Here is a 116,451-nt window from a genome sequence, read left to right as displayed (position 1 = left end):
TTTCGGAGGAGTTCAACATAAACAACATAAAGTACACATATAGAATCTAAGATCACCATATATATATTTTTCAAAAATATTGTACACACATAGTAAACAGTCAGTCTTCAAGATGCAGTATTAAATTGCACGTTGTCGTCATGCCACAGAGGGGGCTATAATCAAGGCTTTGGTACACAACATCCTGATTGGAAGAAAGTCCAGCCCCATTTCCACCACGTTACATTCTGTCTCCGGAGGTCCCAGTAGCAGAACCGGGTCTGGGACAGGCAGGGGTGGGGGGGGGAACACAACACGCTATAGTGGGGCTGGCGGTGGGGGGTTTCCACCAGGAGCTCGTCTCCTGGAATCTAAATGCGCTCAGCCCAGTGGAACCCGAGGGAGAGCCGGAGGAATACAGTACACTCTGCAGGAGGCTGGGGAAGACACTTGGCACTTGAGTCACAGGTGCTGGTCCCATGCTGGATGACCACTTATTATAATATGCAGCTATTGGAGGAGAGGAGGAGGGTGAAGGGGTTAGGGGCTTCCACCAGGTTGGTAAAACCCCTACAGGGCACAGATACAGAAATGCCATGAACGCCATTTGTGCGGTCAGTTCAAAGCCAAAGTGGCAATCCCAAGAGCATGATATACTTTGATACATTGAATAGCCAGCCAAACGATGAATTACCGTGGAATTAAGCAGCTTTTTCTTAAAGCAATTTGTCTTTTGAACCCCTGCCAGCGCTGTTGGCATTTGAACTTTAGTATACTTGTCAGAGACACAAGCCTTTTTAAAGGTATCTACTTACTTGTTACTTCGATCTCTATTGTCCCGTCTTAGCAATACTGAATAGTGTGGTAGCCACGGCTCAACCCCATGTTTGACCCCTACTCTAAGAGGTGTTCATCCATCTCTCCATCACGTTTGGTATGAGACCCAAACCTCTGACATATAATGTAAAAATTGGCCCCATCGTAAATTGTAAAAGCATAATGCTTAAATTGTGCTATTGTAATAAACTGCTATGGTATGCATGCGTGTGTAACACATGTTCACTGTACTGACTGGACATCTGTGAAGTGCAGGTGTGTAAAAAGGATTAAACAGGCTGTAGCATCCTGTGTGCTTTCATAATTGTGCGATATAAGGCCATTTATCTTTCTTTACTGTCCATACTGTTGCCCTAATCAGGAGTTAAATGTGTTGCTACTTGTTGAGTACTATTTAAATTACCCTAAAAGAAACAACTAAAAATATATAGAAAAACTAGTGAAAGACCAAAACTGCTTGGAATGGGTGTCAAACATGCTGGACTATTTAGTAGTGAAATAACCGGAAATAGAACAATAAATAGGACAAATCCCTCATGAATACAATTAAAACCGATGGTCGTCTTTCAATGGTTTGGCCTCTTGGGTCCTCCACCATGGGTGCCAATGTGGCAAAGGGCATCACAGGTACTGCCACGTGACCTCCAACTAAAAGTGCAACAAAGTACACTGGGCTGTAAAGGCAACATCTGTTTGATAATGGATTAAAAAAAACGGTCAGGACAGCAAAGGGGGAAGAAATCGCATGCGTGTAATACAAAACCACTTATGAAAAGGTAATTGGCACAGTCCATTTGGTCACAAATGAAAGCTTCTTCGTGGCTAAGTCTTCTGCTTCTCTCACAATGTTATATTCGAGTAGCACACTCTAGTGGCCTCCAGGGACATAGCATGGAGGCCCACGTTTGGAACAAAGTTATTAAATATACGTTTTTTTTCCACTGAGAGGCATGTAATTATAATATTAATCCATTTTATTTGCAACACACTTTAGCTAAAATTCTCAAAGTGCTACAGAGAAAAATGGAATTGAAAGTTTTAAGTTGTCCGTGTGGCGAGAGTCAGGATCTAGGGAAACTTTGCTATACGGCCTCCTTTCCTAAAGCCTAAGTGTTGGTGTTTGTATGTGTCTATGTACAAAGGTGTGTTCATGCACACACACAAATTCTGTTTGTGTGTGTGTGTGTGTGTGTGTGTGTGTGTGTGTGTGCGTGCGTGCGTGCGTGCGTGCGTGTGTGTGTGTGTGCGTGCGTGTGTGTGTATTTGTGTGTGAGTGTGCGTGTGTGTGTGTGTTGGGAGGCAGGTAGGGTGGTGGTGGTTGGGCCATGGGGTAAGAATGCGGTCACAGTGTGTTCGAGCTCACAAGCATGCAGACGACTCCACACGCCTCGACTGACACCATGGGCATTCCGTTGGCGGGGACAGGAAATGTAAACATATCGAAGCGTCGCCTCGATGGACCTTAGCTTCTGCACTCAGGCAGCAGGGACTCCCATAACTTCGACCACATCGTATTGAAGGGGCAGGAGAGGATACCCTAAAACAGCCGGTTACTCTCTCTCTCTGCATCTCTGTCTCCCTCTCGTTATTCCAGTCCCTTCCCCGCTTCTCACGGGGAGGTCTTGGGAGGCAAGGTGGTGCGGGTGGATGGTGTGTGTGTGTGTGTGTGTGTGTGTGTGTGTGTGTGTGTGTGTGTGTGTGTGTGTGTGTGTGTGTGTGTGTGTGTGTGTGGGCTCATGCAGACCAAATGTACCCCCCGGAGCCCTCCCCGCCCCACCCTACCCCCCACACACACACACACACACTCACGCACCACCAGACTTTAATCCCCACCCCCTCCTCCTCCCCCCCAGCACCCTCCGTCTGTTCCCCCTCCCCTCCCTGGGGTCGCGTCGCTGTGCTCTTCCCCGAAGCGTCACTTGTCCATCAGCGACTGGACGCGCAGCACCAGCCCCCGGGCCATCCGCAGGATGTGCTGCACGTCGTGCCGCTCCGCCATCTCTATGGGTACACACAGGCAGATACACACACGCAGACACACACACACACACATGTGCATCCAAAGACACGCACGCACAAACACAGACAGACAGTTTTTCAGCACAGTATATCAGACTAAACTTTGGTAAAACGGTCGCCGACTGTCTTCTCTCTGTGCCAAAAATACAGCTGCTTCGGGTTTTCCTTTTGATAGGCGCGTTGAGAGGAGGAGCGGGTGAATCAGCCGTTTACAAGTGAACCCGCGCACCACTGGCATGAATGAGCGCTTTTCCTCTGTGTGTTTGTGTGCGTATGCGTGTGCGAGCGAGAATGTCAGGGAGAAAGAGTGCTATGAGGAGATGAATGAACGGAACGATATTTATATTTAAAAAAATCGCAAAAGAAAGAAAAAATGAAGCGGAATCAATCTGTGGCGCTCTGTGTTGATTCTGCGGCGCTGCGCTACACATTGGTCTATGGATGGGAAGCACTGTAGAATCTGTGAGAGTGGCTCAAGTGAAAGGCTAGAGGTTTTAGGACCAACACACACACACACACACACACACACACACACACACACACACACACACACACACACACACACACACACACACACACACACACACACACACACACACACGTCGGCCCAGCTCACCGTTGAAGAACTTGATGATGTCGGTGAAGTCCATGTTGTTGTCTCTGATGATCTCCCGGTAGACGGTGACAAGGGCCAGCGCCAGGAACAGGACGAAGTGGCGCGAAGAGATCCTGGGGGCCACCCAGATCACCTCCCACACGGCAAACACGTCCTCGTACAGCAGCTCTGCAGACACACACAGACACACACACAAGCACACACACAAGCACACACACACACACACACACACACACACACACACACACACACACACACACACACACACACACACACACACACACGGGCACACACACACGGGCGCACACACACACACACACACACACACACACACACACACTCAGAAGCGCGCGCAGACAGACAGACAGACACATACACACACACACACACACACACACACACACACACACCAGCCCACACACAAGCACGCAAACACTCCCACACAAGCGTGTATGCCCACAGACGCACACAAACACACACACATACGCAGACACACACAAACACACACACACACACACACACACACACACACACACACACACACACACACAAACACACACACAGGTCAAGCAGCATATTGGAGAGAGACCACACAGAGCAGGACGGGAGGATGAAGGAGCAGGTGGAAGCCTGACTCAGGTCCGGTTGATTTTGTTATTGAACTGATTTCAATACAACATGGCGACATTAATCATGCAGCGAGGATGGCTGACGAAACGCCTGAAATGTGCCGGCTGCTTGTGAATGAGCTGCAGCTGTTTTGTGAGACCTACACCTACACATCTACTCACGATGTTCTTGCATGAGTGTATGCTGATTTGTGCCATTGACTTTAATGTTGCGGTTACATAATTTTTTGTTCAACCCAATGTTTTTCTGTGTGAATTATTTTTATTTACTTTATATTTATTTTTATAGATTGCTGTGAAATCTGGCACTTAATGAACGCACTTATTGTATGTTGTCCTGACACTTAAAAATAGAACTTATCATTGTTTAGCCCCATATCCTAGTTATCTTTGTTGTATATGGGAATGGGTTAACCTAGCAATTGTAAGTGCTTGGCACTTATTTCTATGAACATCCTTGCTGTACCGTCAGCGATATATTGTTCGACCTTCTTCTGACAAATGTACTTATTGTAAGTCGCTTTGGATAAAAGCGTCTGCTTAACGCCCTAAATATGTTAATGTGAATGTAAGTGTAAATAATATTATTGTTTAGAGTCCTCTGTGATAATGCCTGTATGTCGATTGCCCAGTTTTTTATGATCCAGGGGGTTTGGCTCAAGCTAAAGTGTAAGCCCCTTGTTTATTCCTTAACAAATCACTTTTAAAGAATGAATGAACGATGGTTGTGGTTCTGTTGCACAGAGTGAACAGCAGATGGTGGGCCCACCTCTCTTGAAGTCCAGCAGGAACCAGCGGTAGCAGAAGTAGAAGTGGGTGTAGTCCCCGTTCTGGTGCATCAGCTCAAACAGCTCTGAGTCCAGGATCTGACAGCACAGGGGGAAACCATGGGTGGGGTCACACGCAGGTCACCTGGTACCGTACGAGGTGCTTTACACACACACACACACACACACACACACACACACACACACACACACACACACACACACACACACACACACACACACACACACACACACACACACACACACGGCTATTTCCTCACCTGGATGAGGGACCTCATGTTTGCAAAGTGTGTGTCCATGGCGCCGCCGTTTGGAAAGTTCTGACTCATCCTCTTCATTAGCTGAGTGAAGCAGCTGTACGCCAGGCACTCTACACACACGCACACACGCACGCACGCACACACACACACACACACACACACACACACACACACACACACACACACACACACACACACACACACACACACACACACACACACACACACACACACACACACACACACACACACACACACACACACAAATGACATGTCAAAGAACTAAAATAAGCAGCCAGTGTCACACTTTTCCCTTAGTTATTTCATGAACACTTTGTCTCGTTCCTGGCACATAGATTGAAGTACATCTGGACTGCAGTAATCTCTCCAGGCCTCGTATTACACCACAACCATGAGCAGCATTCTTCAAACGAAAAACCATTGCTGAAATCTTTAAAGAACATTTTCGGCTCCATAACAGTTTACGAGCATATTTAAAGTCTTTGAATAAATGTGGAAAGAAGGCATACATGAGAAGCGTTCAGCCGTTCTTACCATCGTCCAAGATGACCAGGAGCGGCGCCAGCAGGTCACACATACCCTGGACATAGCCCACCTCCAGGTGCTCCCAGACGTAGCTGTGAGAGAGCGCAGGGAGCCACGCTTAAAGCACCAGGACAGGCAAACGGTAACACTGACCAACACATGAACACATATAATGGCTTCAGTCCAAGTAGTACTGAGCTATACAGCATGAAGGCTCACTCCTAGTGCAGCCGTAACGTACAGAGTGTGGACTCCAGCGCCGCAAAAGAATCAAACCGAACACGCAGACCTCTGAGGACATCAGTGCAAAGCTCCTTTTTGAGACAACGGATCTCTGAGGTTCACGTAACGATGTCACACTAAGCCTTGAATGGCATGAGTCCTTCATTTAAACTCTTTGCTGTGAATGTTTCATGCACCAAACAAATAATACAACTTTCACATCAAGGGGCATTTTGTGTCTTGCAGGAATAGCAAACAAAGGGAAGCGACGTGCTAACAATTCTGGTAAATGTTCGGCTGGACTATGAAAGGTCTACAGACGGGAGGCCCACACTGTATGTGGGATTGCCTTCACTTGGCTTTTCGACTAGTTATATTGACCTCAGAAGCACCAATGTTCTAGCCTGATTAACCCAATCAGAAGGATGTCATAGACATACTTAAAAATAGTTGTCAAACGGTTGTTGGCCATGGATATGCGTCTTTTTGAAATGTGACATTATAATGACGCATATACAAGTAAGACAATGATATATCTGAGATAATACAAAAGTGTAAAGACAAGTTTAAAATTAAGGGTTAGAAGAGGAAGAAGTATTTTTTCGTTTGGGTCTGATGTTTACGCTTTCGCTAGGCTCCCCTCCGGCAAGCCTGTCAGCATCGCTCTGGAACACTACCCCCGTCCCCGTCCCCCCCCGTCCCCCCCGTCCCCCCTGTCCCCCCCCGAAACCCGTTTCCAGAGGCAGATCACAGAATGACACAACATGTGCCACATTGGCAGAAAGGGCCAGTGAACTCCCCTCTAATGGGGCGTCCCCGAATGAACCCAAACATCACCAGTCTGAACCGGGGCTGCAACCAATAATTACATTCTCTGAGGAATCGTTTAGTATACACAATGTCATAAATAAAAGCCCAGGCCAAGTCACCAGAGTCCACGCAGGGCTAAAGCTAAATTTTATAATGATCCATGGGCAAACTAAAGCATTGAGCTGCAAAGGTTTGGTATTTGTACTTGAAAAATTACTTTAAATGATTCATCGATTATCAAAAATATAGTCGGTTCCTTTTTCGATTCAACTGATGGATGGAGGTTTGCAGCCCCATTGCGGAGACATACAGGAGGTCAATGAGCAGTATGGGAGATCTGTTTGTTCACCTGCACATGATGTTGCGCAGTTTCTCCAGGTTGGCGGTGGTGAAGTAGTAGTAGTTGCGGTCGCAGCGCTGGACGTCCTTGTCTATTCTGTGCAGATTGAGGGCAACCGTGTCCAGCAGCTCGATCTGCACATGGAAGACACAAAGAGCTGATGGGTGATGAGGTTTGTTAACACTGAACCAATAGAAGACATTACAGGTACAAAAAACAATGTTTGTGTTGTGGCGGTTGGTAATGTAGTCGAGTATCGAAGGCCCCATCGAATGTAAACGAATAAAGGCAATCACACCGATTTCTTCAAATTCTTTCAATGTACTCAAGATATTCTCAGGAAGTAGAAACTTTCTTATGAATGCTTAGAGATTCTGTAGGGAGTTGTATTGAGCCCGATTTATACAACACAACCAAAGAAAACCTTCTCTCTCTCTCTGCTTCCTCTTTATCTACGTTTCTCCAACCTTTTACATGAGTAGCCTTTCACCCCCCCCTTTGCTTGACAGCCTCAATGGATTCCCATAACCAATCAGGGAAGAAATCCCTGATCATACAGAGACAGACAGACTCAACTTGAACTCATTTCAATCACTAATAGCTGATCACAAACCAATCATACATCTCTTATATCCTACCTACAGAGCACCTTCAAGAGAATATATCTCCAATCATAACTGATTATTATAATATATTCAGTGGAAAATTCAACCTATAAGGACACCAATTTTCTTTGGGAATGAATAATGTATCGATGGCATGGTTCGAGATTGGCATGGTTCTTTTCAGTTAGCCTAATAGCTGTTAGTTAGCCTAATGATTTCTCAATGAAAATCAAACCAGCAAATAGGCTAACTGAAATAAAACCATGCCAATCTCTAGGTATGGTTTTCATTTAAGATAGGGTTGTCTATATTTATGCACCCTGTATTTTTTTACGATACATTATTCATTCACAAAGAAAATCGGTGTCCTTATAGGTTGGATTTTTACCAATCCTTGTTGTTATTGTCCAGTACGTGGGTTGAAAGAAAAAATGGTTTGGTTTTTCATAATGATAATAATACCCTCTCCCTTCTCTGCTCCATGCCAGCCAGCTGGTAAGCTGGCTGAGGTGTCTCACTATCATTCCCCAGAGAGGAAGAGCGCGGGCGCGGGAACATGAAGTCACGAGACGGAAATTATTAATATAAGATAATTAGAATTAAATTAAAGGGATACTTCACCCATTCAGAACCGGCGTTCTATCATCATAAAATCGCTATTGTAATATTAAAAAAAAGGTTTTTTTTTCCCAAAGTCTAACCCAGTCATCCCGTGGCCCAGCTTTCCTTATCGAATTTGAGATGACGTCAAATGACGCGTTTGACGTCATCTCGGGAGAACTTTGCTTGCCTGCTAGAAGGGCGAGGACTACATACCACTGGTTCCGCAAATGTGTGAGCCACCCAATAAGGAATGACGGGGGGGGGGGGCGGGAGCTTGCGTACGAGATGTAAACACAATGTCCTCCATGTTTCTTCACCGCGAGAACAAATTTGCAGTGTGAAACAGCCAAAGTGGATTTGGAAAATCTATTGTTAGATTTGGACATTCAGGGCTATTAGTACGAGCCAGAATACAGCCAGGAAGAATTGACACAAATAAAGGGAGAGGCAGCTGCGGCTGCAGCTGACCAAGCCTTGCCTGTTGCCGAGGACGAGGAGCAGGAGCGCGCCGGTTTGCTCTGTTCGCCTATAGACACTAACACAGAGTCCCTGTGCTGCAGCGAATTTCAGCGATGCCAGTTTCTTCGAGAATAAATGGCTGAATCTGGCGAGGACGGGGCCATGTGTGCAACCTCTCACCCAGGCTTTACGACTCATCTGAACAGTTGGGTATTGGATACATATTTCCAGACACAGAAAGTGAACTCGAAACGCAAGCCAAAGCCCTCCGGGAGAAACAGACGTCTGAGCATAGAGTAAGTGTTTATTTTTTTACTAACACATTGGCTAAAAAAGTTTTGAGTCCCGGGGAACGTTACAATGTAGTTACCCGAAAGTAGCCGATCTTATTGGCAGAGCATAGGCTACGTTACGTTAGCTTGAAGTCTGTGCAATGCTGTATAGGCTACTCAAGGCATCATTTTTATGTTGCTTTGCTAATGTTGTTCTCTTTCTTTCTCAGACAGTATCGGCTTCCTGTGCTGTCCAGGCCATCAGAGCTAATTACCCAGCACAAGATAAGCAGTACCGTGGCTACCAGGAGACAGTAGATGCTCAAGATGAGCTGTGACTATTTTGCCTCTAGCAAACGCACCCTACATGTTTTATGTTTGTAAATAGTTCAAACAACTCATGTTGGTTGATGTGATTTGTTAACTAACCCAAGTGCTGTTATACTAAAGTAGGCCTACTGTATATGATAAACACTTATTTCAACTGGGGAGAAAATGTTGAGTACAAATACTTGACATGCTGAGCTACTGTAATTAGCAAATGTTTTTATGCTGTACAGTAATATAGAAATGAGGGCAGAAGTCTAAACTAGTCAACGTATCACAGGGATATGTTTACACAAAGTTTTCTCGCGCTACCACTCGCCCTAGGACCATGGGTCCTTCCCCCTCCAAACGGAAACAGGCGGGTGGTGCAGCGGGTGCAATGCACTGTGGTAGTTTTAGGATTTCTTACTTTTGAGCGAGAGAGACACTTTCTTTTTTAGCCTTTTCTCAGGCTAGGATGAACCGACTTAATTTTTTTTTTTGCACATTTATAATACATATGATTATTTACTTCATATAACCTTCATATCTCCACCGATGAAGTATCCCTTTAAGGTATAGCCTCTCAGAGATAACTACTAATGTAACATCTACATTGTCACATGATACTAGTATCTTGTGCGTGTGTGTGTGTATGCGTGGATGTGTGTGTGCCTGTGCGTGTGTGTATGTGTGCATGTATGTGTATGTGTATGCGCGTGTGTGTATGCGCGTGTGTGTGTGTGTGTGTGTGTGTGTGTGTGTGTGCGTGTGTGTGTGTGCGTGTGTACACATACGGTGTAGGAGGAGAGGAAGTGCGGGGTGCACTCGGAGCTGGTCCCCAGTTTGTCCAGCTGGCTGCACAGCCTCTCCTCACTCAGAGACTCCCGACTGGAGCTGCCCTGGCCCTCCTCAGGGGCCCCCCGTCCTCCTCCTCCTCCTCGCCTGGGGCCCTCCTCCCCCCCGGGGCCCTCGTCCTCCATGCTCTGCCCGTCATCGATGCTGGAGAGGATCTGGGAGTGTCCCGAGGCCACAGAGTAGTTCCTGGACGACGGCAGGCCCGAGTCGGGCGAGTCAAACTCCACCAGGGGCCTCTCCTCGGGGCCCAGCGCGGCCGGCGGGACCAGGGTGGTCATACCGGGGGGGCCGTCGCCCCGGCCGGGGGCGTCCGGCCCGCCCAGGTCGGGCTCGTCCACAGACATGAACACCTGTAGGTGTTGGTGTGTTGGCGTGTTGGTAGGGAGACGAGGGGGTTGCTTAGTAACAGGGGGCAAAAGGTCAACTAAGTAGTTAATTTCATTCATTCACCCGTTTTATTTCATGCTTAGATGTAAGGTATACTAGTGGCGGATAACGAGACAGTATGTTTCATGGACTTTGATAGAAATGTTCTATTATATATTATATACATTTTTATGTGATGAGCATCACAATGATATTGGAGATCGATGTCCCTCTGCTAAGCACCCCACATTGTTAAAGAATTGCAGTCTGCAACATCCATTCCGCTTGGAGAACACCCTTTAAGCCAAACTGTAATCAAACTGAAACGTTGTCGCTTAAGTTGTTTGAAGCAGTACTCCCTTTATTTAGAAAATAGCCGAGCATTATGGTTCCCCTTTATATATAGCTGAGGAGTATATTCTTATATATTGATAAAAAATATATCATTCATAATATTATGCTGCAATTTGCGTCGCACTGCTGGAGTTGACTGGTGGTCAGGTACTCTTAAACTCTGTGTGAGCGATGCGTGTGTTCCCGACCTCGTTGCTGAGGGTGGAGTCTCTGTGGATGAGGCGCAGCACGTGGCTGTCGATGCTGCTGCCCGACGACAGCTTGGCGAAGATGGCCGACTGCACCTCCTTCTCCCGGTGCTTGACGATGACCTCGCAGGCCTTCCACTCCTTCATCACCTGCTGGTAGCGCTCGCTGATCTTCTCGTCCGTCTTCACAGGAGACACACATAGAGAGGAGTGAGCACACATAGAGGAGAGAGAGAGCACACAGACACATAGAGAGGAGAGAGAGAGAGAGCACACAGACACATAGAGAGGAGAGAGAGAGAGAGCACACAGACACATAGAGAGGAGAGAGAGAGAGAGAGCACACAGACATATAGAGAAGCGAGAGAGAGAGCACACAGACACATAGAGAGGAGAGAGAGCACAGAGACACATAGAGAGGAGAGAGAGAGAGCACACAGACACATAGAGAGGAGAGAGAGAGAGCACACAGACACATAGAGAGGAGAGAGAGAGCACACAGACACATAGAGAGGAGAGAGAGCAGCACACAAACACATAGAGAGGAGATAGAGAGCACACAGACACATAGAGAGGAGAGAGAGCAGCACACAAACACATAGAGAGGAGATAGAGAGCACACAGACACATAGAGAGGAGAGAGAGCACACAGACACATAGAGGAGAGAGAGAGAGCACGCAGACACATAGAGAGGAGAGAGAGAGCACAGACACATAGAGAGGAGAGAGAGAGAGCACACAGACACATAGAGAGGAGAGAGAGCACACAGACACATAGAGAGGAGAGAGAGAGAGAGAGAGAGCACAGAGACACATAGAGAGGAGCGAGAGAGAGCACAAAGACACATAGAGGAGAGAGAGAGAGCACACAGACACATAGAGGACGCACAGAGGAGAAACACACACAGAGGAGAGACACAAAGAGGAGAGACACAAAGAGGAGAGAGCACGCACAGAGGAGAGACACACACAGAGGAGAGGGCAGAGGGGGTCAGGCGGGAAACTATCGGCAACGGTCACGTTATCCAGGTAAAAAAGGGATTCACACACGCATGCATCCACTCACGCACAATTTCCTTATCTCCTACCCTACACATAATACATTATCAAATTTATTACAGAAATGTCTGACACATAAGATATGACTATAAGATAGAACTTTGTTGCTCCCAGGCATACAATTTTGACCTCACAGCAGAAATTACAGGAAAAAAGTAGTTGATGAAAATAGATACGAATTGAAAAGAATATCCACATACTGTTCATTCACATATAGCGATGTGAGATGTTAAGAGACACAATTTTACTATGACCACTAAACTGTCCATACAGTTGCAGTTGTGAAACAGTATTGCTTGTGAACCCATGGTACTGGTGCTTCGTGTGGGTCTCACCTGTCCCATGGGTTCACAGTATGGCCTCTGAACCGATGGTACTGCTGCGTCATGTTGGTCTCACCTGGCTCATGTCCTTCTTGGGCATGCCGAACTTGTAGTGCCCCAGGAGGAAGGGCCACACCTCCTTCCTGATCTCCGGCTGAACCCCGCCGTAGTACACCAGCCGCAGCAGCTCCAGCTCCTTGTAGTTCTACTGGCAGAGAGGGGGAGAGAAAGGGTGAGAGGGAGAGAGAGAGAGATCAGCAAAATATCATACATTATTGTAGTTCAAAAAAATATTAAAAAATAATAAAAAAATAAAGAGAGAGAGAGAGAGAGAGAGAGAGAGAGAGAGAGAGAGAGAGAGAGAGAGAGAGAGAGAGAGAGAGAGAGAGAGAGAGAGGAGAGAGAGAGAGAGAGAGAGAGGGGTTGAAAGAGAGATGGAGAGAAAGAGAGTGAGAGAGAGACTTGGCTAACGCCCTGTGCTACCACATAATTTTGGATAATCACTGAAGGGCCGCTGCTATGTCCTTCTATAATACAATAATAATAATAATAATAATAATGATACATCAAATAACGGATACAATGTGTCAGAAGGTTCTCGTCCGACTCCAGAGGGCTATGACGCGTAGTAAATAAGTAAATAAATAAACACATCCATTTAAATTGACATATTCATCCTATTTAATCCTTTTAACGTTATGGTTGTGCCAACGGTAAAACCCAGACATAAACAAAGCCACAGGAATATGCAGAGCCGTGAGGCTAGACGGCGGATGAGGAAGCGTGTGGGGCTAAAAGAGGAGTGAGTTATGTGAGGAGCAGCGGGGAGAGAGAACATATTAAGATCAATGCGAAGGAGAGATGGAGATAGATGAGCACAGTCGCCCAAGATAGCACATCCAGGAAGAGAGTGTAAATTAGTAATGATTTTGCCAGTGAGATTGAAAGTGGATACAAATATAACTCAGGAAGCACCAGAGACCAGCCTAATAACCCGACTGTATTAATAAAAGACCCACATTTAATATATACCTAAAGAGCAGAGTAGTCTGACTACAAGCTGGTATGTTCTGGGTACGATCCCTACTGGAGCCCAGCTCCATGGGCCCTATAGTGACATGACCTCCCTTTACTTCTGGATGCATATGATGGCACAAGCTTTTTTTAGGAACCTTGCTGCATGTATGAATTTTTGTATGTTTCAATGTATGTGAGAGTGTGTGTGTGTGTGTGTGTGTGTGTGTGTGTGTGTGTGTGTGTGTGTGTGTGTGTGTGTGTGTGTGTGTGTGTGTGTGTGTGTGTGTGTGTGCGTGTGTGTGTGTGCGTGTGCGTGTGTGCATGCATGTATTAACTAGAATCTTGGTGAATTTCTTTGTCTTTAGGGTGAAAGCCCACACCAGATGTTCCACTCTGTTGGACGATAAAGTTAATCTTGAGCTGAGGCATCTTCTCACTGAACGATGCACTTGAAAAAGATGACGCGGTGACCGTTTATCTCTCCTCTTGACAACCTCTTATGGAGCCACTTCATGATAATAACCTTGCAATAACTCACTTGCTATTGCACCCATTCTACAATGTAAACCCTCTTCTGGTTCTGTGTGCCTCTTCAATGCTAGTGGCTGACGCTACATCTGAAAAACGATGGTTTCAGGGTGACACACGGGATACCGCTAGGGCCATTGACGAGAGTGCAGCTGGTCTCCAGCCGCTCCACCCACCTTGCAGTCCTTCTGGTACTTGCTCCACACCTCCTTGCTCAGGCCTCCGGCCGCCTCGCAGGGCTTGTCCGGGGGCACGATGTTGTGATGGACCAGGGCCGACAGGTGAGTGCGCACCGTGGACAGGTGTCGGCAGTAGGCCAGCCCTGGGGAGACGGGAGGTGGTGTTCAGACACAGATACAACGGCACAGAGCGGAAAGGAGAACGCCCTCACCCTGCTGCACGCAGAAACAAAACTGTGCTGACAAACGGATTCAATGGGTTCATCTATAAATCTATCCCCTGCATCGACTCCGAACAAATGAATCTACATTGCATCTACGATTCATAATACTCCCATTGTGCATGTTTACATATTTAATGTAAATGTAATGTATCATTGGTTTGTAATTTATATCTTTTTTTATTCTACTGCTAGCCTGTACTGTGTACTGTGGGACCCAGATTTCCCGTTTGGGATCAATTATATTATCTAATCCAATTCAAAGCCCTTCTCAAGCTGCCATGTTTTCACGAAGTAATGACCAGACATGCCTCTGCCTGAGAGAGTGGAACCCTTTACCAAAGCAGTGAGGGTGCACGGTATTGACAAAAGATGATTATGTGAAGTACATAAAGAATTATTCATAACATATCAAAACAACAAGTGTTCTGACAACACAAGGGTTTAAAATATTCATATTGGATCGGTGTCCAATAAATAAAGCCCATGTCGACAGGAAAAATACAGTTAAAAAACAAATGAGAAGAAGAAATTTGTATCCGACACAGGGCCCATCACCACACAAGACATTGGGCACTTTCCCCTTCTCCTCACTGGTAGAGGCTACCCAGTACAGGCTAACAACAATAAGTATGTCAACCACACACTAGTGTGGTTGACATACTTGTCAACCACACTAGTCCAATGCAGCTTTTGCGATCAGAAAGGCCAGATCGGAAACACACGTCCGACGTCCACCCTCAACGCTTGAATACGCACTCTGTGGCCGGATCTGTTCCTTGTAAGATAAAAAGCTTTACAATAACGAATGCCAGCCAGGAACGATCCGATATACAGACTGAAAGAAAATTATATCCCAGCGTAGCGCTGCTGTGGTGATGTATTCAAATATTCACACCTCGGTAGCACCTTATGCAGCTTGAACGTCATTGTTTTTGAGTAAGAAATATATTGGCCATTAAATATCATGCTCTGAATAAGTGATGAGGCACGCGGATCAGAGATATGATCACCGGTGTGAGTCTCTGTGTGTCTGGCGGTGTTTACCTGCCCACAATATGGGCCCACATTGTTGTTAACATTTCCATTTTGTAACATTTAGGGCATTTTTGCCGACGCTAATATCCAAAGAAACAATTCATACACACACAGATGGTGTAGTCACCCATGCAAGGTGCAGCCAGCTCGTCGGGAGCAGTGGAGGTCAGGTGTCTTGCTCAGGGACACCTCGACACTCAACAACGACCTAAGCCTGACCACTTCAGGATGTGCCCTATGTGCTCTAGCCCAATCAGATCACAATGTGAGCAGGATCCGATCTGGGACCGTCCAGACCTGACCTTTATTGCGTCCTGCCGTGATTGGATGATAAAGGCTGCATTCAAACGGCAAGTGTGACCGAGGCCTCTTTCTCTTCTCCCAATCAAAGGTTCACCCCCTTCGGTTGGGGTACCCTCCATAGGGTATGTTTGTTAGTGGACCTGTGCACTCATACTTGCTATTGACAGAGAAACCGGCCAATGAACGTCATTTGATAGCGGTTTAAGTCTCGTAGCCAATTGCGCAGTGTGATATTGCAATATGGGTATTGAGTCAATATATCTTGTCCCGGTAGTCACCACCACGAGGAGAAATCCACCGACTCGTCCTCTAGAGACGGTGCATCAATAAAGTGTTATACTCACATCCATAAAAGGCCCGGGAGACAATTTGCCTCTTCATGTTCTGGCAAAGCATCTTCAATGGGATCCTGACAACAAACATACACAAATAAATCAGTCAGTCACGAGGTGCAGCTGCTGCTCCACTGCCTGCAATCCAAAATGCCCTCCAGTGATTCCCTGCAGTCGTGTTTAAAGAAGCATGATACACTAAAACTAAACTGCAGCACCATCGCTGGGGAAACACGTCTTATTGCAATTGCTGTTCATGGCTGGCTCAAATCAGTTTCATCTCACGTAAAAATAGGAACTGATTACAGACAGGAAATAACATTTATGAGGTTTAATAACTGGTTCAGTGATTGGATAGTCTTTAAGCCAAAGCTAAACCCTTTCCATCAAGGGCAGCGGATGAAGAACATACGTGTGTATATCGGAGGTTTCGTGGATACAGGTGCAAGCGGAGTCGAAGGACGCGTTGCTGCCCCCGGTGGAACAGGACAGGCATGACGACAAGTGGCTCGTAAGCTCAGCCTGTTGCCACGACGATGGGCTGCTGCCAAAGGCCTGCATCTCCGATGTATCGCCGTGATCTGAGCCAGAAGGAGGGAAGGTGAGAAGGAAGGGCGAGAGAGATCATGGAAGAGACAAGCGAGAAAGAGAGAGAGAGAGAGAGAGAGAGAGAGAGAGAGAGAGAGAGAGAGAGAGAGAGAGAGAGAGAGAGAGAGAGAGAGAGAGAGAGGGAGAGAGGTCTCTCAATGCTTAGAAACAAAGCTAACAAAATGACGAAAATGACCTACACCTCAGTTAGCCAATCTGAAAAACCATACCATTCTGTTGAATTAAGGTCTGGTTTGGATCCTCAACTTTTTTTTTCAGGAGCAAAACATCATGAGACAGGTTCCTCATTCAATGAACAACCGTATTAAATACATGATATGTTTCCAAACTATCAAACTGTCATATTAAGACATCCTCATTTATATGGAGAGAAAAAAAAGGTTATTCACCCATCTTGCAACAAGAGCTGGTATAACAAAGTATATCTTGGAAAAAAAACCCTGTAGGAGTAATGAGGATGAGGAAGACGACATTTGGAAGGCAGGTACAGCAGTGCATTCTGGGGGATGGACTGTTACAGGGGATGGAGGGGAGCCATGCTTGTTCCGGGTGCATTCAAAAATGAAGAAGAAAGAAGTTGGTCCGACCAGGAAATGGGCGTATATCCACTCCCTGGTCATTACTATAGTAAATAGTAATAACCAAGGGCCCGTTAAGAGAGGCAGATATAATAAGACAGGGTGAACAGAGAGAGGGAGTGAGACAAAGAGTAGGAGAGAGAGAGAGAGAAAGAGAGAGAGAGAGAGAGAGAGAGAGAGAGAGAGAGAGAGAGAGAGAGAGAGAGAGAGAGAGAGAGAGAGAGAGAGAGAGAGAGAGAGAGAGAGAGAGAGAGGGTTATAGTATTATAGATAGGATGTTGCTGATGTCCAGGCCATGCACAATGGATGCAGCCAGAACCGTACAAGAAAAAGCCCACACCAAACGACAAAAAAAAACTGACAATGAACAGGCACAGAAAATAAAATAAACAAAAAAACTAACAAAATCATTAATCATTGAGAAAAATAAAACCATTATAGAAATGCTCTTCACCTTAATTCTTCAGGTTGGATCGGATGACCTGTCCTAAATAATATGTAGCTGTGCTTTGGAATCAGACTCACCCACCCCATAGAAAATCATATGAAAAATATTTATAATAATATTAATATTAATAATAATAATAATAATAATGTACATTATAATGAACATTATAATTACAAATCATAAGAAAACGAGTTCAGCCCAAAAGAGGGACAGGGAGAAGAGCCAGGTGGCGACCCCTTCCCTCTGCACGCTGTACTGCGCTTTACGCCCCTTTTAAAAGCCGCCACGCCTTCAACTGGTGGTGTGTGTGGTCTTATTTAATTTAGTGCGTTGTGGTCGAGTCATACAAGCACTCAAGAGGAGGACTCCCACGCTCACCCACTGCGGAACCCCACAGCAACAAATCAAATCTTGAGGATGGAGAGGGGGAGGGGAGGGGGGGAAGGAGAGGTGGGGGTAATGGTGAGGTTAGTGAAGAATTACAGTGAACAGCATTGCAGCGATTAAAAACAAATAAAAAAAACAAATAAAAAAAATTGCACAGAAGAGAGTTACGCACAAACCAAAATGAACAAAAACGAAAAAATAAAACAAATGTGACGACAAAAGAGGTTATGAGGTACTGGAAAATAATATTCTGTGGAACCAATAAGCCAAACTACAAACCCGTTGTTTGATTAAAAACAACCACAACAATGAAGGAGGTGTTCTTCCCATGCAAAAGTGTCAAGCAGGTTGCATGTGAAGGGGACGGGGACAGAGAGGAGACGTTTGCAGAGAACGCAGCAGAGTAAAGATAATGCCAAGTGAGAAATTAAAAGTAGTGCGTACGTCCGAGCGAAACACCAAAGCAGAACCTAGCCAGCGCATTCACCCAACCCAACAGTGGCGAGGGTGCTTCCAGAGCTGCTATTTTACCTTCCTACAGGGGAGGAACCATCCATAGAAGTACAGTTTATAGACAAGAGGCCCAAACTCGAAATGTCTAGCTTAACTCCTGAAGGGGATTTTGGGAAGTTTGTGAATCAATGTTGACAGTCCATGGGAAGAGAAAGCAGTATATTTTCACTAAAAGCTGTGCTGATGTCTGAGCCAGGATGTAGGCCTGCTTGTCGACCTCACAGGCCTGTGTCTCCATACTAACAAGTGGATAGAAACCCTTGGTGTTGCAGTGTCAATATTTCTATTCTTCTCACTAGCTGGTATAGGTAGATGAAAGGGAATTCTACAAATCGGACACGCGATATCCCAAGGCTACCGCTCAATACTTGAAATCCAATGGAATCAGATGGAAGCACAGGGCCAACTAGGCGATCAAAACATGGGAATCAACCCCAGAACATCCTGACGCACACTCAGGTGTGTAAGACGGTCTGAAAATAACTAGAAAACATGAATGGCCTGGAGCTCAATCTGGCCTCGCTACGTGGCCCCAGGGGTTTCCACGACAACACACACACAGCGACGCACTCTGGGCTATTTTTAGACAGTTGTACGGCGCTGGTACATCAGGTATAACATTCTGTATAACACTCCCCACACACACACACACACACACCCACACCCACACACCCACACCCACACCCACACACACACACACACACACACACACACACCCTGCTCCCCCACCTTCCTCTCTGATCGCGCTCCTCTACCTGCTGCTCTGCGTCTCGGACCAGCGGGGGTCCGCGAGCGACGTGGCAACGCAAACTCTGCCACAAGGCGTCCCCTTGCGCCGTTGTCTTATCACAGCGCAGCCGTGTCATGCCGCCGTATTAAGCCGTTATCATGTATACTGCTCGGAACACGCACTATTGTCACAGGGTTCATGTACAGTCCACAACACAGTTTGTCTATGATCTTCCGCATATGATTTGTTTGATGCCAGATTCAAGCTCCTTCAAACGTATTCGTCTGGAGATGAATACGCGCACGCCGTCGGGCTCCAGGGGTCTAAGGAAGCCGGCCTGCCAACCCGTGAGCGTGAAACACAACAAGCTCAACCTAAAGACACAAACATCCACCGTTTCGCCGTGCAACAGGGGACATACACACACTGCTCCCCCCCGGGGGGGGGGGGGGGGGGGGCGATCTCATAGCACGATCTCATAGCACGTGTGCAACACAAACAGTTTCCCACAGAATTCCTCTCAGACGTCCACAGGGTTCGGGCTCCTCTGCGGCAGGGCGTCAACGTCTGCGAGCTGCAGATATCTACAGAAAGGATGGCAAGGGGGTTCGGCCACGCACGTGGGAGCGACTCAAATTCAGGAAGGAATCGAGTTCCGCGTGAGATATGGCCGTCGTTACCGCCGCGGCTCAGACTGTGGTCTCAGGATCGATACGCCGTTGCGTTCTCTCCCTCACGCCACGCACACGCAGACACACACGGCCCCGTGTGATTTCGACCCCCGGATCCACATCCCAACCCCCAGCCATGGTTGTCATGACAACACCTCCTCATTTACACACACACGCACACATATACACACACACATGCACACACCCTACAACTCACTGTTGGGTTACACCGGAGAGAGACGGGGGGCGGGGGTGGGTGTAGAGATTGCAGCCAGGGGGAGGAGGCGGCAGGCGGGCAGTCAGGCTGAGGGTTAGCGGAGGAGCAAGAGGCGGGGGAGGGGTTAGAGACAGGACAGGATGAGGGGAGGGGTGATGGTGGGAGGGGTTATTCAGGATGGCGTGACGCAGGGCATGGGGTTCAGGAGGGTGGGGGTGGGGGGGGGGGGGGGGTGGTGTGTTTTTTAAAGGTGATAAAAACCTTTCATGACATTGGGGTCTGTGAGGTTCCGCGAGCAGATCATTGAGAGCATGGCGTGCAGCCTGTCCTCCTCCTCCTCGTCGTCGTCCAGCGACGGCGCGCGGCTGCCCGTGGTGTGGTGGTAGTTTATTGTGACCGCTGCCGCCGCCGCCGCCGCCGCCGCCGCGCCCCGGGACAACAGAGAACACGGTTAGAACAGCAGTTACAGCACCCCCCTGCCCCCCCGCCGGGGGGGACCAGAGGGGTCTATGAGGTCTGACCGGTGTCTCCTTCTCCTGCGCCTTTGTGTTCTTTAAAGGGGGCTGCAGGTCAGATTTAAGGGCTGCCCTTTGAGGGGGGATTGGTTAAGGAAAGACAAAGCCCTCCGTCGGCTGTTAGTGACGGGAGTCTGTGAGGACGTCTGTCTCAGGTCGGCTGTGCCCGCCTCTCTCTATCAGCCCCTTTATTTATGAGACCACTCCCGGGTCGTTTCTGACCAATCGTGGAATCACTTCCCTGATTGGTTTGGGGAATCCTTCTCGCTTGTCAATCACACACACGGTAGAGACAGCGCTGCTTAATGGCTGAGGAATGTAGGGAAGGAGCAGAGAGGGAGTCGATGCACTGCTGGCTCTTTAGTTTCATAATCCTTCCCTCCTCCGCTCTCTCTCTCTCTATAAAACTTTCTAATCTTACCAACAGCACCTTTGGACAACAAGCGGCTTCTCCCATTGGCCCAGCTGCCATTCAAATGCCTTGTTAATGCCTGGCCTGGCTAAATGAAGGTTTGATAAGACGAATACTAATTTGTTCTCATTAGGATTACTTCTTCGCTGCTACTCGTGGGTGTAGGGTTGGACAGCTTGTGGGTTGCGGGGGGTTGCTCTGTGTGATATAACCGTACAGCTAACCAGAGGGCAGCAAAACACTAGTTTAGTGCAAAGACCAGTCGACGCAAATAATGATTCTGGTCTATTTGTGCACGGCAGAGCATCATTTTAATGCAAACATCCCTGGTTATTGCAAATGCTTGTCTGCTTTCCTCCCAGGAGAATCCCGCCCAGGGGATTATTGTACCTTTGCTGTGGTTCTGGTACAAAATCATTGAAACATTTTACACATTTGTAGCACGATGATGAGACAGTGTACAACCTTTACCCCTGTCCTTGCACGCGTAATAATTTCATAATTTGTTTACGTTGATAGAATAGTCCCGTCCCCAAACGTTCTCCTTTCAGGGGGGGCTCAGGCCCCTCCCCTGACTCCGCCCCCCTGGTGGGGGACCCTGCTGCTACTCACTGGAGTCCAGCCGGTGTCCCGGGTACACGATGCGGAAGACGTAGTCGGCGGCGGTCTGCTCCTCGCCACTGAGGTCCTGCTCCAGGAGGCGCGCTGTGCTGCTTCTCTTCTTCAGCTTGGGGAACACCTTGCCCTGCTCCCCGCACACACACACACACACACACACACACACACACACACACACACACACCGAATACCGGCACACACACACACACGCGGTAAACAGACACACACATACACACGCGCGGTACACAGACACACACACACACGAGGTACACACACACACACCCACACACACACACACACACACACAAACACACACACACACAAGGGACTGTTATTGCCTGCCAACAAATGCATCGCTTTTGTTTGATGATAAGCAATTATAATGGCGACATGGCCCTAAACTGAACAAAATAGTCTGCGTGTGCGTGTTCATGTGCGTGGGCATGTGAATGTGTGAGTGTGTGCATGCATGTGTGTGCGTGCGTGCGTGTGTGAGTGCGTGTGCATGTGTGTGATTGTGTGTGTCTGTGTGTCTGTGTCTGTGTGCATGCGGGTGTGGGTGATTTTCCAGACCTTGCCTCTCTGGGACCAGAGAGGGGGCTCCAGCTGGCCCTGGGGCAGCAGGCCTGACTCCAGGCAGGACAGGAAGGCCAGCAGGTGGCCCCCGGGGGGGAAGTGGAGGGGCGGCCGCTGGATCCCATCCTGACTGACAAGCACAAGGGTGCCCCCGCAGTCGGCTGCCATGCACACACACACACACACACACACACACACACACACACACACACACACACACACACACACACACACACACACACACACACACACACACACACACACACACAAACGCATACACACACACACAGACGCAAGGGGCCATGAGAGACGGGCTGGGACATATTTTGGATTGAACTAATATGTGCTAAAGACCCGAGAATAAAGAACTCATATGTATAGATATCAATATATATAGATATCTATATCAATGTATATATATATCTTTATCTATATCTATATCTCTATATATCTATATCTATATATTGAACATATTCATTGATTGTATAACTTTTTAATGGCATTGTTCAGTCCACCGGGATTCATGGATTTCAATCTCTACTGGCAGCACACTCACTGATGTGCTACTCTCTAAACGAGGTCAGTCAGCCAGCGCAGAAAATGAAAGTGATTTAACCAAGGGGGCGGTTGAGTAAACACATGTTTGATATATGAGAAGAAAGGCGATCGAGAGAGCGGATCACCCGGACAAAAGGCCCGGAACAGAAACACTAAATTGCAATTAACGAGCCCCACTTTCATCTTAGAGAACCCTGTTGAGCCTGAGCCATAAATTTACATTTCATCAAAGGCTACCCATCGGCGTCGTAACGTGATAACAGCTTATTAGCCGCAGTATCACGGCTGACAGCGCTGAACATCCAGTGGAACGCACTCCTTCACTGGCTCCTGCTAGCTCCACGCAGCCAGCCGTCCAGGCCGACCCTGACACCGGCTAATTATGAGATAACGTGTGTGACAGGGCCGGCCGGACTTCAGTGGACCGCCGCTGACGGGTGAAGTCTGCGCTGACGGCATACTCACATCTCTGGTGGCAGTGGATGCAGACGATCTGCCGCAAAGGCACGGTCAATGCATAGTCCCAGTAGATACTGAGAGGGGGAGGGAGAGGGAGAGGAAACAGGGTGAGAGGGTGATGGGGTGGGGGGTGAGACTAGGAGACGTAGGATCATTTGGTGGTGCATGAGATGTGCTTGCATGAAGACGGTTTGTGCCTCTGACTCTGAAGTGCATTCACCTTTGGTGGTTCTATAATTTGGATTCATACAGATTGGTCTAGACCTTTTGAATTGGTCCAGTAACCTTTAGAGGAACACATCGACTCTTGGGGAAATTGTCTCTTTGTCCTTTTTACCCACACCCAGACAAGAACATGGATACCAATTTCACCTGTGTGTGTTTACTAAAAGAACAAGATGCATTTGATTTCCCCCAAAGTCAGCTTGTTCCTCACACAACAACAGAAGAGGAATGACTCTGTGTCCTCCATCTATCTTTCAGCTTGACATAAACATGTGCTATGTATACAATGTGAATGTGATTGTCTGTCAAAACAGATTCTGCATTATGCATTGCCTGTTTTACGTTATTTGACTGTTTGAAAGGTTCAGGATTTGCCCTGTGCAATGCAGCAATCAATCTCTTTCCCTACCAATGCATAGGCCTTACAGATGACAATATGGCACAATTAGATTTGGTCGCAAACCTAACTCTGAAACTACAATAATACCTTTCCGTCAATACTTTAGCTTGAACCACATCCAGCTGAAGACCACTTTGGGTTCCTGAGAATCTCTGCTCAACCAAACATCCTCTGATAACAGCAACGCCGACGGCAGTAGCTCACAATGAATACCTCTTCTCCAGGTCGTCACAGTCCCCCAGGGTCCCGTTGATGAGCTGGTTGGGCGTCCACTTGAGGGTGAGGTGTTCCCCGGCCTGGTGGAGCGACAAGTACCCCCGCAGCACCTCCATCTCCTTCTTCTACAGGGGGTGGTGTGGGGGGGGGGAGAGGACGGATGAGACGAGAGCACGAACACAGGGGAGGAGACGGGGAGAGAAAGTGTGCACGACTCAGACGCTGTCACGCATCCAGATAGAGTCTGAGATGGATGGTCGCTAGCCTCACAACGCCAGCCTAAATCGTGCATCCTCCCAGGGGTTTTAACTCGAGATAAAAGTCTAGAACAGTCGTACGTGAGGAAACTGCAAGGGGTACTTTGACTTTTAAAATGTTCTTAGTTACATTTTAATTGGAATCTAACATTTACAATGATAGAAAATTATGAAAATAATTACATTAGAAATACAGTTTGCATGTAAACTGATGTTGCTTGATGCATTCAAGCATATGTTTTCCACTGAGGTTTTGCGTTAATTGGCCGTCTTGCAGTAATATTTGTACATAAAGGGGGCGCTGGCACTCTTTGTCAGCAACTGCATTTGTATTTATCTATTTTTTAATGTTTGCAAATGAGGTGATCCGTGAAAGGGCTTCATGACAATTTAGTGGTAAACCTAAGGTCAAAGGTTGGGAGCAACTGGTCTAGAACCAGCTGCACATGGGCAGCTTGGTTCCCGAACAACAAATAGCTTGATATGATAACATGTATGCTGCTGAGGAATTAGTTTAACGTTTAAAAGTGAGAAAATGCCACTGTCGATACGGACAAATGTTCCCCCCTGACACCTCTGATTCTGTGGTCTCTGAAGGAGTCTCAGCAGAGCCTCACGCCTGTATTTATAGCCCTTCTGGTTTAACTCTGATCACAGACAACTGGTTTTATCGGCACGTGTGAACAACTTCGACATTGTTAAAAGGCTGAAGCTGAAAGATTAACGATAAAATAGAGAGATACACAGAGGAGCAGGAAGAACGCAGTATTGGCTGCAGTAGCTCAGGATGTAGAGTGGGTTGACTGGTAACCGGAAGGTTGCTAGTTCGATCCCCGGCTCTTCGAGGTGTCCCTGAGCAAGGCACCTCACGTGTGAGGCGTGAATGAATGCTGGTAAGTCGCTTTGGATCAAAGAGTCGACAGAGAGGCTGTGTGCGTTTGGTTCCAGTCTGGACCAATAGGATGGGCCGTACAACCCTACCATGGGCAGCTTGGTTCCCGAACAACAAATAGCTTGATATGATAACATGTATGCTGCTGAGGAATTAGTTTAACGTTTAAAAGTGAGAAAATGCCACTGTCGATACGGACAAATGTTCCCCCCTGACACCTCTGATTCTGTGGTCTCTGAAGGAGTCTCAGCAGAGCCTCACGCCTGTATTTATAGCCCTTCTGGTTTAACTCTGATCACAGACAACTGGTTTTATCGGCACGTGTGAACAACTTCGACATTGTTAAAAGGCTGAAGCTGAAAGATTAACGATAAAATAGAGAGATACACAGAGGAGCAGGAAGAACGCAGTATTGGCTGCAGTAGCTCCGGATGTAAAGTGGGTTGACTGGTAACCGGAAGGTTGCTAGTTCGATCCCCGGCTCTTCGAAGTGTCCCTGAGCAAGGCACCTCACGTGTGAGGCGTGAATGAATGCTGGTAAGTCGCTTTGGATCAAAGAGTCGACAGAGAGGCTGTGTGCGTTTGGTTCCAGTCTGGACCAATAGGATGGGCCGTACAACCCTACCATCGCCGCCAGTTCCCCCCGAGGATCAAGGAGAAAGGAACGTAAATTGGGACGACAAACGTGTCTCGTACCGGTTGCACCAGCACGTTGTTCTTGCCGTAGAGCAGGTGTGTGCGTGAGTTCTGGTGCAGGGACTCCACGTACTCCCGCGCCGACGCTGCAAACTTGTCCTCCGACACGCTGCCACTGGACTGCCTCTTGCGGATCTAGAGAGACACAGCGTCACTGAGGCTCATGCACAACAAATGAGGATTGGTCATTAAATATCAGACCGGACATTTGGTTTAGTTTTCAAATACAAACATAACAGAAATATTTCGATATCTGTCAGAAATGGCCAGAACTAATTAATAGTAACAATTGTATACATATGTATATGCCCCTTCTACACAACATGTGTACGTGATAGTGAAGTGCTTATGTTAGCTCTGTATACTGTGTATTCGCTAATATTTGTCGGGATTTGAGGGCATTTGAGCCCTGCTCTTTGATAACCATGCACTTTAGAAAAAATTGATTTGACATAGCAACCCTAACAACTCACGCCCAGAGTGGGCCTGCGTCCAGGGGAGGTGTCCTGTCCTCGGTGGGCGCCATGGATACGGTGGCGCTGAACCAGCTCATTGGCCGACGGATCCGTCCAGAAGTGGTCCGACGTCTTCAGCTTGGTGTACTCCAGGGCACAGGGTCCCACTTGGAGCGCACACATACACACACACGCACAGGGGACAGAAGCGCACACACACACACACACACACAATCACACGGAAACACACACGGACAAACACACACATACACGCACACACACACACAGACACACATACATACATGCACAAACACACACACACAGACGGACACACACACACACACACACACGCACACAAACACACAAACAGAAGGACACACACGGAAACACACTCACACACCAACACCAGAGGAAAGGGCAAACACACACACACCAGGGGAAAAACACACACAGACATACCATCAGTAAGGCGTTCATGTGTCCCCGCGTCACTGTTCTGGTGATTGGGGGGGCTATCCGCAGTGCCGGCACCGCTTCACTGCGAGTGCTTCCTCACTCTAAGGCGCTTGCCTCAGCGGTCGGTCGGCGCCTCTTGAAATGTAAATGGAAAACAGCTTATGATCCCCTCACTACTCACCCAGCAGAGCGGCGAGGATGGGGCCGTAGACCTGGTCGTGCATCAGAGCCTCCCTCTCATAGTACTTACTGCACACAGAGACACACATATACGTCACGAGTGGAGAAACGGCTCGAGGAAACAACAAAACGACAATGTGGTCGATATGTAATTCGGCGCACAGCGCTCTGAGCCTCTTTTTGCAGCGTGTGCTCAAGTCCCTTCGGGCCTTTCATCTTTCGACAGGGAACTCGAGTGAGGCATTGGGTCCTCACCCTGGAAGCAAAAAAGCACAGAGGCCTGACACGACGGGCTGGGCTTACGTGAGTCAAGATAATTAAAGGGAACTGCTCGGCTTCCACCGGCATCAAAGCACTAATTGCTTCTGTGCGCAGTGACTCATCTGCACTCATCTGTTTTTTTCTCTCTCCCTCTCTCTCCCCCGGGCGAGCGGCGAGGGGCCGGCGGAGCGGACCCCGGGCTCACCTGGAGTTGTCCACGATGTACTGCACGATCTTGTCCAGCACCTTCTCGAAGAGGGCGGTGCGCACCCAGATGTGCTTGACGGCCTGGGCGGAGAGGGCCTGGGGAGCGCGGGGGGTCGCGGAGGTGGTGGAGGAGCCCTGCCTCCTGAGGGACTCATGGCCCAGGCTCTGGGTCCTCCTGGAGGGGGGGGGGGGGGAGGTGGTCCGTTAATCTGTGTCCTGGATGTGTGCAGTGCAGGAGTGCAGGATTTATCAATCAAGTGATCTAAGCTAGTTAGTCGTCTGTTGCCCAGTAGGAGTATAGCACATATCTATACCATGCAAAATCTATTCATTGTTACCCTCTTACGCACTTATTGTTGATTGTACGAGTTGTGAAGTATCTTTCCTAGCTATCTTTGTTGTGTACGGGGAAGGGGTTAACCTAACAATTATTAGTGCTTGGCACTTGGTTATATGAATATACTTACAGGACCGACAACAATATATCGTTTGTCATTTTCATTGCAAGTCGCTTTTGATAAAAGCGTCTGCTAAATGCCCTAAATCTCGATCACTTTGGTTTGTGGATGTACACATAATGCAGTTGAATACAAATTCAAACACCTCCAAAGAACAATAACCAGCAACTCATTTTGTACGGCTTTGAAGTCCTACGCCTCTCTAATCTCTCTGGGAGTTTCTCCCTAACGTTTCGATCACGAGGACACGAGAACAAAGCTTCTGGAAGGTCTAGAGTGCCAGCTCCTCACGCAACATGCCCCACACCGTGTGGCAGATGCCTCCACACTCACGTGATCTGCAGTAACGTGAACACGTCCACCTTAAACAAATGGGAAACCTTCCACCTGTGTCACACTCGTCTACTGTGACCGTCTCTCCCCGTCTGGCGTGGAAGGACGATCATCCACTGGCCAGACACAAAGGTCTACTCACACCTCAGCTCAGCAGCTAAGTCTTATCGTGACAGCCTTAGACTCTGTCACAGGCGGTACTATGGGTGGAAGCTCTCTGCCAGCAGGGACATCACGAAGCCCCGTCGTCAGACCATCCCAGCTCACACAACGCCTGCCGCACACACGCAACTCAGTCCCCCGCCCCCTCACAGAAGCCAAATGCCAAACGCAGTGTGTGTGTGTGTGTGTGTGTGTGTGTGTGTGTGTGTGTGTGTGTGTGTGTGTGTGTGTGTTTGTGTTTGTTTGTGTGTGTGTGTGGGAGGGGGAAGCCGAGACACGCACACACATTGCCAGTCACGATGTCTCTAAGGAGTCCACTCCACTGTGTGTGTGATTGTGTGTGTGTGTGTATGCTTGTCTGTGAATGGGGATGCCAGGTTTCAGATGGGGAGGGACTAATGTCGGTGTGACATCACAGAGAGAGAGAGAGAGAGAGAGAGAGAGAGAGAGAGAGAGAGAGAGAGAGAGAGAGAGAGAGAGAGAGAGAGACCATTAGAAATCAGTCAGCATAAATGGACAGAGATCCCTCCCACTGATAACAGATATTCCAGAAACTTCTGAGAGCAGTGCCAACATTCACTCTATGAGGCTGCTTTCAGTAATATCACCAAAACTCGATGAACCGTGAATAGGGTGCTGTGCGTTCGTATCATATCCCCTTTGTTATGATGCACATGTGTTCAAAGACACGCACAATACAATATGTATTGATTTAGTTGCTGAGGTGTCTCCCCACACAAACACACATGTCAATGTCTATGTCTATGTCAAAGTACTTTGGTTTTCCTGAAAAATGTGATGTAATGATAATGATTTGACGTTATCACTGGCCCGTGAACGGAGGGACCCCCATCGACAATGCGTGTCGGTGTATTTGGCTCCTGTGCGTGTGTCTGTTGCCCGTTATGCACAGAGATAACAACATGCTACGCCACACAATATTGTTGGTGGATAGCGCGTGGGTGATGGCACCAGCCTGGGTGAAGCGTGTGTTATCACATGCATCTGTGAGCAAACACAGAGTGATGGGCTAATAGCCGCTGTCATCGGTCAATCAATCCATGGAGGGTAAATCCGATCAGGGCAGCCGGTCATAAAGATATATTTTTACTGGAATGAGAACAACATAAAAGTGAAAATCCTCTGGCACTAGTCCCAGATGTACTGCTGCAGAAACTTGACTTTTCTCTCAAGAATGAAATATTCCCACCAAGGACTTACGATGATTTCATAACACGAAGCTGGTCCTCTGTGAGTTACAGCTCAGAGAGACTGTCGCTTTTAGTAGCACTTAGTGTGTGTGTGTGTGTGTGTGTGTGTGTGTGTGTGTGTGTGTGTGTGTGTGTGTGTGTGTGTGTGTGTGTGTGTGTGTGTGTGTGTGTGTGGTGTTGTGTGTGTGTTTGTGTATATGTGTATGTTTATGTGTGTATGTGTTTCTGTGTCTATGTGTTTCAGTGTATGAGAGAGAAAGGGGCAGGTGTGTGTGAATGACACACAGAGGCACACGCACAGACACACACCCAAACCCACACCCACGAACACATAGAGACACACAAACATGGACATTTGTTCATTGCCTAAACTAGCCGGGCGGATATCCGTGTATAATATCTGAATGATGTATATTTTCTTCTCTCTATTTTATGCGTTTGCATCCCTGCAACACACTCTGGCTGGGTCTCTCTCCACCACCAGTGGCACGATGCCGTTGCCGTGGAAACCAGAGTGAATGAGCGATGGCGCCCTGAGGTTGGGTGGCAGGAAGGGGGGAGGGTGAGGAGGGAAGTGAAAGGAGCGTGTGCACGCCTGTGTATTTAGTTACATATTTATTTGAATATCGATCTAGTTGTGTGCTTGTTTGTGTGTGTGTGTGTGTGTGTGTGTGTGTGTGTGTGTGTGTGTGTGTGTGTGTGTGTGTGTGTGTGTGTGTGTGTGTGTGTGTGTGTGTGTGTGTGTGTGTGTGTGTGGCTTGTGTGTGAGTGAATGGGGGTTTATGTATGTGTGTGTGTGGATGAGTTACACGAGTGCAAGGCGGTCGGGTAGGGCGGGCGGAGGGGCTCGGTCTCGATCCATAAACAATAATGGCTTCTAATGCGTAGCCCAGCCCCTCGCTGGGGAAATAAGGGCAAATAGGATGTGACAACCAGATTTCACCGCTGCAGTTGTGTACAGACACACAACCAGAGGCACCACTGTGCCTGAACCAGGGTTTAATTGTGCTGCCCGCTGTCCCACGACGCCCTCTGATGAGGGACGTGTTTGTGCCAACATTGTGTTTAAATGTGCTTGCGGGTAACCCTTTATAATAAGGTGCCATAATAAGTAGCGAACTAGTCATTACCTAACCCTTTGTTAATATTTGTTAATTGTTACTAAAACATCCATTTGGCACAAGTTTATCGTTTTTTCGTCATTAATTAAATATTAGTTGTTTGCATAACCCTAACTCAACCCTAACACACGACCCTAACCCTAACCCTAACACATGGCCCTAACCCTAACACACAGCCCTAACCCTAACCCTAACCATAACACAGAGCCCTAACCCTAACACACAGCCCTAACCCTAACCAGCGACACTGTGTGCAAAACTTATGCCAAATAGATATTTTAGTAACAATTAAAAAATATCAACAAAGGGTTAGGTAATGACTAGTTTGCACCCCCCCCACCCCCACCGGCTACAGGAGCCTCTCCCTCAAGCCTTGGTGCTGGCAGCCATGTGGCTTTCACTAATGGACAATTAATGGGCTCTGAAACATCATGGCTTGCACTTAGGAGGCTACGCACACAAAGTACTTCATACAACTACACACGTGTACAAATGTACATGTGGTGTACACAAGCGCAAAGACATACAGACAGGCTGACGTGATGCGATGGGCGATGCATGCATTAAAACGTGCACGAATACACATCGACGACACACACTGGTGCACACACACACACACACACACACACGCACAGGCAGAGACGAAGGCTTTTACCTGAACGCACAAGAAAGAAAGATCGAGCCAAACGTTGAATAAAAGTGATGAAAATGATTTATAACACAGGCCTTAGGCTCTGATAAGGTGTTATTATGATTACTTTGCACAAACCAAGTTTTGTTGTTATTGTTTGCTATTATTTACTAACGGCAACCCACTGTTAAGTATATTGTCTGTTTGTATAACGTTGCCATTCCTTCCCCCTCCTATATTCTTCTGAGAACTTGCATTATAATCGTATTGAGCAAATGATATTCAATTCTTGGTTGTTCAATTTCATTTGGCTTAATATTGTATTCATTCCTAACCATGTTAAAGCTGAAGTCCTATGACTAATGACTCATTTTCCTCTGGAGACATAGACTCATGCTAATCTGATATACCAGCTACCACTGTAATTAAAATGTTTTCTTTAATTCCATCTAAAAGCAAGTCTGAAATGTATTTGTGTCTGTGGATTTTGTATGAGAAAGGGTAAGATGGGTTTGTCGACCATTAAATTACCCATAATGATCATGGTAATGCAGGGATGCTAGGCGGAATACTGTAAACTACCAGAACCAGGAGGGGATGTTAGGCTGCTAGGTCAGAGTAATGTAAACTAATACTGTAAACTACCAGAACCAGCAGGGGATGTTAGGCTGCTAGGTCAGAGTAACGTAAACTAATACTATAAACTACCAGAACCAGCAGGGGATGTTAGGCTGCTAGGTCAGAGTACTTTAAACTAATACTATAAACTACCAGAACCAGCAGGGGATGTTAGGCTGCTAGGTCAGAGTACTTTAAACTAATACTGTAAACTAACAGAAGCAGTAAGGGATGTTAGGCAGCTAGGTCAGAGTACTGTTAACTAATACTGTAAACTACCAGAACCAGGAGGTTAGCCTGCTAGGTCAGAATACTTTAAACTACCAAGCCAGGAGAGGATGTTAGGCTGCTAGGTCAGAGTACTGTAAACTACCAGAGCCAGGAGGTGACGTTAGGCTGCTAGATCAGAATACTGTAAACTACCAGAGCCAGGAGGTGACGTTAGGCTGCTAGGTCAGGGTACTGTAAACTACCAGAGCCAGGAGGTGACGCTAGGCTGCTAGGTCAGAATACTGTAAACTACCAGAGCCAGGAGGTGATGTTAGGCTGCTAGGTCAGGGTACTGTAAACTACCAGAGACATGAGGTGATGTTAGGCTGCTAGGTCAGGGTACTGTAAACTACCAGAGACATGAGGTGATGTTAGGCTGCTAGGTCAGAATACTGTAAACTACCAGAACCAGGAGGTGACATTAGGCTGCTAGTTTAGAGTACTGTCAACTATCAGAGCCAGGAGGGGATGTTAGGCTACTCATTTTGGTGGCTAACCGGCCATTATGTCTGTGGGAACTCAACTGTGACCATTACCGCATCACTGCAATGATGCAGCCCATTACAGTCAATTAAACATACAGGGGATTGATTATGATTAATTATTTCCAGGCTTGTACTCGTGATGATTTTCATTTGAATGTACACACACACACACACACACACACACACACACACACACACACACACACACACACACACACACACACACACACACACACACACACACACACACACACACACACACACACAGTAAGCCGACAAAGAAGACAAGCATCAGTTGGGAGTTGGGAGTTAAATTTGAATGACAGGTGCTTATGGCGAACAAACCTCTCGTGTGTGGTAAAGCCCATGCAGTTGACGGCTGAGAGATGTATCCTTCCCATGAGGAAATCAAAAAGAAATGTAAAATCTTAGAATGAGCCATCCAGCTGTGTTTGCCGGTCTTGGCAGCAGCACTCCTGTTGCAGGAGGGGGGTCTTTTAGAGCTTCCCTGTCAACCTTTCCACCTGCACCTCATCTCCCCATTGCTCTCTCCCATTATATACCAGTTCACTTTACTTGTTCTTTGTTGTTGTCATGTCCCTTGTAGTTCCCAAATTCCATGTATTTTATGTCTGTTTCATGGAGATTATTGAAGGCCTATATTAAAGGCCTTTTTCTTGTTACTTTTCCTGAGTGGTCTGCCATTTGATCTTATCCCTCCTGGTTTAGCACTGTGACAAACGGTGCCAACGGGACCTTTTCTTTATTTGCGCGGCTTATTCTTTAAATTTGGAGATACCATGTCTTTTTAGAGTGTCAGATTTAGTTTAATCTCAAAATGTGTCCTTCATTTGAATATTTATCCATGAATCCATCAAGTCAAACTAAGGGCCCTATTTTAACGGTCTGAAACGCAAGTGAGAAGCGTAAACGGAAGTAGCTTTGTGGGCGAGTCTCTGCCACTGCTGCGATTATACCGGCGGATAAATGACTCTTTCGCCCGACATTTTAAATCTAAAATGAAGAATGTCTATGAATCTAGAATCTAGAATGCCCATATTTCTGGTATTTTGATTGTGAAAAAGCTGCGCGGTAGAATATTTTCCCTTTGCGAGAGGCAGCTACAGGTACGTGATTCTATCATGGCATTCGTGCATCCATTCAACCAGTTTGTGTTTCACAACCACTATTACAAGTAAATTACATTGTCTAGAGATAAATCGGTGCATGGCATGAGACATGTCCCATCCTCCTCATTACTGTGCTGGCAACGCATAATACATTGGGTTTTGTAAATCAGGTGTAAGGTACTTTGGCCTTCATTTAGAATTTTTAGTTTATAATTGAATTATTTCCAGTTAGGGACCATTCACAATAAGACATTAATATTGTACAGCAAGAGGAGATATACCATGCCAGGTTGTAGCTGTTTGCTATTTTCCACCCACATTAAGGGAAAACGGATTAAACCAACTTAAAACCATGTATTTTTTAAAACCATATCCTCAAGTTTACATTGAACATGAAATGTGGCATTTTCCATTTAAAAGTCTTCCCCAAATCTTGTGAAAATCATATGGTGTAAAGAGGAGGCCTTAGTTTGGGTGAAGTGTCTGGCTGATCCCTGTTTATTACAGCTGATTTTATGGATGTTCTTGATCTCAGCTACTTTGATCAGAGAAGAAAAACAAATTGTTCATCAATTCCTTTGCAATTTAGGAGAAATAGGGTGAGAGAAACTGCTTTTTGAATGGTAAGGGCAGAGTCCCCATTTTAGTTTTTCAAAGACAAAAACACTACGGGGCCCTATCTTGCATCCGGCGCAAGTGACTTAGTCACTGGCGCATGTGTCGTTGCTAGTTTACAACTGGCGCAGAGCGTTCTTTTCCCACCACCGCCACTCGCCGGTAAATTAGGGATTGATCATTCGCCCCAAGGGGCGGTTCGGCGGAAGGAAGAGGCGTGTTCTGGCGCAAACGGTATTTTGCCGTTTCTGAATACCATTGCGCTACTGACCAGGAATTACCTGGTTTAAAGTCAGTGGCGCGTTATTCAGATGCTATTTTAAGGGCGCATGCATACATGCGCATGCGATGCATACGGATTGCCTGTGCACCTCGCGCATACACTTTGCTTCTCCCATCTACCTAGCCGCACATTCTTGGTAAATTATTTGGGAAAGAACAGCTGATGCAGCGGTAATAAGTTGTACTTTTAAATCAATGCATCTGCAAACACCGTACAGCAAACACATATTTTCTTGACAGAGACATCGTGTAGGCCTACATGCCCATAACTTTTAGGATTGATGAGTATTTGATCGTGAAAAACATTGTTTTACCGCGAGTGAGTGTTAAAAAGAATGAATGAATGCGGGCGCGCGTGTGTGCTCTGTTTAAACACACGCAAACTAAACACGTAACGCATAATACAATCAATGGCAATGTCTATTACCGCGGGGACACATGCATATTAGGATAGCATACAATACTGATAAGAAACAATGTTTATAATGTATTGCGTATATCATTAAATAGAACCACAGTTACCGCATATCATAATTATGTTAGGCTATATCATATACGTTTTCTTTGCCGAAATTTATTTGAGGACTCAGTATTTCTGAAGTTGTGGAAGAAAACCCCTTATTCCATGTGTGAATTAGGCCATATTATTTGGCAATAAACTGAGCCATTTGCAGTTTGAAATTCATGTGCATCTGTCTCATCGGAGACTGCAGACGCGCTGTCAAAATATCAACTTATCCGATTCAAATGCGCTCATGGCTCTTAAAGGGGATGGGAGCTGGCACTCTCATTGGTTTGTTGGACGTTATGCCCAAACCACACCTACGGGTAACTAGGCTGCTTCAGACCAACCCTTTTGACACTTGCGCCGCGACGCAAGTGTCATTTATCCGCCTGTAAAATAGCGATAGCGCCGTAGAACCGCCCACAAAGCTACTTGCGCTTTGCGCTTCCCACTTGCGTTTCAGACCGTTAAAATAGGGCCCTTCATGTATCAGAGATTTTTAAGCCTCTGAACCAAAAGTGTCCCCGGATTTTGTCTCAGAAAATCTGGTCACCTTACCTATAAATCACACACTGTACCCTATTATGCCTCGTTCACACTACACGCGTCCATCGGCGGATGACAAAGGGCGTGTCTGACGTAAAGGGGACTAGTCTATGTAGACGCATACTACAGCCAATCAAATCGCTTCCTGCTACAAAGCCGATATAAATACAAAAGATGACACCAACAGGGGACTCAAAACAATCCTATCATTCCACATATCTTTAAAAGACATATAACGGCTGGATTTTTCCTGCTTCTTCCTGCTTGTTATTGCAAAATGGATCCAGGAAACAGGAGTGTATTTGCATAACTGCGACCTGATTGGCCGACGGATCCGCCGCTGCCTGAAAAGTTGTTCACATTCCTCAAATTTCTGACGAGCCAAATAGACGGACGGACCCACAATGCATTTCACGAGCGCCCTATTCAAAGTCAACGCGATCCGTCGACGGACGGAGGTAGTGTGAACAAGCCCTCTTAGGCCAACCAAGTTTAGTTGATATTGTGCCCCAGACAGGACGGCTGTAGTGTTTTTATTATTTGAGGGATTACACAAGGAAGCCGTCTTGTTTTGTATGAGATAAGGTATGATATAATTACAAATGTAGTTGCAAGCAACGATGAGGTGGTCCACCATGTGGTGAGCATGGCCAAATGCAGACATCATAATATACATCGTTTTGTGCAGATCCTCAAAATCTGTTTGGTCGAGGTTGAATTGATGCCACACGCTCTACCACAGAGCCACATGCGGCGTCGCCCAGCAGGGCAAGAACACACTATATTTTTAGAATGAGGAGTCTTCCATACTTTGCGAAAAGGGTAAGCTTTGTAAGTAATGGTCAAATAGATTTGGTACACCATGAGAGCAGATTTACCGGAGGAAAACTGTAGAGTCTGTGGTTGATGGCAGCCTCACCTGCGCGAGCCAGACTGATGAGACTCTGGGGCTGGGTGAGGCTACACACCTGCTGTGTGTTAAACAATCAATGCACACAGAGTATAGCAGCAATCGCCACGCACACCCGAGGGTTAACCTACACGGCAGCGTGTAACACCTGCTCTGTGACTCATTTATTTATTCAGACTCTGCAATAAACCAGTTCATCATCTACAACCTGTGTTCTGTATTTGATGAAATTTCTAAAAACATGTGTGGTTGTAGTCAGATTTGTACAAGGGACCTTCTATTCATCTGCTGTGGGCTCTACCACTGGACATTTTGATGACCAGTAAAGATCATGCTTTATTTTGAGAACGAGACTTCAATACTTGGAAGAAATAAAGAGCTTTGTAAATATTGTAAAAGGACCAAAGTATGGGAATATTATGGCGTCTCCTCTTCTTAGCCAGCTGAGACAGCCGAGCCTACGTGGTTTTGACACTATGGGCCCTATCTTGCACCCAGCGCAATTTAATTTCTCCACCAACGAATGTATCGTTGCTAGTTTGCAAAGGGCGCAAAGCCGATTTTCCCCCGCAGCAAACCTGCGCCACTAAACTTGCGCCCTGAGAGGCGTGTCAGCGAAAAGCAGAGGCGTGTTCCGGCGCAAATGATACATGGTGCTATCTTACAGATCGATAAAGCAGTTGCGCAACTGACCGACAATTACCTGGTCTAAGTGAACTAGCGCATAGCGCAGTTGGTTTTGCTATTTTGAGGTACCATGGCAGGTCGGAACTGCAACATTTTCTCCATAGGGGCTGCATGAATGAACACCGTAGCAGGCTATGCCATGCGTTAAAATAATAATAAAAACAAGGATAAACTAGAGCTAAGTAGGCTCTATCCCAGCCTTCCAAAATAAATCTGGTTTTAGGGTAAATGATAACGTTAGTTAAATTATTTGGGAAAGAACAGCTGATGCAGCGGTAATAAGTTGTATTTAAATCAATGCATCTGCAAACACTGTCCAGCAAACACATATTTTCTTGACAAGGATTGATAGGGCCTATTTGATCATGAGAAAACATAGGTTTACCGCGAGTGAGTGTTTAAAATAATTAATGAATGTAGGCGCATCCATCTATACCTATCTACCTAATACCTAGTCCTATTCTGCCGCCCACACTGGCTTCCGAGAGACTTTTCTGCTGTCATTTGCATTGCAGTTTATATTCCACCAAAAGCTGACACAAATGTCGTGCTCAAGGAACTGTACGGAACCATCAGCAAAACAGAAAACAGACACCCAGAGGCCGCTCTAATAGTGGTGGGAGACTTTAACTGAGTGTCACAAAAGAAAGTTTTGCCAAAATTCTATCAACACATAACGGTAAACACGAGAGGTGGAAGATGCTTGGATCACGCCTACACTCAATTCCGCGATGCATACAAACCCCTCCTCCGCCCACCGTTCGGCAAATCAGACTACTCTTCCATCCTCCTTGTGCCCGCCTACAAGCACAGGGTGAAAACGTCTCCACCAGTCTATGCTGGTCTGACGAGTCAGACGCTATCCTCTAGGACTGCTTTGATTCCATGACTTATGGTGTGTTCCTGAATCCTCGGTGCCAGCCTTCCAAGTTGCACGTCTGACATCACTTCCGGTCTCGGAGGATTCATAGCGTTCCTGTTCGGCTTTGTGATTGTTTCATGAAATTCGTTGTTTATTGTTAGCTACATAAGTCTCTTTAGAAAACCAGCCCGAAAACAAACAACACAACTTTACATTGAATTGCACGCAGAGCAAGACCATGCAATGCATAAATTGGTGACCGGAATAAAGTAGCAATGTAATCAAGTGTGTAAGAGCATTTCAAATCAACATTAAAATGACCTACGTGGTACAAATACAAAAAAAAAAATTCTCTTCATGGGCGCAGCCATTTTGTTGAGAGCGTCATCACTTCTCTCGGTCTACTCTCAGATTTTCGAAAGATGATGACAAAAAGGGGGCATGTCTTCGAGAAATGGCGCATGAAAGCTGGTAGATCTTCGACTTTTGACTCGGAAGTCTGGCGTTCGAGGAATCAGGAACAAACCATGTGTTCGTGGAGAACAGTGACGTCAATGAGATCACGGAAGGAGCGCTGGGTTTCATAGGAAAGGTGATAGAAGAAGTAGTGCCCACAAAAACAGTTAGTGTGAATCCAAACAGGAAACCATGGATTAATTTTGATGTCAAAACGGCACTTACTACTAGGTAAACAGCATTCAAAACCGGAGATACAACTGAAATGAAAGCTGCCCGTTTAACCTCGTGATCAAAGCACCTAAGAGGGATTATGGCAAGAAAATAGAGTCACAGCTGAGCAGCAATGACCAACGCAGAATGTGGAAGGGACTACATACAGTCACTAATTTCAGAGAGACCCCTAGCTGCACAGCTGATTATTCTGACTCTTTACCTGACAAGCTGAATAGTTTCTACGCCCGCTTTGAAGTGAGCCACACCAGTCTCCTAGAGAGAACCTACTCTGCAGATGATACAGCCAGCGCTCTTGTCATCACAGTAGAGGATGTACTTGTGGTGTTCAAACGCATCAACATCCGAAAAGCTGCCGGGTCAGACGGGTTACCTGGCCGGGTGTTCAAAGCATGTGCGGACCAGGCTGGTGTATTCAAAAAATGTTCAACCTCTCCCTCTCCACGGGCGTAGTGCCAGCCAGCTTCAAGTCATCAGTAATCATTCATGTAAAAAGAGCAAGGTAACATGCCCAAACGACTGGTGCCCTGTTGCTCTCACCCCCATAGTCAGCAAATGCTTTGAAAAGCTCATCAAGGTGATGATCTGCAGAATGCTGCCACCAGCCCTGGACCCCCGTCAATCGAAACAACAGATCGATAGATGACGCCATTATCACAGCACTCCACTCAGCCCCTATGTGAGGATGCCTTTTGTGGATTATAGTTCGGCATTTAATACAATAGTCCCCCCCAGACTCACCGGGAAGCTCAGGGACCTATGCATTGATCCAAGCCTATGCAACTGGATCTTTGGCTTACTGACGGATCGAAAACAGGTGGTGAAGATAGGTTCTAAGATCTCCGCCCCTCTGACTATCAGCACAGGAGCCCCCCAGGGCTGTGTCCTAAGCCCCCTCTTCTACTCCCTATACACCCACGACTGCGTGGCTATACACGGCTCCAATGCAGTGACCAAGTTCGCCGATGACACGACAGTGATCGGCCTGATCACTGATGGTGATGAGACGGCCTATAATAATAATAATAATAATACATTTAATTTAGAGGCGCTGTCACACTAAATTTGTACCGACTGCCAAATTTGTACCGGGCGCGTCATCCATACGTAATCCATTCCAAACCTGCCTGCAGCAGATGATCGCGTCGTCCGTTGCCGGGCAGGTTTCAAAAAACATTCGCGCTCATGTTGCCAAAGACGAAATAACATAGTACAGTTAACGGATCGCTAGATAACACTTGTTTTTACTTTATATTTGTATTGAATTTCATTGTTTAATCAAATTTAGCTAGTAAACTGAGTGTTTAAAGCGGGTTTCAAAAAACATTTGCGCTCATGTTGCCAAAGGCGAATTAACATAATACAGAAAACGGATCTCTAGATAACACTTGTTTTTACTTTATATTTGTATTGTATTTCATTGTTTAATCAAATTTAGCAAGTAAACTGAGTGTTTAAAGCAGGTCAAGGACGAAATAGCACAATACAGATAACGGATCGCTAGATAGAAGGTTTGCGAATGTTCGTGAACCTTTCACGTCATTCGACGCGATCGTCCGTTGCCAGGCAACGGACGACGCGATCATCTGTTGCCGGGCAGGTTTGGAATGGATTACGTATTGATGACGCGCCCGGTACAAATTTGGCAGCTGGTACAAATTTAGTGAGACAGCGCCTTTCAAGGCACAGTACAGCCAGGACAACAACCTCATTCTCAACCTCGACAAAACCAAAGAGCTCGCAGTGGACTTCAGAGGGAAGGGACAGATTCAAGACCCCATCACCATCAATTGGTCTGCTGTGGATAGGGTAGATAGCATTAAGTTCCTGGGGATCCACATCAACAAAGAACTCACCTGGGAGGAGCACACCAACCAGGTGGTGAAAAAAGCACAGCGGCGCCTATTTCACCTTAGGCGGCTGAAAAAGTCTGTTGTGCCTTCTTCAGAGGCACAACGGACAGCTGAGAGGATCAGCGGATCTGAGCTTCCCTCCATCTAGGAAACCTATAAGGCCCGGTGTGTCAAGAAGGCCCTCTGAATCATTGGGGACCCCAGCCACCCCAAGCAGAAACTGTTTGAGCTACTGCCATCAGGGAGGCGGTACCGAAGCCTAAGGGCCAAAACCCAGAGGATGCCAAACAGTTTTTTCCCCCAAGCAGTCAGGCTCCTGGAGAAACACACTACCCCCAAACCATCCACACGCACACCACAACAACAGACTAGTATTTAACAGTATACATGTCTATTGTATTAGCACAGCATTTATTTATTACACAATAACACTAGCTGTGGCTGCTAACACTCCCACTACCACTTGGACACATTACACTTCCCACTTTATTACACCTCATTACTTATTATTATTATTGATGCGGGTACTTGCTTTATAATTTTTTCTTATGGATCTTATCTTTATTTATTTTATCTTGTACTGTTGCTGCTATGTGAATGTTGAGGAACCAAGCCTAAGAATTCTACTCTTGTGTACTGTACAATAAGATGCAATAAAATTGATTCTGATTCTGTGTAAACGCACACAAACTAAACACGTAACATATAATAGAGTCCATGGCAACGTAGGCCTACATTAAAGGGGGGACACATGCATATTAGAAACACATGTCGATAACGATAATGTAGGCCTACCCTACTGGTAAGAAATGATGTGTGTTAATGTAGTGTCGCATCATTAAATACACCCACAGTTGGGCCACAAGACCGCATATCATATGTGTGTTACGTTTTCTTTGACGACTCAATTACTTCTGAAGTTGTAGAAGAAAACGCTATTGCATGTTTGAAATAGGCCATATTATTCGGCCATAAACTGAGCCATTTGAAGTTTGAAATTCATGTGGTCATGTATCCGTCTCATCGGAGACTGCAAACGTCAAAATATCAACTCGTCAGGTGCAAATGCGCTAATGGCTCTTGAAGGGGATGGGAGATGGCACTCTCATTGGTTCATTGCACATTGCGCCCAAACCACACCTACGGATAATTGGGTTACTTCAGGGCAACCCTTTTTAGAATTGCATCGGGCGCAGGGGCTGAAATCTGATTGGCCCCTGACGTTCCCCTGTTTCGTCAATCAATTGACGAGAAAAAGTACCGGAGAATTCAATGATCACAGATGCAATTCCACACCCAAACTATTGGCTGTAGTAATGTGTCAATGCAACGTAGTAGAAGAAGCGGACCTGCAGAGGTTTTTGCTTTATATTATTTTTGCTTGAAACTTTTACTGTTAATGGCTGAATGTTACCAGAGCCTGACATTCTCAGACGTTATGCTTGGCGGGAGAAAGAATCCATCCATCCATCCAAATTGAAGACAATTCTTGGTTAGTCACAAATCCTTGTGTTGGTTGTCATTAATATATGAAAGAGTTTTTTAAATGCTGCTCTCACTAATTTTAGGTTTGTTAACTAAATTGTGAGCGCTAAAGTAAACTATCAAACTTGTAAGTCACCTTTTTCTTTGTTCTGAATATGCTGTGCTGTGTGTGTGTGTGTGTGTGTGTGTGTGTGTGTGTGTGTGTGTGTGTGTGTGTGTGTGTGTGTGTGTGTGTGTGTGTGTGTGTGTGTGTGTGTGTGTGTGTGTGTTTGGGTGTGGGTGATTGGCTGGGTGGTAGTGTGTCCTAAAGTGAATCCTGATGGGCCAGGTCATTCGATTTGGATATATTTGTCAGGCGTTTCAGCTCCAAGCATAACTATCTGAGAATTCTTATTTGTTGAGGTGTAGGCTATGTGTGTGTGCCTGAGTGAGAGAGAAAAAAAATGTGAGAGAGAGAGATAGAGAAAATGAGAGAGGGAAAAAATGAGAGAAAATGAGAGAAAATGAAAGAGAGAGAGAGAGAGAGAGAGAGAGAGAGAGAGAGAGAGAGAGAGAGAGAGAGAGAGAGAGAGAGAGAGAGAGAGAGAGAGATGTTTAAGCTAGGAGGTATTAATATGTCAACAAAGTAAATTGTATCGTATTTGGAAACGGTGTTGTACATGATTGTTAAAATACCTATTTTTTGTTCTGAATTCGCTGTGTGTGTGTGTGTGCGTGTGCGTGTTTGTGTGTGTGTGTGATGTATTCAATGAGTTGTTTGCATTGTGTCCTTTATGCACAATATAAATAAACTGTCACGGCCTCTCCCACCAGAACTTAGCTGCCACTAGTTCCGTTCTCTGTCAGTCTTGTCTGTCCCTGTTTGTTGCTGTCTCAGTGTTTCATGTGCGGGGGCGTGGCCTCCTCATTCCAGCACAGTTCCCTGACCCAGCCACGTTGATCACCCGCACCTGACAGTCATATGCAATCAGGATCACCAGGATATCTACCCCAGTCTTCCAACCATTCGTCGCCAGATCGTCAATTGTACTTACCCTGTTGAGTAGCTTCCTGATTCTATTCCTACCTGTATTCCTAGTTCTAGTTTAGTCATGTTCATGTCTGCGCATTCCTAATACTTCTTTCTCTCTACCAGTCATCACCATCACAACTATACCACAACCCTGCTCTACTGCCGGATTACCATCTTCGTCGAATCGTCGTGCGTGACTGTCGGTTCGCCTGCCAGCCGACCCATCCAACCCCGATTCGGACCCCCCGGCCCGTGGTTTCAGGATTACCCCTAACGGACGCAACCTTCTGCATTAACCTTGATCAACCGTGGATTAATAAACTGTTCTACTGTTTCCGCTCTCGTCTGTGGTCATTTATGCCGTGCGTTTGGGTCCACCCCGTCTTGAGCCGTAACATAAACGAGAAAATCATGAAGAACCTAACTGGCTCATCACTTTATATTATCGTGTTGGAAAAAGGTATGACTGTCAAATGTATTTGCACCTGCTGAATAAATTATTTGTGTGCTTGGATGCACCCTGTACTTGGCCCTTGAATGTAACATGTGGCCGCTTAATGGCCCCTGTTTCAGAAAAATACTAGAACCGCCACTGATCGGGCGCAAGATCATCTATCAGCCGGTATAATAGCAACAGCGCCAGAGACACGCCCACAAAGCTACTTCCGATTCTAACTTGCGTTTCCGACCGTTAAAATAGGGCCCTATGTTATGGTGATTTAAAAGTCGGGAATATGCATATTTTACTTGAAATTGTATATCTACGCCTTCTTTGGTCTAATTGCTATGCGTCTTTCACCATATTGTCCCACAGTCACCTGGTAGACCTAGATGTGGGCCAAGTTGGTAGCTTTTACCTCCTTGGGCACATAGTTTGTGTGGGCGTTTGGTCAAGTTATGGTGATTGCATCATATCCAAATGGTTGGACAGTGTTACATATTTTAAGCACATAAGCTGCCCCCACATAGCCACTAGGAAGCAGAATCGAGCACACAAGCTTCGTTACCCTCACATAGCCACAAGAAAGCAGGATTGAACACACAAGCTGCAATAACTACTCCAGCCACAGATGGCAGCACCTTTAGACAGGTGAGGAGGGTGGAGCCAATACGTCACATAGGCCACGACTACTTCACACAGGCCACGCCTACTTGATACTAACTAGAGCGGGAGTCAGATTTGAGGTCAGAAACATAGGCAGCCCGTCGAGAGCCCCGGGGGAAGCCCCGGGGCTTGAAGTAGCTCTGCGGAATATTTTTCTCCACGGGTGTTAAATACAATTCACCCCTTTTGCTTCATAGATACCATACCGAAATACTTAAACAAATAAAGTGAGTTAAAAGCGATCCAGATTGGACTAATTTCTTCAAGAACGCGACAACAGTATGGGTTGCACCATGAAAGTTGTTAATCAAGTGCTTATTTTAGCACTACCTTTGGCTGAATCTGGCCCAACCTTTGAGTCTTTTACTAAAATGATGGTTTTTAGGCTTGTTCTACAAGCCTACAGATTTAAACTACTTTTCTCATTTTTGAGATATCGCTAAATTTATCAGGAAAATTAAAATACAAATAATACCGAATACAAAAGGGTTACTACGGATTTCGTAGGAGCCACGGTAAGACCAAATTCCTCTCAGCCCTGGTGTCAACAACCCAATGTATTTTCACTTCCAAGAGTTGGGTGTGTGTTTTGGCAAGAGACATACTGACCTTGAGACATCCGACTGCTGCTGGAGCTGCTCCTGCACCTTGCAGCACACGTCGCTGGTGGTGTCGTTCACCTTGCCGATCTTGGTGAACAGGGCGGCGATCTTGTCACTGCGCAGGAAGCCGGCCGCCCGCCGCTTCAGCATGTGACCTAGGCAAGCCTCGATGGCAGCTGGCGAGAGGAACGAAACACACAGAACAGTCAGGGGCCAACTAGCCTAGGCTTCCAGTCTCTCTTAGGTGGGACACTCCGTTTTTTGTACAAGAGGGCCTGGAAGACAACCCTTTCAATCAAGGCAGGCCAATCGGATGGCATTAGAGCTGTGATTGAGTGGACAGGTCTTGCACCAGGGTTTTCCGCTGGTGGAAGTTTTTAGCTGGCCAAGGTGGCCGAACAGATTCAAATTGATGGCCCAAATGTAAAATATAACAGCCATATGTAATACACATGTCCCGCGTTTGTAATGATTTGTGCATGTTCAAAACAACATGTTGAAAATATGTGTTGTAATGAAAGGCGTTTTCCGCATGTTTCTCTTTACAAGTCTACTCTTCATTGATAATGTTAATGCATCATGTCTGACTGCAACCCATCCAGAAACACGATAAATTGAAGTAGTGTGTACATTCAATCCACAATGCATTATTTTTTGGTTCGCTTCCTAAAGCTAGTCGGATCAAGTTCTCACCAAAAGGGAATCAAACCAGAGTTCACTTGGAAGCGGGCCGAGACCCCTGTTTTCAAGCAGAGTGAGTTTGATAGAGAATTCACACCAACGCAAACCAACCGTATTATCGGGGGAGACACTCTGGGGTACAGAAAAAAAGGCTCAGGTGTGAATGCACCGGTGGTGTGTGTGGCAGGAGGGCAGTGGAAGTCTACACATTCAGTAAGCCACAAGCTAAAGTATAATAACTGACAGATCAGCAGTCAACGTATGGTCAAAAATATATATAATTGTATTATTAACTAAAATTATAATCTTTAGAAAAAAATTAGATATTGCAATGAGGTGTTTCAAATACAAATTAAGAAAAACAAAGATATTTACCAGCCAATTAAATTGTAAGTGCATAATTGCCGGTAAATACGAGCTAATGGAAACACAGCTTGACAAGTCGAAAGTCAGAACGGGCCAATGTATGGACCAGTGGCTGGCTTCAACCGTGGATATGAATTCAAATGGAGGTGAGCAATCTAAACCTAGAAAAGCAATGGATTTATTCAGACCAGCTACTGACTGATCTCGGATCCAGCAGTAATATGAAAGTAGGACTTCTGGGGGGAACCCTGGCTAGACGGCATGAAGATGGGTAGAGTTACGCCAAGATATTCACAAGAGCTTTCAGAAAAGGATTTGATTATTTCTGTGATGGCCAGAAACCTAGAGAGACACTTTGACTCTGCACGATGTATCCCGGACCGGATGTTTCATCTTGTCTTCCCACCGGAAAAGTTGAATTGTCCAGCGCTGGCCTGTAAGCCAATAACAAGCTTCTAGAATTCCGCCACCTAGAAACACGATTACAAATACAGAGCAAAGAAAGTAAAACTCCCCATTCAGCAAAATTGGCTGTTATCTGACTTTGATTATTATTCAAAAGTCAGACTAGTGAGAATGCCAGCAATTGCCCAGCACGATACCACATGTAACACGGAATCACAGTGTTACAGGCGAAAGTGCTTGGAAGGTTTATTTAAGCATTACTATTGAGATGCTCCATCAAGAGGGACTGATATATTGTACCAATAATGTGAGAGAGAAACACACGCCTCCTTAGTGATCGCTCCTCCTACGTATATCCTGCAATTATATTTCAGGTGGATGGAACAAAAAAGAGAAGTATGAGAAATACGTTTATGCAGATGCTGTTCTGCACCTTAATATCAAGCCAATACTTTCTCCTGGAGAACATGGGTTAGGGGAACCCCATAAGCTGAACTCTTTTGTATCTGAAGAGTCTACACCTGACCTACCATGTACGGGCAATGTGAACCATTAAAAATGGTTCTACCCAAAAAAGGAGATATTACTATTAAGAATATTAAGAATGAGTAATGTACTTCCTAATAATAACTCCCTTTCCAAAATGGTACTATCTAATACTAATCTACTAATACTTATGATACTAAGACGGAGGGTTTTTGTCCAAGATCTCTGAGATGCTTTAGTCCCAACAACTGCAGAAGGATTGTCTGATCAGAGATGTTCCTGAAAGGGCCGCTGGTATGAATGATGAGTAGCTCGTTCAGAGCATCGGTTGTGTGGTCTGAGCTTGGAGTTGTTGGGTGTGGGTTGGTTTTTTACGTAGTCATGTTTGAATGACTTTGAAATGTATTGAGAATCAGGCGTCAGCATCGTTGTCTCTCTGGGTCCACCACCCACCCTTCCGCCCCCTCACACTCTGCACTTCCCTTCCAAGTCACGACCACAGAGGATTCTCCTTCTTTTGGAGTGTGCGGTCGCCCATGAATCACGAGGCACTTTCCATTAGCCAAACACAGCCACATAATTGTCTGCAGCAATAATGCCTCTCTTTTGGTTAAATTACACATTGATTTGGCTAATGCGATACAACAAAACATGTTGCGAGTGAAAGGTATCTGGGCACTGATTATTGATTCTCAACAGTGCAGATTTGATGTAAGAAAAATATATATTTATGTATATATATATGAATACAATCCTGTGTCAGATCCACGCTCAACAAATTGCCAACAACGCTATTACATTTTGTGCCTTTCACACAATCAAGGTTCACTGATTAATTACATTGACCAGTGATCACAATTACTTGATTATCATTACTGGATACAAATGTTTCTTTGGTTTTTTTACATTCATGCATCTTTAAAAGTAATCTTAATGGTTATGTGATGCAAGATATAGTCCTTTAAAACCCATCTTGGCTTCTCAGTAGCTTGTAAAAGCTTATTCTTTTTCGTTTAACAAATTATTTGTGCAGATTATTCTCTTTTGTTTGAGCGCAAGTGCACTAAAAGGACAGACAGCATGGGAAGTATCATGCTGTCATGATAGGAGAAAAATAAAATGGGATTGCAATCTGCAATTTTTTGTTTTGGCCTCATCTGTCCAGTGCCCACATACACACCATCCTCTCTGGCATCCACAAACTCCATTACTGCCCCTCCCCCTCTCCCCTTCACAGATGCCCATTGCTGCCATGCAATAAAACGGGTAATGTAACGCAACGAGGCGCAAGACGACACCAGTCAGAACGCGTGTTAAAAACTAATTGTCCTCGCACAGTCTTCCTATCCTGTTGCCACTGAGCTAATTAAAGGATAGCTCATTTGACTACGTCTTTACTTCTTTTTGTTTCGCGTAAAGTTTACCTTCTGCCTACCGATTGGCTTGCGTTGTCTCTTGTAACTGCTTGCTATCCATCTCATGTCAGGAATAATCAGGGAATCGTCTGGGTCTGCTCACAACCCTGAGGCACACATGTCCTGCTCAACGCACACTCCCGGGTGGAGACAGTAGACCGAGAATGTTGAACGCTGATCGGCGCACCGGCTGGTCGCACCCACCCAAGGTGTAAACTCTAGCAGACTCACTGGAAACAAGAGTTTGCTCCACCTGTTTGTAATCATTTGTTCTGGTTCTGTGTTCTGATGGGCTCTATCTCAGCTCGACTCACATCCTGACTGGGTACGTAGCGGCCGGTTGTACAGCTGCTCCAGCCCACTGCCACCATTAGCATTTTCATTTGATGGAAGATTGGTGTGCGCTCGTAACACATAACAATGCATGAGATCATTGGGATACTTTGGATGTGAGAGGAGTTGCAGATTATTCCCTTATACAGAATTAACTGGCATTATGATCGTAAAAGATATATGCCTTGTGGTGTAACAAAAGGTAAGTCCATTCATGCATGATGAAATATAGTCTCTTTTGTCCCAAGCACATCAGGGACAGAATACAAGGAAGAATATTCAATTAACAAACTGATTTTGTCACCATAGCCTACCGAAAAAGCATTTAGCCATACACCTCATTGTGCTGGTTTCATATGTAACTTTAAATTGCACTTGACTTCTACTCCTAAACGGATATAGGGCCCTATTTTAACGGTCTGAAACGCAAGTGGGAAGCGCAAAGCGCAAGTAGCTTTGTGGGCGGTTCTACGGCGCTATCGCTATTTTACAGGCGGATAAATGACACTTCCGCCGCGGCGCAAGTGTCAAAAGGGTTGGTCTGAAGCAGCCTAATTACCTGTAGGTGTGGTTTAACGTGCAATGAACCAATCAGAGCGTTTTCTCGCATCCCCTTTAATGGCCGGTTCAGACTACACGATTCTCAGACATTCCTCCGCGATTTACCATGTCACACTATACGATCACAGAGTCAGGAAATTGGGCCTTGTCTCGTGGTAAGACTGGCCACACTACAAGATTCTCAGACATTCCTCCACGATTTAACATTTCACACTATACGATCTCAGAGCCAGGAAATCGGGCCTTGTCTCGTCGTAAGACTGGCCACAGTACAAGATTCGAGGGTGCGATGCTCTCTACTTTGTATCATTCACGTTTGCAAGATATATTGAAAATCTAAGATTTGGAACTAACATAAATGCTTTTTACATTTTTGTCATAAAGGTTCCAGTAGTTTTTATATCTGCTCAATGCGGCAATTCCTCACAGTAGTTGCGTTGCGCATGAAATGAAATATACAAAGTAGACGCAGCAACAACGTAGCCTAGCAACAAAACGTCAACAATGGATCCCGAGTACCTAGCACTAGGCATTATGCTGGCGGTCCTCTGCACAGAGAAGGAAAGGAACAAAAAGAAGAAAAGATTGTGGACTCGTTCTTTGGTTGAAAATGCAGGGACGTTGCTGCCGCCACATTTCCACCAAAGTTGTCTCCATTATATTGCTCCATTTTCTATTGTTTTCTTTATTAGCATTCTTCTTGTTATTGATCGCATTAATTTTTGCAGTAGTTACTCCTACTCAGCAGCATAGTGCAGTGAAGTCAGTTGGTAAACACTGCGCGTGAGCTCCAGCTGTTCGTGGGCTTCCCTCACGCAACTGGGGGCGCGGTTCCCTCATGTCAACAATGGATACGTCATGCGATTCCCCAAAAAATTCTGACATGCCAAACTTTTCGTCGTGGGGTTTTCGAACGTCGCAGACGAAAGCATCGCAGATCGCAAGCATGTCACATTACAAGACCTCATCTCGTCGCCGACCCGTCAAAATCGTGTACGATTTGCAAATTTGTCTGCGACGAAAGAATCGGGGCAAAATCGGGCTGAAATCGTGTAGTCTGAACGGGCCATAAGAGCGACCGGCGCTTGTTCCATGGCGAATTGCTATTATGATGGCGGATTAGCCAGGCGCACGCCAAGAAAGGTTCACAACAGATGTCTAGAGGAGGTGAGAAAGGAGAGGAGAAAATAATTATTTTTTCGGCTAAATCTCCTTCAAATCTTTGCAACTTTTCATTTTTCGTTTTGTATTATTTTTCTTCATTTATGCCTATTTGGACTAGCCTGGCTCCGCCCGCCTAAGTACTTCCGCTCAATTTGAATTTCCCTTCAGTACTAGGTCTGGATCTGCTGTATGTAATTTGGTTTTCTGGTGCCGCCACAGCGGCCACCAGTCTGAGAACAATGACGATAAAGTCGTACGCCAGTTTGAGTTGTTGTTGTAGGTCGGTAGTTGATTTACAATGTGCAATTTTTCCCTGATAAATTAAATTCGACGAACAAAACCTGCAGCTGTCGTTGACGGACATTTTCGTGCAGACGCGCAAGGTGTTTCGTTTGTGCACAACCTGCGCGTGATTCCCGGCGCATGACATACGTCACAACCAAACGTTAGCGATTGGTTATGGCAGATCCAGAGTGGCACTGGGCAGATCCAATCATTTTAAACTTCAACAGACACCCGCCTTCAAGTGAGTTAACGTTTGTCAATTGATTAGGTCCAGACTCTTTGTACAAATGAAATGAAATGAAGTGAAGTACGAGAGTCTGGTAGAACCAGGCTATATTTGGACAAGTCTAATAAAAAAATTCTCAAGGACATACTATACTTTCCGATGTTTTGGGCTCACTTTCTCTGAATCACAAGGTTATGAATGCATGGTAATAATTGTACAATATAGCTAAACAATAGAGCGGAGATGTCATTAGTTTGCTTATACCTCACTATATACGATGCAGCTCCTCTGACAGATGAGCTCTCCTCTCCCGTGCTGCTGCGGCATTTGGACGTAATGGCATCGGCACATGCAGTTCAGCATCACGTCTCCTTAAGTCCTCTAATCTATCCTCATTAATGTCATCGACATTCATGGCAAAGTTGTGTAAAACACAACATGACACAAAGAATGCTGCGACTTTTTGAGGACCATCCTGTAAAGTACCACCTGACCTATCCAAACACCTGAAGCGCATTTTCAGTATTCCGAATGTACGTTCAATTACACTGCGTGCTTGTGTGTGTTTCCTGTTGAATACAATTTTGCGCACTGTTGCTGGCATAATAAATGGGGTCAAGAGCCATGACTTCAACGGATAGCCGTTGTCCCCTAACAGCCACCCATCCAAGGGAGGATTCCCCTCGAATATGGCAGGAATGGTCGAGTTTGCCAATATGAAAGAGTCATGGCTTGAGCCAGGGTGATTAGCAAACACATGATTTATTATACAATTAGCATCGGAAATGACTTGGATATTAATCGAATGAGTTCCGTTCCGGTTTATGTATACGAGTGCGTTTACTGATGGGGCACGTACCTGCACATGGGTGCAGTCCAGGGCCGTAGCACCAAATCCTGGGCCCCTATACTATAGGTACTAATGGGCCCCCCTGCGCTAAGTTGTTGACGGGGGGGGGGGAGACGTGGCCGATAAGTAATTTTTTTTTTTTTTTTTTTCATGGGCCCCCCCTCTGCCTTGGGCCCCCCCACAACTGTCCCCTTTGTCCCCGCAGTCCGTCGGCCCTGGTGCAGTCTATAGCACCAAGGACGCCAGGGAACCCATACTTGGTCCAAAACTCCTGCTTTGTTCTTTCCTGGCTGTCAGGTGTAACGGGGAATTTGATGTATTCCCCAGCATGTCGGACTCGACCTGACTTAACTGCATGCCGAACTTATTGCCGATTGTGAAATGCGCCCAATAGAACTAAGGGGATGCTGGAACGACCCAGATGCATAGAAATGAAGTGCCGCTGTAACTTTCACTTCAACGGGGAGGGCATAGGGACAGCGTGCATCAGTCCCCAGCTCATCTGCCAGGAGATGGCAGATATCTGTGACAGCCTGACGGGTCAGGCGTAGCTTACGCCTGCATTCCACCTCACTCAGGGAGAGATAGGTGTCTGGGCCTGTAGACCCTCTCCACCCGGCGTCTGATCCTCTGTCCCAAGACGTATTCCATTCCACTGTGCAATAGAAAAATTATGAGCAACCTCAACTTAACTGGTAAGTTGCAGAGTAAGGTTTTAAATGGACTTACAGAAGGTGATTTTCGCAGTCTTCAGAATTGTGGTTCCTGATTCTTGATGGACAACCCACTTTGACAGGTGTCCTTATATACATGTGTCTCTTGCCACTATTGGTCAACCAGGTTAATTTAATCCGTCATTACGCCTTATACAATTCGCGTGAATAATTTGGGTAAATGTGTATGCTAGATTTATGCCTATTTATTTTATATTTATGGACACCACAATGATTTTCCTTGTGTGGTAATATTTTATTTTCCTTGTAATTATGTATGGTTTGCAAAAATTGGAACTGCTGTCCGTGTAGATGAGAGAAGCAAAGTGTATGCGCGAGGTGCACAAGCAATCCGTATGCATCGCATGCGCATGTATGCATGCGCCCTTAAAATAGCATCTGAACAACGCGCCACTGACTTTAAACCAGGTATTTCCTGGTCACTAGCGCAATGGTATTCAGAAACGGCAAAATACCGTTTGCGCCAGAACACGCCTCCTCCTTCCGCCGAACCGCCCCTTGGGGCGCATGATCAATCCCTAATTTACCGGCGAGTGGCGGTGGTGGGAAAAGAACGCTCTGCGCCAGTTTCAAACTAGCAACGACACATGTATGGAGGTAGATTTGTGTCTTTATTATGCAATCAAAAATAATAGGTTTCAGAGCAAAACTTTCCACACTGCAATCAAAAAATAGATTTGAGAGCAAAACTATCGACACTGCAATCAAAAAATGTTTTATTGCAAGATAAATTAATGTGATAAAAAAAATATTAATGGGAATCCAAAAGTTTTGTTTGCAAACCCAAAAGTTTTGTTTGCAAATCCAAAAGTTTTGTTTGCGAATCCAAAAGTTTTGTTTGCGAATCAAAAAGCATTGTTTGCGAATCCTAAAGTTTTGCTTGCGAATCCAAAAGCTTTGCTTGCTGTTGAGCTGAATCTCGTGGGCGGGACCTACGCCAAAAGATGTAAGACACGTCTCTATTGGCCAGTCTCGATCGGAGTGACAGCTTGGCAACATCCGAAAAGCCGCTGCCCCCCGACCGCCTCCAGAAGCAGATTGTCGGCCTGTTAGTTTGTGCCTCTCAATCCGCGGCGGCGGTCAACAACATCGTCCTGCTCTCCCCTGCCATGGTCTCCTTGTCGGCTGACAGGGAGGCCTACGGGATTTTCAGGGCACGCAAGCGCGCGCACGGGACAAGCCCATAAGGCGAAGCCTAGACGGCGTAGCCTGCATGAAATAGAACTCCCTCTCTCGTTACTAACTGTGGATGTTGCCAAGCTGTCACTCCGATCGAGACTGGCCAATAGAGACGTGTCTTACATCTTTTGGCGTAGGTCCCGCCCACGAGATTCAGCTCAACAGCAAGCAAAGCTTTTGGATTCGCAAGCAAAACTTTAGGATTCGCAAGCAAAGCTTTTTGATTCGCAAACAAAACTTTTGGATTCGCAAACAAAACTTTTGGATTTGCAAACAAAACTTTTGGGTTTGCAAACAAAACTTTTGGATTCCCATTAATTTTTTTTTTATCACATTAATTTATCTTGCAATAAAACATTTTTTGGTTGCAGTGTCGATAGTTTTGCTCTCAAATCTATTTTTTGATTGCAGTGTGGAAAGTTTTGCTCTCAAACCTATTTTTTGATTGCAGTGTGGAAAGTTTTGCTCTCAAACCTATTATTTTTGATTGCATAATAAAGACACAAATCTACCTCCATACACATGCGCCAGTGACTAAATCACTTGCGCCGGATGCAAGATAGGGCCCATAGAGTCTTTGTGCACAGATCCATTTCCAATTGTGCAGATATACAATTGGAAATGGATATATATGGCTGTGAATGTGTGTGTGAGTGTGTGTGTGAGTGTGTGTGTGTGTGTGTGTGTGTGTGTGTGTGTGTGTGTGTGTGTGTGTGTGTGTGTGCATGAACCCACCTGTGAAACTAATTGGATGAGATTACACTAATTGATTTGTTGAGACAAGTGTGAGGAATGAGTAGTAAAACACTGACATGTTAGCTCAACATCGCCTTGGCACCTTCTTGCGGGTGTGTCTCCTTGCGAAGCCTGCCCTAAACCATGGCCTCCTCGCTATGTTCCCTCGCACATGCCACCCACACACATGCATGAGGAACTATCTTGGATACAAACAAGGTATTTATTCTAGCCACACTGTAAAACTCTTCTTAAACTGAGGAGATGGTGTATATAAATGTACATCCATAAATACAAGTGAGTCTCTCTCTACTGTCAGTAGGAAAACCTCCACTGGAGCAGCTTCCTCAGATTTAGATCAGTTGAAGAACAATAGAACAGATAATAATAGAAAACTTGAGTAGTTCTGTGTCTTTGTCATGTGATCAGACTCTACTGACTATGACTCATGCTGCCCCACTGGGTTTCTGCGTACATGGCAAGACAGGAAAGAGAAAAAAGATTGCAAGAGTGCAAAGGTTAAAATAAATATTCAGAGAAACACAAGATGAGAAAGAACGAAATAAGCTGCCAGAAAAAAAAAAGCATGGGACATATATGAACATCCAAAGTGTTTTTCAGTTAAATGTACGATATGAGGACACCATAGTCAAGTCAGAAAGAATTATGTCCAAGCTTATTACATTTAGTTGCGTCGTACTTCCTATAGTAACGTTGCACTGTGTACTGTCACTGAACAAAATAAAAAGGCTGGTTGTGTTTTTTAGGCAAAACAACATGAAATATATTATTCTCGCTATAACGCGAACTCTGGAATAACTTTGTCAGTCAGTAAGGGTCAACGACCGCTTTACAAGCGCAAGCAAAACATACACTCTGGTCCGAAGTAAAACGTTCACAATACAATATATCAGCTGTATGGTTAAATGTAACATATGGGATTGTTGCTACTGTCAAATAATAAACACATTGCTAAACCTTACACACTGTCACTTTGAGGTTCTATTTTAATGATTGGCTATGCTTTTGACACTGTCACTGGGCAATATGCACTGCTCATGATAACAGGATAAAAAATACAACGAAAGACGCGACTGTGGCTGTGGTTTGCGTTGTGCGGAAGTCGGAAGACGCAGAAGTGAAAGATGATCAAGCTGGCGCAGACCAGCCCCCGCCGCAGCACACATGGGCCTTGGGGATTCCAACGCGAGCTGAAGACCGCGGTCCTCGCACGCTCCGTTAACCCCCCCCCCCCCCCACCTCCCCCCCCCCCCCCCTGCTCCCTGGCACGAGGAGGGAGCACGGCAGCAAGGGGAGGAAAGGACAGCAAGAGTTTGTGTGTAAAAGAGGCTGAGGAGGTCAGGCGTGTTGGCATGGCAACCAATCTGCATCTGCTTTTTTTTTTGCTCTCCTCCACTCTGGTTGCCATTGGATATGAGCCGTTGCCATGACGTAGCTAGCATAGTTTGTCCTACAATGAGAGCGGCTGGCTGATGTGCAAGCATCTCTCTTCCTTTGCTGCAACCTTGGCTATATTTTGAACGGGAGGTAGGGGAGGGGTGGGACGGACTCCCTTGTGTTTGAGTGGTCAAAGGTGCCGGTCAGAATCATGAGCGCCGCGGCGTCTGCCTCATCAGAACACAGCCGACCTAAAGGGATCCAGCGAGGGATCAGGGATAACGCTTCAGTCTTAAAGCAACTGCCTGAAACAGGGATGTGGGGGAGCTGCTGGAACTGGAACGGAGTCCCCTCGTTTTTTTGAGCGATAAAAAACAAAAGCATTACAGGCAGACAACCAACCAAGAGTGGAGCTGGTTCCCAACGTTATGAGGTGGTGAGGGTGATTCTTGTGTGGGTGATTTCGTTTTTTATGGGCACGATTATGTCATAATCATAACAGAAAACTTTAACACAAAAAATTTGATATAATTATCTATAACGTTTATATCAGCATTTATCATAAAAAAAATGACAACAAAGAGAGAGACCGGTAGACACAGGACACAAAACGACCATGGCCAACAGCACACACACACACACACACACACACACACACACACACACACACACACACACTAACACACTCTTCAAATCCCTCAGCTCCTTTCATCTTGTCTCAGTCACACTCACCTCACCTTTCCTTCTTTTCACACAAGAGGCCCTACGACAAACATGCGCGCAAACACACACACACACACACACACACACACACACACACACACACACACCTACACACACACACAAAATGGTACATAGCAGCTGAAAACACATTTCAGCAGAGACAGACACAGTAACACATGCTCGTGGGTGTGTTTTGATATTATCGCCTCGTTATTCTCCCCTTTATTTTCTCGCTCGCTCAATCGCTCTTCCACAGAGCTTTTCTAGACCATCTTGTAAAAGCAGACATCTCTTATATTTCCCCCCCCCCTTCCAGTCATTGTCATGTCATGTCATACATGTCTCTCTCTCTCTCTCTCTCTCTCTCTCTCTCTCTCTCTCTCTCTCTCTTTCTCTCTCTCTCTCTCTCTCTCTCTCTCTCTCTCTCTCTCTCTCTCTCTCTCTCTCTCTCTCTCTCTCTCTCTCTCTCTCTCTATATATATCTATCTCTGACACAACAGCCATGGCTAAGAGCGGCCTTCAAGTTCATCAGAAGTCAGCAAAACGTGGACAGAAAAGGTGAAATGCTTCTGCGGTGCAGAAATTGAACATTTCCGAGATATATCGCTCTAAGGGCAGAGATAAATCATGAAGGCCGCAATGAAAAGGTGCCTGAATTGTTATGATTTGTGTTGCTCATTAATAATTCCTACGTACACAGCCTTCCCAGTCAACATAGGTGAAGCAATTATGTAGTTTTGTGATCGTTGAACCACGTTGAGAGTTGGGATGTCAAGACGAATTAAATGACCAGTGTCATTTACACATATGGCTGTGTATGATGATATAAAAGCACATCGCCTAGCAGGTCTGGCTAATCTTTAGCCTCACTCAGGAGAGCAAGTGACTATAAGAGAAGCAGTTTCTTGTTTCTAATGCAATTCGATTGAGACGTTGGTGATTCTGTCAAACTGTCCAGCACATTTGGTCACTTAGTGCTGGTGCTTGGTTGGGGCAATTAGGAGAATCTGCTCGTAAGAGGTCAAATCCTAACAAGAAGGCTTCCACGTAATTGGGGAGGGCACTGTGGCAGTCAATCAGTCAATAATCAAACACCTGATTCTCTATCAATGATATCAGTGGATCCGTGGTAGAGAAACTATAATTATACTAGAAAAATATAATAAAACATACAAAGTACATTAGTCTGTTAGTCTTGGATAGATGAAGAGAGAAATTAAGTGGCAATGAAAAGCAGTATAAGTGTATAAGTATAAGTTCGCATTCTTTGATTCAATGTAACAGTTTTTCCCATTTCACAAATTTTCACATTTAGAAAATAAGATACTGGAGATTACCCTCTCCCCTCTACATGATTATGGAAAAATATTGGTCTAATTTCCCATGCATCATACATCTTTTGCTCTGAAACAGCTGGGAGTAGGATCCCATTACGATAATCGATGCTTTATCTTGGAGGTAGCGAATTTGCTCGTTACTTTAAGAGTGGAGTGCGATAATCACAGCGATTGTCTGAGTTGTGGCTGATTAGGCAGTAAGGCAGTAAGCTGTGGGGCGCATTGGCTGGCTGCGCCGTACAGGAGCTGAGGCCCGGCATGTCCATGGCTGTGTGGGAGGGAGAGAGGTTATTAACGAGGAGAGGGGGAGAGATGGATTAAAAGAAGCGTGAGAGAGGTGAGAGTGGGTATTGGTTCTCACAGTTTATGCCTACCTCTGGTCACAAGGGTTGCCTGAATGGTAACTGGACTTATTTCCGTTGTTGGGTGGTCAGAACTACCGACGCTTGGTGATCGTCTCGTGCCAAGGCAGATCGTCGTAGGTTACCATGACAAAACTGATTGTTGAAATGGCTGAATACGCACCGTGATGGTGTCACTCACCATACAAACGCGCACCAATCAGAGCTGAGACGAGAAATAACCATTTGTGTCCATGTCAAAATCAAGGGTAAGTGGAGTTTAACATTTTACTCCCAGCACATGTTGTTCTGTACAAGCTTTTCAAGCAGGCTTGATTCCGGGAGATATAGTCATGGCTCAATGGGGGCTTTGCTGGATAAACAATATGAAACAATGGTGGGAGACAGCACACAGGAGTGTGCCTGCGAGGGGGGGCCCGGAGAGGGTACTATACACTCTGATGCTCGGCACAAGACAATGTCAGAGTCAACGAGGACCTGGGCTTCTGGATATACCGACACGGTTATCCTAGACACTACGTCCGTCTCTCCATCATAGATTCATTAGGAATCAACGCATAATTAACTTGCACAACGAATAAGTGATGCAACATAATATAACACCTAAGAATAAAACCTGAAGGCCAACATGCTATGGTATAATACTGAAGTCAGGCTTTTGAATAGTTACATAGATAGCAATATACAGAGCTGAAACTATAACCATTGCAGACTCTTACTTCTAGATAAGCAGCCTTAGAAAAGTCCCATGTATTTTGCGTGCTGAGACCAGCCAGAAAGGATGATTTTGAAAGATTGATTGTTCTGCTAAGAAGATCTTATGTGACCAGAAGGGTATAATAAACTTGCAGTGCCATTTACAAAGTGTTTATTATTTATGGTATAATTAGGCTAGATTGCTTTGGATCTTCAGAGAGCTTCTTTCCTCTATGGCTCAACACCGCTTTGTAAAATCTAAATAATCTGATATATAACTGGTAATATAGATGATGATTTCATATTTGGATTTAAATGAATGCAGTCTAAACGTTAATCCCAACATACTGCTATAGAAAAACAAGCATAAATACATGCATATCATTAGTGGCTGAATTATGGCTAATGGCTAATTATCTCACTGACTTAATAATGGTTAATTAAGTCAGTGAGATAGCAATGTGCATTGCTGTTTGTTTATATGCCAAGGAACTATTTTTATAGATTTACTGTATATATATATATATATATATATATATATATATATATATATATATATATATATGTATCTGACAGAAGTGTGAAATGAGTCTGGAAGCTTGTGGATGAACCCCTTTGTGCTTGTGCTTGTATGCGTTGATCCGTAACCGTCTGACAGCGAGAGATAAAGTTTTCCTTTAGCTAGTCAGGTTGCTGGGGCCGCCATTGATCTCCACAGCCTGGTCTACAGAGCGGTGGTGTCAGAGGCCCTGTCAGCAGAGAGGGAGATGAAACACAGCCGTGGCCTCCCCGACTCCAGTCTAGTCGGTTTTCAAGAGCAGATCAGCGGGTGATGGGTGGTCCGGCAGGGATCGATATTGAACGGCTGTGTGTGGCCACTTGGCATGAGAGGTGGTGAGACCAGTGAAGCCCATGCATGAGGAGAGCAAGAGCAGGGAGACGTGTGTGATGGATAGGGTGCGTCAGTGATATGTATCGTTAAGACCGCAGCCCAATTACAACACATGAGTGCCAAAGTAAAGCCTAATTTCGGCCAATAAAGCCTTATTTTTGCACCCATATGCCTCTCCGATGGGAGGTACAGGACTAAGAGCTGTTCTGACGTGGCTGGTGTGTCAGTGTCTGTGTGATTTGTGTGTGCGTGTGTGTCTGCATGTGTGTGTGCGTGCGTGCAGTATCAGTACTCAGGGGTCTGCAGCCAGACCCCTGAGTACTGATATAAAGTACTTTACGTAATTAGAACTTGTATAATTTGGAACGAATACTATGAATATGGATGGCATGCTATGATGAGCCATTCCATTTATCACATAAAGAGCAGAGATCTGTGTTCGTTAAACATTGGTCGCAAAGCACATCATCCTTATTACAGACTCATTTGCAAATTCAATACGGTTAAGACTCACTGTGACTCAATTACTGACTTTAAAAGCAGACTTAAAACTAATTTCTTCAAGATAGCTTATGGACTGACTGACTGACTTTTATTTTTCTTATTTTTATTTATTTCTATGAGATTAATGTAATTGTAATGAGATGATTGTTTGTGAAGCGACCTTGGGTGTCATGAAAGGCGCGTTAAATAAAATGTATTATTATTATTATTATTATTATTTAAGAGAAAACAGTTTAACAATTTGCAACTACTGAGAGAAAACAACAAATAAATCTTATTCTACAACGGCAAGACATAACAGAACTATGGATGAGATAAGCTAATTCAGAGGGCACTGCGCAATAACATGTTTCAAAAAGTCAAACTGAGGCTTTAGGGCTGAAGAGTCTAGAGAGTTGAGAGCCCATGTCACTCTGAACTACCTTTCCTGAGAAATTGCCCCTTTCCCAGCCACCACCACACATTTCCACCGCATTGGAAATATCTCAGTTTGGTTACACAACACTTAATTAGACACACATGAGACATTTCAGCAACATAACCGACCGTGGTAAACTAATAAATGATATTGGATATTCTTTGTGCTTCGTTCGGAGGTGCGCTATTGAAATGCTGAAAGCAGATTAACGGCTCCGAGTGACACAGGGGAGACTGGAGAATGACTGAACTGGATGTGTTTCCCGCTAGCTGTGTTTTCACCATTATTTTCTACTTATGACGATCGGACTGGTTCATACATATTTAATTTGAGTTTGCCGGATTCATCAAAAAGTCAAGTCCAAGTCCAAACTTTTGTCTGCATCTTCCAGCAGCGACATTATTGACCATCACGTCTTCTCTTTGTGCAGTGTTTGTTTTTCTATGCCAAATACTTAAAAGGTGCTGAATGTAAGACTAAATGTTTATTTTCTGCCCATCTTACAGTTAGCTATCTGGGGAATTTCAGAGGCATAGGAATGGATCTGATTGACCGTACTAGAGCTTGAAAGCCACACCCATTAGGGATGGCCCCCACGCATTTAAGAAGCACCTATAAGGGCTGTTAGTGGCTGTGCCTGTTCTCATTCCTAATGGCCTCTTTCACACCGTGTAAGAACAATGCAAAACTGTCCCACCAGACCTTAACCTGATGCCGATCTGTAAATGTTCTCCGGAGGTTGAAATCTGAGGCCATTAAGGCACACCATTTAACTTTGGTTGGTAGCAGACAGTGCAGTCAAGAAGGCAAGACAATGCAGACGATATTGTTCAAAGGTTGAGAAGCTCTGATCGGAATAGCTTTTGCTGGCACCCAGAGTTAGTTGCATAGCTTTGGGTGCCTGCCACTGGCAGAGCCAACTCCACGAAGCAATGGCACAAAGAATTATACGCAACTCTGAATTCCCCTAGAGAAAATGTCAACCCCTCCAAGTAGTCAGCTGCTGGGGTGAGAACAGATTGATGCCCCATAAATACAATCTGTGCCTTTCTTTACCAACTGCTTCCCCTGTAATATTTCTTTATTTTATTTGCATATCTCAACGTAGACTCGTCCCCCAGCAATGTTGAGCCCCAGATGTCCATTCAAGGATAGGTTATAACATGATTGGTATTCCTAATGAGACCATTAGCAGCTCCAGGCCACACGCTAACATCAGCAGGCCAAGGTAATAACTGTCATCCCTTCTCCCATTCAGGCTAACTCTTACTAACCTTGCAGTGTCGCCTTTCTAATCTCCCACAGTGTTGCCATTAAATACATCAAGGTGGCTTTCTACACCCTCACTCCAGCTTAATTGGCCTTATCGCATGGTTTATTCATTTATTTCTGTTATATCAACCTACAACTGGATAATTTATCTATGCAAAGCACAAATCACTAACTATGCTGGAACAGCGATATTGTTTGTTTTGACCACACTATGGATTTCCTCCACAAGGTCTCTCGTGTATTCTGGATCCTGTGTCTCGTGGAGCCATTAACTCTAGACCTTTAGTGTTTGGATCAGCTCTGGACCTGACTCAATAATTATAGAGTAATGGCAATGAATTGATGAATGAGCAAAACATGTTTGATAATTAATAATGATCCCCAATTTATTAACAGAAATCAATATTTTTTAATTAAAGGGCCAATTGTGTTTAGGCCCAAGCCTATAGACAAGACAGAAAATCTGATACATCACTTTCACAAACCCTCAGCTAACACATTCATTTGGCACCCTCATCACTCCCCCCCATCACAAATGCACACACAAACAGACACTCTTTCACACAAACGCACTTACACACACACACATACACACACACACACACACACACACACACACACACACACACACACACACACACACACACACACACACACACACACACACACACACACACAAATATAAACACATACAAGAATACTTGCCAATGTCTTAAAATAAAACATAGCTTCTCAGAAGATTTGACACCCCCATGGAGACTGATAAAAGGTTGTTATGTGAGTGGTCGGAATCCTGTGGAAGAAAGTTGTGGAACTCCTACATAGTGAGGTACAGTTATACAACAGTCGGGTACTAACACACGTTGTGATTGGCTGAATATGGAGGGCAAGCATTAAGTTGTGTGCAAGCATTAAGTTCTACTTCATTTATTTCTGGTTATATCTGACGGACCATCATAGTTAAATTATAGAATGTCCAGGGGGAAACATTTGTGAGCCATATTTTAATCCATGGCACTATTAGTATAATCCATAAAACGTCATTGAGATAAAGGATTTCCAAAAGAGAATCAGTTGAGTTTATCATCCCACTGCAGCACTCTATTTAACGGTCAAGTTCATTTCTGAAAGAGCATTGAATATAATAGCCTTTCTATCTACTGCTATTCCAGATTATAATCTACCAATTTTGTTCCATGTTGCCATCATTTAATCATCGTTTGATTTGATGCCAACCTTCAATGTATTCCTTATAATTTGGGAAGTATCTATCACAACAGAACGTGCATCCAAATCGAAAAGGACCCGAAACCGTTAATGATGTCGCAACACCCCTTTCATCAAACCGTCTTCATCATCTCCGTGTGTGGCTTGATGAGGTAGGCCTGAATATGAATGTCCTGATTAACTCATTCCATACGCTGGCCAAGACCAGACACGCCCTTCTCAGTGCTACCGGTTGCTTCCTGACAAGACATCGGCGGTGTTCTTCATCGGCTCAATTAACCAACATTAGGGGAGAGACACAAATTGGGCAGGTGAGTCATGCCCGACTGTGACATCATCCCTGCTCATTAGCCTTTGTCCTTTCACCTTTTTCTGGGGGACGTCATCAGCTGGCTAGGTCTGCAAGTTCCAGCATGTTTGGGTATTGATAATGTGGTTCTATAACCGACATGTTTCCCTGCTTAAATACAGCCACTAGCCCCTCTAGGCCCACCACTCAAACAGGGACGGGCTGCACGTCCCACAATTAGTGGCTCATATGTATCTCCTAGTTCTAGGTGTCACGCGGGGAAAGCTATACTGCATGGCCAAGCACACAACAAAGACTGACATCCTCTGGTTGAGTGTGCGGTAATAAAGACTGATGTTCACGTCGAGCTGTGCACTGTGGCTGAGGCGTTTGTGTGTGCAAAGAATTGATTGCTGAATTGTGACAGCCTCAATGTCATGCAAACACTTCCAAGTGTTCATACGCAAACACCCACACATGCTCAAACACATAGACACAAACGCACAAACGCACACACGCACACACACACACACACACACACACACACACACACACACACACACACACACACACACACACACACACACACACACACACACACACACACACAATGTGCAGTGCAATTTGCAAGATATGACAGAGCATAAGCTCCAGAGGGTCAGATTGTAATTAGCTTGAGAAGGCCATATGGGAAAAAGCCAAGACCTGCATCAGACTCACTTCCTCTTACCTCAACACAATAAGCTAATTCAAACATAGAATCTGGAGAAGACCAGCTCCCGTTTGCATTTTTTGTCAGTTAAGCCCCATCTTTTTGGTCTGTCTCTTTCTTTCACTCTTTTGAGACATAATAATATTTTGTTTTTATATTATTCTGTGAGATTCTGCGACACAGATAAGAGCTGCTGAACCTCATATAGCCGGTGACTACAAGGGTATGCTTCGCACTATCAACCAAACATCCTATGTATTTAGAGGATTCAATTATTGTGGAGTTAGATTTTTAATCCAAGCGTAAAATAGGCAGGCAAATGTCAACTGTTTCGTTCCATAACAAAACAGTTGAGATACAACTGCACACCATCGTGTTATCATAAGCAATGCGCCTCGTTTCATCAACAACGTGTTGCTATTGACAGGGAGAGAACCTCCTCTTTTGCTAGGCACACTGAGGAGTAGTAGCAAAGAAAAGTAAAGAGGGAACGGCCCAACCACCAGACACAAGCTGCCTCGATTCAGCCAATAGGTTCAAGAGAATGTTCTTGACATCCATTTAGGGAACCAGAGGCCTCGGTTTACCTCTTAATACTTTAAGATCCAATAACACATTAACTATCTGGTCTGGATCCCATGAGCGATCCTCAGGTCTCTAGTCTCTTTGTTTGCATCATTTACATTTAACTACAGGGACAATGTATCCAAAATAAAATGACACCAGGTTTGTCTCCGCACTCCGCTTCCCATCACATGAACTGTACTGCGATGACAAGTGTAATAGAGGCCAATTGGAGCTCAGACTGCTCTAACTAGCAGAACAATGTTTCAACTTGAAGCTTGTCGCTATCTCCCTTACAGGCTTTTCACACACGCACTGTAAATCGGACATTATCCAGATAATATCCAGCGGGGCTCTTCTATTGATATTGCGGATACAGCTCAATAAATGCAGTATTGATATCACTGCATAAAGAGGAAGCATTACGGACATGGTAGCCTCACCTGCATTTCGATGTGTTGCAAACGAACCACTGCGACTTCCACTGCATACTCTATGCTTCACGTCCTGCCTGCTACATGCTCGGCCCAGGCGCCACCCCTCGCCTAGAGTATACGGAGTATCTCTGGTACGTGTGAACAAGTCTGAAGCGGCCTGTCTATGGGTGTGAAAGGACAACTCCGGACCAGCTCCGGATCTGCTTCTCTGGCACTGATCCATGGTTCATGGGTGAAAGGCCTTTCAAACTGTCCTGTTTGTACAGGAGATAGGAAAGCTATGGGACGGGATACACTAACCTTGGGCTTATAATAACCCATTGGTGCCTAGTCGAATTACCTTTATAGCACTATAATCGCAGCATAATCGCTCCTCTATTTGAGTTGGAACAACTGGAGATTTCAAAATACATGGTTCTTGAAGAAGCCTTGAAGAACTGAAATGATATACAGTACAAGTCACATGTTGTTGAGTCAATAGCTCTTGTGATTGATAAAACAGCAGGCGAGACAGAGCTGACATTTAATTAAATTTTTAAGAAACAAACCTGTAGGTCAATACATCTGTATATCCTGCCAGGCAAAAGGTTTTCAAAGACTGTTATTGTTCTACTATCCTTGCTACTCTTTATCTTCCATAGCAGATATTACCCCCCTCCATCTACAAATGGCTCCAGGACAACTCGTATGCTAACCTGTCATCTGGCTGATCTGAGGCTACAACTAGACATGCAGTGAAAGAACTAATAGGAAATCATGCGTTGTCAAAATGTGAGTCACACACAAGAGCACATTAAACTTTGGATCAAGAAATCCACCGATAAGCACAGAACAAATGACACATGCATGTACCACGAGACCGAATGCCGTGTTGGGAACACTAAATATCGTTTCCAGGAGATCCACAGTGATTATTTAGCACATTTACGGGAACTGTGACGTCAGGTCAGGCCAGCTGTAGGGCTACATTAGACATTGTGTGCGTAAGAGGAGGAGAGATAGCTTGGGAGAGACAGAGACTGATAGAGACCAGACTGGGCGAGGACAGGAGATAGAGGGGTTTGTACTTACTACAAAGAGCTATGATGTGACTGCTGTCTTCATGGACAAACTTCTTAGTCACAGCTTCCTCCATTATCTGCTTCACCTGTAAATGAAAAAAAAACTGTGTTTAAAATAGAAATGCATACAAATGAATCGAAACGGCTGAAGTTAATACGTATCGGTTTATCAGTATTAAAAATTTACTCATAACTATCATGTGTACTACTGAGCAATGATATTAGCACAAATTCCTCTTGGATAAGGCACTTAAATCATAATCAGCTTCTGTGTTTAATACCCTTACATACAGGTTGAATTGGTAATACTTCTAACATTATTCAAGAATAAGTTTACTGTAAACAAGCAAACTGTAAACAACATAATATATATTCAAAAAAAAAAGTAATTTAGGTTTCAAAATACCATAATTATGTTCACTGGGAGATAGTGGTTGTAATGGACATTAATCATATTTTTCACGGTAGGCTTTCATCGTCAAGTTCATTATTTTAAGCTCCTTCTAAATCTGTGCTTGTCAAATAGTGGCATGATTCTCTAACCCTGCCAGTCCTAATGTTCCACAACCTTTATTTATGAATTGCAGTGGCAGTGCTTAAGTCCCAAATTTCCCTCCAGTTCCCATCCCAAAAGATTATACTATTGCTAAATATACTAATCCCAAACAAGTAGGCAGTCCATTGAATTCAATCTAGCAGGCGGTCTTATTACTTGCTGTTAGTGTTCATTAGCAGCTCCTCCTATTGGAGATAAAGTTTTGCCGATGGTCTTGCTATCTCAATCATATAAAATTCCATCTAGTTCCATAATGTTGATTTTTTTAGTTCAACTTCGTTCAACGACTTTGACATTTTCTAAAACAACGCATCTAAGCAGGGTTAGATACTAGAACAACAGCTTACATTTTTGGCCTGGCTCACTGTTTTTGACATTCATTAATTAGAGCCATGTCTATAACTTCCGACTGAATTCCATCTAATTATCAAACAGAAGGCTTTAAATTACTCTGTTATGTGATGTAACTGCTTAAACCACAGTGCAGGACTGACTGTAGAGGCTGAAGCACATTGATTCAAGGAAGTAGAGAGGCTAGAAAGGTGGGGAGAATCACTTCCTTGAGAAACTCAACTTCCAACTCATTCAAATATTTAATTGATCTGCCTTTCCTACAGAAACAACCGCCCATGGAACCCAAACCAGATTGAAGAAGACCTGTTGTGTGATCAGATCATATCTTAAAAACAAATGATGACCATTACTAACATTACCGTATATTATGTATTAAGCATCACCATAGAATTTCCCTGTATTTGTGCAGGCAAAGTTTGGGTACTTTTGGTGGGATAAAGTAAGGGATCGAGGCAGCTACCATTGGTAATCACAGTTTGAGCAGCCAACTACTGTTACTTATTCTGAATTGACGCTAATTAGCGCATGCACACCACTTAAATGCCCTAGATGATTTTCTACTTTGGAGATGCAAACAATGAACCCACACACAATTATTTACAGGTCATTCAGAACACTGAGTTGGCATCATACATCGTGGCAAGAGCTGAGCACATGGAATCAAATTTCGCAGGGAAGCTTTATACTCACAATGAATCAGTAAACTGATATGTGTCAGGAAGTTGCTCAAAGCTACCTAATCGATAACCACATCTCAGGTTGATCGAGGGCATGGATACATCAGTTGTGTGAGATCGAATTGGTCAATTATTGCAGAGCTGTAACAAGACTAGCTGTGGCTGGGTTGTTTTAAACCATATTAGTATGCATCAATAGTATATATTATCTGTCGACTCTGGCGATCTTTACGAATGTTGAACACAAAGGTGATCAAAAAGTGACATCTTACATCATATGCGTAGACATCAACATCCAAATCTGGATGATTCATTTATGTTATTATGTCTGTGGCCTAAATAATTGATGGCAAAGAAATGTCGCTGTGAGGGTTCTCAAGAGTTTTTTTATTGAATGTTTTGATCCAATATATATTAATTCCAGTGTAACAAGCATTCAGTCTATAACGTCAATGTCCTTTGGTTATTTATGATAGAGGCAGCTCATCTCATCCAGCTCTGAGCACTTAATATCATGAGGGTGTTTTATGGGACTTCGATTCATGTGTGTGTGTGTGTGTGTGTGTGTGTGTTTGAGGAGGGGGTGTTCATAATGGTCAGAAAACTGAATATCAAATGTTCCACTCATCCCCACACCGCAGACAAGGAAGAACAAAAGTAAGCAAACGGTTTGTTGGTTCATGAACAGCCACGCGTGCACACGCTAGTACACACACACAGCCACACACTTACGTTTCATTGGAGGAAGGCTTTCCTATTTGCTATGTGCATGGAAGCCTGTTTGCAGAGTAAACTGGGCTCTAAGCACTACTGAGAATCCAGAAACTAATGGCTTCTGGCCGTGTCAGAGGGGAGAGCTCATTAGGCGACAGGCTGGCTGTTACATAAGGACACATTTGCTCTTGGCTCTTTATTTCACACTTGTGGCTCGGGCTGGGTCTGAGGCACAGCGCATCAACAGGATGCTGCTGGCCCAAACTGAACAACCTGGAAGCAATGAGATGAATCCCTGGAATACTCCCAAAGCCATGGTCGTGGAAGTGCGCAGTCAATTGCCTTTTAGGCGGTGTCCATTTATGTAAGGAAACTGGGCTTGGTATTTGCAAGTCGCACTGCAATGGCTATTGTGCTATATCTTCATCTGTCTATTCCCTCAGTCATTTCTGGCCATTTTTTGTGCTTTTGCTTTAGTTTTTTGCAACATAATGTGGTTATATCTCATTGTGCTGTTGTCAGCCGGATGCAGGGAAGCCAGCCTTAATTAGGTTTGTTATTCATGTTTTATTAAGGATGGGCGATAACGACGGGTTGGGTGCTGTGCTGGGATACAACTGACCGCTGGCCTGACAAACAAGTGGAAACTGATCAAGGCCTTTACCAAACCAACCCACCTTTGTTTGACGTGACTTAAAACCATGAGAGATATCTGCTCAGAAACATGCAGTGAAAATATCCATGTTGCAGAATGTAAAAGGTACTCCCAAGGTTTTGAGTCAACCATCTGTATTTTCGCATTAGCAGCAAAATACAATCAATGACTTCAAATACTCAAATACTATTGAATGGGCATTGAGTTGGCATTCTTTCACCAATAATACCATTTCCAATCTCATTCTTAAACCTTTGTTTAAGACGGAATCTGTCTTTGTTAGTTAGATAGTATTCGAGATGCCCGCAATATTGTACACACAATTGTGAATATGCATGCAGTTGATATTAAGATATAGGCTTGCTTTGTATTATCTTGTGAAAATCGCAAACATAGAAGGAAATATTCCCTCTATTATTTTCAGAGGGTGGAATAGCCCTTCTCCTCTGCACCGAAATACTTATTTTGGGGAGGAGGAAGGATAATGTTGTTTAGCCGTGGGTTGCAATATGGAAACCAAAGCACCGCAATAGAAATAAATAAAACGGCATTAGATACAACTGTCTCAGAAAGCTTGCCTTATATTCTTGAGGCCAAAGTTGTACTTACATTGGATTATATACAACAATGTGTATGTATATCTGTAAAATTCCTGAGTAAATTGTGATGGCAGTCTGCCATCATTTGAGATGGGAATTAGGGATATGGCCTAAAATCCATATTGCGATATACATTGCAACCTATTGCGATAACGATACATATCACGATATATAAATCATAATAGAACCATTTCAGAACAGGTTACATAGACTCTAAGGAAAGCCAAACTGCTAAATGTATAAAACAAAAGAAAGAAACTTAGTAGGCCTATGTCGTTTTGAGAACGTATATTGTGCAAAACTGTAATCATACAACATAATGTTGTAGCTGCAGATACTTTAACAAAGAAAAAAATCTTCTGTGTAATGACGTATGCTTCTCTTAATTAAATTAAAACTGGTGGTGTCTTGTTAATAAAGAAACGGATACTGTGAATTAGGGAAATACGTATTAGGCATGGCTATTTTAAATAAAGAAAAATCTTCCAAGATACTTGATATTAAAACATAAAAGGTGCAAAGTGAACTCAATTTTAAACTTAACATGAAATTAGGGCAATCACCAGCTCCTCCGTTTCGCTTTCAGCCATATTTGCTTAGATGACGATGATGCGTTGAAGCCGGTTGCAGCTCATGGCTCTTTAAATTTCGAGGGTCGCGGATGATGCGTTGCAGCCGGTTGCAGCTCGTGGTTCTTTAAATTTCGCGGACGATGCGTTGCAGCCGGTTGCAGCTCGTGGCCCTGTTTAAATTTCGAGGGTCGCGGATGATGCGATTGCAGCCGGTTGCAGCTCGTGGCTCTTTAAATTTCGCGGACGATGCGTTGCAGCCGGTTGCAGCTCGTGGCTCTGTTTAAATTCCGCGGGTCGCGGACGATGCGTTGCAGACGGTTGCAGCTCGTAGCTCTACCCATGACCCGCTCTTTATATTTCGCGGGTCATGGATAGATCGCGTCAAACATGCATTATCGCGATAGGGCAATATAACTAAAATCTCTATCGTAGGCCATTTTTTATCGTTTATATCGTATATCGTTTATATCGCGCATTCCTAATGGGAATGCTTTTTTTACATCTAATGATCTACATTTCCAGAGGCTTGAGCAATTATTTGGTATTTTAAGTCATTAATTCATGTTTGATAATACCTTTGACATACAACTGTCTCAACATTTTTAATTAGGCTACATGAGACTATACCTTCCTGCAGAAAAAGCAATTAGAATGACTCCAAGCGAAAGAACAAACTATATAAACTATATAAAATATACTAACTATTTAAAGGGTAAAGGGTTATTTTAAAATTATATTGAAACAACCAAACTTTGAATGGTTTATAACTTTTTAAACAATTATGGCTAAATGGTGGTGAATACATTTTTTCCCCAGAAAATGGCAACATCTTTGAAACGCCGAAATGTATTACAGGGCTAAATGATAATACACTTCACTGCACCAATATCTGATCTGAAGTCTGCTTTATCATTGTCAACGAATCGCTATAGTGACAAAGAAATAAGGACAAGATTGGGGTAACACCCTATAGTACTTGTGGACAAAATGAGGTAACAAACTTTTCTCCTGCAGACAATTTTCAAAGCCAAAGGCTAGTATTTAATTTTATTCTTTCATACACTCTATCAAGGATTTTGGATTAAAGTCATTATTCTCCCATAGTCATAAAGTGTCAGGTCATCGTGTCCATGTCATCAGATGCCTTTACACTCAGACACCTGGAAAAGCCTGTGAGGAGTGGGAGTAATGCAACACCTACTATCTAATGGTAGCCCTCAGCCACACAAATGATCCTTTCACTGTCACAGCCTTCAAATCACTAAGTATGATAACGTCGGCACCTACCAAAAGGCCTGTCCCCAAAAAAGACACATCATAACTCTCAATACAGCTGTATTGAACCTCCTGCTATTGCTATAAGTCAGAAAGTCTTTACTAGCTTGCAGACAGTGCTTCAGCATTAGCTTTTTAACAAAGCCCACCCTGATAGTTTGGGCTTCACAGCTGTAACAAAATCAACACTTGATGCGTTCGTAAGGTCTGCAGGAGAGACCCGCGGATGCTTGCTGTTGCCAAGCGATACCAATGTAGCCGCCTGTAGATTGGAAAACATCCTTAAAAAAAGAAGGAATAGCCAGGCATGTATATAGGTAGCGTTTGATTCAATGCTATGTTGAACGTCCAACATTTACAAAGTAAATACAGCTTTCTATAACGCAATGAAAAGTGCAAATATATATATCTGTCAGGATATTGCAAAACAAACAAATTGGCAATGTTATAGTTATACCTATAAAACCTGAAGCAATGCAGCTCTTGTTGGAAAATGTAATCCTAATAAAACATGTAAAGGTATAAAACAAAAGCTACAAGGGGAGGATTTTCACCACCTTTATTCCTTAGGCCAGTGGTTTTCAAACTGTGGGGCGCGCCCCCCCTGGGGGGCGCCAGAGTACTTCAGGGGGGACGCGACGTGAGAAAAAAATAAACCCGAAAAAAACCCTGAAAGTCGATGATTCAAATCATCAGTCGTACTTCAACTGTAGAAGTAACATAACTAAATCAATTTTCAACCGTTTATCTTCGTGCAAACCATTTAACAAATCTACACACTTGTATCTTCAATAATATCTAAACAGAATTTCGATATCATTTAAAATTTCTTGAGAATCACAGTTTTAGTTTCATACCGCTTCGTTTTCAGCTGTTTTCATTGAAGACGTCAGCCCATTCTGATACACCTACTTCTAGACATCGTAACTCATTCATTTTTCAACCGTTTACCATCGTTCAAACCATTAAGCAAATCTACACACTTGTATCTTGAATTCTATCGAAACGAAATTTTGATAGCATTTATACTTTTTTAAGAATCACAGTTTTAGTTTCAAACAGGCATCGTTTTCAGTTGCTTATAATAATTTAGGTCACCATAGCAACGCCGGTAAACAAACCCTGCTGAATAGTAGAATCTCTGGACTGAAAAGGGAGATCTGATTCGACTGGCAGTTTACACAGATTAAGATGTTCAAATGTATTTAAAAAAGGTTAAGCTAAAACATGCTTAGATAAAGTTGTTAAATTGTGTTAAGAAATGTGTTTAAAAACGCACAAAGATGTAATGTTTCAGAATAACGTTTAAAATGTTTAAAAAATATGTTTAAAAAATATGTTTCAAATGTTTCAAAAATATGTTTCAAATGTTCCGGGGGGGGGGGGGGGGGCTCAGCTGAATTTTTTTCTCTGAGGGGGGGCTCACTCTCTCACACTTTGAAAACCCCTGCCTTAGGCGGTTTACCAAAACTATAATTTCTAAGATGTTTCTAAGATTATGTATCATATAAAAAAGACCGGCCGGGACATCTTTCAAAATGCATACGATACACAACTGTATTCATTCAAACACACCTAGCCTATCACATTTAACGTTATGAAGAAGTCAGTATTTTTTTGTGAGCCAGTACCCAAATCTCACGTCCTCCATGTTCGTTGTTTGGATGAAAAGACACATATTTATGAGCAAACCGTCCCCAGTTGTACGTTGCACACATTGTTGGTAGCGGATTTATTCACGTATTCATAGATGCATGAGGGGTGAAGGACTTAAGAAAACGTTGATATTTCTGAAGTTCATTGAGTCAATGGATTAAATCAATTCCAATATAGAACATTTACAGAGTAAAACTAGGCTGATGCAGGATAGTGTTTGCGTGTTCAGTGCCCTCATAATTGATTTAAAAAAAGCTTTTCTGATTAGCCTACTGAAAGACAAAGTGAATTTTGGTCTCAAGCTGTGCCATTATTGTGCCACTAGAGGGGACTAGGGAGACGGGTCCCTATTATAATTGTCAGCAATAAAGAACAAAAGATTACAGGCCTGGTTTTTCAAACATATTATAATAACTTTGCCTTATTACTACGGGTGGGATGCATTATTGATGCAGAGAAGCATTGATCGTTTATAAAGTAGCACATCAGTCAGCTTTAAACCAATACTGGTTTATTAAGTAGGCTATTAAATATTAATTTTGTCGCGATGATTCCAAAAGAAAAGTGAAACTTAAATGAATAAACATCCATATCCATTTCACAATGAGAACGCATGGACGGAGATTTGCAGCAGCTAAAGTAAATGTGGCCATATGCCATTACGTGAATATCAACTGTTGGTAAACTTATCCAACAGCATATAAGTAAACAAATGACACAATCAATGATTTTAACCCACACACACACACACACACACACACACACACACACACACACACACACACACACACACACACACACACACACACACACACACACACACCACAACTGTCTCTGCACAATTGAATATAACGAGAAAAAAAATAAAGTAACCACGCACAATTAAAACCAAGAGCTGACGGGTCTTGCACACGCAACACATCTGTCATAACACTGAGACAAAACAGAACCCGTCGTTTTAAAACCTGCAAAACACATCACGCACTCGATGATCCAGCCCCTTGCTCTGTGGAGCCAACCCCCCGCTGGCTCCACGGAGCAGGGGTCTGGATCATCGAGCTCAACAGGGGCGTTTATCCAGACCTCCTACCTCTCGTTTCACGGTCCATAATAATTTCTCTTTAAAGCCTTCCTCGGCGGAGGACCCCATGGCTGTGAGTCTGCCGGAGTCGGCCCACGAGCGTCCGCGATGAACGAGCGTCCGAGATCTGAGCTCAGTCAGCACCGTTCCCCCCCTTTTTTTTTATATATCTATTTACTTATTTCCTCCTTCCTCATCCTCACACCCGAAGAGCTTCCACTGACAGCCGGACACTGACGCATCCTCATCGGTGTGCCGCCGCGGAGCGCTGCACGGAGGAGCGTGTCTTCACGTGCCTCTCGGAGTGACGCGGAGAGGAGCAGGATCCGCCTCTCGCGCGTTATTGATCAATGGACTAAATCACTTCACGCTCCCAGAATCCTCCCAGCATCATTGAAGCTCACAGACGGTTATTTTTAGCGTTTCTCTAACTTGACCGAGGAACCACAACGTCGCTGGTACGGTTTGATTGCCGTGTTTTGATTATTTGAACGGAGTCCAATGCAAATACATGTGTAAACACAATAGTAAAGCAAATTCTGGTCTTCTCAAACACCACGTTGCAATTATGTGATTAAACACACAAAGCATCCATTTGAATAAACGGACATCCTGCAATCCTCCGTCAAAATAAACTGTTGCCATGATAGCACATTGTTGCGTTCAGAGCTTGTTATTCGAATGCATTCAGCGTGCATTAAATAAGCTTCATGAAACCAAGGCATTAAAAGCTATAAATAACTTCATAAAAAAAGACTGTGCCCACCATCCCCTTATCAGATGTGATGCCAAATTTGGCTTCAGCAAAAAAAAAAAAAAGTTTGTGACGTCATGTCGGCATGATATGGAGCAACTTCCATTTGGTGCAAATTCACCGTTTAGAGCTGCTGCCTCACGGGCTGTCCACTCCACGCACTTATTAAAAACCATTGTCGCTAGCTGCTCTGACTCCGGACCGTATGTACGGTGTTTGTGTCACCGAGGGCTGTTAACTGTTTGGAAGGTTATTACAAGCGGTGTGGCTAGGAGTCCTACTGTGTTTTCAAAGTGCTATTGGACTCAATTGTCGAAAAGAAAAATATAACTGATGAGTGCAGTATGAGGTTAACTTCTACAAATAACTATTGCTTTGAAACCATTGCATGAATTGTGTCAAAACCAGGATAAAAAAAGAGCACAATTCGTCACAATTCCTCTTCACTTAACATATTTTACTTGTCTTTCTTTTCTGCTTGCGTTCCATTTTCTTTGATAATAAATTATTAAATATATTATTAAGCAAAATGTTGTCAGGTAAAACATTTTTTAGGCATTAGACAAAACTGCTTTAAAAAAATGTTTTCAAATATTTTTTAATATTTTTAAAACCAACTCAGACTTCAATGAATCTTATGTGCAAAAGGTATTAAGTGTCCTGTTACTTTGTTCATCTTTGAGAGACACACACACACACACACACACACACACACACACACACACACACACACACACACACACACACACACACACACACACACATATACATAATTAACCTATTATAAATGTTAGGAAAATGTGGTTGAATTTGGAAAACACTACTAAAGAAACATTTCCATTAGCAAAATACTTCATTCATATGAAACTCTTTATTCATTCACAAATCTTGCCACGCACTAGAATCGGTTGCACTAGAACATGATTGCAATCCTCCTCCGCATTTTTTGACACCAAAGTGCATATTAGCATCAGATCATAACCCTAGACTCACAAGGTTTAAGCAATTGGAAGCAGCAATTTTGAAACCTCCAAATTAAATAAATACATTGGGGTTATAATTATGTCGACAATGCCATGCGGCCTCAATATATTTTGTAAAAAGGTTTGATTTTAGCTTTGTTAAATTGTTATTATTTTGTACTATTGCACACAGTGGTGCAGGACCTGATTTTTGCAACTGGAAGAAAGGCAAGTGTGTGTGTGTCTGTGTGTGTGTCTGTGTCTGTGTGTGTGTGTGTGTGTGTGTGTGTGCGCGCGCCACAGTGACGGCTTCAGTGTCCTAGCGGCCGGTCGTCATAGGTGCTGTACCGCTTGACGTGGGTCCGCCGGACTCGCTCGCGAAGCTCCACCCCCGGCACGTCGTCTTCCTCGCTCTGGGAGCCACAGGGGGCGTGGCACCGGCGGGTGGCCTCCAGGAGGGTGTGGTCGGGAGCGGGGGCGCTCTCGTACAGGAGGGTGTTCAGGGTCTCCTCGTAGATCCGCGCGTCCGGGAACTCCACCTGGTGCCGGGGACAGCGGAGCCGGTGAGTGTGGGAGGGACACGCCCCCGGTGTCCCTCAGGGGGACAGGCTCTCCTCCTCCACGGAGCTCCGGTCCATGCGTTACACTTTTTCAATGTGTCACCTTAGCAACTATCATATAACACTATCCACTTATTAAGATGAGCTTTATTAAACCCTCTTAATGACTAATTAGATCAAGTACGAAATAAATGATTTTCCAGTGATATTCAGCGGCCTTCCTGATAAACAACACATACGGAATACATAGATGATGGTGATTAATGAATGGTTGCAGTTCAGCATTGTTCTAGTTCAGGCAGCAAACCTCCATGTAGCTTGTAACGCTCAGTCAGAAAGCTTTCTTTCTAGGAACAGTGCCACCAACTTCATCTTGTAATAATTACAGCTATGAATCAAAGCACTAAACACATTCGTTATTGCTTCAGTTTTACCAGCGAGTCCAATAATAAAGGACTGAGCTTTACAACACACTGTGTTAGAACATCCTGGGCAATCTTGTTTATGTTGGGGGCTTTCCTCCCCCACGCCAATGTGACGCACTGAAACAGATGTTCCACTGGGCTCTTTTCAGACACAGTGAGTTGGGCGGTACCTTGGTCTGCTTCTTCTCCGTGGCGTAGAGGATGGAGGTGCAGCACACCTCGGCCAGCTTGCGGCTCTGGCCGTAAAAGGACCAGCAGCAGATCTCGTCTCCGATAACGTCCTTGATGAAGAGGATGCGACCGTTGTAGCGCATGGACAGTCTGTCGAACAGCTCGATGTTCTTCAGCATGTTGTCGTCCGAGGTGCTGATTATCGCAGGCGCAAAAAAAACAATGAGGGACATAATTGGTCAATAATTTACTCCACCACGGTGCCCACGGCTAATAAAGACTTGATTAACTCATACAATTTGAGCTTCGGAAGACCGGTCCTAAAGGACCGAAGACTGAAGTTAATTAACTTCAGTCTGCGCCAGAAGGACATTGGAAGTGCCGGTGGCTTACCTGGTATACGAGTACTTGTTATTGCTTCTGTTGTACACCAACTTAACCACAGGCTGACGGAGAGAGAAGGCCGGAGGACCAATGTGCAGAGAATGGCAAAGAATAACGTCAAGTTAAGATTCAAAGTGAGGAAAAACTCAGCTCCATCAAATCGGTTGTAGTCTGACAGTACATTTCCAAGGTAAGGTGTTCTTTCGAAAGATGTAACTGTTATGTGAACATTTGACATGACACGTATCTCCACCCAACCCCTCGTCAACTCACCTTGGTACATGCCTCTATGAGCCTCTCTTCCTCCTTCATAGAAGTGATTACAGGTATGACACACTGTGCCTGCTCTTCGTTTTCCTGTGCGAGAGTGTCCAATCAGAGAAAGACATGTTAACAGTTACCACAGAACACTTCCAAAACCTAATATTTTATTATGAACTACAGGAAGCCTGTTGAGACCAGAATGTGAGTTTGCAAGCTCAAGACGGCCTCAAGAACCTAGCTGAAACTGCCTTGAATGTAGATGCTCTATTACCCACAAGGAGAAAATAAATATTTATAGATACGCAAATGGGAAAGGTTCACATGGTAAAATCCCAAAATACAGCCTATCTTATGAATGCAACCAGGTCTTTATTTTTAAATGGATGCACAGGAAAGGCATTTGATGAATGAATGCATAAAGAATGTAATTGTAAAGAAAGTGTGGTTACCAGATAGCAGATAATTGGTATGCTTAGCCAGCAACTATCTGACAGTCAATCTAACTTGTAGCAAACAGCAGCAATGCCCTGCAGCCATAAATACAATTCAATGAGCAGCAAATCAGTTTTAAGTAGTCGTTTAATGTCTTATCTTTCACGCCCTTCTCTCCTCAGGAGAAAAGTACTTTACCTTCCTGCTGAGAATCAACACTTCATCGTCAGATAGACATACGTTTCTAGCTCTAACTGGCCAACAAGAAAACCCCCCGAAACAAACCAAAAAGACACCGGGTGCTGACAATGAGCGGGAGGGAGGCCTTGTAATGCTCATTCATATAAAATCACGCATGGGGAAATGAATGGGAGCCGATGTGCTTGCACAACTGATTTGCCATCTTGTCCCCATGGAAACAAGTAGATCTCCCTGAAGCCTTGGAAGCCCCGGCGCTGCTTGTCAGCCCAACAGGCATTCCGGCTGAACATCTGTCAACGTGATGAACACCCACTACAACTCGCCTCACACCGACGTGCACAGCAAATCGTATTGCTGGTGCCAGCCTGGAGGCCCAAACACGGACACACTAGTCCTGGACCAATAAACTTTTGAAAGCTGAGCGGGGCCGTTGTCCTGATGCATGGCTGATTCGCTGATGCGGTCACATCAAGCGATACAGAAGAGTTATTAGACAGCCAGAGAAGTGCAGCTTGGTTTACGTCGTTATCTGCCTCCCAAAGAGACAAACGAGATGACCATGATAGCCTGCTGCAGTAATATTTATTGTTGCATAAACCTTACTGTAACCACACAGAGAATAATGCATTCAAATATTGAGTGATACAAGTGATGCAGTCATAGTAACCCTTTCTCTAGTTTTTGATTCATTCCCCAACAAAGGGGATGTACTCGTGTATAATTATAAGCTAATAAATCCAACACACATATTGTGTCGACGTGTAGGCAGGACATCTGTGTTGTCTGTGTCTTTATTGCATCGTATGCAATGCTGACCTGCAGACTGCTTTGGCACAGCTCCTCCAGGCCCTGTAGGAGGTAGAACTTGGCCTCCGCTAACAACTCCAGGACAGCTTGGTGGCCTTTGGGCAGAGTAGCCGCTCCCTCCCGCAGGTAGCCCAGGATGCTGCCAAAGTGCTTCCCACTGCGGTCAATCAGGATCCAGCCTGGATGCAGAAATAGAAGCAGTCAAAGTGAATTACAGCTGGGTTATATCGTTCACTTCAGTTGCGGGGGTAGGGGTGCTAAATTGTGCCAATGTTGTCATATTTTCATCCTGAACTGTATAACCATACATAGTTTAACTTTTAGATCTCATGGTTTCTGCAAGCACATACTTCAATGGTAATTAGATTTTTTAAGTATTGACTTTGAAAATATACAACTTTATCAAAGAGGATGCACTAATATATGGAATGAGGAGTCTAAACTTGAACTCGAAAATGGACCAAACGTTTTGAATGTTTTTTTCAGCAGAGACCAACCTTCTCTATCGGTAAAGACTTCCTGCTTTCCACTGAACATGGCTTTCAGCATGGAGTCCTGTCTGGTCAGCACCTCCAGTGTAGTGTAAAACAGGGTTCCTCCCACATTTAGTCTGACATACTTCCCAGGGCCCACCGCAGTGCGGCTGGTGCAGGTCTTGGTCTTGGGGCAGGCTAGAGGAGGGTCATCCAGAGTCTGCGGCGCGTGTAGAGCGCTTGCACCGGACATATCTTTTCGGAGGTAGATGACCACCCTGCAGACCGAAGTCCGCAGGTCCCCCGCCGTGGTGCCGGCTACTGGGGAGGCCGCCACAGCCTCTCCCCAGTCCAGCTCATATCTAGGGGGAGATTTGAAGGGAGAATTGCACTACTCTTTAGGATGCTTCTGCAAAGTACACCATTATTAATTATAATAATATTTGACAGATCACCCAGGGCATGTGCTTACGTTACAAGGCAAGGGAGGATGTCACCTACCCCTACTGATATCTCTTTATGGTGTATCCCTTTACAAGGAATGGAATGTGGCTGGACAGGAAAATAGATCAGAGTTTTTCCCACATTAACATCACACATTAACACTGCACATAATGAACGGCTACTGATGGAGCTTACCTAGATGTATTGAATTGTGAAGTTAGAACTCCAAAAACATAAGGCTACAATAAAGAACATGTCATTACCGTTTGATGACAGTATAGATCGCTATAAACATTTCGTCCACAAAAATACCAAGTAAAACATAAAATGTACGTCAGAATTGTACAAACCGAGCAATTTAAAGGCAAATGTGGCGAATAAATAAAAGATGAGGATTAGCTGTGATCACTGTTGTGATCATAACTAACATAACTTTACCTACCCAGACTTGACGTGTTATTTCTCTTCTTGTTCGAAAACGGCACACTTTATAACAGTAAGGGCTCGCAAACATAAATACTATTTGGTCTGAAGTATGCCAGTTATTAAAATAATGTCTTATTAGGTAAAAAATTAAACATCAGCCCACTGACTAGCCATTAGCCAACGTGAGTATCTTCTTCTTTTAGGTTACCCAGCGTTGATGACCAGAGTGCGGGGATCTGTTGCCCCCTAGTGAGACGGACAGGTCAGTTTCGATATATCTTTATAATAAATAATAGCCATGCTCTTGTTAATAACTGCTGTCAAGTAAATTTTGCTTTTTGAACAGCTCTGGTCGTAAAGTTCCCAATCATTTTCCACATGACTGATTGATTGAAAATCGTTATATGAATAGTTTTAAGCCTGGAACCAAGCCAATCATTCCTGAGGGTAGTTTTATCCATAAAACATTTATTTTGATTTTTTTTTAAATAAATAAAAAGGAAAATGGAATAAAAAGCAAAGGTACAAGACTGCGTGCATTATTTTTTTTAACGAGTGAAGAAACTACTCATCCCACAAACCATTGCGAGATATAAGTCCCGCCCCATGGAGGAGGAGCGTCGTGTTTCCTTGGCAGCCGAGGTGGAGAAGTCCGGTCCGTCACTAGAGATGCCACATATACGCCAAACAAAGTGACTTGTGTTTGTAACGCCATTAAAAGGTAAGTCGGCTGTTCCTTCGCTCGGCCCAACGTTACAAACAGACCGATAAGCCGGCTCAGTCCGCCACTTCACTGGGGTCCGCTGACGTTTACAGCCAGAGGTGAGACGCTAACAATAGCGTCGTGCTACGACGATAATGTGTTATACTTTACCCCAGACCCTGTTGTTATGGACGAGGGTTGGATGTGGAGGTGGAGACACTGAGATGCGCCTACCGCTTATTTTGGTTAGCCATGGTGCTGCTCTTGATCAGCACACCCTAATAATATTATTGTGAATGGTAGTGTTTGTAAAGAGATCAGATTAATCTAGTCGAAAACCACGAGTTTTTCATTCTACAATGCTACCCTAATGTCACTTCTTCGGTATTGGACGCATGAGTTTCAGAAGCATATGGAATCACGTCAACGGTGACCAACCATCAAAGAATAAGCAATTGCCCTTATCTCTTGTTTTAACCTGTGAGCCACCACCACGGGACTGTAAATAATAACACAGTAACAGAGGGCGACTCTTCAGACAAAAGGCTATTATTAATTCTGTATTTCATACATTCAATTCACAGTACTGCAGTCATGGCCAACGACCCCCTGGCAGAGGCTGGCTTTCATTTTGATGACCTCAACAAGCTGAGGGTCCTGGACCCTGAGGTGGGCCAGAAGACGTCCGAACTCAAGGAAGAGTGCAAAGAGTTTGTGGACAGTAAGGACATCTTGTCCACACCATAACATATCTTGTTTCTTTTGTTGAGACGAATTGGTAAATGTAACACAATCTATCGTGCTGTTGCATTTATCTTATTTTGCAGAAATTGGGCAATTTCAAAAGATAGTTGGAGGTCTCATAGAGTTGGTAGACGAATTGGCCAAAGAAGCCGAAACGGAAAAGATGAAGGTAAGAGAGGCCATTCAGCATATTGTTATTAGTAAAAGTAAACCACTTTAACCTGAAGCATATTATTTAAATTTTGTCTGCCTTAATTGCTTATCTATTACAATACTGTGTTCTTAACCCTTTTGCCTAGGCTATCGGAGCAAGGAACTTGTTGAAGTCGGTTGCGAAACAAAGAGACGCTCAACAGCAACAGCTCCAGGCTCTCATAGCAGAGAAGACGATGCAGCTTGAAAGGTAAGCATTGGATTCTAGCATCCTTCATGACACAACATTGAATAATACAAACCGCATTGCAGAATATGAAAAAGAAAATCCATTCATCGGTGATTCAGTGAGCAAGTTGACAGAAATTGTAGGTGTACTGGATGTGCAGAAAATCAATACAATAGGATTGGCTCCATACCAGATCTATAAAGAACCGTTTAACTGTACTGGTAGAGATTTAAAAGGTGGACTCCTACAAATATCTCTGTTTCATTATTGATGACTCAGTCTTTCAATTAACACATTTAAAATCTGACCAACAAACTAAAGCCGAAACATTGTAATGTTTTTCAAAATTAGTCTTGGTTTACTTCTGCATGCAGAAATATACGTACTACTGCTACATTTATTACAGTCCTCGATTTACAGTGTAATTTTATGCTACTTTGCATCCACTGAAAGTCTGTTGATGGCGGACATGGTATACCATGGGGCAGTAAGGTTCCTTACCATTGCAAATGCAATGACGCATGAATGACACAATTTGTTCCCCTCAATGGTTGGTCCTCACTCTAGCCAGGCACTGGCCCAGCCACTTGCAGACTATTATTTATAGTAAGTGTCTGGTGGGGCATTATCTCTATCTGTTCCCAATGTACACAGAGCTAGGGAAAAGGGCTTTACTACTTTTCCCCTTCAATGTGGACCTTGCTCTTTCATCAAAGGTCTAGAGTTATCCTCTCTAGCCTGTAAATGTCTTAAAGGGAAACTTCACCCATTTCCATAAAGCTTTGTATCGTTAGAAACCCACTCATATTTGTCAATGGTCGTGCATCATTCCCTTATTTTCTGGGGAGATTGGATAGATCCGTATCGATCTCCAACACTTCCTGTTTAAGATGACGCAATATGACGATTTTTGCTTGTAAGTAAATAGGAAGTGTAAGAGGGGAGGATTCTCGTAAGACTACAACCACTAGTCCCACCCCTCTATAGAGGGTGGGACCCACTGACGCTACAGACCTATTAGAGCAGTGCCAATGGGTGGGACTTCACCAGCAGAAACTAACATCCACAGCGTCTGAAGCTAAGCTAACAGAGGCTGTTGATAAAACTGAAGTACAATGAAGGAAGGTACTGGATCTGACATAGATGATGGCACCATGCAAAAGTTCACCATTTCGAAAGGGATACAAACAATGACTAATTCACTGACTTCACCAACTAATACTCTTCACTGGGAATGTTGTGTTAAATGATTTTCAAGCAGTCTTGCGTATGAGCTTGGTAGATGGAACAGCGAGGTGTCCGATAGGCGGAGATCTAGATCAGCGGGAGTGGCCAGCGAAGCTGTGCATCGTGGGAGTTGTTTGTCTTCAATCCACAAGCTCCAAAAAGTCACTTTCTGCCTTTTCTCGGCCAAGACGGCACCAAATTAGAATTTTATTTTACGACTACATATAGGACCCAATTTCAATACATATTCATGCCTCCACCGGTGAAATGCTCCTTTAAGTATTCGCCCTCCTGTTGAATCTTTATAAATGTGATTCATATTTTTCCCTCATCTGTTAATACTGAAATGTGTTATTTGTGTGTTGAAACTTTACATGACTTGTTCTGCTGTTTTATCATGTCTGTACACGTTTTCTTAAAGATTTTAATCTCAATTCCTGCAAAGGTATAAAATAAGTAATTTGCAGACGAGGGAGCCACCTGTATTGCAAGGCTCTCTGTGCGCAATTTTAAAAGGCAAATTAAGAAAGAAATCAGCATCGATCATGTGCATGTGTTTTTTTCAGATACCGAATTGAGTATGAGGCGCTGTCTAAAGTTGAGGCGGAGCAGAATGAATTCATCGATCAATTCATTCTCCAGAAATGAGCACAAAGAACAAAGGTATCCGGAGAAATCGTCTGTTTGTGTGTATTGTGTGTTTCCAGAGTGCCTGTCCTTTTGTTGGTTGGTTTTCTATCAGCGATAGATTTCGTAGAGCAGCAAACAATGACATCATTCTTATTGTAAGGCAATCCAAGAGCTTGTGCTACAGCCAAGAACGTATTTACACCACATTTATGTGATTATATCAACTGAAGGACATCTGCTGAACTATGCCCACAAAGGGGAATATGTTTGACTTTTCCAATTAACAAATAAACTATTTATCAGGTACTTTTGAAATCGAACCATTATCATTTCACCATGTCATACAAGCAAAAGATGATGCTATTTATATACAAAGAAACATATTTATACTATTTATACTGCAGAATTGCTGTTTCTGAATTTATTAATTTTATACCAATACAAAGGAGCATGTGCATGCAACTGTAAATAATCTTTAATACAAATTACTTTATATGCCTTAGGCCTCTCTATGGCCTTGTGGTCTTATGCTTTTACTTTAATTCTGTAGTGCAAAGTAATTACATTATCTTCCTTTTGTGGTCTTATGATTTCTATGTATACTGCTTATTTCCTGGATGGAATATGGTTTCACTTGAATAAATGTACTGTAGAGAATTCTCCAAGTGTTTAGCATCATTTATTTATATTCCAACCTGTACAAGGTTTAAATGGAGCATACATCATATCCAATTTTAAAAAGTTCTATATCATACATTTCACCACTTCAAACAGATTATCTGGGTTATTTATAGTTATTTGACACATATTTTAGTCCCAGCACTTTCATACTAGATTAGAGATAATGGTGTGACATTATATTAATCTTTTGGCCCTGGAAAGATCTGAAACTGTTGTATCTCCTTTCGCTTTCTGCAAGGAAATGGGACTAAGTGAAATGTCTGTCAGGCAAGTCAAACACCGACCTGTATATTTAAAGCAGAACATCTGGTATTTTACAAAACAGCTCCAGTACGGATTTCCAGTTTGAGTAGCTCACTTCTTCTTTGTATACTGTTGAAAAAAAACAAAGAAAACATGAAACCTTGCCGAATACCCAGCATGTTTTCTTCAATGTGAACGACAAAGAAGATCTTACCTTATCAAGGATCCAGTCAGCATCCGCTAAAGACCGGTGTATAATAGTTTGTATTCTCTCAGGGTCATCTTCATCCTTATGACTATTATATCCCTGCGGTGACACATCATAAGTGATAGAATATTACATAATAAACTATATTTAGGGTTATTCTAACAGTCACGCGTTTTTCCAACATATTTGGAACAACAACAACCATACAACTTTGGGAGATGACCGAATCACTTAATAACCTAGTGCATGCAGTGTTTAAACAGCAGTGCATTGGAAGAGACGGCTCTGTGCCATACCTGTCGAATAGCATGACGGTAATGTTGCTGCATTCCAGGCGACGGTAATTGCTTGCAGCATCTCAGGAGGTAACGATAAAGGTGGACTGGTGTCTTCACCAATTCAGATCCTGCTAAGGGTGGCATTGCACTCGTGTGTTATTGTCAGATACTGTCTGTAAAACAAACAAACAAACATGAATACATAATATTATTAGAGATAAAAGTTGTTTAAGACTTTAGAGGCAATATAACTTATTAAAATGTACTTATGTGTAAGAAATAGGCAGATTTGTGTTCATTGACGAAATGCAGAACCTAAATACATAATTTTTTGCTGTATAAAAAGCAGCCCTATTTTTTGCTGTATAAAAAGCAGCCCTATGCAATAAAGTGATGGTTATATAGTTAAATCAATATAATAAATACAATGATAGCATGGCAAAAGATGGGTAGACAGATGTATGCATAATCCTGTTGACTTGGAGTGTATGAGAACAACAGACTATAGTAAAAGTACATTGACGTTAGGAATATCAGGTTACAATAAGATATCCGAGAACAGGATATCAACTTTAAAGACACCATTACATATTTGCCATTCCATGCTGTTGGGATGACATTAACGTCATTGACTGACCGTCGCAAACACCGGTTCACTGGTCTGTGTAGCTTGTACATGAACTTATAACCAGGTTCATCAAGTTAAAGTGACGTCATCAGTAAGGCATCGGTGTTTATTATTGTAATACTTACTTATTCTTCATCATATATAGGTCATCATATGCATTGCTGCATCTCGGCCTCACTACGCAGAACAAGGGACTATAACATAAACAGACTCAGAGCAGACTCTTCTTTACATTTTATAGATATTTGGGCAAAGCCAAAGGCTGGCCTGTACTGCCACCTACCGTGATCAAAATGATTAGACGCAAAATGTGATTTTATTTTGGCGACTAGGTGTAATACAGCGCCACCTATTGATGTAGAGTGGCTGATGATTTCATGACATTTAATTTATATCTGAGATCATCTTTTTTCAATTTGTATCATTTATATTAAAATAATAATGCAAATACACAATATAGGTCTATATATACCTTATCAAATGCACATGTAGTAAATGTAGGCCTATATTGCATTCATTATATTGCATGCATTGTATTTCATATGTTTTACCATATGTCCTGATTTATTTTATTATTACTTTGAAATATTTATTGGCTGTTAACCCTATTCCCTACAGACCATGGTGCATTTCCATGCATAAAAAGCTTACTTGACAACAAAAAACGACTCTTTGTCTTGGTCCAGTGTGTCATCAATGAACCGCCGTAGCCTAAAACGTTATGTGTGCTTATAGACACTGCCTATAGAGGGCACTAAAATACCACACCATAGCATATTATGCTCAATGGCCTGCTCAATTCAGATTTTCCCTCAATGATGACCTTATTAATGACCTTTGTTATGCACACCCGTTTGTTTCATGAGGTGTGGAAATATATATACATTTTACATTGCATACAGCTATTGAATGTCATTGTTGCAACTAGAAGCAGTGAATTAATAATAATAACTATATTATTGTATGTTATCGTTGCATAATATTGGATGTGTGTCCTTAACTAAAAGGGTCAACATCTAAGCTGCAATCAACATTTAGATACTTTGAAAACACTATGAGCAATAGGCCTAATAATCAACAACCTTGATTTTGCGCAGCTACAAAATATTCCAGGCCTATCCAACCATCCTCTTTCACAGACGCTGAAAGGCTGAAACAGGAGTGAGCATATTCTAGTGTTAAAAATGCGCATTCATGCAATATGGACCAACGTTGACTTGGTGTCGGTGAGATAAATCAGTGGGAGTCTGATGGGAACCCTCGCTGCCTTCGTGCCCCGCCCCCAGTGACAGCCTATTTGTGATGCGTATCTGCACGAACTGACACGCACCTCGCTACACACACAGTCCAGTCCAGGCTTAGCGCGCCGCTCACTCCAAACGCATCGAAACAACGTAGAGCCCTTCAGCATCGTCATGGCATCCGAAGAGTTGGCTAGAAAGCTCCAGCGCAGGTTGGACACCGAGCAGGGCTCAGCAGCATCGGCAGCGGCCCCCACTGAAGAAGAGGTACCTGCTAAATGCAGCGAGCAACCAGAGACACCGGAGAGCGAGAGGGCTGCGACGGCGGGGGCCGACGACAACAACGCTGCTGCGTCTTCTGAACTCAACGCCAAACTCACCCGGAGGCTGGACATCAACGATGGCATCGCTGCGCCAAAACGCAGCAAGGTCTTCAACCCCTACACGGAATTCAAAGAGTTCTCTCGCAAACAGATTAAGGATATGGAGGCGATGTTCAAGAGGTAAATCGTGATCATCATCCACGGTGTGGATTGGTATAATTTTCACCATGTTATATAGCGATTTATTTCTGTATTTATTTTTATTTGTTGGCATTACATATAAAAACTCGTGCGTAACGCGTCATCTGCATTGTGTTTGGAGACGAACGGCCAAACTGGGATTAGGATTATGCTGCGACACGTGAGACGCCGCCCGGTTGAATAATTGATCTGATTGACAGTTGATTGAAGCGTCTGTTTGCCAGCCGTTCACACGTGGAGTTTTCTCTTTTGTATTGAATTATATTTGTCTGTTAAAGCGGCTCATTGATGCCGTGGGCTCGCTTAGTCTAATCTTCTAATCACTGCTGGGGCGTCCAATGGTAACCCACATATTGCCCGGATTTATAATTCCAGCAGTGGATTCTCTCTCTTCCCTCGACTGGGGAGGACATCCTATTCAACTTCCCAAAACGATGTATTATGTTTTTCAGAGAACTGTAAACCAGCAGACATTGTGCCTGATTATTCTGTTCAATAATAGAATAAAGGGCATCCATGACTTTTCCCGTTTCCTCCCGATAAAAGCCTTTTTGGCTTGGTTGAAAGGATAATATTTGTGTGGGGTGGTAATCGGATGTCGTGGAGCAACATTTACCATTTAGAAAAAGTTCCACTGTTATTAAATTTTATTATGTAGGCCAATATCACAATCTTGGTTTCGCAAAATATCACATCATGAAACGCATGATGAACTCAACGAACAGTATTCAGCCTCACAAACCTATATTGCCTGTGTCAGGGGTGTGACACCCCTGTACATATCTTTCCAATTGGCACTTTTCCTTCATCTAAAATATTCACTTTCCCCGCAATGCATCCATATTCATTCCACATTCTCTCTCTGCCCTTCCATTTTTTTTATGGCAAGTCATTCGTTCCATGACTTGCATTGTGTATTTCCTCCATTGAGAGAGACAAGAGGGTCACATGCTGCTTGCATCTTAACCATCCGCCACTCTTTGAACGATGCAGGAACTATGTTGAGTTGATTTGACTTGTCAATTGGCTCGATTGTACAACAATATGGAATCTTATGTTCAATTCTGAAAAGAGAACTATTTCCATTCAAAATCTGTATTCTAATCCAAATGCATATTTGTCTGTCCTAATGGTTATATGCAAGCTTGTCCAAAACGCTATTAGTACACTGACACACTATTACTAAAACAACTACAGTAAAAACAGTCTTGTTTTAAATCCAAGCCTCTTATGCAGAATAGTATTGAGTCTGCATACAGAGCTTGGGTTTCAGTCGCTGACCCTCTTGAACCTTAAGTGGTGCAAGGTTAAGCCTACTTTAGGTGGATGTAAGTGATGAAGGGCTGAGCACACCTCGCCACTACATGACACGCTTTCATCCTAACTCGCATCCTAAGGTTTGACGCACTGTGGCTGGACTAGTGTGTCAAACCTTAGTATGAGAGTTGGGATGTAAACGGTTTGTTGATTGCTCACCCATGTCCCCTCCCCCACTGTGGCAAATTGTCTCTTCTACTTCACCCCTCTCATGTGAGTGCTCTGTTTCTCACCCGCTGTTTCGTTACCTGGGGGCATTCAGTACGCAGTGTCCAGTCATGCTTGAGTGACCTAGTTTTCTTCCATATGCAAGGATTTGATTTAAAGGGATATTTCCCTTTTATCCATCACAAATCACGCTTCTCGCTATAGAGAGTATGAATGCTAAACGAACACAGAGCTGTAGGGGCAGGAATTTTATAAGAACATAACGGTGTCGGCACAATTACCCCGAGTGGTATGTTGTTGTTTTTTTTATGTAGTTTCATATTTTTATGCATGTCTCTTTTGATTCTTGTCTTATTGTGACAAGACATGAGTTGTTGTCCCACACGGCGCATTGGGTTTGGTGCGTGGCCAAGATGTGGTTACTCCATTGTGAACTGTAGCTTTAGCTTCATCACCTGTGCCAAAACGTCACAGTGAGAACACTAAATGTATACATACAAAAGATGAGGTTGGAGAGGGAAGAAAGAGAAAGCCAGGCCTTCGATTTAAAAAAAGAAGTGGCCTTGACGCCGGTTACTTCCGCATCTACAATTAACAAAAGGAATTTAGGGAGAGGGAGGCTTGGCTCCGACTGGAAAAGAAAAGCACAGCCATTTGACCATTTCAAGTCTAGTGTTCAAGTCCAACCGAATGCATTCATTGCAGCATTAATCAGTTTTGCAATTTTCCTTCGATTAGTAATATAAATATCTACAATTCAGAACGAGATTGAGAATGAGAAGAAATGCACATTGGCTTCCATGCAATCTGCAAACACGTCACATTAGTAGGACATCTGCTGCAGGGACTGCAGCTCTCAGCTGTAGTGACGGCTGCTTGTTCCACATGTGATCACACTCTGTTGGACAGGCACACAGGCCACTCTCTGTTGTTGACAGTTGTCACACTGCAACATCAGTAGCAGTTGTTAGATTAAGAACCAAAAGTGATGCCACGTCCGTTTTTTTTTTTTTTGCGTTATGAATTCTGTTTTCGGAAATTATTTAAGAAAACTTTTCAGAATCCATCGAATTTGACCGTTTGAACATTGAAGAGGTGGAAAAAGAAGTAGCTGAGATTAGAAGATTTGGTCGGTAAATAATGGAGGCTTTATTTGGGAGTGATTTGAAGATTGGGTTCACTGGGGTCAGTGATCCTTCCTCTGGTCTGCAGGGGAGTGACCTACCGTTTCAATGTTGAGTTTTGGCATTCTTTTGTACTGCTGCTCTAATGAGATGTTATCTTAACCCGATTGTTAAATACTTAATAGCGCTATATAAGGCTATTTTTGAAATGGAGACCTTTGAGGGTGGTGGCAGCCCTATCGGCCCTTTTTGAAGTCAGAATGAAACAATGGCTCTCTCTTTGGTGGGTAAGAGATTGCGTTGCCTGTGTGTGGGGGAACCAGATTTGCTGGCCTGTCAACAGCTGGTGAATGCCTCCTATAAATAGTAATTCTATCAGACATAAGCCTCTTTGTGCTTTCCCTATTGGGGGGAGAAAGGTGATAAGAATTGAGTGATAGGCAGGATGCACTTGAAATAATGATGTGGAAAGTTGTGTGAAGCCATAACCTTGTAAACCCTGAATAGGTATTTTGTCTGTCTTGATATCTGTATGGCAACATGTGTCACACAACATTGTCATGTGATGAAGTGCGACATTATCCCTGAGGGGAAAAGCTATAGTGGGACTTTCCAACATCTTTTCTAGGCTTGAGCTGGGTTCGGGTTGCTGTATTTTGTGACTGTGTCCCAGGAACACAAGCACTGTAAAAATGTACCTTTTAAAAATATTTTTTTAATCTACATCATTTGCATACAGCAATATAAATGTTGATGGCTTTATAAAGTAGACTCCCTCTTAAGAGTCTATGTTGGTTGTTGCAACATGTGTGGTGCTCAATACATTCAGTAAGAACACCACCCACAAGCTGCATGGCCTATTCAAGCCACAGCCTGACCAGGGGTCACTCACCAGCAGCCACCCAATCTAACCAGTTGTTCAGGAGTGGGGGAGACCATTAGCCAACAATGAGGCAATTTGGTTGAGTTTGTATGCCTGTCAGGGAGTTCTGTTTAAAGCAGAACCATCACGCTTGGATATTTAGTAATATAAGAAAATGCGTTCATATTCGCGTTGGGAAAGAAATTGCTGCATGCAACGTCAACCTAATGAAAACCCTTTTTTAATTATGTTTTACATTCTCAATCCAACCAGCTATATTTTCCTGCAAACAGGCATATGAAGCAGTATCATTTTATTAGTAAATAGCCAAGCTTGGAAGTTCCCCTTTTTACAAACAATCATTGACAATAGTGTGAGGTAACCACAATTATCTTTTATCAGTTATTGTATTTTAGGTTGCCTTTTTAAGATCTGGCTAGGAAATTAGCATTTGCAGCTAACTCTGGCTTATTTACAGCAATAAAATTGTTTGTCAATCAATGAGCATTGTCCCTATCAACTAAATACATTTAAATAGTCTTTTTAAAATATATAATTAAATTAAATCTTTAATTCTTCATCAGCTAGTCGACAATGACTGACTGACTGACTAATTCTAAGAATCTCAAAAGGTAGCATTCAATACATTATGATGTCAAAAGGCATTGATGATGATCTTCTTTGCTTTCTCTCGCTATTCCCCTCTTTTGAACAAACATAAGTGTGGATTTCAAGCATTTAATTTGTGTTTGGGTAGGTTTGACTCCGGTAAGGACGGCTTCATTGACCTGATGGAGCTGAAGCTGATGATGGAGAAACTGGGAGCCCCTCAGACCCACCTGGGCCTCAAGAACATGATCAAGGAAGTCGACGAGGACTTTGACGGCAAACTAAGCTACAGAGAGGTACGCTTTCATTGAGTAGTTCCTTTTATAAATTATGTCAAACACTGGCCAAGTTAGCATAACTGATGGTGGTTGTGCATGCTTTTCACCTATACCACTATCTCTTGGTATATCTTAAATCACTAAGGCAGAATATTGTATAAGACTTTGATTGGATCAGCTGTCAATGGAAAAGGACAAGCGTAGTGGCATTCAAACCAGATATGCAGGTATTGAATGAAGACAAACATGTTAAGTGCTATCTTAAACTGTGATTGACCATGCAAATTAAATGGACCTTTGTAGGTTATCCACTACCAATGAGCCTCACAAAAGGAAAGCCTGGCTTGAGGAGTCCTAGGTACTGATGCCATAGAGAAGATCCAGAATGCAATGTAGTTGGGACATTATACAGGAAGGTGCAGATCAATTGCGTCCAACATTATCTGCATTTTGGAATTGATGCAAAGCATTACCATTGTTGTAGTGAGGGAAAATCAGATGTCAAGCAGAAGAGCTGATTAGATGGTCCATGCTGGTAGGCCAGCTAGTGTGGCCTTGCCTTAAGATGTTAATTGCCTAGACAAGAAAATGTGACAAATCATTTGACGGTTAAGATAAGTTGAGGAAAGGTACTAGTTGGGTTAGGAATGGCATTTCTACACCCAGTTCTTGGTTGCACTTGCTAATACAATACAACTGTCTTCATGTTATCACAGCAGGGCAACTGTAACAAATAATCGATTCTGTGATCCATAAAGTCATCTGTATCGCTACGAGAGATTCTTGCACTACATTAGTCTGGTCCCACAGATGGGACTTCTCGATGGCACCCACTAGTGTACACCTGAGAGGAAAGACTCATACCTTTCTGAGCTCAGCCCTATGATGCCTTGGACAGGACCATCCCTCTTGATGGTAGCTCTATCTGACCATCATAAGTGGCATGTATATGTGAGTGTGGGGGTTCAGGAGAGCTGGAGAGTGAGAATGGGACATATAATGACATTTACCAGCAGAGCAGAAGTATTCTGATGAGACATTGCCTCTGGACTAAGCCCAGAGTCTGGTAATTCTTCTGTATAACTTCCTCTGATACTGGAGCCATACAATGTTTCGTACTATTCACCGGTGGGGGGAAGAGGAAGGGTACTAGCAAGCTTGAGGAAATGTAGAACAATTGCAGTAAATTACCCTTTACAGCCCTTTACCGACACAGGATTTACATTTGTGATGACTACTTGGTGTTTCTTTGGCTGACGCTTGCAGGACGACGGCTGCTGAGCAGAGATCTTTTCTTACGTCAGCTCAGAACAATTCAATGATGTTATTGCAGCACCCCTCCTCTTAGAGTGCAGCTGATTCAATTGTGGTCAGAGAAGCTTGCCGGGCAAATGTGATTGTAGATCTTAAAGGCTTTATAAGTAGGCCATTTAAATGTTTATGATGGCTACTTTATGACCTCTGAAGATAAAGTATCAATGTGATTCGTCAATTAATCATTTCATTTGGTTTCAAGAGACCCGTCATAACTTCAAGATGAATGGCACAGGACAAACTTTATTTGTTTATTTGTAATGAAGCAAGATCGTGTTTGTTTGTGTATTGTATGTAGAGAAGGCCCTATTCATAATGCAACCAAGAATACGGTTGTCGCTACGGATATCATTTTATTTACCATAGTCATTTGTCTAACAATATTGAGTCTGTGCCGCATAATGTGGACTAACTGCTTGGATTTCTGAGTGGAAGCGCCTGATGACTCACACTCTCAACCTGTTTCCCCCCTCTCTAGTTCCTGCTCATCTTCCACAAGGCAGCAGCTGGGGAGCTGGAGGAGGAAAGCGGCCTGATGGCTCTGGCCAGGCTGTCCGAAATAGACGTCTCCACCGAGGGCGTGATGGGGGCCAAGGACTTCTTCGAGGCAAAGGTGTGTGTGTGTGTGTGTGTGTGTGTGTGTGTGTGTGTGTGTGTGTGTGTGTGTGTGTGTGTGTGTGTGTGTGTGTGTGTGTGTGTGTGTGTGTGTGTGTGTGTGTGTGTGTGTGTGTGTGTGTGTGTGTATATTGGAAATTCAAACGTAAATTAGTCTTTAATTGTTAATACTAGCAGCCTTGCTTAGTTGTTTTTTTTTAAACCATGACTCATTCGTGATTCTAGGAGGTTGTTTTGGGACTCGTGTCCCGATTACTTATTCACCAGTCCGTCTGTGACCTGCATTCTTATGTCCTGATTCTCATGGACAACATGGGATTTGGATTGGCTGGGAGAAGCCGTGGGATTCCTGGGAACAGAAAGCACTTGTTGTTGTGAAACGGGGTATGCTGGGAATCCTGTCACTGTGCCAAACTTTCTCCTCCTCTTCCCCGCCCTAGCCTCAGATTCGTCCTTTACTAAAGTACGCCCTCTGGTGGACAAACAGAACCCCACTGGATTTAAACTTGGGCACAATGCTAGCCTGGCACAGCCAGACCATAGTTACGCCTTAGGTCGGGAAATGCTGTTAGTCAGCTGTGGTTAAATATACCAAAGTTGTTGTTTTTCTGTTATGCCCTGACGGATGAGACTTTAGAATCGAAAGGGGAAGGTTTTTTTTAACAACACCTTAGATGTTTGTCGAGCTCCCTTAACTGAGCCGCTATAGGGTCTTCCCAAAGCCACCCTATCAACTCTAATTCATCCTCGGCCAGGGATTTGATTTTGGTTATTGTGCGGATTTAGACCAACCATTGCAATGTATGTTTCCCCTCGGCCATAACAGATGAAGGCTCTCTCTGTGGGCAGTAAGTTTGAGTTGGAGATCCTGGAGGAGAAGGAGGAGCGCAAGAAGCAGGAGCAGGACAAGAAGGAGCGACGGGCCGCCTTCAAGGAGCTACAGTCCACCTTCTGCTCCTGACCACCTCCTGCAGGAGGAGCCCGCGGCCCAGCAGAGCTACAGGTCATCTCGGCATGCACAATCATCTCAAACGGAGATCCTAACAGTAGTTTTGCAATGCACAATAATTTAGCCTAGCTAGCCCTACCACGAGGTCAGCTCTTAATGTAACTGTGATGTATTTGGGCTTGAAATGATCTCATCTTTTTTAATGTTTGTCACACAAAGCCTTTTCCCTAGCTGTTTCATGGTGTAACATGTTCTGACGTGGGAGTGTGCTATTTATTAATAAATGATTTCAAATTAGTTCAAGCAGTGACATGAGTTACAAAATTCTGTGAAACTGCAAGTTGACCTTCCTTCTTCTTGAAAATGGCTGCTCCAGCAAACATATCTTAAAGAGGCTTGGACACTCCAAGGACATATCCGAGGAGTAAAATTAGGGTCCATTTAGTGTTGCTATTTTATTTTACTTTAAGTTTTTTGTTTTACTTTAAAATATATGATCAAATCGTAAAGTAGGGATAGCCCCAAGCGTGAGTTTTCCTATCGCATAAAGCGGTGTCAAATGCAAGCAATAGATTATATGGCAAATGACATCACGAGCCAATAGCCAATCAGAAATGATTTAAGTCTGTCTTTCATTAGACGGAGGGTGCTGTCCCCAATATGTTTGTTCATTTCTGATTTTATTCTAATCTTCTATATCATTCAACATACATATACAAACACACTTGGGGACAATTTAAGGTTGTCCCTTTATTTTACTTGCAACATTTACTTTTTGTGGAATGGCTGATGTAAATGTCAGGTTTCGTTAAGTAATTCTTAATTCATCTTTTGGATCCAAACATTATTGTGTGTGTCAAATAATTGTCTCATGACCTCGGTCCGATGTCTCACTCGTTTATATTGTATGTATATGTACACTTTAACTATAATTAGTTTTTTTGCCAACTTTATTGTGACAATTATTATTGAGGAAAAAAGGGCATGGTGGCATTTAAGCCTTATGCAATCTTAGATCATTTTCATTGACTTTTGGAAGCACAGGCATTAGTGTCTAGATGTAGGTCTAATTGTCTGTAAAAGTTAGCTGCTTTTACAGACATGGCTTTTTGTCTTCATTATTAATGATTAACTACTTTAATATGTCAACATGTCGCATCCATGTTTTAAGAAAAACCATTCATGAAAGACTAACTGAGACTTGTAAGGGAGTGGAATGGGCCCTTTGCTCACCATGTTTTTTTATTTTATGTATGTCAAAATTAGTGTCTGTAAAAGTACCATTTTTATGTAATGTATATGTTGCTGAGATTAAAATGATGTATTTTTTCATATATAAAATAGGTATTACATTTAATCTGTTGTAATGCACATGCATATATTTTGATGTACCTACCAAAATGAAGGGGTGGCTAATATGAACTGCTATGATATATTTGATATAGTAAAATATAAATGATCAAATAAATAATTGAGTTGCATTGTTTGATTGTGAATTATTTGTAGTTTTTTATTCACAAAAGTGTTCCTATTCTCTTGCAATCAAGATATTATATTAATGTTGGCATAACTTTTTAAATGTAGCCTATTGATTAATGTAATTAATCAAAATCCCCCAATTCTCATATCAACCGACACTCAAGGTTTTTCAAAAGTTATTTGTTTCAAAAAAGTCTGCATCCACACAAGGTTTTCAGAACTATCGTGGTTCACACAGCGACATGAGTGAAGATGGGGCAAGTATACCAGGGCAGTAGTTAGCGGTGTAACACTTCTGCTGAAATATGCAAAAAAACAAGAAATCCCAGAGCCTGCGCGCAATGGCTTTATGCACATGCGTGTCGTCATAGTTCTCAAAAAACTATGGTTTTGCCTGTCCACACGGCTGCATTTTCAAAGAACTCGGTCCACTCTGGAAGATTGTTTAAAAAAATCTGTTTGCATGCCCCAAACCCTCTCTGGTTGTGTGGAAGCAAGGCAAAACCGCAGCCGAACGTCTGTTTAAAACCCTCCAGCGTTGTGTGGACGGGCCTAAATGAGGATCAATTAGACAAATACTAGTAACCAATAAATGCCTGTACTTGTACCATTCAATTATAAGATGTTGCATATTTTAATTTCATGCATACAACACAAGTGTTGCGATACATTTGAACGAGTTCATATTCGTTACAACCGTTAAAGGGGTGATATTGTGCTACCAGATGTGAGTGATAGCCATTACAAGCCATTTGAAAATCAGACTTTTCCTGTGTTTTAGTGACATTACAAGTGGGAGTGTTGACCTATGTGTATGTTGAATAGATCAGTCTACCAGCCTTCCCACTAGACTCCAGCAAATGTTTATCTTCCATCATACATCAAGTTGGAATCTCAGGAAAAAAAAAATTCAAACGGCTTGTAATGGCTAATCACACACCTGGTGGCATAATATCGCCCCTTTAGTAATCAATTAGATGTTATTACAAATGTGGCATTTAATTACAGCTGACTCTTGTTGTAGTTGCAAAAAACAGGTCTAAGAGAAGAACAGAACAGGAGGCGGTTGTAGGTTTGTTTAGAAAATATTTATTTTAATGTAATGTACACTGTACAAGGCACTGAAGTATGTGTGATACATTTAGATCTCATCCCTCACAATCAAGCTTTTATTGAACCTTTCTCCTCTTGTGTTTCTTCTGTTACTTCACATGATTTTTTAAAGCCATATACTGTAGATAACACAGTGATTTCACTCACCATGTCAATTAAGTTCAGATGCTAACTCCCAACTCATATCCTCCAAACAAACATAAGTTTCAACTACTCTGTCCCAAAGTGCTAAGTCTAGACATTTCGAAATACAAGCTGAAAGAGTATATCAAAAATTTGGTGTACATAATTTACTGATCTTCTGAAGTGAATAATTTTTTTTGTATGTTTGTGTTTTTTTTATTAAAGCATAATCTACTAATCAATACAAATCAATTAATTATTAATGTATATATCACTATTCAGGCATAATGTGATTTATTTTGCTTAAGTGCTTTCTGTCAGTCTAAAGTTAAATATCCCCAATCTAAGGGACATTTATGCATGCATATTTGTGTTCTAAACACTCCCATTGGATAACCCCAGCCGCTTAATATTGACAGTTAAATTGCATACTGTCTAATCCTGTTGGATGGCATCTCAGATCCATGTCTAACCAAGCACTTCTCTAACACTATGAATGTCAATGATATACATTGTCTTTATGCAGTGGTGAATGCCCATTGATTCGAATGACGAAGACCTCAGCACATTCTGTCATTCCAATAGATTACATTTTTCACACTTTTAAGACCTGCCAAATTTTGCTCCTATAAATGGAAGTACATCTTTCTTCACATGTTACCCTCATGGATGTTCACTAACAGTCTCTCCCTGCATATATCTCTGTGTTCCTCTAGACCAGTCGTTTTGACGGTTGTGCGATAGACACTGGCCGGATGAGCCGTAAAATGAGGCCCTGACCACCTAATCTTCATGTGCACCTGCTGAAGATCAATATGAATTGTTGTTCAACTAAAATAAAATTAATATCTAATATCTGGTGATGATTCAACCCTCCAATGAATTAACAAATTAAAATAATGAATGAAAATCATGAAATCTTTTGCCAAACTATCGGTGTGTATATTTAAAGAGGTCTTGTACATTTTCAGAGGTACAGCTACAATTTAACAGTTAATCTTTCATTTTCAAATAATAACTGTTTATACACCATCTTTAGCAGGGGGGTGGATGCTTCATTTTCATCTACAAACGGGTCAACCTTTGGGACGTAAAAAAGTGTGTGTGAACCGCTGCTGAGAAACACTATTCCTTGGAGATCACCTCACCTAACGACGGGCCTTCTTCTTCCTCTTCCTCCTCACTCCATCCGGTCGCTCCCGTCTCCGTTGATCTGCACCACACAGTCCTTTGCCAAAGGTTCCCTGGAGTGGGTCGTGTCAAACTGCTGGCCATTCACCTTGTACCGACCCAGGGCGTCCAGGCCCATGGCCGGGAGAAAGCGCCGGTCGAACTTGATCTCTTGGCGGAGGTAGGAGGTCCTCTTCTGACAGGTGTCCCCTGTGCCCTCCTGGGACGCGGATAGGAAGACCACCAGCTCAAAGTGGGTGGAGCTCCCCTCGCAGAGTGCCGGGTGCAAGGGGCTGCGGCGGTCCAGTAGGTGGAAGAAAGTGAGGGGGAAGATGAAGAAGGGGCAGGACCTCGTGCCCAGGTGGTCCAGCTGGAAGTCCAGAGAGGTCTGGTGCAGCGTCTGACCCTCGCATTCCTCGTAGAGCACGGCGCTCACCTTCACGTCCACCAGGGGGCGCTGGAGCACGTTGGTGGCCCGCAGCATGAGGCACGTTTGGCCCTGGTGCTGGCCCACCACGGCCTGAGGGCTGAACTGGATGGCTCCGGCTCGCTTCTGGGGACGGGCGATCTTGGCCACGAACGCCCCTGGATGTTGGACACAACGGAGGTAATTAAAGGACATGGTTATTCTTTTGTGCGCTTTCTGTTTGAACGTTTTTTATTGGTCAGTTCTGTCTTCTCATTCTGATATTGTTTTATTTTCCTCCATTGTCGCACTATACTCTGTTTAGCCCTTGGCCTCTGGCTCACTCTCTGCTGCTCAAAACGTGATTTTTCTGATAGTGAAATAGTCTTTATCTTTCAATATTCAAACAAATAGAAAATAAAAGTTATTAAATTCAACGATAGTGCTTTGATTGTATCTAAAGTCTAATTTAATCAAAGAGTTGGCACATACAACTTTTGCGAGTGTGCTGCCACCTAAAGTTTGTTATTTGTTATTTCAACACCCCGGTACAACCAGGATAAAAAAAAAATACATGAATGAAAGAATTGTGGCTTTGGTTAATCAAAGGATCCGATCAAATAAATGACTTTCATATTTTGTGAAATCTAAATATTAATACATAGTCAATATAATATAATAATATATAGTACAATTACATTAATATACTTTCAGACAAGCCAATTGTGTTCTATTCTGAGTATATTTTCTGTCTCTGTGGTGATGGTCCTCTGATGTAAGCACAGCTGTGTTATTCCATACATGCTTACATCAAGATCACCCTGGCATGACCAAACGTTTCTCATTTCTCTTTTCAGGGGGCCAGATGGAAGACAATGTGTAGTTTGGAATGGTGCAAAGCCTCGCGTCTAATTATTTTGTTTGTTTTTTCACACCTATCACCACACTATTGGCCAGGAAATGGGGGCCCATCCCTGTTTGTGTTGATTTCAGAGCTTTTGTCAAGAACTACACTTCTTATATCAGGGAAACAACAGATGACAGCTGTTCCCGAGAAGAGCTTGCTAGATTTCCCCCAGTACATGGTCAATAAAGCTGATTTGATTTGAACATCTGCCCCAGAGTGTGCCAAACCACACACAAAGTGCACATCCTCATGCCCTTTTTTAATTCATTAGATATGTGCAACTTGATCCACACTGTTCCTTCCTCTGTGTTTATTATTATTATTAGATTGTTAAAGAAAACCATGTATTTAGTTTAGCAGTTAAATGTGCAACCCTTTTAGATATACTAATACAAAATGATTTAATAAATTACCTGATGGTTTTGCTTTAACGATGTGTCTTTAGACTGAGGCTCAAAAGATGAGCTATAACCAATAACCTCCAAGCTAAATGACAAACCTAGTGTGTAGTTAGTCTTTAACATTGACCATTGATTGACTGAGAAGCTATCAATTCACCTTCCTTTTATTTAGCAGTAAAAGTGTGTGTCTGGAAATAGCAAAACCCCAAGGGGTATGAATAGGTAGTGCATGATACGATTCATATCATCAGTGGATGCTATAGTCATTACTATTAGTCGTTACTAATGCATGTTTTACGAAGAAAAGAGTATTGCATCGCTTAACGTGTCTGTTTGAATGAATTATCGGAAGGCCTTTGGACATGATCAAGGGACAATCGTTCCGTGGGCCAACTGCACCGTGTTTGTCGGGCATGTGACGCTATGCTGGATGAGTCATTTTACATTGAGGGTATTTTGCAGACGCTTTTATCCAAAGCGACTTACAACAATTCATTCACACATTCACACACCGACTGAGTCAACCACCTAGGGCGGAAGCCAGTTCGTCATAGGGCAGTTTGGGTGAGGTGTCTTGCTTCAGGGACACCTCGACACTCTGGCTAGGAGGAGCCAGGGATCGAACTAGCAACATTTCGGTTACCAGCCTACCTCCTGAGCTACTGCCACCCAGTCTGTCCCTTAATGGGGGGTTACCTGTGATGAAGGCTTCCAGCATGAGCCCCAGTAGCATCTGCACCGCCAGCAGGGCGATGGCGCTGGGGCAGTCTCCGCTGGGGAACATGGTGCCGTAGCCGATGGTCAGCTGGGTCTCCAGGGAGAAGGAGAAGGCGGCGGTGAAGCTGGTGATGTGCTTGACGCACACCACGTGTCCGAGTGGCGGCGCGTCGTGGTCCAGCACGGCCAGGTCCCCGTTGAGGTGCGCTAGCAGGTACCACAGGCAGGCGAACAGCAGCCAGTGGGCTACGAAGGAGGCGCAGAAGGCCAGCAGCACCCAGCGCCAGCGAAGACCAACCACCGCCCCCCACAGGTCCTGGAAGGTAAGCAGCCAGGCGCGGCCCGGCGCCCAGGGCCACAGGCCCGGGGGCGGGGGCGGTGCGCCCAGGGTGCAGTGCCCGTCCTTGGTCACCAGGCGCTGGCGGGCGGGAGAGGAGAGGAGGGGGGAGGAGGAGGCCTTGCCGCCTAGGTCGTTGTTGTGGGATTTGGTCGTCATGGTGATTGGTTCTCAGGGAGGGCAAGTCGACGGGGACGGTTGTGAATCGTCTGGAGAGAAATGCAAAGAAAACGACGAAACAGGAGCTTTTAACGACAGCCAGACCGATGTCAGGCGCTTACATTCAGGATGCAAAGATGACAATCTTTGCTCATTGAAGTTACAAATGTATGCATGCATTTCTATGTACTGTATGGCTTGTGGTGTGCGCGTGAGTGTGTGTGTGTATGTTGGTGCATGAGTGTGCGTGTGTGTATGCGTGCGCGCCGTAGAGACACTCTAGCATCCAGATGTAGCCTTGAGGGTACTCCTGACAGCTAGCTAGAGTCTTGTCCTTTCCAAGTTTCTGTGTCAATATTGTTGCCAGGAGATTAGAGCAGGTCCCAGCGGGGCGTCTGTCTGTGTAACACAGCGACATGCAGGGTAGGAATGTGCCTTTCATCTGTGGGGAGTTTTAAACTTACTGCACTGGCTGTATGTCTCTCTCCTCGTCGTCTTTAAGGATCCACTGTGCATGTTAAACATCCTGCGTTCACCTAGGCTTCTGAGATCCAGTCATAGGATCACACTTATCACACTCATCCCCGAAAAAGGGAAATTCAGGATTAGGAAACGATGATTTGTGTGGCATTGTATGAATGATTGCTTTGGAAAAGCCCAGATTTGAGCATTTTATCAATTCAAAGAAATCAAAGAAAGTGTTTATTCATAATCAACCCTCATTCTAACATTGACATTCAAAACAACCGGCAAAACTAATTTGGACTGAATCCATCTCAAACTATAAATGAGCATTCACTCCTTCACTCCCTCTCTGCAGCGAGGTTTATTCAACATAAAAAGCCCAATCGTCTTCAGTATCAGATCAACGCTGGGGTAACACCGAAACATAGCTCTGCTTTATAAGCACAAGAACAAGCAACATTTGCACTGACCAGTAAATAATGTAGGGTAAGGGTCCCGTAAGGCCTACAAGAACCAAGTCTTTGTCCTCCTCGGCACGGGGGATCCACGCTGCAGCGAGGCCGTCACATGAGGGCCATGAGCTGGGCCAGCTCTCTGGCAGAGCAGGCCGCCTTTTGTACCAGTCCGCCCCGGCCGATCGGCCCTATCTCTTTCATGACTATTGTTGTCAGGTGCTTCGCTGATGAACAGGGAAATATGACACTGATGACTGCGTTTTAACAAACGCGACTCTGTCCTTAAAACTCTTTTTAATGTGACCCAGAGCCTCAAGGAGGGAAGGTTGGGGGATGGTGATGGGGGAGGGGGGTGTTGAGAGAATGACAACGCAAAGCCGTCCAGATATAGCATTTTGTTGGCTACATTGGCGTTAAAATCATTGCCTTTTGATGATAAAGATGGACAGGTTTTTTAATAGTGTAAGTATATCTGAAAACTGAATAGGCGCAATCTGTGATATTTATTCCTTACAAGGATAATAGATGGACTGCTCATGGCCTGAGCTGGTCCATGTTGCTAGTATTAATGTCACACCTTCTTATAATGTGAATTCAAGTTGTAACGCTACCTCAGTACATATGTAAAGCAGTAGAAAAAAATACATCAACATCATGTCAAACACCTGGCCTCAAAACCTAAGCATCTTTAGATAAAAATCCACATGGTCTGCCTTTTTAGGTTTTATGTAATGTAAGGCATTGTACCTCAACATCTGAGTCAATAACAAAGGGCCCTATTACCTAACTTGTGTGGAGACCAGTACCATTTGCTCTCCAACCTCTGATGCACCATCTTAGTTCACAGCTCTCTCTCTCTCTCTCTCTCTCTCTCTCTCTCTCTCTCTCTCTCTCTCTCTCTCTCTCTCTCTCTCTCTCTCTCTCTCTCTCTCTCTCTCTCTCTCTCTCTCTCTCTCTCTCTCTCTCTCTCTCTCTCTCTCTCTCTCTCTCTCTCTCTCTCTCTCTCTCTCTCTCTCTCTCATCATCATTACCCGTGCACACATTAACCTTGCAGCCGACCCTCAGGACACAACAAGCATCTCTGAAACACTTTGGTTTGGTTGTAAACTCACCCACAATTTACGGGTGGCAGACGACACCGCCTGTATCACCTGGGCCTTGGTTTGAATCCGAGGGCAGCGGGCAAGAGGGGGGTTAGGGAGGGGGGGCCGAGGGAAGATTAGGGGAAAATGTTGCCTCCTGGTTCCTGGGTGGACGAGCGACAGGGGAGGTAAATCCCAGAGGGGTCCCAAAGATCCACGGCTGAGAGAGTGACACGCTCCAGGGACTTTTGTTCCACAGTGCGAGAGCCGGACCGCTAGTGCGAGCTCTTCGCCTTGCCTCTCCGTACTGCTGCTCCCAGGCCCGGGCCGAAGATGATTCGATTGGTCACATTACTCTGCATGTAGCCTATTAGTGTTCCCGGAAGGCAACAGAGAAAGGGGGAGGGGGAAAAAAAGAACAACACCTTGTCAGAGTTCATTGAAAGAGCTGCTTGTGGGCTGGTGTCCCACAGCTGCTTGTCAGAGAATGAGTATGGGGATAAGATAAGATAAGATATACTTTTTTCATCTCAGCCGAGAAATTTAAGATAAGGCAACAGGTCAGAGTGTGTGTGTGTGTGTGTGTGTGTGTGTGTGTGTGTGTGTGTGTGTGTGTGTGTGTGTGTGTGTGTGTATGTACATACCTACACAAATACATCCATTCATTATATATACATTATATATTTTATTATTTTATACAATTACATTTATATGTATATATATATGTATATATATGTTATATTTATGTTGCGTATACATGTGTTGGCATGTGCATCTGTGTAAGCATGTCTGAGTGTGTTTGTGTATTTTTCTAAGTGTGTCCACACAGATATGTAGGGGGCACACATGCCTAACTAGCCCTATGCTGGGGACATTTAGCTGTTTGCCCTGGCTGCACTTTCCACAAATATTTCATGCATGGGTATTTATTCACATGCAGAGGACCACAAACACATAGCATATATACAAAACCTGGACCTTTGTAACCACTGGTTTAACCTTTTCTTCCCAGCCACGACAATAAGCTCATTGATTAACACGAGAGGGTTAACCAGAATCTAAAGATAAGCTCTTGTTTGTTACTTATAGAGTCAAGGGATGCTCTGTGTTTGAGCCTGTGTCCTTGTTGAGAATGCCGTGCTGGTGTCCTGCTATAGATACATGTGCTCTTAGGCAACCACCACACTTCACCGGGCCTCACAGTGGCCTCACAGTGCTTCTTTGTTGACTGTAATAGTATAGCATCGCCCTGTGACTTAAGGTCAGAGGTCAACCCCAGGAGACAGATGTATATACATTCAATGACATAGAGAAATGAGAATATTGCTACACGCATACGGCCCAAACAAGACAAAACAGATGCAACGAGACATAGTAACTGTTACCAATCAGGATCTGGGACATCCGGTATGTTGATTCAAAAGGATTAAAAGAAAAGCCTTTCAATTTTTCATGTTATATTATATATAGCATAAACATATGCATTTACACTGACCAATGTACTCCAATAATCAATTTGTTTATGTGTGTGTGTGTGTGTGTGTGTGTGTGTGTGTGTGTGTGTGTGTGTGTGTGTGTGTGTGTGTGTGTGTGTGTGTGTGGATGGAACGATAAAATATTTCAACTTTAACAACGTGCGGGAACTTTACACAATTTTGGGAGTTTTAGTCCTTATCAATTCTCTCAGTAGAACAGGGTTGAAAAAAAATAAGCAGTACTTGCTTACCTGCTGCTCTCTTTCTAACTGTCCAATAGACTACATCAGCAAATGTTCACACAAACCCTCACGAGTACCTATCATGCATGCCACAAGCACACTGTGGCCATTTTAACACCAAAAACAGAAATAACCCTGAATTTCCTGTTTCCGATGTATGAAGCAGGCCTTTTATAACGAGATGTGCGGTAGCAACATAAGTAACCTGTGTTAGCTGGTCTCTACCACTAGAGAGAGCACATGGATCAAAGTTAAATATACTTCTTCCCTTGGTAAAAGGTCTATGGTATTAACCATGTTAAACCACACTGTAGTACTGAATACTATGGTACATAATATTACATTACGGGACTCGCCATGATACATATGGGGCCCTATCTTGCATCCGGCGCAAGTGACTTAGTCATTGGCGCATGTGTCGTTGCTAGTTTACAACTAGAGCGTTCTTTTCCCACCAGCGCCACTCGCCGGTAAATTAGGGATTGATCATGCGCCCCAAGGGGCGGTTCGGCGGAAGGAGGAGGCGTGTTCTGGCGCAAACGGTATTTTGCCGTCTCTGAATACCATTGCGCTACTGACCAGGAAATACCTGGTTTAAAGTCAGTGGCGCGTTGTTCAGATGCTATTTTAAGGGCGCATGCATACATGCGCATGCGATGCATACGGATTGCTTGTGCACCTCGCGCATACACTTTGCTTCTCTCATCTACCTAGCCGCACATTCTTGGTAAATTATTTGGGAAAGAACAGCTGATGCAGCGGTAATAAGTTGTACTTTTAAATCAATGCATCTGCAAACACCGTACAGCAAACACATATTTTCTTGACACAGACATCGTGTAGGCCTACATGCCCATAACTTTTAGGATTGATGAGTAGGCCTATTTGATCGTGAAAAACATTGTTTTACCGCGCGTGTGTGCTCTGTTTAAACACACGCAAACTAAACACTCATCATCATCTCATCTTCGTTCGCTTATCCGGGGTCGGGTCGCGGGGGGAGCAGCTCAAGCAGGGGGCCCCAGACTTCCCTTTCCCGGGCCACATTGACCAGCTCTGACGGGGGGATCCCGAGGCGTTCCCAGGCCAGTGTTGAGATATAATCTCTCCACCTAGTCCTGGGTCTTCCCGAGGTCTCCTCCCCACTGGACGTGCCTGAAACACCTCCCAAGGAAGGCGCCCAGTGGGCATCGTTACCAGATGCCCGAACCACCTCAGCTGACTCCTTTCTAAGTAAAGGAGCAGCGGCTCTAATCCGAGTTCCTCACGGATGGCTGAGCTTCTCACCCTATCCCTAAGGGAGACGCCAGCCACCCTTCTGAGAGAACTCATCTCGGCCGCTTGTACCCGCGATCTCGTCCTTTCGGCCATCACCCAACCCTCATGACCATAGGTGAGGATAGGAACGAAGATCGACCGGTAGATCGAGAGCTTTGCCTTGCGGCTCAGCTCTCTTTTCGTAACAACGGTGCGGTAAAGCGAACGCAATACCGCCCCCGCTGCTCCGATTCTCCGGCCAATCTCACGCTCCATAGTTCCCTCACTCGCGAACAAGACCCCGAGGTACTTGAACTCCTTCACTTGGGCAAACTAAACACGTAACGCATAATACAATCAATGGCAATGTCTATTACCGCGGGGACACGTGCATATTAGGATAGCATACAATACTGATAAGAAACATTTATAATGTATTGCGTATATCATTAAATAGAACCACAGTTACCGCATATCATATGTTATAGCCTATCATACGTTTTCTTTGCCGAAATTTATTTGAGGACTAAGTATTTCTGAAGTTGTGGAAGAAAAACCCTTATTCCATGAGTGAATTAGGCCATATTATTTGGCAATAAACTGAGCCATTTGCAGTTTGAAATTCATGTGCATCTGTCTCATCGGAGACTGCAGACGCGCTGTCAAAATATCAACTCGTCCGATTCAAATGCGCTCATGGCTCTTAAAGGGGATGGGAGCTGGCACTCTCATTGGTTTGTTGCACGTTACGCCCAAACCACACCTACGGGTAATTAGGCTGCTTCAGACCAACCCTTTTGACACTTGCACCGCGGCGCAAGCGTCATTTATCCGCCTGTAAAATAGCGATTGCGCCGTAGAACCGCCCACAAAGCTACTTGCGCTTTGCGCTTCCCCCTTGCGTTTCAGACCGTTAAAATAGGGCCCATGGTGTCTAGTCCACTTAACTTAAAGATGCTTTAGGTAGGATTTAAGAACTTTTATTTGTTAGAAAAGTCATTGGCTAGCTATAAGTGAGTGGAATGCCCTGAATGTAAGTATATTTGTTCCAGTTGACTGTGTATGCCTCTGTATGAAACAATTTAGATTAAGACCATTCACAGCTCATTTCTAACCAATCAGCACTGGGAAATGAGCCCTCTTATGTGGAGAGTGTTCCACTGTTTCTTTTGAATCTGTGCTTTGTGGCACACCTCCTTGACGACCACCTCTCATTTATCGTTGGTTCTCTTCTAGAACCAGGTCACTGGAGCGCCTCTGCCTTCATTGAACAACAAACTTTGATGCCATGGATGGGGATCCCCTGTCGGAGAGGGAAAGAGAGGGAGACAAGCAGCGACTGATGGTGACAGATAGTGTGTGTGTGTGTGTGTGTGTGTGTGTGTGTGTGTGTGTGTGTGTGTGTGTGTGTGTGTGTGTGTGTGTGTGTGTTTGTGTTGATTTGCACTATCCTTCCTCTCAGTCATTCAGAGAAGGTGCTATGTTCTGCTGCTAGCTTTGTCCACTCGCGCCAAAGAGCTTCTCCTCTGTAGAATACCTCAGTAACGGAACAGGAAATTATGTGTAACCCATCCCACCCATATTCAGTTTTTGGTTCTTGGCTCAAGCTCTGTGCTGTCTCCCCACAGAGGTTCTGCCCTAGCATAATAGGAGGGTGGGGTCCGAGATAAATATGATCTCAACCTCCGGAGTTGGTTCTTACGCTCAAGACAGAATCAAGTTAACTCTGTCCAAGTTAACTCTTTAACGAGGAATACAGACCAATACAGCCTTAGTGCTGGTCCAGTCATCTAGTCATACTGGTACCTCCAGTACAATCTGGTTTACAGATTGAACAGTGTTTTGCAGGCTGTTTAACAGTTACAGCCTCTGAAAACAGCAATTTTATTACTTTATTTATTACTAATATGAAAAAATGGCACAGTTTTAGTCCAATGTTAACATTGATAAACAAATAAATTATCCGGTTCTCAACATCAGATCTAACACTAGAAATAAAAACAATATCAAACTGTCTAATTATGGAAACTTATCTGATTAGGCATTGTGGAGAAAGATGTAACAGGATTTCAATACATGGATAATGATTCTACAGTCAGTTTGGTATGGTCCATTTCAATATGCTTTAGGTGTTTTTAAAGACTATGCCTGAATAACTCTATACTGACACATTTGCTGTTGGTTCTTAGACAAAAGTGAGAGTGAAAGTAGCAACAGTAAAATGCAATGATAGCGAGCAGATCTTTGAATCACTTAGTAGCAGACATTTTTTTCCAAAGACAGATGTCGTCATATGTTACTACCTCACTAATAAGGGATACACTGGGCTTAAAGAAGAGGTTTCACAAAATTCAAAAGTGTGCTCCTTAATAAGAAAGGTGACATAGCTCACATAAATCAAATGACGTGATTGTGTTGTGACGTGTGGGCAAGAGTGAGGTTACAATCAAAACATGACTGCAGGGTCTAAAGATAACAAATAAGAATATTGTTGAGCAAAGAGAACCCATCTTCAACAGGAGGAATGAGGTGACCCCAGAGAAAAGCTGATGCTCTGTTCATTGTTCCTCATAGAAGGCCCCGATTTGCATAGGAAGTTCAAGAAAGGAGAAGGGAAAAATAGCCTTTTAAAGCTACTTGAATGTTTTGAAAGGAACCTGAGTCGGTAGCAAATGCAACTGAAGTCAAGTCAAACCAAATATGAAAACCCACACACACACCCACACACACACACACACACACACACACACACACACACACACACACACACAGACGCACACATATTTCCTGGTTTTTGAAATGCATACTCATGTGGCAACAGCATGCTGATGTGTTTTATTCATTTATCCATCTTCAGAGACAGTTTGGCTGTAGCAGCCTTCAGGCGTGTGTGTGTGTGTGTGTGTGTGTGTGTGTGTGTGTGTGTGTGTGTGTGTGTGTGTGTGTGTGTGTGTGTGTGTGTGTGTGTGTGTGTGTGTGTGTGTGTGTATGCGTCAACTTGCCTCTTGTGGATGCACCCAATCTGTCATTGTAGTATCTATGACCAAATTCCGAAATTATCTTCTCAACAGCAAAAGTCCACGGTGAGGGGAATAGGCACATTCAGACCGTTTCTGTGTTCCTATTAACCAATGTGCTTGCAGGCGTGCATTTGAGCTTAATTTAATTATGTATGTATTGATGCACTCATGACCATGACTGGACCATTTATTTATCCACATACTTAGATTCTAAGCGTAGCGAGCAGATTGCAAAAAAAGGCACATAAAACACCTTGTTAGTTGAAATGTGCTTATCATAGGTAAATGTATGCTAGAACATCTAATACTGGGCCATCTGCTACTCTTTTACTTGATCTGCCTCAGTGACTGTCCCATCACTCTCACCATTTTGTGGACTCGACACACACACACACACACACACACACACACACACACACACACACACACGCACGCACACACACGCACGCAGGCACACACACACACACGCACGCACGCACGCACGCACACGCGCGCGCACACACACACACACACACACACACACAAACACACAAACACACACTTGGTGTCATTTGGTCCTGGTGACAGCATTTATAAATGTTGATTGCAAACCCAATGCGTTGATTTTAACAGTCTAACTCCCTCACTTCCTGTTTCCATCAGATTTGTGTTGGCAGCAGCCATTGGTCATTGAGCTTCCAGTTCCGCCCTTAAATCAATCCGCCCAATCTAAGGTCAAACGGCCCCCGATCGGCCTGTTAAAATCCATTGGGTCTTCATCCAGGTTATATCCTGTAGAAAAAAAGAGGGCATGGATATGGACTCTACTGTGTTTTTGGTTTGAGGCTTTACATATCAAAGACCATTATGTTTCAATGTCTTTGGTGGGACTGTATAATGTCAATATAATCGGACATCATAACATAATTGGTTGTAACCCAAAAAAGAAAGAATGCAGCACAGGCTTAACCTTCTGTATAATCCCCTTTTAGGATGTGATAAAACAAGAGCCAGCAACACGCTTCTTCATCGTCCTCATCGCTGTCCTCTTTTGGACCTCATACACATCCATGCAATGGGAGTAAGAATTATCAACTGCCTGGACTGCATCCATCAAGGTCCAGCCTTTATTACTTTGTCCTGGTGAACTTCTGTATGTATCTGATGACCACTCATTGATTTGTTCCTTGCCTGTTCTAATATTTGAATGGTACTAGCCAGCATAAACCGGTATTTAATATCAATACAGGGTCAACCATGAGTTACTAGTTTATATCCCCTTTAAAACGCATTAAATACATTTTTCTTACAGTTTTTCTGATAGCTCAAAAGTTTTTTTCCACCAAACAGTTATCTAATGAATATCTGTTAGAGAGCATCAATTAAACACTGGTGTGATCAATTCAAAACACTTCCATCAAAATGCTCTTTAGATATGTTTTGCCTTTATGAGGCCATGTTTCATATTCCAATGTATAAAATTGTTTAGAAATAGCTTTATTTTTTAAAGAAAGCAATTAGATATCGTTAAAGGTGTTGCCATATTGTAATACAATACTGTGAATATATCATAGAAATATTGCATTGACACAATCGTATCAGAATAGGATACAATGCATATTTGTCTATCCAATGAGCTCCAATGGGCTAAACTCACAATCCCAGCTTCCCAGAGTCATACTGTACACCTATAGTTGATGCTGCAACATTGTTCTGACAATACACCAATGTTACATATTTTGGTGAATTACAGTACAGTACTGCAATTGCACTGATACGTAAGTAAAATGAAAAACACAAGTTAGAAAATTCTGAGACTGTCTTTCGGGGATGTAATGATGAAATCAGTCAAAAAAGGTAACAAAGCAAACATATTTTTTTACTGTAATGCAGTCAAATGTTCAGCTGAACTGACTGCATAAAAAGCTTTTCGTAGGCCAACAAAAAATAAAAATAAGAATATAAATGAGGTGAAACAGATATACATGTAAATCAGTCTGTATCCCACCTTCAATCCTGATCAGGCCAGAGGACCATATCTACAACAAAGTAGAGCTCACAGAGTCTTCTTTAATGCTCTGACAATTAAAGTGTTTTTGCCAGTTGAGTTTGAACAGGTGAGAAGTGAATAAGACTTATTGGTAATTAGTTGTTGCGTTTTGAAGGCCAGTTGGATCCAGGTGAACCAGGTGTGCTAAATGATGAGATTTCTGCTTAGAGTTCAGCAAAAATGTGAAAACAGTGGAGTCGTGTAGTTGAGGATCAAGTTTTCAGAATTGTGTGCATAGTTCCATTTTTTGTGTGTATACAATCGAGAAAAAACTGTAACCAAACCCTTTTTCTAAAAATGTGTAGCCCTATAATAGCAACATTGATGCCCCTGAAACAAATGTAACTGTCATGTTCTGTCTTTGCCATTTTGGTGTTTAGTGTTCCTTCTCCCCTTGACACCAGATGCCCCTAGACTATTTCCCTCACCTTACAGCTCCAGCCTGCAGTCCCCTCATTGCCCTTAGATGTGCGTCCCTGTCATTATCGTCCCACCTGCACCTCATTCCCCGATCACCCTCTCCACATTTATGCTAGTTCACCTCCTTTCCCTTGCCGGTTCTTTGTTTTTTGTCATTTCCGGTCTTCCTCGAGGTTCCCCAATTGTAGTGTTTTTGTTCTGCCTGCTCACAGAACAGAGATATTTTGTTGTTGTATTAAAAATCCTTTAGTTAGAGTCGTCTGCGTTAGGATCTATCCATCGTTGTTGCTGCTGCCCTGCAAGCACTACACCCTGACATCACGTTAATAACGTGGAATTAGAATGCATCTCCATTGCCCAGATTGATATTGGATATGGAGATAATACTATGCATTATCAGAGTTTCACAATAGATTGTGAAAGTTCTTTGTGAAACTTTTATTTTTAGGTTGCAAATGAAAAAACTTCTTTTGAACATCCGATGCATGGTGGCAGGCTTAGCGAACAGCTGGTGCAATATTTGCTAGAAAAGCATCCATCAGAGCCTGTGTACCCTTATAACCAACTCTCGCTTACTGCTGCCACATCTATGATCTCACTGGTGACTGAATAAATGGGCAAACAATGAGTCATCCACAGTTTGAAAAAAAGGCACAGGGCACCATTTAATTTACCAAGACCAGTGCTCGGGGAGAAAGACTGTACAGGATACTGAGCTAGGGTTTCTGGGTGGTGTAGTAATGTTTGAGGACATTTGGTAAATATACGTAACAAATAAAGTTAAATGCATTGGTATATATATTTTGCACATTGTATCACAAAGCACCAACATTTAGTGACTAAAAGGCATTCTATTTTCTTGAAGGGGTTCAGAGTGTTCAGATCCCCCACTGATGGGGTTTGACAGATCCCATCACAAATGCTTCTTGGGTGCATTAATACCTGGATATGAATGCATTTGAGGAATATCCCTGGTGTGAAGGGGTCCATGTCTACTGCTATCGGGGTCATTAAAAATTTATAGCACATTCTAAATCGGACGCTCCACAGGGAGTATAATATGCGTTATTTTAGACTTTTATTGAACCATTTACAATTCCAGCTCATTATTGTGTCTGCTTTTATGTTCTCTGTGGATTTCTTTAACTATGGGGCTGTGTGGTGAGATAATGGATTTTATGTCTGTGTATACGTGAGTATGTGTCTATGTGTTTGGGAGTGATTGTATGTGTGTGGGGGGGATGTGAGAGCATATGTGTGTGTCTGTGTGTGTCTGTATGTGTGTGAGTGCGGCCCAGACATTCCAGTGGGAGCATGCAGCAATCTGTCAAATGAGAGAAAGCTGAAAAAACCTGGAGTTAAGTCATCTGTAACTGATCCCAGTAATGAATGACTGGAAACACAATTTGTGACGAGAGACAGACAGCTATGGCTGCTGGCACATTTTTATAAAATGTTAGGTTTGGGCACGTGGGTTTGTGTGTGTGTGAAAAGTTTTTTGGCAGAAAGAGAATGAGATCCACATATGTAGCTGGGCGAGTGGAGAATGGCTAACCACGGAAGTGACCCTGCCAAGGAAACCACAGGGCCAGGAACCGCTGCAGGCCAAAAGAGAAAAGGGTAGAGAGAGCAAATCCAGAGGGAAAGAGACTGTGAAGTGGTATGAGCAGCGAAAAGCTGTACCGTTGAAATAGAAAGAATGAAAGGGTAACATTCTTCTTTTTCGTCACAATTCAAGCAAAAGTGTAGCTCTCTGTAGTGTTTGTGATGACGCCATCGTTTGTCATGTGACATAGCCCATGGCATGTGCCCCCACCATTGCAAGGGCTAAAAGATGCCAGAGTGCAACTACCACTGCTCCAATGCTACATGCATGCATTGATTCCCCTGCCCGGCAACCCACCCAACTCTGACTATCTCCGTATTTGCTTATTTAGTCGTTTATTATTTAGTATTTTACTTTATATTTCAGCCGATGCTCCATCGGCTATTATTATTTCATAAGTGTAAATTAATAAAATCATATTTTCTATTTTATTATTATTGTTAAAATAATTCACTGCATCAATTTTTTTTTGCAATTTATTCTGTTTTGGGTATTTACTCCCAGTGCAAATATGATCAAATGAGTTACTGAAAGCAGTGTTCTGAAATGGGATCAATTGAGAAGAAAATATTTAAAATATTGTTGCAAGTGGCCCGTATTCATCGCCTTCACATGGTTTTGCAAAGCTGTACATGTCTTAAAGATATTGATGTGGATGGTTCCAACATTCTCATCTAATCTTGTTTTTTACATTTCTCACAGTGCAAATATGTTTTTGAATGAGTTTCTGAAAGTGGTGTTTTAAGATGGGACATATTTAATTATAATTTGTAAGCCCATGTAGCAGATGTTTGGGGATAAGCAGCACAGCAGTCAGCTAGCTATTTAAAGCTATAATAAACTGTGTGTTTTATTTATTTAGGTAAAGCTTTATGAAAAACAATGCATGCACAATAAAGCATAAAGAAATATTGCCATTTTCATTTTCCCTATGGGTTAAGACCCAGGGGCCGCATTACAGAAACGTCCTATATTAAGTCCTAAGTTAAGATAGGAGAAGTGTAAGATAGTATTTTTTTCAATTTGGTATTACAGAAACATATCCTATCTTAATTTAGGAATCCTATCTTATCTCAGGTTAAGATATCCTAAGTAGGCGATCCAGCATCGACATTCAGCTTTTATGTCTGTTACCTAGCAACAGATGAAGCTTACGTGTGCATCCAATATTTTTTTACCCTCCGTCGACGCAACGGAGACGGCAAGCTCCTTTATTGGTCCTCAAAATCATTTCCGGAATCACTTCTCCGGTTTGACTTTGCACCTTATTTACTTTGTACATTGTTTACTCTGCACATTCAGGACCAATAAAACACCAAATAAGTTTTGAAAAGCATTGGAAGTTTATTTAAATCACAATTTACATGGTTTGTAATCAACTTATAAGATCAATCGGGCGGCGAATTGCATATCCGACATCCCGACGGAGAACCTTGAATGCTCGAGGGATCACCATAGTATTAGTAACGGAGTCGGATTACGGATGGTCTTTCAACAAACATATTTTGTTGATCTCCATTAGGCTTACATCTACAAGTTTGCTGCACTACATGTATTAAACTTCTGATCCTAACTTAAATTAGGGACTTAAAGATAGAAAAAATCCTAATTTCCTATTACAGAAGCAGTCCATAACCTGTTTGCCGTTTCCTGTCTTATTTTTGGCATCCTATTTTATCTTAATTTGGGTTATCCTAATTGTTCTTAATCAGATTTTTCGATCGGCAATCGTCAGGTTATGTCTGTTTCTGTACTCAGAGTGTGCATGAGATTGAGAAAATCTCGAGTTACTTTTAACGTTAACAGAGACTGTTGATAAAGGATCTTTGTTAATAACGGCAAGCTAGTAGCACTAGTACTACGGTCAGGGCGGGTATTGGTACAGAGAATAAGAAGAGGTAGTAATAACGTAGTAAAGTAATTATTCCACCAAATTCTAAATT

At 43.8% G+C, this 116,451-nt stretch overlaps 6 protein-coding genes across 12 annotated transcripts; 2 read left to right on the top strand and 4 right to left on the bottom strand.

The window, feature by feature from the left end:
• Positions 1–2,652: 2,652 nt before the first annotated feature.
• sgsm2 (small G protein signaling modulator 2) lies at positions 2,653–75,166 on the bottom strand. Of its 2 annotated transcripts, XM_030381895.1 has the most exons (24): positions 74,627–75,166; positions 66,489–66,564; positions 45,174–45,342; positions 27,592–27,768; positions 27,127–27,194; positions 26,508–26,656; positions 26,035–26,169; positions 24,187–24,314; positions 23,355–23,422; positions 22,329–22,492; positions 21,750–21,882; positions 20,472–20,609; positions 16,470–16,638; positions 16,070–16,134; positions 14,161–14,306; positions 12,516–12,644; positions 11,058–11,240; positions 10,089–10,499; positions 7,056–7,180; positions 5,684–5,766; positions 5,129–5,238; positions 4,850–4,946; positions 3,452–3,619; positions 2,653–2,817 (listed from the first exon to the last, which is right to left on the bottom strand). In XM_030381895.1, exons 1-24 carry the CDS (start codon positions 74,684–74,686, stop codon positions 2,732–2,734), a joined length of 3,237 nt encoding a protein of 1,078 aa, XP_030237755.1. In that variant the 5' UTR covers positions 74,687–75,166; the 3' UTR covers positions 2,653–2,731. The 2 variants fall into 2 exon arrangements, with proteins under 2 accessions (XP_030237755.1, XP_030237756.1); XM_030381896.1 differs by lacking the exon at positions 20,472–20,609 and having other exon boundaries at positions 74,627–75,165.
• Positions 75,167–76,223: 1,057 nt separating this feature from the next.
• On the bottom strand, positions 76,224–81,159 carry tnfaip1 (tumor necrosis factor, alpha-induced protein 1 (endothelial)). Of its 4 annotated transcripts, none has more exons than XM_030381900.1 (9): positions 80,937–81,110; positions 80,690–80,733; positions 80,523–80,602; positions 80,075–80,412; positions 79,587–79,756; positions 78,147–78,230; positions 77,883–77,935; positions 77,489–77,684; positions 76,224–76,872 (listed from the first exon to the last, which is right to left on the bottom strand). In XM_030381900.1, the coding sequence occupies exons 4-9, from the start codon at positions 80,301–80,303 to the stop codon at positions 76,645–76,647; spliced, it is 960 nt and encodes a 319-aa protein (XP_030237760.1). In that variant the 5' UTR covers positions 80,304–80,412; positions 80,523–80,602; positions 80,690–80,733; positions 80,937–81,110; the 3' UTR covers positions 76,224–76,644. The 4 variants fall into 4 exon arrangements, with proteins under 4 accessions (XP_030237760.1, XP_030237759.1, XP_030237758.1 ...); XM_030381899.1 differs by having other exon boundaries at positions 80,552–80,602; XM_030381898.1 differs by lacking the exon at positions 80,690–80,733 and having other exon boundaries at positions 80,552–80,602; positions 80,937–81,159.
• Positions 81,160–81,527: 368 nt separating this feature from the next.
• ift20 (intraflagellar transport 20 homolog (Chlamydomonas)) lies at positions 81,528–85,266 on the top strand. 2 transcript variants are annotated; one of them, XM_030381910.1, is made up of 5 exons: positions 81,528–81,641; positions 82,208–82,344; positions 82,451–82,536; positions 82,667–82,770; positions 84,543–85,266. In XM_030381910.1, exons 2-5 carry the CDS (start codon positions 82,218–82,220, stop codon positions 84,622–84,624), a joined length of 399 nt encoding a protein of 132 aa, XP_030237770.1. In that variant the 5' UTR covers positions 81,528–81,641; positions 82,208–82,217; the 3' UTR covers positions 84,625–85,266. The 2 variants fall into 2 exon arrangements, with proteins under 2 accessions (XP_030237770.1, XP_030237769.1); XM_030381909.1 differs by having other exon boundaries at positions 81,573–81,742.
• lyrm9 (LYR motif containing 9) lies at positions 85,267–86,898 on the bottom strand. Its single transcript, XM_030381911.1, has 4 exons — positions 86,770–86,898; positions 86,035–86,189; positions 85,745–85,837; positions 85,267–85,659 (listed from the first exon to the last, which is right to left on the bottom strand). Exons 2-4 carry the CDS (start codon positions 86,158–86,160, stop codon positions 85,642–85,644), a joined length of 237 nt encoding a protein of 78 aa, XP_030237771.1. The 5' UTR covers positions 86,161–86,189; positions 86,770–86,898; the 3' UTR covers positions 85,267–85,641.
• A 1,033-nt stretch (positions 86,899–87,931) lies between these two features.
• efhd1 (EF-hand domain family, member D1) lies at positions 87,932–97,131 on the top strand. Its single transcript, XM_030381908.1, has 4 exons — positions 87,932–88,388; positions 92,638–92,785; positions 94,560–94,694; positions 95,523–97,131. Exons 1-4 carry the CDS (start codon positions 88,060–88,062, stop codon positions 95,655–95,657), a joined length of 747 nt encoding a protein of 248 aa, XP_030237768.1. The 5' UTR covers positions 87,932–88,059; the 3' UTR covers positions 95,658–97,131.
• Positions 97,132–98,193: 1,062 nt separating this feature from the next.
• kcnj13 (potassium inwardly rectifying channel subfamily J member 13) lies at positions 98,194–106,548 on the bottom strand. 2 transcript variants are annotated; one of them, XM_030381906.1, is made up of 4 exons: positions 106,186–106,548; positions 104,494–104,826; positions 101,941–102,507; positions 98,194–100,115 (listed from the first exon to the last, which is right to left on the bottom strand). In XM_030381906.1, the coding sequence occupies exons 3-4, from the start codon at positions 102,455–102,457 to the stop codon at positions 99,541–99,543; spliced, it is 1,092 nt and encodes a 363-aa protein (XP_030237766.1). In that variant the 5' UTR covers positions 102,458–102,507; positions 104,494–104,826; positions 106,186–106,548; the 3' UTR covers positions 98,194–99,540. The 2 variants fall into 2 exon arrangements, with proteins under 2 accessions (XP_030237766.1, XP_030237765.1); XM_030381905.1 differs by having other exon boundaries at positions 104,490–104,826; positions 106,186–106,547.
• Positions 106,549–116,451: the final 9,903 nt, after the last annotated feature.

This window comes from Gadus morhua, chromosome 16 (assembly GCF_902167405.1).
Source record: "Gadus morhua chromosome 16, gadMor3.0, whole genome shotgun sequence".
NCBI classification, from domain to species: domain Eukaryota; kingdom Metazoa; phylum Chordata; class Actinopteri; order Gadiformes; family Gadidae; genus Gadus; species Gadus morhua.
Note: the sequence above shows the minus strand (reverse complement) of the source record. Positions and strands in the feature narration are given on the sequence as shown.

Coding starts and splice junctions, on each gene's coding strand:
- tnfaip1 (XM_030381897.1), bottom strand. CDS start 81,008: ATGTTTGCGAGCCCTTACTGTTATAAAGTGTGCCGTTTTCGAACAAGA. Junction 78,231..79,586: donor TGTGCCAAAGCAGTCTGCAG/GTCAGCATTGCA, acceptor ACTCTCGCACAG/GAAAACGAAGAGCAGGCACA. Junction 76,873..77,488: donor CGGAGAAGAAGCAGACCAAG/GTACCGCCCAAC, acceptor CCCCGGCACCAG/GTGGAGTTCCCGGACGCGCG.
- sgsm2 (XM_030381895.1), bottom strand. CDS start 74,686: ATGGGGTCCTCCGCCGAGGAAGGCTTTAAAGAGAAATTATTATGGACC. Junction 27,195..27,591: donor TACATCGTGGACAACTCCAG/GTGAGCCCGGGG, acceptor CTCTGTGTGCAG/TAAGTACTATGAGAGGGAGG. Junction 3,620..4,849: donor CCTGCTGGACTTCAAGAGAG/GTGGGCCCACCA, acceptor GTGTGTCTGCAG/AGCTGCTGTACGAGGACGTG.
- kcnj13 (XM_030381906.1), bottom strand. CDS start 102,457: ATGACGACCAAATCCCACAACAACGACCTAGGCGGCAAGGCCTCCTCC. Junction 100,116..101,940: donor GCTGGAAGCCTTCATCACAG/GTAACCCCCCAT, acceptor TCCAACATCCAG/GGGCGTTCGTGGCCAAGATC.
- ift20 (XM_030381910.1), top strand. CDS start 82,218: ATGGCCAACGACCCCCTGGCAGAGGCTGGCTTTCATTTTGATGACCTC. Junction 82,537..82,666: donor CCGAAACGGAAAAGATGAAG/GTAAGAGAGGCC, acceptor CCTTTTGCCTAG/GCTATCGGAGCAAGGAACTT. Junction 82,771..84,542: donor AAGACGATGCAGCTTGAAAG/GTAAGCATTGGA, acceptor TGTTTTTTTCAG/ATACCGAATTGAGTATGAGG.
- lyrm9 (XM_030381911.1), bottom strand. CDS start 86,160: ATGCCACCCTTAGCAGGATCTGAATTGGTGAAGACACCAGTCCACCTT. Junction 85,838..86,034: donor ACCGTCATGCTATTCGACAG/GTATGGCACAGA, acceptor GTGTCACCGCAG/GGATATAATAGTCATAAGGA.
- efhd1 (XM_030381908.1), top strand. CDS start 88,060: ATGGCATCCGAAGAGTTGGCTAGAAAGCTCCAGCGCAGGTTGGACACC. Junction 88,389..92,637: donor ATGGAGGCGATGTTCAAGAG/GTAAATCGTGAT, acceptor GTGTTTGGGTAG/GTTTGACTCCGGTAAGGACG. Junction 92,786..94,559: donor GCAAACTAAGCTACAGAGAG/GTACGCTTTCAT, acceptor CCCCCTCTCTAG/TTCCTGCTCATCTTCCACAA.